The 144,179-nt window shown below is 42.6% G+C and overlaps 1 protein-coding gene and 1 non-coding gene across 2 annotated transcripts; one reads left to right on the forward strand and one right to left on the reverse strand.

Annotated features, from left to right (window-relative positions):
- Window positions 1–16,343: 16,343 nt before the first annotated feature.
- Window positions 16,344–77,452, forward strand: LOC126291510 (cytochrome P450 4V2-like). The gene is made up of 6 exons (XM_049985015.1): window positions 16,344–16,543; window positions 22,322–22,532; window positions 39,126–39,356; window positions 57,600–57,857; window positions 65,953–66,162; window positions 76,985–77,452. The coding sequence occupies exons 1-6, from the start codon at window positions 16,344–16,346 to the stop codon at window positions 77,450–77,452; spliced, it is 1,578 nt and encodes a 525-aa protein (XP_049840972.1).
- A 29,033-nt stretch (window positions 77,453–106,485) lies between these two features.
- LOC126292376 (U4 spliceosomal RNA) lies at window positions 106,486–106,626 on the reverse strand. The gene has a single exon (XR_007552113.1). It is a non-coding gene; the product is annotated as a U4 spliceosomal RNA (small nuclear RNA).
- Window positions 106,627–144,179: the final 37,553 nt, after the last annotated feature.

The raw sequence follows: 144,179 nt of genomic DNA on the forward strand, positions 1-144,179 counted from the left end.
ATATCGTCAAGTGTGAACGGCTCCGTGTTTGCCTTTCTGTGTCAACTGTTTTCTTGCCCACCGTTCTGTAACCTATGTGTAATCTTTCTGTTTTTTCTCATCTTGTATCCTCTGGCTGAAGAGCAGCATAGAACGCTGCTGACAGCCTGCCTATTGTACAGGTTTTAAAATTACAATAAAGAAAAAAAAACGCGTGACTGCCGGGCCCGCTTCAACTCCCTCAACACCGGATCCCACGCTGTACTCAGCTGCAATTCACCGTCTGCATTGAAGGTGTTGTCAGAAATTCTAATCTTTATGGCCTCGTTTATCACGCTATCCCAGAAGTCATTAGTCCGTTTAATAATAGACGTCTCATCGAATGCAGTTCGGTGTCCGTTTTCCAGATCATGTTCTGCTACAGCTGACTTTTCGGGATAGCGCAGACGGTAACACCTTCCGTGTTCTACGCGGCGCTGTTCAAAAGTGCGAACAGTCTGGCCTACATAGGACTGCCCACATCCACATGGTATCTTGTAAATTCCTGGCGTTTGAGGCCTACATCGTCTTTCACAGATTTCATTAGTTGACGGATCTTTGCCGGTGACCTGAAGATTGTGTCTATTTTATGCCTCTTCAGGAGCCGACTAATCTTCCCTGTTGTCATGCCACAACGGTAAGAATGTATCCTGCTTCACAGATCTTCTTCCTTTGAGGCTTGGATGACACTGCTTGCGAGATCTGTTTGTTGTTGTAACCGTTATCCTTAGTGTAAGTGGCTCGATTCTCTTGGCAAGTTTTCAGCGTCTGAGACGGTTTCCGCTCGATGTACTAAGGTCGTCATAACTGACTGTTTCTGTGCTGGCTGATGGAAGCTGTTGGCGTGCAGATACCGTGGGCAGTAAACCACTAACGCGGCTTGAAACCTTAGAATGTTTTATTAACGGATAGCGCCGCGAAAGCATGCATTCGTACAAATTCGCCGGGTCAAGACCGATGGAACACATCTGGACCTGTAGCGGCCGCCACCTCCTCCCGAAAAACATCGACAAGTAATTTACGGGAATTACGTGACCTGTATGTAGGCATCTAGTGCTGTATGACATCGAAAGCCTCCTAATGATTAGTCGAACCCATGCCATGCTGGTAGCCGCTGTACGGAAGCAATACGTTGTTATGTAAGTGGTCATGGTGTTCTTTTTCCTTTTTAGACTGACAGAAAGCACTTGAAAACGATGATTGGAACACTATCTCTGAAATTCTGTAGGTATCAGGGATAAAGTACACGGAAAGAAAGGTTACTTGCAACTTGTACAGAAACCAGACGCCAGGTGAAAGATGGACATGATAGGGAAGCAGTGATTGAGAAGGGAGATAGATGTAGTCGTATCCTACCCCAAAAGTTATTCAATCCCACATTAGGCTAACATTAAAGAAAGTAAAAGAAACATTTGAGGTAGGAATTAAGGTTCAGGGAGAAAAACTGAAAGCTTTGAGATTTGCCAATGACACTGTAATACTGTCAGGGACAGCAAGGGACTTGGAAGAACGATTGAACGGAAAGGACAGTGTCAAGAAAGGAGGACTTGAGATGAATATCAACAAAAGCAAAACAAGGGTAACTGAACGTAGTCGAATTATGTCAGGTGGTGTTGAGGCAAACAAGACTCTTAAAGTAGAAGATGAATTTTGCTCTTTGGGAAGCAAAATAACTGATGATGGCAGAAGTAGAGAGGATATAATATGAAGACCGGCAATGATAACGGAAGTGTTTCGGAGAAAGAGAAATTTGTTAACACCGAATATAAATTTAGGTGTTAGTAAGTCTTCTTCGAAAATACCGGGTGATCAAAAAGTAAGTATAAATTTGAAAGCTGAATAAATCACGGAATAATGTAGATAGAGAGGTACAATTTGACACACTTGCTTGGAACGACATGGGGTTTTATTAGAACCAAAAAAATACAAAAGTTCAAAAAAATGTCCGACAGATGCCGCTTCATCTGATCAGAATAGCAATAGTTAGCATAACAAAGTGAGTACCGGACGTGAGTCGTGCTTCGGTAGCTCAGTTGGTAGAGCACTTGCCCGCGAAAGGCAAAACTCCCGAGTTCGAGTCTCGGTCGGACACACAGTTTTGATCTACCAGGAAGTTTCATATCAGCGCACACTCCGCTGCAGAGTGAAAATCTCATTCTGGAAACATCCCCCAGGCTGTGGCTAAGCCATGTCTCCGCAGTATCCTTTCTTTCAGGAGTGCTAGTTCTCCAAGTTTCGCAGAAGAGCTTCTGTAAAGTTTGGAAGGTAGGAGACGGATACTGGCAGAAGTAAAGCTGTGAGTACCGGACGTGAGTCGTGCTTCGGTAGCTCAGTTGGTAGAGCACTTGCCCGCGAAAGGCAAAGGTCCCGAGTTCGAGTCTCGGTCGGGCACACAGTTTTGATCTGCCAGGAAGTTTCATATCAGCGCACACTCCGCTGCAGAGTGAAAATCTCATTCTGGAAAGATGATGTTCTTTACAGGAAATGTTCAATATGTCCACCATCATTCCTCAACAATTGCTGTAGTGGAGGAATAATGTTGTGAACAGCACTGTAAAGCATGTCCGGAGTTATGGTGAGGCATTGGCGTCGGATGTTGTCTTTCAGCATCGGTCGATCACGATACACTTGCGACTTCAGGTAACCCCAAAGCCAATAATCGCACGGACTGAGGACTGGGGACCTGGGAGGCCAAGCATGACGAAAGTGGCGGCAAGGCACACGATCATCACCAAACAACGCGCGCAAGAGATCTTTCACGCGTCTGGCAATATGGGGGTGGAGCACCATCCTGCATGAATATCGTATGTTCCGTACGTTCCAGCAGGTGTTTATCAGCCAGGCTGCGGATGATGCGATTTTGTAACATATCGGCGTACCTCTCACCCGTCACGGTAGCAGTCCAGCGCCATCTGTCGGATATTTTGTGAACTTTGTTTTTTTGGTTCTAATAAAACCCCATGTCATTCTCTATGTACATTATTCCGTGGTTTAATAAGTTTTCAAATGTATACTGAATTTTTGATCACCCGGTATTTGTATCGAGTGTAGCCATCTATATAAGTGGAGCAAGGACGATAAACAGTGTAGACAAGAAGACAACAGAAATCTGGCGCTACAGACAAATGTTGAAGTTTAGATGGGTAGATCTTGTAACTGATGAGGAGGTAATAAATAGGAGACGAGGAGAGAAATTAGTGGCACAACCTGACTAGAAGAAGGGAGAACCCAAAGGATCAAAAATTTAGTATTTGAGGGAAGTGTGTGTGCATGTGTGAATACATTAAGCAAATTTGTAAGGCTGTGCGTTGATGTAGTGACTCGGAGATGAAGAGGCCTGCACAGCACAGAGTAGCATGCTGTCCTACATGAAACCAGTTTTCGGACTGGAGACCACAACAACAGCAGAAACAGCAACAAAAACAACAACAACATCAACGTAATGTTTTCGCTCATATGGCCGAGGTATTATTGCCGGCCGCTGTGACCGAGTGGTTCTAGGCGCTTCAGTCTGGAACCGCGCGACCGCTACGGTCGCAGGTTCGAATCCTGCCTCGGGCATGGATGTGTGTGATGTCCTTAGGTTGGTTAGGTTTAAGTAGTTCTAAGTTCTAGGGGACTGATGACCTGAGATGTTAAATCCCATAGTGCTCAGAGCCATTTGAACAATTTTTGAACCGAGGTATTATAGCTCGAACGGTAGTCGGATCCCTCTGAAGCAGTGCGCAGATTGCTACCGCTCCGCCACGTAAGCTATGTAAGAGGCGTGCGGAATGTTTTCGTCTCAGAGCGCATCGGGTCGTGTGCGCCGTTGAACGGCCGCCTTATCTCGCGCTTTGTAGACGTAACACTGTTGAAGAGAACCAGGACACGTACGTCAGATTAGGTTCTTAAATAGCGACACTTGTTTGCTGAAGCAAGCGGTATGTAGGAAAATCTCCAGTTCAGTTTCTTATTCTAGAACTCGAGTAAACCTAAAATCGAAGAGATTTTTCTCGTTCACACGTTTTTGTTCTGGTCTTCAGTCCGAAGACTGGTTTGATGGAGCCTTCGAAGCTGCTCTGTTCTGTAGTCTTCATCTCCGAATAACTACCGCAGCCTACATCATTCTGAACCTGCTTACTGCATTCACTGTATTCATTCGTTTGCCACCTATACAATTGTTATACCCCCGCCCTCCCCTCCTTCCGCACTTCCCTCCACGGACAGACTGTCGATTCTTGATGATTCAGAAAATGTCCTCTCAATCGGTCGGTTCTGTTACTTAAATTGCGCCATAAACTTCAGTTTTCCTCCAATTCGCTTCCTGAAGTCCTAATTACTTATTCGATCTGTCCATCTAATCTTTAAAATTCTTCAGCACCTCATTTCAAAAGACTCTTTTCTCCTTGTTTTCTATTGCACGCATTTCAATTCGGTAAAAGGCTGCACTCCAGAAAAATACCATGTAAGAAAAATATCACCGACGTTCCACGAAGAAGTTATCCGAATGGGTCGGAAACGCCAGATGTGATAGACATGTACAGACAAGCAAATGATTATAATTTCAGAAAAATTGGGTGATTTATTAAAGAGAAGGAGCTTCGCGAATTGAGAAAGTCAGTATCACATTAATTCACCTCTGACACTTGTGAAAACAGCTATTTAGCTTGCCGCTGATTGTCATACTTTTTGGATGTTATGCCAACTGGAGCGTTCGATGGACAAAATTCCGAGCTGCTTGAAGGGCCCTGCCATTAATACCGCAAAATTTCTCAACTGGAGAGAAATCTAGTGACCTTACTGACCAAGGTCGCGTTTGGCAAGCACGAAGAAAAGCAGTAGAAACTCTCGCCGTGTGCGGACGTGCACTATCTTGCTGAAATGTAACTAAAGATAGCTTGCCATGAGTGGCAACAAAACGGGGCTTAGCATAACGTCGACATACCGCTGCGCTATAAGGATGCCGTGGACAACAGCTGAGTGGTGACAAAAAATAAAAACACCTTCAGCCATCCTTATGATTTTATTTTCTCGCTACCAGTTTCGACCCTTCATTGCGTCATCTTCAGACTGTTTTGATGCGGTACAGGTTGGTCCCCATGCATAGCCCATCAGTTGCCAGCAGTACTGGATTCGCAGATAATGTGTCAGCCCTCAACTGAGTTGACAGTTGATGGTTGGAGTGCTGGCACATTATCTGCGAATCCAGTAAATCTGGCAACTGATGAGTTATGCATGGGGATCGACCTGTACCGCATCAAAACAGCCTGAAGATGACGCAATGAAGCGTCGAAACTGGTAGCGAAAAAATAAAATAAAATCATAAGGACGGCTGTAGGTGTTTTTATTTTTTGTCACGATGGTAAACGGCCGTTGTCTCAGAGACGTCCTGGTAAAAGGATGGACATACAAAAACAACCAAAGGGGTCCTACTATGAACAAAAATGGCACCCCAGATAGTAACTGTTGGTTGTCGGGCAGTCCGGATGGTAGCAGTCAGGTTGGTAGCCCACCATTGTCCAGAAGGACTCCAGACGCGTCTTCGTTGCTTATTGGGGCTCGTCACTGAAGATAAATTCCACTCGGTGAGATTTCAGGCAGAAGAGGCGTCTGGAAATATCCTAGACAGCGGTGGGATTCCAACCTGATTGTCGCCCGCCATATGGTCTGACAGCCAGGAATGATGGTTTGGGGTTCCATTTCTTTTCATAGCAGGACCCCTTTGGTTGTCTTCCTTGGCACCCTTACAGCACAACGGTACACGGAAGATATTCTACGTCCAGTTTTGTTGCCCTTCATGACAAGCAGCTCCCAGCGTACATTTCAGCAGGATAACATTCACCCACAAACAATGAGATCTTCTGCTGCTTGTCTTCGTGTTTGTCAGACGCTGCCTCCCCAACTGAGCACGTTTGTAGCATAATGGGCAGGGCCCTCCAATCATCTCACGATTTCGACGATCTACCGCGCCAACTGGACGGATCAGGAGGACATCTATCAATCAACGCCAAGCCGTATAATTGCTTCAAAAGTGAAAGAAGTGTATCAACGCGTTGTTGACTTGCTTAATTTGTGAAGATCTTTCTCTTGAATAAATAATTCAATTTTTCTGAAACTGTAACGATTTGTTCGTCTGCAGATGTGCATCACATCTACCGGTTTCCGTCCCATTCGTTTGAGGCGCAATTTTTCTGTGTTAGTAAATTCCTCTTTGTGAGAAATGATTTTCTTGTTACAGCCAGTTTGTGTATCTTCTCAGTTATTTTTCTCCCAAAGAGCAAAACTTATGTATTAGTTGTGTTTCACTCCGTAGTCTACTCGTAATTCTCTAACCATCTCCTGATGTAATTCAACTTCATTCCATTAACTTTTATTCACTTTCTTGATATTCATCGTACATTTTCTTTTCAAAACCTATTCTTTCTCTTCAGCTACTCTTGTACATCCTTTCTCGTCTGTGTCAAAATCGTAACGTCTATGACAAACCTTAAAGTTTTTGTTTCTCCTGACAAAACTTAATTCCCTCTCAAATTTTCTCCGTGTTTTCTTTTAATGCTTACTCAACGTACAGACCCGAATAGCATCTGAGTTCCGCTATAGTTTTGTCTCCCGGACTACTATACATGTGCTTCTCTTTCTTGTCCTTCGACTTTTGTAACTACACTCTGCTTCCTATGCAGTTTGAAAATAACCTTTCGCTTCCTGTGTTTTACCTGAGATATTTCAGAATGTCAAAGTGTGAATTCTGGTCGACTTTGTCAAAAGTTTTCTGTAAATATACAAATACTACAAATGTAGATTTGCTTTTCTTTAAGATAAGTCGTAGGGAAGCTGTGATGTCACGCGGTCATACACACCTTCACCCACACAAGACGCTAAAATGAGAGCAGGAGTGCACTAACGTAATAATGTCTTAATCGTGAATTTTTTCCTGTGTCCATTCAAACAGGTTTTTAACAGAAAATTGCTGCCGAAATGTTTTTGTCGTTTACTTTAAAACAACCTTCCAGTGTACAAGGTTCATCCAATAGGCAAAATTTCAGGAGAATTATTTTAATTTTATCATGTATTTTACTTAATGAACAACTACCTCTTTATTAATTGTACTTCAAAAGGAATGCAGACAGTTGAATAGGAAAGTACCTACAGTACATACCTGATATATTTTTCTGTTTATGAAACTAAATATATGGAAGGGAAGTTCACTGATGAAGGCATAAGTGGAAGGCTGGAAGAGGTCGTATCAATACCCATAAAAAGTCTTCAGTTAACAGAATACTGCCTGCAGAATACAAGACACAATCCAACCTGAAACTTCTAAATCTATTAAATTGGAAATATTTAGCTAAAAAAATTGAAAATTGAAGGATTAATGCGTCATAGTTAACAATATGAATCTACCCAACAGGGTAGCCAAGAGTGCTAATGTGCTGCTTCCTGGACTAGGGTAGGCACGTCAGCCCCCGATCGAATCCGCCCGGCGGGTTAACGACAGGGGCTGGTGTGCCAGCCAGCCTGGATGTGGTTTTTAGGCGGTTTTCCACATCCCACTAGTTGAGTAGTGGGCTGGTCCCCACTTTCCGTCTCAGTTACATGGTTCGCAGACATATGAACACATTCGCATTATTTCATGGATTACACTAGACGCAGACAGTTGGGCTACACTATTACCGTCCCGGGAGATATGGGCTGGCGGGCATGTGGCCACACCTTAAAATTAACATGCCAAATCTGATTCACCACCGGCCGGGGTGACCGAGTGGCTTTAGGCGCTACAGTCTTGAACTGCGCGACTGCTACGGTCGCAGGTTCGAATCCTGCCTAAGGCATGGATGTATGTGATGTCCTTATGTTAGTTAGGTTTAAGTAGTTCTAAGTTCTAGGGGACAGATGACCTCAGAAGGTAAGTCCCGCAGTGCTCAGAGCCATTTGAACCATTTGAACCGATTCACCATGGCCGACCCTGCGTAACTGTGGGACAAGCGATAGATAGCTGTAGATAATTTACAATATGAATGATCCTAATAATTCATGTAGGCGATGTTGGGCACTTTATTATCTGATATAAGAACACAGCACAGTGATACACCCACAGAAACAGCGAATATTAAAGAAAAAGCTTATTTTATGAAGATAATTCACACCCAAGCCACATTAACGTGACCACCTCCTATGTTCGAAGTCAAAGTGCGATAAGCACTCACAACCTGCAGTGGGCACCACTAGCAGTGCAGGAGAATACAGTGTGTCGGGGCGGGGGGCATGGTGGGGGGATGGGGACGGGAAGAACTGTGCAGTCGTTGCTGTGATGGGGAAACGGAGCGATTTAATTGACGTCCAAAAGGGCGTGACTTTTGGATTTTGGACCAAGAGTGGGAGCGTTTTCCAAAGTTTGTAAACTGTTAGCACGCCACTGTTATTAAGGCTCACCATGCATGGCAAAATGGAGCTGTTCAATAACAGCGCCGAAGCAGCTGTGGTACACCGTAAGGCATGGATGGCAGGGTTGAAAGACGGCCACAGAGCAGTGTACGGGCGAATAGACGTGCAACTGTTGAGCAACTGATCGCCCAGATGAACCAATAGTGCCTCCTCAGCGACAGTTCAGGCGATCGTTGCCGTGTTTGGGAATGACAGCTGCATCTGTTTCATGTGCCCCCATGCTGACTGCTGTTTATTGGCGAAGGTTGGAATTAGTACTCCAGTACAGCATCTGGATGTCTAGTGGGTGACAGAAGATGGCCTTTTCAGATGAATCAAGTTCTGTGCTCCATCAGGCACATCACTATTCGCATGTATGCACCAATTGCATGAAGAATCCAAACCTAAGGAGCAAACGTTATGGTATGGAGAATGTTTTCCTCGCGTTCACAGGGTGACCTTGCCATTCTGGAAGGCACACCGGTTTAACACAGTTATGTATCTCTCTGTGAGGGTCGTATTCACCTGTGCATGTAACTAGTTATTCCCCCGCACGATGGCATCTACCAGCAGGCCAATGGAGCGTGTCACATAGCTCGCAGTGTAGACGCGTGGGTCGAAGAGCACCAAGATGAATTTACTGTACTCTCCTGGCCACCAAACTCGCTCGATTAAAACCCAGTCGAGAATCAGTGAGACCACTTCTATCTCACTGATAGTGCCACAGATCAGCAACCGTGAAACCTAGCGCAGTTGGCCAGCCGGAGTGGCCGAGCGGCTCTAGGCGCTACAGTCTGGAACAGCGCGACCGCTACAGTCGCAGGTTCCAATCCTGCCTCGGGCATGGATGTGTGTGATCTCCTTAGGTTTGTTAGGTTTAAGTAGTTCTAAGTTCTAGGGACTGATGACCCAGCAGTTAAATACCATAGTGCTCAGAGCCATTTGAACCTAGCGCAGTTGTCCATGCTACTGGAGTCAGCTTGGCTTCACATCGCTGTCGCCACCTTCCAGAACGTCATTGACTCTCTCCATTCACGTCTGTGCTACCAGATGTGGTTATTCAGGCTTTTGACAGGCGGTCACGTTAATGTGACCAGACCATGTATATAGTTCGTTTTCGAGTCCACGCCCTTTTTAGTGGTATCAGCAGAAAGAAAACTGATTCGCATTTTGGTGGTCGTCCCTCAGTCAGAACAGAGATAAGAAAAATGATATAAGTTCAGAAAACTTGCACTTTCATAACCACATCACCACTCACTGAAGAGAAGCTCTGTGGTACTAGTTGTATGTGTAGTTAAAACACAAAGCTCGAAACTGACTGCAGGAAATATAAGATGGCGATCATAGTGACTTAGCAAAGGTGTGGGCGGAATTACGCAGAAGGACGATATTCTCCTGGTGTTGTCCATACGTAAACCTGTCCTCCTGTAGTGGAACAGTATCAAAGTAGACTCACTGGTACATATTAAATCGGTACTTTAGCATTAGCTCTAGTTGCTCCACTGACTTTTGTTCATCAACATTTGATTCATAATAGAACTAGAAATAGTAGCAACATCATGAATGCTGTGTTTAATTTTGCTCAAACAATGCTCTCAAGATATACTTTTAACACAGTAACTATTCTTGTACAACCATGACCACAGTATGTAAGTTCCTTCTTATTTGAATACGAATGTTGATCGTCAGCCTATAACGTAACAGCTTAAATGCGACCAAAAAATTTATTGAATTTTTTCGATTAAACTGTGACTATAAAATTGATACATAGAAGAAGCGATGCCTTGAATGTTAAATGTATCCACGCTTTCTAACGATGTTAAATGTCTTTCACAATTTTTTAAAAGTAAATGGAGTAACAGATATTTAAGTTACAGTCAAAACCCGTTTTTAATTAGAATGCGTTCTTACTAGTTAAAACTAGTTTATACTGAGCCACTTAGTCAATACACGTTTTGCCTAGTTGAAACTAGTTTTAACTGACATTCGCTTCTGACCAGCAGTATATTCTAGTTGTAACTAAGGCTATCAGTATAAACTAGTTTCAACTAGTCAGAACACGTTCTAACTAAACTAGACAGAACTACTTGTAACTAAATTTATTGAGGAGCAAGTGTTAAAATTAAGAGCAATTATGTATTGATTGAAATAAAAAACAGCATTTTCGTATTGTGCAATGCAATATTTATTGAGAATATTGATCATACATCTAAGTCATTAATATTAACTACAGAAATACAAAAATAATCATACTCTGAAGAAACATTTTAAGGAACATTTCAAAGCCATATTAACAGTATTAGTTACGAAAGTGAAACAAAATAATCATACAGTAAAAGTATATTAATTACTCATACATTTGACAAAAGTTGCTACAGTCTTAATAAAAGAGAAACGTGCCAAAAAACTTTAACAATTAAATTTTGATTGTTTGTTATTACAAGGCAAACTGTAGTGACATTTTGAGTTACAATGGTTTCCTTTTTCCCCTACAAAAACAACTTTTTGAAATACATGCCTTCTTACACACACAGCCTTGTCCTGATCTTAAGACTGCCATCTTGGCAGCAGTTCTTAATGATACCTTTGTCTCTGGCACGTCTTCCAGCAGCAAGAATTTCTCTTTGGTCACGTCGAATTCGGATCTGGAAAAGAACTTTTAATTAGCTTGTTTGAAAGGCGATTAGGTACTTAATACATATTATAAAATATATTACCACATAAGTATTAAAACTTAAAATATTAGTTAATTACTTGAATAGTTAGCAACATTTTCAGAGCATTAAATCAATGAAGTAATGAATATGTCTGACATTTGTCCTTAATTATTGAAATCAGTTCAGAAATATATACATGCAACACAATTTGTCGAGTATCGCATATTTCGTTCCAATCTTTTGCAAGCCCAGTTCATCTTTCTGAAGAACAACTCCAACAATATTGGGGAAATCTGCTTTTGCTCTGTCAAAAACAGGAATCGGTATAATTATATTGCACTTGATTTCTACAGTGGTGTGTATTGAATCTGAAGCCATCTTCATTCTTTTGGCCTGTTTCATCAGGTTCTCATGAGCGTTTTCTCTAGCTGTTCGTATTTGAACGCGTTCTTACTATTTGAAACTAGTTGATACTGATAGCCTCAGTTACAACTAGAATTTACTGCTGGTCAAAAGCGAAAGTCAGTTAAAACTAGTTTTAACTAGGCAAAACGCGTTTTGAAGAAGTGGCTCGGTAAAAACTAATTTTAACTAGTAAGTACCCGTTCTAACTAAAAACGGGTTTTGACTAACATATATATATATAAAGGGTGGTCCATTGATAGTGACCTGGCCAAATATCAAACGAAAAAACTACAAGGAACGAAACTCGTCTAGCTTGAAGGGGGAAACCAGATGGCGCTATGGTTGGCCCGCTAGATGGCGCTGCCATAGGTCAAACGAATATCAACTGAGTTTCTTTCAAATAGGAACCCGCATTTTTTATTACATAGTCGTGTAGTACGAACTGCATGTTTGGGTGGTATGATCCCAAAAAATACATGATTACTTGTTTTGATCCACTGTGCCTTCCAAAATGACAAGATCGCTCCAGGAATTCCGCGAAAATATTCCTCAGACCACAACAATCCCTTCTCGAACCTGAACCCTTCTGACGATTGTTGCAGGGCCGTACACGCCAATGGTCATCCGGCGATGGAGCATACAGTAAAGTAAAGTGGACGTCCAGTTGCGGTATTTCTGTGCAAATCCCAGCGTTGATTAACAGCAGTCAGCATGGGTGCATGAACCAGGCATCAGATGCGGAGGTCCATACGCACCAACATTTGCTGAACGCTTGTTGAGGAGACACCGTTGGATACCTTGAAACGTCCGCTTAGAAAAATTTATGAATTACTGTGCTTAAACTGACACACAATATTTTTTTGCTTTTCAAACAGCTGAGCAAAACTGAGCGTACTCAGACATTTCTCTCTTTATTTATTCTGATCATCACTAAACTGACACGCAACATTTTTAGCGCAACGCAATCTGACTTTTAATAATCCCTACAGAAGAATGGCTTTGACTAACAATAACCTATACCTTTCATAAATCACTTACCTCACAAAAATCTTCGTTACTCGAACAACTGCAATACAGCGGGCGCCAATACTGCCAGCAAAACTAAAGATTCCACCTACTGAAGGCACTAACTACTGACAGGCATAGTTAGCAAATGAAAGATTTTGATAGAGAACAAACGATGTATTTACCTTAATAGTGTTCAAAAGTCATATATATATATATATATATATATATATATATATATATATATATATATATATATATATATATATATATATATCAGTTCATGACATCCAGTCTTACAAGTTTACTATCTCTGGTAGACACACGTCCAGCCAGTGATTTTCATACAGAGCGCTATGTGGCGTTACCAATGAAAAAACCTAAGCAGACTACTTACAACCTATTCGCCTATTCGCCTGTACACATCTCTGCAGCCACTGATCATCTATGGCGCGTGGTTAACCACTGTTGCCTCGGCACCAGTATTGGGTAGCACCATTTTACCACGCATGGTATACTTTAACCTCAGAGCCATGTGAACAGTTTACAAACTTAGCCATTTCAGAAATGTCTGCACCCTTGTCCTGAAAACCAATAGCCATGCCCATTTGGACTTCAGATAAATCGCTCCATTTCTGCATTACCACAACGACTGCATCGTTTTCCCACGTCACCCCGACTCTTTTGTATAGCGTCCACCGCCGGTGCTGCCACCTATCGTCTGCGAGTGGACACTGTACGTTGACATCGATCATAGATGGTGATCATATTGATGTGGCTTCACCGTGTATAACAGTCATTTTATTAATGCCGGTTGTAACGTCTCTTAGCAAAAGACATATTATGTAATAAAGAGGAAGCATTATGTATCATGTTTTGTTCTTGTATAGAATTATGTACTGTTTTTTTTTTTATTTAGGTAATATCTGTGTCGGCGAGTACTGAAACCGCCACAGACGATACTTATTAAATATCAAACAAAGATGAGAATATGTGACTACTATAAATAGTACAGAATGAACATTAATTTCTCTGCCGTCTTCTTGAAGTTACGTGAGTAGGAAGAGCCTGTGACGTTATATTGTACGCTTGCATAGCGCTCTTTTGTCAAGATTGTGAGAGGGACGCCATTAGACATAGCTTTGGAAAGGTGTAGAATAGCTTGATTTGTTTAAATGTTTTGAACAGAGTTACTTAGTGAAAACTTGCATTATGATTTGTAATAAGCTTGCCTGGTATTTTATCCCCCTTTAAGACATTTTCACTTATTTAAATATTATTCGTGGTGCAGAGCTGCGCTAAGAACGAACGAGCCGCTGCCGCGACGCATTCAAACTGCATTAAATGAAATCAATCATACGGCAAAGAAGCGGGCAGGTAATAGTCAACTAAAAATTATTTCTTTCAGCTTTCGGAATTGCAGAGCAGAGCAGCAGATTTTATGATGTGTTTTACAGGTTGACACGGGCTGCTGATAATATATTATTAACAGTGCAAAAAGATAAATTACCTTCATGACATAAAAGAAATCTTGCTGTGCGTAGTTCTTTTTACCTTATAGTAAAAACATCTTTCTCTATGACAATAGTCTCATGTTCTCGTGTTAGTCGTGGTACTTATTGGTGTTTTACTGTTACCAAAATCCACTGCAAAATTTTGGTGTTGGACTGTCATTGCGTACTGTAACATCAGTACTGATAACGAAGTAATTTTCACTAACCCTTTCAATAACGATAAAGTAAGGAAGATATGTTGAACTTTGTGGCGAGTTACAGTAACGAAAAAATGTTCCTTTAATAGAAAGCCAGATCCAGAATAAAAGGAACATAATATATTTTGTTTGTCAAAAATTAATGATCCAAAGAAAGTCACAGCACAGCATCACTAAAAGGTATTTCGGGGCTCTTATCGTAGCAACATATTTTACTTCATATATTAGTTGTTACGCGAGTAATAATAAAACAAAGCAAATAGTAAAGAGCCAGCGAAACGGTGTTCAGTCTACCACGAAAAAAAATTGTTTTTGCAATAGTATGATGTTTATTGCCCAAACTCAAACACAACAACTGATCCCTTCCTGTGATAGTGGGCAAACAATGTAGATGCATAATTTCTGTCTGAATTTGATCATGAACCACGTAAATTTACATTAGTCCTCCTCATACGTCCTCTCGTTCATCTAGTTCAAATATTCCACTGTTTTCCTTTACATCACATGACACATTTTCTCAGTAAAACCACTACCAATTTCACTTCGGTAATAAAACAGTTGTCTACAACAAGCCCACTGGGATGAAATAAGGTATAAAATGCAGGGAACGAGAGGTTATATACAACTTCACAGCAACCAGGCTGCAGTTACAACATTCGAATAACATGAAACGGAAGATATTTGGAAAGAGCGTGAGACAGAATTTTAGGTTGTCCCCCAAGTTATTCAATTTGTGCGCTGAGCATGCTCTAAAGGAATCCAAGGACAAATTTTGCAATGGGATTAAATGTCAGAGATTTATACATTGGCCACGACATCTTGGTAGATGATTGTTGTAGTGTCTGTGTGTTTATTGGTTGCATTTTTTCATATGACTCGTCCAGCCAATGGCAGCACGGCATCTCTTGCCACAATCGTCACAAGTGTATCTGCCTGCTGAGGCAGGAGCAGTGGTAGCATTGCAAAGATTTTTCTGCCTTAATCTGCCTAACAAGCCTTCATCATGCTTCGACATTCCAGATGATATATCATCACGCCACTCTGGTCTCATGCTAGACCGTGCCTCCAATCTGTTTGTGTCGATTCCAAAGTTCTCCATATCTCGTTTACAGCAGTTCTTGAACCTCAATACAGGACGTCCTACAGGTATTCTGGCTATAGAGATCTCTCCAAGCATCACCCCACGTGGTAATCTGTCAGGATCCATACGGTGGACGTGTCCCAGCCAGCGGAGTCGTCTCTGCTTCAAGATAGCTGAAATACTGTTGCAGTTAGTTTTAGATAGCACTGCTTCGTTGGTCACTCGGTCCTTCCACGTTACTCAGATGTCAGAGAGAAGCAGTAAAAACTCATGAGGTTTGCTAATGACGTGGTAATTGTGTTAGAGACTTCCAAAGGACTTGGAAAATCAGTTGATCAGAATTGATAGTCCTCAAAAACAGCTTATAAAATGAATATCAACTAAAGGAAAGTAGAGTAAAGGAATGTAGGCGAATCAGATCAGGTGGTGAGGTGGGGATTACATTCAGAGTCCAGGTTTAAAAGACGACTATCTGGAGCAAAATAACTAAAGATAGAAAAAATGGAGGATATAAAATGCAGACCACCAACTGGAAAAACTGTTTTCTTACAAATGAAACGATGAATATACTATTATCTAATTTAAAAATAATGTTAGGAAGTATTTTCCCAAAACTATTTAGTTTGGAGTATAGTTTATACGTAAGTGAAACATGGATTACAGATAATGCAGACAACAAGAAAACAGACGCTACTGAAAGGTGGTGAGACACCAGCAGCACTCCACAGTCTGGTTGGAGTAACGACTTAAGCCACAGCAACTTAAGAACAGGACCAGGGTTGGTAGTCAAAACATTGTGGGTAAAAGTGGAATCAACAACTCAACTCAAAACTTGATAACACACTGTTAAACAAACAAAAACGTTTCGCTGCCTGGCATTACTGGCCTGAACGATTCTGGAAGCCTTATCTTTTGTCTGCTAGGAACGTGAGGTGATTTGAGGAAAGGAGAAAACAGAGGACTCATAACAACGTCCTGCGAAGCCGTGGAGGGATCCTGCCAGCCGTCGTGTACATAAGTGGCGGTGAGCGCCAAGTGGGCAGGTGTGTATTTCTCTGTGAGGATGGCGGTGGTGTGGTGGCTGCTGCAGCTGTTGGCAGCCCTGGTGGTCGGGCTGTGGTGGGCGTGGCTGCGGCGGCCGCGCTGCGACGCGCCGGGGGATCCCCCAGTCCCTCTGTTGGGGAACCTCATGCAGCTGGGGAACCCCAGGACCAGCTTCTGCACCCTCTGTCGCATGCATGCCGTTCACGGGTCCACGTTCTGGTAAGCACATACTGTACGGGAACACAGTATTGAATCGAGAGTATTAATACTTTTACTTACGAGTAGTATCATAAGAAAAATATCACAAAAGTATTGAACAAACACTAAGGAGACCTAGAAATATCGATACTTACCTCTGAAAAAAATGTTAGAATAGATGCTCTCTATTGGCTTCACGTTTTAAACAGAATAATAGAGCATTAAATCAAGCAATTTTTGGTTTCATTTCAGGTTGCAATTCTTAAAAAACTGGAACTTGAGACATAAAATTACATAACAGATGATAAAAAAATGTGTTAATTGCTCCCTAGATTTTTAGCCTTTTTCTATGTAGTTCAAAAATAACATTTTGTCCAGTTTTTTCGCAGATAATTTGTTAAATGACTTTGAGAATGTCGTACCTACAAGTAAAATCTTGGAGGGCACTGATATCGGTGGAACTGTCATGTACTCAATTGTGGCTTATAGAACTGAGGAAAGAAAAACTTGGTGTCTTAAAAGATTAGTCTACGATGGTGACGTACTGTATACGTTGCCAAATAAAGGATCATTCCAGCTTTTTGATCAGAAACAACAGATTCAAAGTCGGCGATTGCGTGCTAACATCCTATTATTACACCAATGAGAATGCAGTAGTGACTTTCAATAAAAATATACTTGCACCATTGGCTCACCTGCAAGGAAGGCGCTGGGTCAAATGCATGAGGTCATCATGCCCCTGCCACCCCCCCCCCCCTACCAATTCCCACCTCTCCCCTAGTTTCCTCTCCCCACCTTCTCGGGAATAGACCAGTCACATGGAGCGGTTTGAACATCGGCTCTTAACATCGCTAGCGCCGAAGCATTCATGGACTCCTTAGGGAAAAACGTATCACCTGTGAGATTTCTGTCACATGAGAAAGTGTTTCTATCTCCTCAAAACACTTTTATATGTACTTAGCGTTACACTCTTTACATATTCCCCTATCTGTGGGACATATAGTCGCTAGAATGATTCTGCATTAGTCTCTGCTTTGCTTCTAAGGGTCGTCCCAGCAATGTTGTGACAAACTTCGAGGTACTGTAGAGCGTACATATTGAGTAACAAATCGAGGGTAGGAACCTGGAAATGCCATCCAACGACGCTGTGGAGCTTCAAAGTTATAGGCAGTAGCACCTGTCATTAGGACACACTTTCGGCAGCAAACATGACTGTGTACACTGACAGACCAAAAACGGAACTTCTCGCAATCTTCACGACTGACTGCCATGATCGATAGTGCTGGTTAGACGGGCCTTGTCTCCTATGAAAGTGATGCTCTATTGTCTCTATGGACCCATCTAAAATCTCGGTACACAGGAGAAAAATAAACTGCAGATGGAAATCCATGTCCAAAATCGTCATCCACCAAGGCAACAGAGCATGGCATTCATACTAGACGAGACATGTCTACACTGCACTAGCTCCATCTCCTCCACTGCCGATCGTGGCAATCAGTCACAATCACTGAATAACAAACGACATTGCAAGATTTTCCACCCACAGTCCGCCAGTGTACATAGTCACGTTTGTTGACAAAGGGGGCTGGCCGGTGTGGCAGAGCGGTTCTAGGCGCTTGAGTCTGGAACCGTACAACTGCTGCGGTCGCTGATTCGAATCCTGCCTCAGGCATGGATGTGTGTGATGTCCTTAGGTTAGTTAGGTTTAAGTAGTTGTAAGTTCTAGGGGACTGATGACCTCAGATGTTAAGCCCCATAGTGCTCAAGGCCATTTGAACCATTTTGACAAAGGGGTGTCCTAGGGGCAGGCGCCAGCGCCTATAACGTTGACACTCCACAGTGCCGTTGGATGACGTTTCTGGACACAGCTTCCCATCCTCCATTCGTTGCTCACAACACTCTATACAACCTCTCGAAGTTTGTCACAACATTTCTGGGACACCCTGTACACTTACTGCATTACGTGCCTGCAACACAACAAGGCATCATCCAGTCTCTCCATCAGGAATGGTCATACGAGGTGTGACAATAAAGTAATGAGACTGATCTTCTTTGCAAGATGTGGCAATCCTACAGGCTTGCGTAAGCACAATATCTTTGACCTTGGTCTATAAGCTGCTTCTAGTCCAAGCAGCACATCGATGCAACTGCTCAGTCGCGAATTGTACTGTAATAAGTTAACACCTGTTTGTGTCTCTCGTCACAGAAATGGAACCGCATAATATTGCGCAACAGTATGCCATTTCTTTTTGCGTTAAACTGGGTGAAAGCGCGACAACTTACGGTAAGCTTCAGAAAGCTTTTGGAGAGGAGGTTATCTCAAGAGCTCAAGTTTTTCGTTTGTATAAAATGTTAAGTGAAGGCGGAACAAATGTTGAAGGTGACGACCGCAGTGGACGACCATCAACCTCACGGACGGATGTCAACTTGGCCAGGGTGCGTGAACTCGTACGATCTGATCGAAGATTATCCGCAAAAATGATTGTAGGCAAACTGAACATCAATCGAGAAACGGTTCGTCTAATAATAACTAAAGATCTTGGTATGAGACAGATTTGTGCAAAAATAGTCCCCAAAAATCTCACACCACAACAGCGAGAAACACGGAAAAATGTGACAGCCGATCTGTTAGAGCAAATGGAAATCAATCTAGAATTCCTGAGCCGTGTTATCACTTGTGATGAAAGTTGGTGTTTTCAGTACGGTCCAGAGACAAAAGGCCAAAGTTCGCAATGGTGCTCGAAGGGATCACACGGACCAAAAAAAAGCTAGCATTCAAAGTCAAAACTGAAATGCATGCTTGTGTGCTTCTTTGATTCCTAGGGAATTGTTCATAAAGAGTGGGTGTCTTCTGCACAAACAGTTAACCAATATTACTACAAAGAAATTTTAGAAAGACTTCGTAAAAGAGTTGTTCGTGTCTGCGCCAACATTGCTGATAATTGGATTCTGCATCACGATATTGCGCCATCCCATATTGCTCTATCAGTACAGCAATTTTTAACCTCAAAACAAATTTCCGTACTACCACAGCCATCTTATTCACCAGATATCGCTCGATGCGACTTTTTTCAATCTCCAGGAGTCAAAACGGCGTTCAAGGGACACATGATGTCCAAAAAGCTGTGACGAGGCTCTTGGAGGATATTTCAGAAGATGAGTTCCAGAAATGTTACCATCAATGGCAGAAGCGCTGGAAAAAGTGTGTGCAATCAGAAGGGAACTACTTTGAAGGAGATAACACTAGACTAAAACGGTAAGGAACTTTTTTTTCACATCAGTCTCATTACTTTATTGTCGCACCTCGTATATGAGCTAGTTCTGACTCTTTGCATCAAACGTCCAAGGGTGACTGATCACGTCATGGGGAATAAATTCTGTTAGAGACAACATTTCTGAACACTTTCCAGCAACTTAAAAAAAGGTGCTTAATAATTCAGTTACTTGAGAGAAAGTGAATTTGTTAGCCAAGATCCCTAGTAAACAGCCTACATCGTCGATTACGGTTTCGGTAAGCATGGTTACCATCTTCAGATTCCGATAAAAGGTTATTACATGTCTCCCATACCAGCTGTGCAACTACTCTTCCTGAAATATTGACAGGTATGTGAGGGATAAGATGAACGATGCATCGGCAAGTCAAGGCTAAAACTGCACTACACAGTGTAATTCACCAAATGCTCGTGTGCCATATCACAGACTACTATGTATTTCATTGCAGCCAGGGCACTGCTAGACTGACAGGTGGTGCCCAATTCTGGCCAGAAGATTGACAATAATCCACAACGGGTGTCGCTAGTGTATTCATGTACTTCTTACTAAAATTATTTATGTATTTCAATTACAGCAAGTTTTCCAGTTATGTGCCGATAAAAGAGTCCATAAGCACCTTTTGTAAAATTATTGCAAAGTAGTTATTGAAACAGAAGCTAAAAATTATTTGTATTATGTTCACTTGCACAAGTGCGCCTATGTAGAAACTGCTTTACAACTCTGTCAATTTCCATAAACTGGTGCACAACAAATTTTGTAATTTACAAAAATCTGCAGACATAATTGTAAAATTACTAAAATTATAAAAATATGTGGACATAAAGTTACAGGGTGGGCTTCCACTGTGTCATTTGGATAGTGGAAAATCTTTCACAGTAGCAATTGAAAATGGCCTAAAATAAATAATTTCTACTGTCAACGACTACATGACTACGAACCACGACCATGAGTAGTTAACCATAAGATTGAGCGTCTCTAAGTGGAGAAAGATTTTTAGAAGGGAATCACAAACTTTTATTTTGCTAGGCTCAGCTTCTTTCACGTAGAGCAGATGACTGGACTGTAGGCAACAAACATAGCATATGCGTACAGCCTACCTACACCTTGGCGCCTCCCAGGGGCGTAACCAATACAAAGGTCACCTAATGCCGCTGGGAAGTGGCAGCCAAAATTTGTTTCCAGTGGGGTGTCCTATCAGTTCGAAATGTTCCATGCAAAGACTTTGAAACAGGATGATAAATCCACAACCACAGTGCCCTCTTAACCCTTTCATGGGTAAAATTATTGAGCAGTTTTTTTAATGAATGGAGAACAGATAGTAGTTAACGGATAGGTACATTAATCATACAGAATATCAAATTTGCTTCAACTGTGAAAGTGAGGTCACACAACAAGGTGGGAAGTATTCTTCCCACTGCCCTTCCTTGGAGTTAAATGACAAAAACAACTTTGTCAATATATGTCATATTTATTTGATGAATTTACTTCTCTTGTTACAATGATTGTTCACAATTACTAGCCACGAAATTTTCTGAAACATGGGTCTATGCAAACTGGTATTTGACAATATGTACAAACGCAGCGAGTGCTCTTTTCCGCAGCTTTGGTACTACAATGGCGGCACGTCCAGTAGATTTCTCCTAAAATGGGTCGATGCTCCCCTACAGCCACATGACGAAAATCTTCAGGTACTTTACCCCTTTTTTCCACAAAGACAGGTTTTTCTCCACGACTTTTTTGGGATGAGAAGCCAGCGATCAATTGCCTGGTTAGATGGATCCTGTATGTGAGCTGATCATGTTGTCCACTTTCTCTTTTACTAATTTTCCACAGGATAAAACTGTTCACGGCAGCAACGTCCACCAGGAAATAAAATATTCAGTGCCACCATTTTACAGAAAGTCTGCCAATAGTATACCTTTCTCGTAATTGATCAAACTTACCGACACCACCCATTATTTTGTTGTATTCTGCCTCAACTTCAGGACAAGAAATCTCTGTCCTAGTACCATCCTTTTTTTTCCTTTTCACTGTGGCTGTTTCTCATGGGTCACGAACTGAGGACAGGAAAGTGACTGGACGGTTATCCATCCATTTTACTGCACAAATGGCTCCTTTTGTTTCAAACTGGAATTCTCCTCGTTTCAATTTTACGTTTTCCTTCATAAATTTGGGTAAATCAAAAATATTTACCTTATACTAGACCTTTGACGAAAAAATCACAAAATATCACGGAAACAGCACAGAAAGGCTCCTCTACAGAGCAACACTCAGCTATACCATACCTCTGCGCGAAGGTACAGCAAAACCGGCGTCAACTTCCGATTGGAAGTAGTACCCTATACTGTTCACTAGGTGGTAGCACCGTACAGAGGTGGGAACTGTGAATCCCACGGGACTAGCAGCGAGTTAATTGTAGTGGGAAGCATGTTTCCCACGGCTCACGAAAGGGTTAAGGGAAGTACAGTAGACAAACTAACCGTGGGTAGCCCCCTCCAGTACTGGTGATGTGTCTCTCGTGTGCAGTATCTACGTGGGCCCAATCCTGTACGTGATCGTCGCGGAACCCCGCGATGCTGAGCTGCTGCTCGGCTCCACCAAGATAGTCGACCGTACCCGCGACTCCCCATACCTGCACAACATGGTCAGCATCTTCTTTGGCGATGGACTCTTCAGCAAGAGAGGCGACCAGTGGCGAGCTCACCGCAAGATCATTTCGCCCACATTCCACCTGCAGGTCAGCACATCTACAGTCTCTTCAAAATTACTTCAGCACTGACAATTACGAAGCAAGTAGTGGAGAAAGGCTCTAAGGAAAGAACAGTACGCATTCAGCAAATCCCTGAGGACTGGCTCAACAATCACAGCAACCATCTGGGGTTCCAAAGTTGTTAAGCCTCCCACATGCTTTGTCTTCCAGTTTCTGGCGGCTTGCTGTCATCCAGTTGGATCATTAATGTGTATCAGGGGCGTTCAGTAGATAATGCAATACATTTTTTCTGGTAGCAGGTTGGTTTTATTCAGAATTCCAATACATCATATTACACTACTGGCCAATAAAATTGCTAGACCACAAAGATGACGTGCTACAGACGCGAAATTTAACCGACAGGAAGAAGCTGCTGTGATATGCAAGTGATTAGCTTTTGAGAACATTCTACATCTACATCTACATTTATACTCCGCAAGCCACCCAACGGTGTGTGGCGGAGGGCACTTCACGTGCCACTGTCATTACCTCTCTTTCCTGTTCCAGTCTCGTATGGTTCGCGGGAAGAACGACTGTCTGAAAGCCTCCGTGCGCGCTCGAATCTCTCTAATTTTACATTCGTGTTCTCCTCGGGAGGTATAAGTAGGGGGAAGCAATATATTAGATACCTCATCCAGAAACGTACCCTCTCGAAACCTGGCGAGCAAGCTACACAGCGATGCAGAGCGCCTCTCGTGCAGAGTCTGCCACTTGAGTTTGTTAAACATCTCCGTAACGCTATCACGGTTACCAAATAACCCTGTGACGAAACGCGCCGCTCTTCTTTGGATCTTCTCTATCTCCTCCGTCAACCCGATCTGGTACGGATCCCACACTGATGAGCAATACTCAAGTATAGGTCGAACGAGTGTTTTGTAAGCCACCTCCTTTGTTGATGGACTACATTTTCTAAGGACTCTCCCAATGAATCTCAACCTGGTACCCGCCTTACCAACAATTAATTTTATATGATCATTCCACTTTAAATCGTTCCGCAAGCATACTCCCAGATATTTTACAGAAGTAACTGCTACCAGTGTTTGTTCCGCTATCATATAATCATACAATAAAGGATCCTTCTTTCTATGTATTGGCAATACATTACATTTGTCTATGTTAAGGGTCAGTTGCCACTCCCTGCACCAAGTGCCTATCCGCTGTAGATCTTCCTGCATTTCGCTACAATTTTCTAATGCTGCAACTTCTCTGTATACTACAGCATTATCCGCGAAAAGCCGCATGGAACTTCCGACACTATCTACTAGGTCATTTATATATATTGTGAAAAGCATTGGTCCCATAACACTCCCCTGTGGCATACCAGAGGTTACTTTAACGTCTGTAGACCTCTCTCCATAGATAACAACATGCTGTGTTCTGTTTGCTAAAAACTCTTGAATCCAGCCACACAGCTGGTCTGATATTCCGTAGGTTCAGGCGACAGTGCGGAACTGTATCGAATGCCTTCCGGAAGTCAAGAAAAATAGCAGCTACCTGGGAGTCTGTATCTAATATTTTCTGGGTCTCATGCACTAATAAAGCGAGTTGGGTCTCGCACGATCGCTGTTTCCGGAATACATGTTGATTCCTCCAGAGTAGATTCTGGGTTTCCAAAAACGACATGATACTCGAGCAATTCACACAAGGTTGGCGCCGGTGGCGGCACCTACAACGTGCTGACATCAGGAAAGTGTCCAACCGATTTCTCATACACAAACAGCAGTTGACCGGCGTTGCCTGTTGAAAAGTTGTTGTGATACCTCGTGTAAGGAGGAGAAATGCGTACCATCACGTTTCCGACTTTGATAAAGGTAGGATTGTTGCCTATCGCGATTGCAGTTTATCGTATCGCGACATTGCTGCTCGCGTTGGTTCAAAAATGGCTCTGAGCCCTATGGGACTCAACTGCTGTGGTCATCAGTCCCCTAGAACTTAGAACTACTTAAACCTAACTAACCTAAGGACATCACACACATCCATGCCCGAGGCAGGATTCGAACCTGCGACCGTAGCAGTCGCACGGTTCCGGACTGCGCGCCTAGAACCGCGAGACCACCGCGGCCGGCTGCTCGCGTTGGTCGAGATCCAATGACTGTTAGCAGAATATAGAATCGGTAGGTTCATGGGGGTAATACGGAACGCCGTGCTGGATCCCAACGGCCTCGTATCACTAACAGTCGAGATGACAGGCATCTTATCCGCATGACTGTAACGGGTCGTGCAGCCACGTCTCGATCCCTGAGTCAACAGATGGGAATGTTTGCAAGACAACAACCACCTGCACTAACAGTTCGACGACGTTTGCAGCAGCATGGACTATCAGCTCGGAGACCATGCCTGCGGTTACCCTTGACGCTGCATCACAGACAGGAGCTCCTGCGATGGTGTGACCAACAACGAACCTAGGTGGACGAATGACAAAACGTGATTTTATCGGATGAATCCAGGTTCTGTTTACAGCATCATGATGGTCTCATCCGTGTTTGGTGACATCGCAGTGAAGGCACATTTGAAGCGTGTATTCGTCATCGCCATACTGACGTATAACTCAGCGTGATGGCATGGGGTGCCATTGGTTACACATCTTGGTCATCTCTTTTACGAATTGACGGCCATTTGAACAGTGGACGTTACATTTTAGATGCGTTACGACCTGTGGCTCTACCATTCATGCGATCCCTGCGAAACCCTACATTTCAGCAGGATAGTGCACGACCGCATGCTGCAGGTCCTGTATGGGCCTTTCTGGATACAGAAAATGTTCGACTGCTGCCGTGGCCAGCACATTCTCCAGATCTATCACCAGTTGAAAACGTCTGGTCAATGGTGGACGAGCAACTGGTTCGTCACAATATACCATTCACTACTCTTGATGAACTGTGGTATCGTGTTGAAGCTGCATGGCAGCTGTACCTGAACCCGCCATCCAAGCTCTGTTTGACTCAATGCCCAGGCGTATCATGGCCGTTATTACGGCCAGAGGTGGTTGTTCTGGGTACTGATTTCTCAGGATCTATAAACTCAAATTGCGTGAAAATGTAATCACTTGTAAGTTCTAGTATAAAATATTTGTCGAATGAATACCCGTTTATTATCTGCATATCTTCTTGGTGTAGCGATTTTAATGGCCAGTAGTGTATTCCCCACTCTTTTGGTTCCAATATGCTCTTTTCAACATAGTCTCGGTTCAAAGCGATAGCCTTACGCCATCTTAGTGGGATGCACCGCACGCCCGAATGGTATCACTGTACTGACCGACGTCGGAACCAACATCTTGTTTCTTCACTAACCTCCCCATCACCCACGTAGTGCTTCCCGAGGCGTGCATTGGGCCGAACAGATGGGAATCGGAGGTGATTCAAACAGTAGCGTGGATGAGGAAGAATAGTCTGAAGACGTTTTGTGGACTCTTCTCAGGTGTGCAGACATGTGTGACATCTCGCGTGGTCATGGAAAAGTTCGTCTGCATTTTTGTTGTGACGAACACGCTGAAGTCATTTTTTTTTCGATCTCCTAAGGGCAGCACAAAAATTTCAGAGTTTGTAGTTGCACCATGAGGGAGGACATCAAGCACAATAACCCCTTCAGTGTCCCTGAAGACTGTGGCCATGGCTTTACCAGCTAAGAGTGCGGCTTGAGACTTTTTCTTCAGAGGAGAAGTAGTGTGACGCCACTCCACGGATTGCCGTTTTGTTTCTGGCTAGAAGTGTAATCCCATTTTTCGTCGTCTCTGACGATGCCCGACAAAAGCTGTTACCATTATCCCCCCAATGCCCAAGCAATTCCGCTCAGGTGGTCCTTCGTTTCTATTAATGGTCAGTCACTGAGGAATCCAGTGCCCACATACCTTTGAGTATCCCAACTGGTGGACGCGTGTGTCAGCATTACCGACAGAGACGTCCTGCTGAGCTGCGAGGTATTTGATTCTGATCCGCCGATCACCTCACATGAGAGTGTCCGCACGTTCGACCATTGGAGGAATCACAAATGTGTGTGGCTGGCCGGCACGCCAGAGGTCGGATAGGTTTGCGCTACCAGGCGCCTCGCCCAACGACCCACCGTGCTTTTGTTCACTGCCAGATCTCCGTAGACATTCTGCAGGCGCTCATGTCTATCTGCGACGCTGTGGTCTTCCGCCAAAAGAAACAAATGGTTCAAATGGCTCTGAGTACTACGGGACTTAACTGCTGAGGTCATCAGTCCCCTAGAACTTAGAACTACTTAAACCTAACAACCTAAGGACACCACACACCTCCATGCTCGAGGCAGGATTCGAACCTGCGACCGTAGCGGTCTCGCGGTTCCAGACTGTAGCGAATAGAACCGCTCGGTCACTCGGGCTGGCCAAAAGATACACTCTACTTGGAACGCATCTGCGTCACGGACGCCATTTTGAAGGCCACATAGAGCGCCGCCACTTATGGGAAATCCATGAAAATATAGGAGCTGATGCAGGAATACCCACTATGTCCCAAAACAAATTCCGCACTTTTTCGACTGAAATTCTCTGAGAATTGTTTCCTGAATGCCTCTCGTACGTTCTAGTTTCATTGTTTCTGTTTCATACTTTTGCAGGGTTAACATTATTCCTCTTATTGTCATTCTCTGTTGCGTGAGTGTGACCACTCTCTGTTGACCAGGGTATTATTGCACGAGGTCAACTTACAGAAATAATCTCCGAGCTACGCGCCCACACTGTCAACAACACATCTTGTTAATGCTTTCATCCAACATCTTATTGACAAGACTCCTACTGTGGCAAAATGAAAGGACATGATTACTTCGCCTTGGAAACATCGGAGTCACTGATAAATTTAAAGAGATGCAGCCTCTTTATCTCACAGTAGCATTTGCAACTAATGCCTTCAGTTATTTGCCAGATGCATTCGAGTCTCTGTCTTCGTCTATAGATTTTTAGCCTCTACTGCTCCCTCTGGTACGATGAAAGTTATTCCTTGAGGTCTTAACACATGTCCTATCATCCCGTCCTTCTCCTTATCAATGTTTTCCACATATTCCTTTCCTCTCCGATTCTGGGTAGATTCTCCTCATTCCTTGCCTTATCAGTCCACCTAATTTTCAACATTCTTCCGTGGGATCACATTTCTTCCATTCTGTTCCTGTTTTCCCACAGTCCATGTTCCATTGCCCTATAATGCTGTACTCCAAACGTACATTCTCAGATATGTCTTCCTCATATTAATGCCTGTGTTTGATACTGGCAGATTTCTCTTGGCCAGAAACAGCCTTCTTGCCAGTGGTAGTCTGCTTTTGATGTCCTCCTTGCTACATTCATCACGTATTATTTTCCTGCATAAGTGCCAGAATTTGTTAACTTCGTCTACTTCATTGTTCCCAATTCTGATGTTAAGTTCTACTTCTTGTTACCTTCATTTTTCCTCAGTTTACTCTCCGTCCTTATACTGTACTAATTAGAATGTTCATTCCATTCAGCAGATCATGTAATTCTTCTCCCCTTTCACTCAGGATTGCAGTGTCAGCAGCGAATCTTATCATTGACATCCTTTCACCTTGAATTTTAATCCCCCTCTTGAACCTTTATTTTATTTCCGTCGTTGCTTCTTCCACGTATAGACTGAACCGTAGGGATGAAAGACTTCATTCCTCTCTTACACCCTATTTAATCCGAGTACTTCTTTCTTGGTATTCCAGTCTCGTTGTTCCCTTCTCGTTCTTTTATGTTCCGTACACCAGCAGCATTTCCCTTTAGTTTACCCCTATTTTTCTCAGAATTTTGTACATCTTCAACCATTTTACTTTGTTAAACGCTTTTTCCAGGTCGAGAGATCCTAGAAGAATTGCAGATAATAAACGGCTATTCATGGGACAAATATATTATACTAGAACTGACATCTGATTACATTTTCACGCAATTTGGGTGTATAGATCCTGAGAAATTACTATCCAGAACAACCACCTCTGGCCCTAATAACGGCCTTGATACGCCTGGACACTGAGTCAAACAGAGCTTGGATGGTGTGTACAGGTACAGCTGCCCATGCAGCTTCAACACGACACCACAGTTCATCACGAGTAGCGACTGGCGTATTGTGACGACCCAGTTGCTCGGCCACCATTGACCAGACGTTTTCAGTTGGTGAGACATCTAGAGAATGTGCTGGCCACGGCAACAGTCGAACATTTTCTGTATCCAGAAAGGCCCGTATAGGGCCTGGAACATGCGATCGAGTGAAGGTGAAGGTAACACATCTGAAATGTAATGTCCACTTTTATTCAGTCTTGCTTCCATTGTCAACCGCAACGTCAGAACTGCCTTTCTGGTGCCTTTACCTTTCCTAAACCCAAACTGATCGTCATCTAACAATTTTATTTTAATTTCCACTCTTCTGTATATTATTTTTGTCAGCAGCATGCCCTGTCGACTCCTGTTTCTTCGTCCATCACGTCATCACCTATTTCCTCCCCCTCACAGGAGCCTCTTTCCACCACCCCGCTCTTTCCTCTGCATTTAACAGCGGAATCCCGTTGCACTGTTAATGTTGCTAGCCTTGCTTTTAATTTCACCGAAGGTTGTTCTGACTTTTCTGTATGCTAAGTCAGCCCTTCGACCATCATTTCTTTTTCGATTTCCTCGCACTTTTCACTTTCTGTATGTTTCGTTCCTAAGTCATTTGTATTTATGTATTCCTGAATTTCCATAAACATTTTTGTACTTCCTTCCTTTGTCGATCAACTGAAGTGGTTTTTCTGTTACCCATGGTTTCTTCGCAGTTACTTTCCTTCTGCCTAAGTTCTTTTTTTCCAAGTTCTGTGATTGCCCCTTTTAGAAAAGTTCAAAAAATGGTTCAAATGGCTCTGAGCACTATGGGACTCAACTGCTGTGGTCATTAGTCCCCTATAACTTAGAACTACTTAAACCTAACTAACCTAAGGACATCACACACATCCATGCCCGAGGCAGGATTCGAACCTGCGACCGTAGCAGTCGCACGGTTCCGGACTGCGCGCCTAGAACCGCGAGACCACCGCGGCCGGCAGAAAAGTTCATTTCTCTTCGATGAACTGCCTACTGAGCTATTCATTATCGCAGTATATTTTGCATCAGAGAACATCAGGCTTATTTCTCTATTTCCTAATACACTCCTGGAAATTGAAATAAGAACACCATGAATTCATTGTCCCAGGAAGGGGAAACTTTATTGACACATTCCTGGGGTCAGATACATCACATGATCACACTGACAGAACCACAGGCACATAGACACAGGTAACAGAGTATGCACAATGTCGGCACAAGTACAGTGTATATCCAACTTTCGCAGCAATGCAGGCTGCTATTCTCCCATGGAGTCGATCGTAGAGATGCTGGATGTAGTCCTGTGGAACGGCTTGCCATGCCATTTCCACCTGGCGCCTCAGTTGGACCAGCGTTCGTGCTGGACGTGCAGACCGCGTGAGACGACGCTTCATCCAGTTCCAAACATTCTCAATGGGGAACAGATCCGGAGATCTAGCTGGCCGGGGTAGTTGACTTACACCTTCTAGAGCACGTTGGGTGGCACGGGATACATGCGGACGTGCAATGTTCTGTTGCAACAGCAAGTTCCCTTGCCGGTCTAGGAATGGTAGAACGATGGGTTCGATGACGGTTTGGATGTACCGTGCACTATTCAGTGTCCCCTCGACGATCACCAGAGGTGTACGGCCAGTGTAGGAGATCGCTCCCCACACCATGATGCCGGGTGTGGCCCTGTGTGCCTCGGTCGTATGCAGTCCTGATTGTGGCGCTCACCTGCACGGCGCCAAACACGCATACGACCATCATTGGCACCAAGGCAGAAGCGACTCTCATCGCTGAAGACGACACGTCTCCATTCGTCCCTCCATTCACGTCTGTCGCGACACCACTGGAGGCGGGCTGCACGATGTTGGGGCGTGAGCGGAAGACGGCCTAACGGTGTGCGGGACCGTAGCCCAGCTTCATGGAGACGGTTGCGAATGGTCCTCGCCGATACCCCAGGAGCAACAGTGTCCCTAATTTGCTGGGAAGTGGCGGTGCGGTCCCCTACTGCACTGCGTAGGATCCTACGGTCTTGGCGTGCATCCGTGCGTCGCTGCGGTCCGGTCCCAGGTCGGCCTCCCGCATGCCCACTATACGCCCTCGCTCAAAGTCCGTCAACTGCACATACGGTTCAGGTCCACGCTGTCGCGGCATGCTACCAGTGTTAAAGACTGCGATGGAGCTCCGTATGCCACGGCCAACTGGCTGACACTGACGGCAGCGGTGAACAAATGCCGCGCAGCTAGCGCCATTCGACGGCCAACACCGCGATTCCTGGTGTGTCCGCGGTGCCGTGTGTGTAATCATTGCTTGTATAGCCCTCTCGCAGTCTCCGGAGCAAGTATGGTGGGTCTGACACAGCGGTGTCAATGTGTTCTTTTTTCCATTTCCAGGAGTGTATTTCCGTGTCCTACTTCTTCGCGCATTGACTGTTGCTGACTATTCTCTTAAACTTCAGCCTCCTCTTCGTTGTTCTAGTGGTCTACAGTTCGAATACTGGTTTCATGTTCCTCTCCATGCTACTCTACCCTGTGTGAGCCTCTTTATCTCCAAATAACCACTGCTAGTTACATCCTTCTGAATCTGCTTGCTGTATTCATCTTTTGGTCTCCCTCTACGATTTTTACCCTCCACATTTCCCTCCAATACTAGACTGATGATCCCTTGATGCCTCAGAACGTGTCCTACCAACCGATCCCTTCTTCCAGTGAGCCTGTGCTCTAAATTTCTCCCCCCCCCCCCCAAATCCTGTTCACTACTTCCTCGATATTTACCTGATCTACCAGTCTAATCTTCAACATGCCTCTGTAGCACCGCCTTTTAAGCTTCTAGTCTGTTCCTGTCTAAACTGTCTATCGTCCACGTATCACTTTTGTACATGGCTACAGTCCATGCAAATACTTTGAGAGGACACTCCTTGACACCTAAATTTACACACATCAAAAAATTGTTGAATCCCGGTTCCCAGAACTCCACAAGATAAGCGTTTACTGTGGATATTGTATCAAAGGCACAGTCCGTTTCACTGTTCAGAGATGTCACTAAATCCGCCGAAAGATGTAAACAACCATGCATGAGCAGCGCCTGATAGACGGAGGGGGCCTGACAGCCGATAGGTTCCACTCATTCTACCAGGAAGGAGGTACACGGTTCGTGCTGTCTGTAGTTCAACCATACCTAGACGCAACATACCGCGGTTCGATCTGGTCGCATTGTTACTTCGTGCCAGGAAGGGCTCTCAACAAGGGAAGTGTCCAGGCTTCTCGGAGAGAACCACCGCGATGTTGTTCAGACATGTTCAGACAGGGAAACAAGAACTGTCGATGATATGCCTCGCTCAGATCGCCCAAGGGCTACTACTGCAGTAGATGAACGCTTCCTACGGATTATCGCTCGGAGGGACCCTGACAGAAACGGCACCATGTTGATTTCGTGCAGCCACAGGACGTCATGTTACGACTCATACTGTGCTCAATAGGCTGCATGATGCGCAACTTCATCCCGACGTCCATGGCGAGGTCCATCTTTGCAGCCACGACATCCATGCAGTGCGGTACAGATGGGCCCAACAACTAGCCGAATGGACCGCTCAGGATTGGCATCACGTTCTCTTCACCGATGAGTGTCACATATGCCTCCAACCACACAATCGTCAGAAACGTGTTTGGAGGTAACCTGGTCAGGCCTTAGACACACTGTAAAGCGAGTGCAGCAAGGTGGAGGTCCCCTGATGTCTTGGGGTGGCATTACGTGGGGCCGCTTGTGGTCTTGGAAGGCGCCGTAACGGCTGTACGATACGCAAACGATAGTGCAACCATATCGACAGCATATTGGCGAGGCATTCGTCTTCATGGACGACAATTCGCCCCGCCCCATGTGCACATCTTGTGAATGCCTTCTTTCAGGATAACGACATCGCTCGACTAGAGTCGCCAGCATGTTCTCGAGACATGAACCCTATCTAACATCCCTGGGATAGACTGAAAAGGGCTGTTTATGGACGACGTGACCCACCACCCACGTCGAATCGCCGTTGAGATATGGGACAATCTGGATCAACAGTGCCTTGATGAACTTTTGGATAGCGTGCCGTGACGAATACCGGCATGCATCAATGCAAGAGGACTTGCTACTGGGTATCAGAGGTACCAGTGTGTACAGCAATCTGGACCACCACTTCTGAAGGTCTTGCCGTGCGGTGGTTCAACATGGAATGTGTGGTTTTCATGAGTAATGAAAAAGGCGGAAATGAAGTTTATGTTGATCTCTATTCCAATTTTCTGTACAGCTTCCGGAACTCTCGGAACCGAGGTCATGCAGAACTTTTTTTTGATGTGTGTATATTCGATGTCAACAATTGTCTGTTCTTCAGAAACGCTTTTCTTGCCATTGCCAGTCTACACTTTATATCCTCTCTACTTCGGCCACCATCAGTTATTTTGATGCCCACATACCAAAACTGTTCTACAATTTTAAGTGTTTCATTTCCTAATCTAATGCCCTCAGCAGCACCTGATTTGATTCGACTACATTCCATTAACCCAGTTTTGCTTTTGTAATGTTCAGCTTATATACCCCTTTCAAGATACTTTCCATTCCGTTCAACTGCTCTTCCAAGCCTACTCTTCATCATTACTAAATTGGGATCTAAGTCTATATCTGCTCCTGGGTACGCGTTGCAATCATATATCTGATTTCGGAGTCTCTGCCTGACCATGATGCAATCTAACTGAGTCTTCCCGTGTCTCCCGGGCTTTTCCAAGTATACCTACTCCTCCTGCCGTTCTTGAACTACTAGTTGAAATTTATTGCAGTACTCGAGAAGTCTTTCTCCTCTCCAATAGTCTCCCGTAACCGCTTATCCTAACACCTTGTACAATCGCATTCCAGTCCTAAATGACTATTAAGTTTTGATCTCCCTGTACCTACTGAAACACCCGTTCGGTATCCTCACATACTTTCTCTTGTGGTTGCGAAGTTGGGATATAGACCTCAACTACTGTTGTGGGTGTTGGTTTGCTGCCGATTTTGCTTAAAGGGATGCCTGTAAGATAGATGTGAGTGAACACCACACGTAATTTTAATTATTGTACAACTGATATCTTTTGCCCAATGAGAAGTTACTTCATATTATTACCACATAATATACAGGGTCGTCCACTGATCGTGACCGGGCCACATATCTCACGAAATAAGCATCAAACGAAAAAACTACAAAGAATGAAACTCGACTAGCTTGAAGGGGGAAACCAGATGGCGCTATGGTTGGCCCGCTAGATGGCACTCAATAGGTCAAACGGATATCAACTGCGTTTTTTTGAATTGGAACACCCATTTTTATTACATATTCGTGTAGTACGTAAAGAAGTATGAATGTTTTAGTTGGACAACTTTTTTAGCTTTGTGATAGATGGCGTTGTAATAGTCACAAACATATGGTTAACAATTTTAGACGAACAGTTGGTAACAGATAGGTTTTTACATTAAAATACAGAACGTAGGTACGTTTGAACATTTTATTTCGGTTGTTTCAATGTGATACATCTACCTTTGTGAACTTATCATTTCTGAGAACGCATGGTGTTACAGCGTGATTACCTGTAAATACCACATTAATGCAATAAATGCTCAAAAAGATGTCCGTTAACTTCAATGCATTTGGCAATACGTGTAACGACATTCCTCTGAACAGCGAGTAGTTCGCCTTCCGTAACGTTCGCACATGCACTGTCAATGCGCTGACGCGTGTTGTTAGGTGTTGTCGGTTCATCACGATAGCAAATATCCTTCAACTTTCCCTACAGCAAGAAATCCAGGGACGTCAGATCCGGTGAACTTGCGGGCCAATCCACCTGTCGTGAAATATGCTATTCAATACTGGTTCAACCGCACGCGAGCTATGTGCCGGACATCCATCATGTTGGAAGTACATCGCCATTCTGTCATGCAGTGAAACATCTTGTAGTAACATCGGTAGAACATTACGTAGGATATCAGCATACATCGCACCATTTAGATTGCCATCAATAAAATGGGGGCCAATTATCCTTCCTCCCATAATGCCGCACCATACATTAACCCACCAAAGTCGCTGATGTTCCAGTTGTCGCAGCCATCGTGGATTTCCCGTTGCCCAATAGTGCATATTATGCCCATTTACGATACCGCTGTTGGGGAATAACACTTCGTCGCTAAATAGAACGCTTGCAAAAAATCTGTCATCTTCCCGTAATTTCTCTTGTGTCCAGTGGCAGAACTGTACACGACGTTCAAAGTCGTCGCCATACAATCCCTGGTGCATTGAAATTGGTACGGGTGCAATCGATGTGTGGATTAGCGCGACAGCAGCTAAAACACCTATTTGGGCATTATCACTTGTTGTAGGTCGTGGTTGAGGTTTGACATGTGGCTGAACACTTTCTGTTTCTTTAAATAACGTAACTATCCGGCGAACGGTCCGGACACTTGGATGATATCGTCCAGGATACCGAGCAGCATACATAGCACGCGCCCGTTGGGTATTTTGATCACAATAGCCATACATCAACACGATATCGACCTTTCCGCAATTGGTAAACGGTTCATTTTAACACGGGTAATGTATCACGAAGCAAATACCGTCCGCACTGGCGGAATGTTACGTGATACCACGTTTGTGACTATTACAGCGCCATCTATCACAAAGCGAAAAAAGTGGTCCAACTAAAACATTCATTTTCCTTTACGTACTACACGAATGTGTAATAAAAAATGGGGGTTCCTATTTAAAAAAACGCAGTTGATATCAGTTTGACCTATGGCAGCGCCATCTAGCGGGTCAACCATAGCGCCATCTGTGGTGTCACCGCCACACACCACACTTTCTAGGTGATAGCCTTTAAATCGGCCGCGGTCCGATAGTATACGTCGGACCCGCATGTCGCCTCTATCAGTGATTGCAGACCGAGCGCCGCCACACAGCAGGTCTAGTCTCGAGAGACTCACTATCACTCGCCCCAGTTGTACAGCCGACTTTGCTAGCGATGGTTCACTGTTTACAGACGCTCTCATTTGACTAGACGGCAGTTTAGTATAGCCTTTAGCTACGTCATTCGCTACGACCTAGCAAGGCGCCATATTCAGTTACTATATGTCTTCTGAACATATACGATTGTGAATCATGTACCGTCAAGAGCGACGTTCCTCATTAATGGAGTAAAGTTAAGTATCAAACTAATTATTTCCGATTTATGAACTCTCATTCCGTGTCATGATCCAGACCTGGCGTCAGTACAGTTCTTCTTGTATGAATATCAAGAGCTCAGATGGAAATCCAGTTCTAAGCAAAGAAGGGAAAGCAGAAAGGTGGAAGGAGTATATGGAGGGTCTAGACAAGGGCGATGTACTTGAGGACAATGTTATGGAAATGGAAGAGGATGCAGATGAATATGAAATGGAAGATATGATACTGCATGAAGAGTTTCACAGAGTACTGAAAGCCCTGAGTCGAAACAAGGCCCCGAGGGTAGACAACATCCCATTAGAACTACTGATGGCCTTGGGAGAGCCAGTCCTGACAAAACTCTACCATCTGGTATGCAAAATGTATGAGACAGGCGAAATACCCTTAGACTTCAAGAAGAATATAATAATTCCAAACAAAAAGAAAGCAGGTGTTGACAGATGTGAAAATTACCGAACAATCAGTTTAATAAGTCACAGCTGCAAAATACTAACGCGAATTCTTTACAGACGAATGGAAAAACTAGTAGAAGCCGACTTCAGGGAAGATCAGTTTGGATTCCGTAGAAATATTGGAACACGTGAGGCAATACTGACCTTACGACTTATCTTAGAAGAAAGATTAAGGAAAGGCAAAGCTACGTTTCTAGCATTTATAGACTTAGAGAAAGCTTTTGACAATGTTGACTGGAATGCTCTCTTTCAAATTCTAAAGATGGCAGGGGTAAAATACAAGGAGCGAAAGACTATTTACAATTTGTACAGAAACCCGATGGCAGTTGTAAGAGACGAGGGACATGAAAGGGAAGCAGTGATTGGGAAGGGAGTGAGACAGGATTGTAGGCTATCCCCGATGATATTCAATCTGTATATTGAGCGAGCAGTAAAGGAAACAAAAGAAAAATTCGGAGTAGGTATTAAAATCCATGGAGAAGAAATAAAAACTCTGAGGTTCGCCGATGACATTGTAATTCTATCAGAGACAGCAAAGGACTTGGAAGAGCAGTTGAACGGAATGGACAGTGTCTTGAAAGGAGGATATAAGATGAACGTCAACAAAAGGAAAACGAGGATAATGGAATGTAGTCGAATTAAGTCGGGTGATGCTGAGAAAATTAGGTTAGGAAATGAGACACTTAAAGTAGTAAAGGAGTTTTGCTATTTGGGGAGCAAAATAACTGATGGTGGTCGAAGTAGAGAGGATATAAAATGTAGACTGGCAATGGGAAGGAAAGCGTTTCTGAAGAAGAGAAATTTGTTAACATCAAGTATTGATTTTAAGTGTCAGGAAGTCTTTTCTGAAAGTATTTGTATGGAGCGTAGCCATATATGGAAGTGAAACACGGACGATAAATACACTCCTGGAAATGGAAAAAAGAACACATTGACACCGGTGTGTCAGACCCACCATACTTGCTCCGGACACTGCGAGAGGGCTGTACAAGCAATGATCACACGCACGGCACAGCGGACACACCAGGAACCGCGGTGTTGGCCGTCGAATGGCGCTAGTTGCGCAGCATTTGTGCACCGCCGCCGTCAGTGTCAGCCAGTTTGCCGTGGCATACGGAACTCCATCGCACTCTTTAACACTGGTAGCATGCCGCGACAGAGTGGACGTGATCCGTATGTGCAGTTGACGGACTTTGAGCGAGGGCGTATAGTGGGCATGCGGGAGGCCGGGTGGACGTACCGCCGAATTGCTCAACACGTGGGGCGTGAGGTCTCCACAGTACATCGATGTTGTCGCCAGTGGTCGGCGGAAGGTGCACGTGCCCGTCGACCTGGGACCGGACCGCAGCGACGCACGGATGCACGCCAAGACCGTAGGATCCTACGCAGTGCCGTAGGGGATCGCACCGCCACTTCCCAGAAAATTAGGGACACTGTTGCTCCTGGGGTATCGGCGAGGACCATTCGCAACCGTCTCCATGAAGCTGGGCTACGGTCCCGCACACCGTTAAGCCGTCTTCCGCTCAAGCCCCAACATCGTGCAGCCCGCCTCCAGTGGTGTCGCGACCGGCGTGAATGGAGGGACGAATGGAGACGTGTCGTCTTCAGTGATGAGAGTCGCTTCTGCATTGGTGCCTATGATGGTAGTATGCGTGTTTGGCGCCGTGCAGGTGAGCGCCACAATCAGGACTGCATACGACCGAGGCACACAAGGAAACAGCCGGCATCATGGTGTGGTGAGCGATCTCCTACACTGGCCGTACACCTCTGGTGATCGTCGAGGGGACACTGAATAGTGCACGGTACATCCAAACCGTCATCGAACCCATCGTTCTACCATTCCTAGACCTTCAAGGGAACTTGCTGTTCCAATAGGACAATGCACGTTCGGATGTATCCCGTGCCACCCAACGTGTTCTAAAAGGTGTAAGTAAACTACCCTGGCCAGCAAGATCTCCGGATCTGTCCCCCATTGAGCATGTTTGGGACTGGATGAAGCGTCGTCTCACGCGGTCTGGACGTCTAGCACGAACGCTGGTCCAACTGAGGCGCCAGGTGGAAATGGCATGGCACGCCGTTCCACAGGACTACATCCAGCATCTCTCCGATCGTCTCCATGGGAGAATAGCAGCCTGCATTGCTGCGAAAGGTGGATATACACTGTACTAGTGCCGACATTGTGCATGCTCTGTTGCCTGTGTCTATGTGCCTGTGGTTCTGTCAGTGTGATCATGTGATGTATCTGACCCCAGGAATGTGTCAATAAAGTTTCCCCTTCCTGGGACAATGAATTCACGGTGTTCTTATTTCAATTTCCAGGAGTGTAGTTTGGACAAGAAGAGAATAGAAGCTTTCAAAATGTGGTGCTACAGAAGAATGCTGAAGATTAGATGGGTAGATCACATAACAGATGAGGAGGTATTGAATAGAATTGGGGAGAAGAGGAGTATGTGGCACAACTTGACCAGAAGAAGGGACCGGTTAGTAGGACATGTTCTGAGGCATCAAGGGATCACAAATTTAGCATTGGAGAGCAGCGTGGAGGGTAAAAATCGTAGAGGGAGACCAAGAGATGAATACGCTAAGCAGATTAAGAAGGATGTGGGTTGCAGTAAGTACTGGGAGATGAAGAAGCTTGTACAGGACAGGGTTGCATGGAGAGCTGCATCAAACTAGTCTCAGGACTGAAGGCCATAACAACAACAACATTATCAATGGACCACCCTGTATAAGTGAATAAAAAAATATGAAACCGCTGTCTTCTGTACCCCCGATGATGACAATGCTTATGGCAAGAGTAGCAAAAGCAAAACGATTTAACCTGTTATAGGGTTTAAAGTTTTATCAATATGCACCTGCTGCAGATTCTGGAGCAGTTCTTGGAGGTTTTTAACGCCGGCGCTGAGGTTCTGACGAAACGCCTGGCCGCGACGTGTGGCCAGGAGGTGGACCTGTTCCCCGTGGTGTCCCTGACCACGCTGGAGATGATCGTGGAGACCGCCATGGGCAGCACGAGTGCGGACGAAGGGGCAGTCGGGGGCCCGACCAACCGGGACTTCGTGGCGGCGTTGTCTGAAGCCATCCGCCTTATGCAGGTACGCTCATTTGTCTAGTCGCTAGCTTTACAGTGTGATCCCTCACCCTGGTAACTATAGTGCGTCGTTAGCTGGTGAAAACTAGTGACAACCCGCAGAAACAGAGTTTACATCTACTTCTACATTTATGCAGGGTGTTACAAAAAGGCACTGCCAAACTTTCAGGAAACATTCCTCACACACAAATAAAGAAATGATGTTATGTGGACATGTGTCCGGAAACACTTAATTTCCATGTTAGAGCTCGTTTTAGTTTCGTCAGTATGTACTGTACTTCCTCGATTTGCCGCCAGTTGGCCCAATTGAAGGAAGGTAATGTTGACTTCGGTGCTTGTGTTCACATGCGACTCATTGCTCTACAGGTCTAGCATCAAGCACATCAGTACATAGCATCAACAGATTGGTATTCATCACGAACGTGGTTTTGCAGTCAGTGCAAAGTTTACAAATGCGGAGTTGGCAGAGGCCCGTTTGACGTTTGGATTAGCGCGGGGTAATAGCCGTGGCGCGGTACGTTTGTATCGAGACAGATTTCCAGAACGAAGGTGTCCCGACGAGGAAGATGTTCGAAGCTGTTGATCGGCGTCTTAGGGAGCACGGAATATTCCAGCCTATGACTCGCGACTGGGGAAGACCTAGAACGACGAGGACACCTGCAGTGCACGAGGCAATTCTTCGTACAGTTGACGATAACCCTAATGTCAGCGTCAGAGAAGTTGCTGCTGTACAAGGTAACATTGACCACTTCATTTTATCGAGAGTGCTACGGGAGAAGCAGTTCTTTCCGTACCATGTACAGCGTGTGCAGGCACCATCAGCAGCTGATTGGCCTCCACGGGTACACTTCTGCGAATGATTCATCCGACAATGTGTGAATCCTCATTTCAGTGCAAATGTTCCCTTTACGGATGAGGCTTCATTCCAACGTGATCAAATTGTAAATTTTCACAATCAACATGTGTGGGCTGACGAGAATCCGCACGCAACTGTGCAATCACGTCATCAACACAGATTTTCTGTAAACTTTTGGACAGGCATTCTTGGTGATGTCTTGATTGGGCCCCACGTTCTTCCACCTACGCTCAATGGAGCACGTTATCATGATTTCATACGGGATACTCTACCTTGCCTTGCCTTTACAAGTACGTCACAACATGTGGTTCATGCACGATGGAGCTCCTGCACATTTCAGTCGAAGTGTTCGTACGCTAATCAACAACAGATTCGGTGACCGATGGACTGGTAGAGGCGGACCAATTCCATGGCCTCCACGCTCTCCTGACCTCAACCCTCTTGACTTTCATTTATGGGGGCATTTGAAAGCTCTTGTCTACGCAACCCCGGTACCAAATGTAGAGACTCTTCGTGCTCGTATTGTGGACGGCTGTGATACAATACGCCATTCTCCAGGGCTGCAACAGCGCATCAGGGATTCCATGCGACGGAGGGTGGATGCATGTATCCTCGCTAACGGAGGACATTTTGAACATTTCCTGTGTTTGAAGTCACGCTGGTACGTTTTGTTGCAGTGTGTTTCCGTTCCATGATTAATGTGATTTGAAGAGAAGTAAGAAAATGAGCTCTAACATGGAAAGTAAGCTTTTCCGGACACATGTCCACATAACACATTTTCTTTCTTTGTGTGTGATGAATGTTTCCTGAAAGTTTGGCCGTACCTTTTTGTAACACTGTGTATACAGATAGAAAGATAGATATTCAGCGATCACAGGCCCTGCAGACCACGCGCTGCTTCCACAAACTGCCTCCATCCCTCCCTGTCTTGTGCCCCATTCCTCCAGGTGTCTTCACTTCCCATGGCTGCTAGGTCCTTCGCCAGGTCGTCCATCCAGCACTGCCTTGATCGTCCAATGGGGCGTTTGGTGTTTGGTTTCCCCTCCAGTGCCATCTTCGCCTGTCTTCCATCTAGCATACGTGCTACATGGCCCACCCATTGCATTCCTTTGCTCTTTATCCTCTGTAAGATAGTTGGTTGTCGCATCAGAAGGTAGATTTCCTCGTTTATCCTCCTCCTCCATTCTACGTTAACTATACCTGGTCCCCATATTTTTCTCATTACTCTTGTTTCAAGTATTAATAATTTTTCCTTTTCTCGCTTAGTCATGCTTCATGTATTACTGCTGGGAATATCACTGTGTTGTACATTTTCATCTTAGTGTTCACTGAGATAGATTTAGAGCCGAACGTCTCTCTGAGGGAATCCATGCATTTCATTCCCACTGATATTCTTTCCTTGATGTCCATTTTTATGTTGTTGTCCGATGTAAACCAAGATCCCAAGTATTTGAACTGGTGTACTCTCTTGAACCTCTTGCCACCTATCTCAAGAAATTTTCCTCCTCTTGTCTTCTTCCTAACTGCATTAACTCTGTTTTGTCTTGATTCACTTTGAGCCATACCTTCTGTGCATAACTGTCGATTTTCTGGTACATTCCTTTCAACTCATGATTTGATTCATTTAGTAGTACTATGCCATCTGCATATGCAAGACAAGTAAGTTACCGTTCATCTCTACTCCGCCTGCGGTCAGTTGCCTTGCAACAGCCACTGTCGATTCCACGCCCAGATAAAGGAGGAGGGTTGGGCATTGGCCTAAGAACCCAATCCTGTAAAAGATTCTTTGTTATGAAACACAAACTTGCGTCGGATGTGGATTGATACATCTAGATACAGTAAATTAGTTACAAACTACAGCGTGTACACACTTTATTCAACATGTAAACCTCACTACAGATCCAGAATGAGATTTTCACTCTGCAGCGGAGTGTGCGCTGATATGAAACTTCCTCCTTTCTTTCAGGAGTGCTAGTTCTGCAAGGTTCGCAAGAGAGCTTCTGTAAAGTTTGGAAGGTAGGAGACGGATACTGGCAGAAGTAAAGCTGTGAGTACCGGGCGTGAGTCGTGCTTCGGTAGCTCAGATGGTAGAGCACTTGCCCGCGAAAGGCAAAGGTCCCGAGTTCGAGTCTCGGTCGGGCACACAGTTTTGATCTGCCAGGAAGTTTCATCACTACAGATATTCGAATTTAGGCTATGGCATGCTAGATATGCTTGCCATCATTGGCGATGATGTGGTGCAGACGAATATGCGAAGTTCTGCATGACCCACTGGAGTGTCGGAACATCGATTCTGTCCATGAACTCCTCAATGGTTGTTTTCAGATTAGTAGTGGCTTTGGGTTATTGCTTACACTTTGTCTTTAATATAGCCCCACAAAGAGGACTCGCATGTGTTCAGTTCCGGAGAATATGGTGGCCAATCGAGGTCCATGTCTGTGGCCTCTGTCTACCCCAGAGCCAGAAAGCGGTCCCCAAAATGCTCCTGCAGGACATCAAACACTCTCCTGCTTCGACGGGGTGGACCTCCGTCTTGCATGAACAACATCAGGGTCACGCTGGGTAATGGGCACGAGAGCACCTTCCAAAAGCTTGACGTAGTCACCGCGCCATCAAGGAATATCGCGCCAGTTATTCCGTGACTGGACACTGCGCACCATACAGTCACCTGTTGAGGGTGAAGAGGCTTCTCGATAGCGAAATGCGGATTCACAGACCCCCAAATGCGCCAATTTTGCTTATCGACGAACACATCCAAATGAATGTGAGCTTCGTCGCTTAATGAAACTATCATGCCCCGCGGCCAACCCCGCAGTCCTAACGCAAACCATTCACAAGTTACGACGATTTTATTTCATATAGTTCAACAATTATCCCCTCGTCGCGGAGGGTACCTGTACCACTAGTAGTTGTATTGTTTCCTGTTCCACCGACAAATCGAGCGAGGGAAAAACAGCTGTCTATTTGCCCCCACATGAGCCTGTATATCAGGCTGTTCCAGCTCGCCGGCTCCGTTTTGAGCCGCGGAGCGCTCCCTGCTCCAGGGAGCCGTTTCGCTCGTTGTGACCGTCCAAGTGAGCCGGCAAGCGGCACGGCTGGCTGAGGCAGGCGGCAAGGCAAGCGTTTTGACGTTCCAGCTGCGTCTTATAAGATCGACAACCTCATACTTTTAGCTGCTAAGACGTGGTGACATGCTGCACCAGGAGATACGATGTTCAGGAAGTAAATAAGAAACAACTGTTTTACAAGAAATTGCATACTAAATGTATTGGGCCTCTGAAGCTTGTCATTTTCTTTTCATTATAAGATCGGGAATATTAGGCGTCAAAGTGTTCACAGCGTTAATGCAGAGGGTGGCCTTCATTGTTGCATCCTGAAGAAATGATCGTTCCTTACATTTTACTCCTTTCATTGCTGAGAAAAGCCGCTCGCAACAATACGTAGATCCAAACATGCACATGATCTGAGCGGCATTGTTGTGAAGCTTGGGATATGTTTATTGCTCTAATGAACAATACCATCGTGACAAATCCAACGTGTCGTAGAACCTCTCTTTCTACAAAGCTGAATTTTGCAAATCAATAATCTCCAATTGAAGTGACAATGACAAGTCTTCGGGGGAAACTGAAAACGGAGTGCTGAACACCTTAAGTTCCATTTCCAAACTAGTGAGGTCTTGGAAACGTGTTCCAAACGACGTGATGAGCTGCTTTAACTTTGCTTGGTTATCGCCGAAAGTAGTACCTTCAGCTAGTTTTAAAGAAGCAAGACGATTGAAGAACGTTAAATGTCCATTACTCATCTGCCTCTCAGATAAACGTAACTTTTCCATGAACGCTTTGATCTGGTCGTGCATGTCAACGATTAACTGCCCTTCGCCCTGCAATGACAGATTCAAATTATTCAGATGCATAGTTATGTCAGCTGGGAACGCCAGGTCTGATATCCATTTTATATCTTCCAGACAACGCATTTCTTCACCTTTCATTTCGAGAAAAAGGGATATTTCCTCACGAATGGCAAAGAAATCATCAAGAAATTTACCACTACTGAGTCAACGAACTGTACTGTGGCAAGGTATATATCCCCATACTCCGTTTCCATATTTTTCAGGAATCCTTTGAATTGGCGATGATTCATACCGTGACGCCGCACAAAATTCACACACTTCACGACATCTTTCATTACGCCACCTAGCTCTACTGTTTCAACACACAGTGCCTCTTGGTGAATAAAACAATGAAGAGTCAAAATGTCTTTCCCGAATTCGTCCCTGAGTTTATTTTTCAAACGAGGAGGAAAACGTTGGTGACGCCTGATGATTTGTGTTGCACCGTCTGTCGCTACAGAACGGAGCTTATTCCACGGCAAAATCATATAGTCCACTGATTCACAAACAGCTTCAAAAATGTCACGTCCTGTTGCGATGTAAACGAGTGGTACCACATCCAGGAGTTCTTCAGTCACTTGCAGCTCCATGTCGACACCATGCTCAGAGACTGTATGCTGAGCACACTCCGATATGTCGGTTCTTTCGTCAAGCGCTAGCGAAAATGCAACAAAGCTCTCCGCCTTTTTCCTGAGCTGTGTCTCTAAATCCGCTGCCATGTCCAGGATTCGACGAGACATTGTTTGCTTCGACAGGCAAACCTCTTCAATTGCCTGCACCTCCCTCGGAAACAAACATTCTGCAACTGCTACCATGCATGATTTTACGAGTGGTCCCACCGAAAACGGCTTGCCACTCGTCGGAATGATGTGAGCGACCCTGTAGCTTGCTCGAATTTGCATATTCAGTAGTGTTTTCTCCGCTCTCATTCACCCGAAAATTATAAACGCATTACAGAACACGAACTATGTTGTATGTTTTGATACCCTCCGTATTACGAAACCGTTTTTAAACTTACGTCTCCTGGTACGTCGTTCTTAAACCTGGCTACCAGTTCTCTGCGTGCAACGCCTTCTACCTGATCGTAGTGCTCTGCGTGAAGACGTGTATAATGTCGTTGTATCTTGTACCTCTTCGCAGAATTAGATACTTTACGACATACAAGACACTGTGGACGACCATCCCTCTCAATGAATAGAAAGAGATCCTCCAATAGAGGTACAGGGCTCCCGCGGCCAGTCATAGCTGTCATTGAACACGGATTATTGCGTCAGTTGCGGCTGCATTCGGCCAGGGGGCAGTGAGTTCGCTTTCCCCCTCCACGCGGGCTCGGAGCTGCCGCAGTGAGCGCTCCGGAGCGCTCCGGAGCGCTCCGGCTCCTTGGAGCTCAGTTGGAACAGCCTGCTGTGCATTACCTTCGCGGTCCTTACCCGCAATCTATGTTGGCGGCAGTAGAATTGTTTGGAAGACAGCTTCAAACGCCGGTTCTCTAAATTTTCTCAGTAGCGTTTCTTGAAAATAGCGTTTCCTGCCTTCCATGGATTCCCGTTTGAGTTTACAGAGCATCTCTGTAACACTTATATGTTGTCCAAATCTACAGGTAACAAATCTGGCAGCCCACCTCTGAATTGCTTGGATGTTTTCCTTCAGTCCGACCTTGTACGGATCCCAAACACTCGAGCAGTACTCAAGAATAGGTGGCCCCAGAGTCCTATGTGCGGTCTCCTTCACAGGTGAACCACTCTTTCCCAGAAAGCTCCCAATAAACCCAAGTCGACCATTCATCTTCCCTACTACAGTTCTCACATGCTTGTTCCATTTCATTCGCTCTGCAACGTTACGCCCAGATACTTAAACGACTTGATTGTGTCATATAGGACAGTAACAATAGTGTCAGAACATAACAGGCTTGATCTTCCTACCCACGAGCGTTAACTTACATTATTCCACATTCAGAGCTAGCTGCCGTTCATCACACTAGAAATTTTGTCTAACAAGGGGCCCCCGATACTTCAAATCACGCATTTTGATGCGCTTCAAATACGTTGTAGAGGCACTTAACCTTGAGTTCATGGCCATCCGGTGTTTTTGAGAAAATCGATTTTGATGTTCAGTACATGCTTTGAATATTCATTACATAACAAATATTTTGAGCAAGTCAGCGTAGCGCAGCGGTAAAAGTTCAGGCCTATTCCGCTGGAGGTATTGTGTTCAAACCCTGCTCGTGTACTTTTTTTTTCAAAATCGACCGAATTTTTCAATTTCATTTCAAAGAGTATCAACAGACAGTGTAAGATGTGCGAAATTATAGAGATGTATTGAGTTATTAATTTTTTCAAATATTCGTTCCGTTTGTGGTTCGCAGTTGGAGTTCCAAATTTTCGTACACGGTGGCTTCTTGTATTACCTGAAATCGATCTCCGCCCATTATCGGCCCCTCTCCCGTGAATACCGTTAGCCGTAACTCAAACCTCAGCTCCTAGGCCAATGAAGATGCGAGTTCTGTTCCTTTACGTTCGCATCTAATTACAGCGCCACTTGCTCGCAAAGCGTCTCTAGTTCCGTGTGTTAGAAAAATTCTTTGGAATGGAAGAACCAAGTGTAGTGCAGCCAGAAGAAGATCCACAAGTAGAGGAGTTGAACGAAGGATCAAAAGGCGAAATCACAAATGCCATTAAATATGCCGAAAATATAATCCGCGATTTGAATCTCGTAAAGAATACACCGCCTACGATCTCTGCCAATCCCGTTGTAATTGGCGATGAGATATGTACCGCAATCTCTTAGTCGAAAGACATATCATTATTGATGATGAATTGATAGAGTTCAACGAAGAAGATGAATTGAGAGAATATGATGTGAACTATAATGGAATAAATATTTGAAAGAAAATAATAACTGAATACATCTTTATAGCTTCACACACCTTACACTGTTTGTTCATATTTTTTGAAATAAAAGTGAAAAATTCGGTCGATTTTGAAAAATGAAAAGTACACGAGTAGGATTCGAACACAGTACCTCTAGCGCAGTAGTCCTGAACCTTTACCGCTGCGCTACGCGGACTTGCTCGAAAGATATGTAATGTTACGAATATAGAAAGCACGTAATGAACTTCAAAATCGATTTTCTCAAAAACCAAGGCCCGTCGCTAAAAAAAAACCGGATAGCCAGGAACTCAAGGTAAGTGCCTCTACAACGTATTTGAAGCGCATCAAAATCCGTGATTTACAGTTTGGAGGGTCCCCCTTATAAGTAAAGTGGAGATTTGTGGTAAGTTCTATGGTGTATGTGTGTGTTGGCGCTTACGGGAGCTAAACGTTGATGTCAAATGGTTCAAATGGCTCTGAGCGCTATGGGACTTAACATCTTAGGTCATCAGTCCCCTAGAACTTAGAACTGCTTAAACCTACCTAACCTAAGGACATCACACACATTTATGCCCGAGGCAGGATACGAACCTGCGACCGTAGCAGTCCCGCGGTTCTGGACTGCAGCGCCTAGAACTGCACGGCCACCGCGGCCGGCACGTTGATGTCATCAGCGCCCTGACACACATTAAAAGAAACGAATGTTAACAAATTTACTAATATGGAAGCATACACGCGAAGCGTGGGAAGATGAGAAATGTTGCATAAGAAAATGAAACGTAAGGAAAACGAGAAAGCAGCGTCATGGATGTCACAGGAAATTGTCACTGGCTGGCCAGTTACGTAAAATATGGGGGAGCAAGTCGCCGAGTGAACAAATTAAGACCCTCTCCCTAAAATCTTGGTACAAACATTGGACAAGTCACAGAATTTTAAAACTCTGAGGTGGAAGCTTAGAGATGGCAGCCCCATCACCCTTACACCGCACAGCTGTCATAAGGCGGACATGAGGCACCTTTAAATACTTGCAAATCACTAAAAGAAAAACCCCCGCCTTCTGCCGCGCCTTCTCCGCTGTGTCCACCCTACCCTCCATCTCTACACCCATCATCTCCTTTCCCAAGGTGGCTTCCGTCAACTGCCCCTCCCGGATGATGCCCTCTCTCCCTCCATTTATCCCTACTATCAACTCTGATCCTCACCTCCTCCTCCCTTCCTCTGTCCTTTTCCTGGGCTCCCTCCCCTCCCTTCCATCCTGTTGTTTTCCCACCTACCCTCTCTCTGTCTCCCTTCTCTCCCGGAGTCCTTTTGCATTTCCCTCCCCTGCCTTTCTCCATTTCCTCTCGCACCTGCCCTGCCCCCCTTTATGAATCCTCTCCCTCCATTAGTTCCCCCCTTCCTCTCCTCCCCCTCTCTTTCCCCTCATCTGTCCAGCCCCCCCCCCCCCCACATCTGCCCTTGGCTGTGGTGTGTCATCTTCATGCCGACTTTTTAGTGCAGTGTTTCCAGTGAGTGTTAAGTGTTTTACTTCGCTGGATGTGATTTTTATATCTCTTGCAAACAGAAACCAGACTGTCGCCATGTTTTTTAATTATCTGTCTACTATTTTCCCTGTATTTCTTGTGTATTTTATTAGCATTGCCTACTCCTTTGTTTTATGTTTTAACTTTCCTCAATTTTCCGGCGTTTTACAATTTAAGTCACCATTTTATCGTCTGTTTTTATTGTTTCTTATCTTCTTATGTTTTAAAAATTTTGTAGGCTGAAGAGCAGCGTACTAAGCTGCTGCCAGCTCGTCCCCTTGGGGAGGGAATCAAAGTTCAATAAAGGAAAAAAAAAGAAAGAAAAAGCGGATGGGTCAAAACGTCGACGAACAGGCAATGGAGAAGTGCGTCGAGATGAAATAAGGGACACCCTTGAGTTAATACCATGGAACATAAAAGGTGAACTGGCTTTTAGGGTGACAAAAGTCATCCAAACTCTGTCAAATGAACAGGTCAACATCAGTCTCATAACGGAAACAAAAACGCAATTGAGAGCTAACATTCACGATTTTTATAATAAAATAGACTATTCCTCAGATATTATTGAGAGTAACGATAGCTCGTTTCAAGACTGATGGCGGGCATCTGTGTGTGGTAGGCATTTACACTCGAGAACAGGCTTGAGATGAAGAAACGGATATCTTCTATGAATAATTACAAGAACTCGTCCAGCACAATGGAAGAGACCATCTTTTAATTCTCGTAGACGTCGACGTTGAATCTGGTGAAACACCAATCCGACGGCTAGTGGGAATATATGGAAAAACACACATCAACAAAAACGGCCAAAAGCTTATACACTTTTCCGCTTTTAACTCCTTGACGATAACCAACACGTTCTTTCGAAAGACAGGAACCGATAAATATTCAGGGAGGACAAGAGGAATTGGATCCCTTACTGATTATCAAATTGTTAACACCACAACAGATTGACACACATGTGTCGGTGCATATAGTGTTCCCTCATATAACTTTATGGTATGCTATAAGTTTCAATCTTGGCCAGATGTGGAAAAACTGAGACAGGAAAATAGTCCTAGACATGAGACACACCTCTGGCAAAGGGGGAGTATTACATATCTCTATCCGACGAAACTTGCTGATAAACTAACTTCTGTAAATGCAACGGATACGACTGAAGAAGAACAGCATACCATTAAAAGTGCGTCATTGAAAACAATGACGAGGTTATTGGCTAAAAACCTAAATAAATACGTAAAAAATGCACAGAAGAAAGAGACACTTAAAACTTTAGGACGCAGGGATAGACCAAGCAGAGAAAGAAAAACAACAAGCATATAATATTTACCTGCGATCGCATGCTCAAGAACATCTTACATATCGCAGGAAAAGAAAGAAAAGCAGCAGAAATCGTGGGAGTTATTCAGTAACGAAAATGAAAATGACGTCAATGGTCGATAGTCAATAGCGTACATTTTAATGAGACACGTGAACTAAAGAGAGAAAGATACAACCAATACAAATGTAAAACCTTCATAACGCCAAAGAAACGACCAAAAGTCTATTGAGGAGTTAGCCTCAACGCAGGGTATAAAACCTATAACATTGTCTCAAATCATAGATTACGCCCTATATCTGAGACAGTTTTATTAGAATAACAAATAGGTTTTAGAAAAAGAAGATCCTGCAGTGATGGTACTTTTAGTACAAAGGATCTGGTAGAGAAAAGAAAAAAATTAACTAAGAAGCGCAAACAGCATTTTTAGATTAAGGTTATGGTTCTCGAGTGAAGTTTCGATAGTGAAACAGCTAACAGGATCGTAAAATTTAATGTGGTCTATGGAACAATTAGAAATACGCAAAAATGTCTTATAAATTCATGGAAGTGCAGACTGTGCTCTGTGGATCTGAAACCTGGGTCAACACTCAAAAACTACAAGATGCCAGTGCACTTGGTAATGAGGGAGTTACCTGAGACTATTTTCTAGGTCAACGGGGAGTGTCTTATAGATTTTGATGAGAATATGTGACATAAAGAGCAGTATCTTTTGATTGTCTTGACTTAGAAGCTTGAATTTTTTTACACCGCCATGGGACCATAGACCTTAATATGTGACAAATTTGAACTTGATACGCTAAGCTGTTCCAGAGGAAAAGGATGTTAGCAGTCAGAGAGAGACAGATGAATAAAAAAATAAACAAAAAACTATTCTTTCTAGTTATATAATTACAAATGAACAATTGTTCTTTAGTTGTGCCGTGAACCCTTGCTTCCTGCACAGATTTCGTAATTTTACGTCAACAGGAAGCACTCAGAGGTTTCGATGAGGGAGTTTTCGACCATCAAAACATGTTACGTAAATGGCCGTATCTTTTGACTGCATTTACTTAGAAGCTTAAAATTCTTGAATCACCAAGGAACCATGAACCTTAGTATGTTACATAAATTTGAATTTGAAGCACCAAAATAATGCACAGGGAAAGGGCTTAACAGAAGGGCAGGCAAACAGACAGACGGATAAAATGGCAAAAAAATATTTTCATGTTATATAGTTACAAATTAACAATTACCGTATCCTACTTCTTGCCAAATTTCTGGATTCTACGTCAACGAGAAGCATCCCATAGGTTTTGATGAGAGTTATTGAGTATCAAAATATGTGGCATAAATGGCCATATCTTTCCACTGCATTGACTTACAAACTTATTATTTATGTACTGACAAGGGACCTAGATCTTAATAAGTGACAAAAACTGGAACTTGATACGTTACAGAGATGAAGGGTTCTTAACAGTCGGACAGACAGTCAGACAGACTGATAGTAAGACAGGTAATCAGACAGTCACGTGAACAACAAAGCGATTCTATAATCTTTTTTTCACACACTGAGGCACGGTATCGCAAAAATATCTGAACATAAACAGACGGTGGGTACACGTAGATGGAATGCGTTAAGATAGACTTTCGAAATAAACTATTGACTAGAAACCGAGAGGTGCAAGACAAAGGGGAAGACCGTGGAAGAGGTGGCTGAATGTTGTTGACTGGAAGAGGTGAAGGGAGAAGAATTCGAATAAAAAGTATATGAATTATGGAAGGAAGAATACATAATTAATGTGTAGGTGATTTGGGTACATAGGAATGTGAAATTCTTTACGCAAACCTATTGCGTCTGGCAACAAAAATAACTGTAAGCTGGTTGGATAATGAGTGAAACTGGCCTTTGATCACAAGATACGGATACATGATTCGATTCGATACTGCCCCAACTCTGTGCAGTGCATGGTGTGTGTTGGTGTGCCAGTCTGTCGCAGTACGAAACTGGATGTTTTCAACGGGTGAGAGATCTAGAGAAATGGCCACACCCTATGTAACTGGGTGAATCAGGACAGCAAGAGCTACATGTGGTCTGGTATTACACTGTTGGAAAATAAGATCACAGAGATATATATGGCTACTTTTCAAACTGGTGGCTATGCTAACTGTGGTGGTCCTGTTGTATGCCCAGTGGTACACCACATCGTCTCAAGTGCTGGGCCCGTACAATATTGACAAATGCTATGTGGAAACGTTTGCCCTCATCAAAGTCTCCACACACACAGATGAGAAAGATATTTCCCTCGTGATGCTTTATGCGGGAACAAGACTCGTCCTAAATGATGACACTGTGCCACTCCTGTATCCAGTAGTGTTGAAGGGTGCACTGGTGGATGTATGACCCTCTCCACTGTCACGTCTAAGGAAGCAGTAACTATACTGGCTGTCCTGACAGTATATGAGGCCCCAGAGAAGACAGATTTTTGTCTTGCTGTTAACAAACTCATTTCCTAACTCAAGATAGAAGGTGTGGCAGAAGGATGCAGGACATACAAGCGAGCAACATGTCTGTGCTCTTGGTCTCTATTCACGTGGATACGTTGACATCCTGCATGCTGTTGAGTGTGGCTCTCCTGAATCCATCTATTCTCCATTGTCCAGTCACGTCAAATGGACTACTGGTTATGTTTCATGTCGATGTACAATAACCTCTCACAGACAGCTGGTGACAGCGCTAGTCATGGAGGGTATACAAAGGGTGTTGGGTGACATGTAAAACAGTGCAGTCGTTGCAGAAAAGGAGTGCATCGTCTGACATCCAAAGGGCATGATCATTGACTTTTGGACCAAGGATGGAGCATTTTCGAAACAGCTAAGTGTGTGAACTGTTCACCTGCCACTGTGGTTAAAGTATGCTGTCCGTGGCAAAACGGCGCTATCCAAAACTGGCACTGAGGCAATTGCGGTGCACCACAGGCCACAGATGACAGTGGTGAATGGCGGCTTCAGAGATGTATACAGGTAAAAAAAACGTGCAACAGTTGAGTGACTGACAGTCCAGATGAACCAAAGGATTATCAACTGTGTCTCCTCAATGACAGCTGGCGAACATTGTTGCATGTGGGGCTCCTCAGCAGTCACCTGGTTCATGCACTCATGCTGAATACTGTTTATTCGCGATGAAGGTTGGAATTAGAGTGACACTACCACAAACGTACATTCCGTTTGTGGAGACAGGTAGCCTTTCCTTATGAATCACATTGTATACGCCATGTGACAGATTGCCGTCAGTGTACACAGAGTGAAATGTCTCAAAGCAAACATCCTGCAACAATCATCATAGCATTGTAGTCTGAGGACTGTTTTCATGGCATTCCCAAGTGATCTCGTCAATCAGGAAAACACAGCAGATTAATAAAAGTGTGCACCTGTCCTTGGGGACCATGTACACCCTCACATACAGTTTCTCTTTCCTCTGCACGACGGCATCTGCTAGCAGGATAAGGCAACATACCACACGGCTTGAAGTGTATGTACGTGGTTCGTAAAGTGCAAGGATAAGTTTACTGTACTCCCCAGGCCATCATACCCCCTGGACGTAAACCCAATCAAGACTCTGTGAAAGCACCTCTATCCATGTGTTCATGCGGTGGATCCTCAACTGGGAGACCTAGCACAGCTGGCCAAGCCACTGCAGTCAGCATGGCTCCACTCACTGTCAGTACTGCAATAGTATCGAAGGAAATTGACGGAGATCAGAATTGTGAAATGATTTGGGTGAAGGTCACGGTTAAAGCAGGCTCAGACATGGTAATTGGATGTCTCTATAGGCCCCCGGGCTCAGCAGCTGTTGTGGCTCAGCACCTGAAGAATAATTTGGAAAATATTTTGAGTAGATTTCCCCACCATGTTATAGTTCTGGGTGGAGATTTTAATTTGCCGGATATAGACTGGGAGACTCAAACGTTCATAACGGGCGGGGACAAAGGGACAAAGAATCCAGTGCTTTATCTGAAAACTACCTTGAGCAGTTAAACAGAGAACCGACTCGTGGCGATAACATATTAGACCTTCTGGTGACAAACAGACCCGAACTATTTGAATCAGTTAATGCAGAACAGGGAATCAGCGATCATAAAGCGGTTACTGCATCGATGATTTCAGTCGTAAATAGAAATATTAAAAAAGGTAGGAAGATTTTTCTGTTTAGCAAAAGTGACAAAAAGCAGATTATAGAGTACCTGACGGCTCAACACAAAAGTTTTGTCTCAAGTACAGATAGTGTTGAGGATCAGTGGACAAAGTTCAAAACCATCGTACAATATGCGTTAGATGAGTATGTGCCAAGCAAGATCGTAAGAGATGGGAAAGACCACCGTGGTACAACAACCGAGTTAGAAAACTGCTGCGGAAGCAAAGGGAACTTCACAGCAAACATAAAAATAGCCAAAGCCTTGCAGACAGACAAAAATTACGTGAAGCGAAATGTAGTGTAAGGAGGGCTATGCGAGAGGCTTTCAATGAATTCGAAAGTAAAGTTCTATGTACTGACTTGGCAGAAAATCCTAAGAAATTATGGTCCTATGTCAAAGCAGTAGGTGGATCAAAACAAAATGTCCAGACACTCAGTGACCAAAATGGTACTGAAACAGAGGATGACAGACTAAAGGCCGAAATACTAAATGTCTTCTTCCAAAGCTGTTTCACAGAGGAAGACTGCACTGTGCTTCCTTCTCTAGATTGTAGATATCGAAATAGACGACAGAGGGATAGAGAAACAATTAAAATCGCTCAAAAGAGGAAAGGCCGCTGGTCCTGATGGGATACCAGTTCGATTTTACACAGAGTACGCGAAGGAACTTGCCCCCCTTCTTGCAGCGGTGTACCGTAGGTCTCTAGAAGAGCGAAGCGTTCCAAAGGATTGGAAAAGGGCACAGGTCATCCCCGTTTTCAAGAAGGGGCGTCGAACAGATGTGCAGAACTATAGACCTATATCTCTAACGTCGATCAGTTGTAGAATTTTGGAACACGTATCATGTTCGAGTATAATGTCTTTTCTGGAGACTAGAAATCTACTCTGTAGGAATCAGCATGGGTTTCGAAAAAGACGGTCGTGTGAAACCCAGCTCGCGCTAGTCGTCCACGAGGCTCAGAGGGCCTTAGACACGGGTTCACAGGTAGATGCCGTGTTTCTTGACTTCCGCGAGGCGTTTGACACAGTTCCCCACAGTCGTTTAATGAACAAAGTAAAAGCATACGGACTATCAGATCAATTGTGTGATTGTATTAAGGAGTTCCTAGATGACAGAACGCAGCATGTCATTCTCAATGGAGAGAAGTCTTCCGAAGTAAGAGTGATTTCAGGTGTGCCGCAGGGGAGTGTCATAGGACCGTCGCTATTCACAATATACATAAATGACCTGGTGGATGACATCGGAAGTTCACTGAGAATTTTTGCAGATGATGCTGTGATGTATCGAGAGGTTGCAACAATGGAAAATTGTACTGAAATGCAGGAGGATCTGCAGCGAATTGACGCATGGTGCAGGGAATGGCTATTGAATCTCAATGTAGACAAGTGTAATGTGATGCGAATACATAGAAAGATAGGTCCCTTATCATTTAGCTACAAAACAGCAGGTCAGCAACTGGAAGCAGTTAATTCCATAAATTATCTGGGAGTACGCATTAGGAGTGATTTAAAATGGAATGTTCATATAATGTTGATCGTCGGTAAAGCAGATGCCAGACTGAGATTCATTGGAAGAATCCTAAGGAAATGCAATCCGACAACAAAGGAAGTAGGTTACAGTACGCTTGTTCGCCCAATGCTTGAATACTGCTCAGCAGTGTGGGATCCGCACCAGGTAGGGTTGATAGAAGAGATAGAGAAGATCCAACGGAGAGCAGCGCGCTTCGTTGCAGGATCATTCAGTAATTGCGAAAGCGTTACGGAGATGATAGATAAACTCCAGTGGAAGACTCTGCAGGAGAGACGCTCAGTAGCTCGGTACGGGCTTTTGTTGAAGTTTCGAGAACATACCTTCACCGAAGAGTCAAGCAGTATATTGCTCCCTCCTACGTATAGCTCGCGAAGAAACCATGAGGATAAAATCAGAGAGGTTAGAGCCCACACAGAAGCATACCGACAATCCTTCTTTCCACGTACAATACGAGACTGGAATAGAAGGGAGAACCGATAGAGGTGCTCAGGCTACCCTCCGCCACACACCGTCGGGTGGCTTGCGGAGTATGGATGTAGATGTAGATGTAGATGTACCTTCTGCAATCTCAGTGGCCCACTATGCAAAAAGTCGTTACACATGTGTTTAACTGGTGGTCTGCTGAAGGCCAAAGTTAGAGGCAGGCAGGTATATGTGCAGTGTTTCTCAATTTCCAAAAAGCACTTGACTCAGTGCTAGGAAGTATGCACCAAGTTGACTCGAATGTAGAGTCATCGACAGACGTAGAAGAAAATGCAGGTGTGTTCCATAGAAGTGCGTTGCGGCCCTTGCTATTCATGTTGCACTTTAATTAGCAAGTAAATAAAATTAATATTAGCTCCAAACTTTTCAAAGATGATGCAGTTGTCGACAATGAAGTACAGTCTGGAAGAAGTTGCGCAAATAATCAATGAGATCTTGAAAAGATATGAAAGTCGCGCAAAGACTGGTAACCATAGATAGCCAGAAACTTAAAATTGTGCACTTCACAAAAATAAGTTTCTCATGAGTAGACTGTCATTGTATCACAGCTGGAAACGATCAACTTAAGAACATATCTGGGTGTAACACTTTGTAAGTATATGAAATGGAAGAATCACACAGAGTCATTTGTAGATAAAGCAGGTGTCAGAAATCACTTTGTTAGTAGAATACTAGGGAAACTGCAAACAGTGTGCAAAGGAGATACGTGATACCTGTTCTCTTGGACAAGTCCATTAGAGCAAACACCACATATCAATGCGTATATGAGCGAGGATGACTCTCAATACTTTCAGTGCAGATGCACCATATCTTATGAACCCCTGCAGCACTTATGGATGCTACGATCAGTGGGGCTGATGGATGGGGAGCTACTTGTGCATGACAGGTTAAGGATATGGGATGCACAGTAAGTGTCTTTGAACGCTGAAGGGGTTATGGCAACCATTCTAGAGAAATGTAGCATCCAGTTTTGAGTACAAATTCAAACTTGTACCACTGATTTATTGCAATGCATGTATGTGGTTGTCGTCCTGTTTCCTGTAATATTGTATTCTGAGAACGTCTTTTAACAAAGTTTTAAAAGCAGGCTTTGAATGATGACTCTAGGAAGATACCACAACCCCCTACGTAGCGCTCCTGTATAGATCGTAAGGAGAAGATTAGATCAGTTACAGCATAACCAGTGGCATTTCAACAAGAGACATTCTTTCCCACTCTCCATAGGTGAAAGGAATGGAAAAAAGCATTAATGGCAGAGACAATTACATTTTCTTTCTATCATGCACTTCACAGTCATTCGCAGAGAGCAGATATAGATGCAAATGTAGAGACATTGAAATGAAATTTTTGAATGAGGTATCCCCTGTGTTATCTTTCCTTGTGTACAGAATGAAGAAGCATTACTACTATCTACTTTCTGCTCTTGCACTGAAATGCTAAATATTTGCATATTCAAGTGTGTAGTACACTTCATGCCAGTTTTGATCTTGGTTGCCATTTTAATTGCTAGTATTGCATAATGTAGTGGAGTCTAAGTACATGAGTGAGTGAATGAGTGAGGAAGTTGGAGCAGCAATGATGACATTATGATGGAATTTGTCAGGAACTGTCAGTGCGGCCCTGGTTGCGGGTGAAATGGCTGACACGACTAACGCGCACAGGCAGGGAGACACGGCGTGTGGTGGCAACACTGCGGCAGTATGGCGACCGCCTGGTGGCTCTCAAGACGCGCCAACTGCACAGTGGCGTGGCAGCCGACCAGAGCCAGCCGACTCCTGACAAGAAGCGCCGGCTAGCTTTCCTCGACACGGTCCTCTCCTCATGTGGCGGACTTCTTACCAGCGAGGAGGTCTGCGATGAGGTGAGCTGTCTTGCAACAAGTCGTTCTCAGCCTCACTGGGCCTGTGTTCTGTGGAGCCTTTATCTGATCCCTATTATTATTGGGTAGTAATTATCAGTACTATTAGAAGTAAACTAAGAGGCTAAAAACCAGGAAAGGTTTAAGTCAGGGTTTCTCATCCTCACCACTGATGTTTCAATTTCTATATGAGGTTTCAACAAACAAGGACGAAGATATCCATTAAACGTAGTTTTTTACAATCAACATAATACTTATTTCATGTATACCTAAGAATAAAAATAATATATTTCAATTCAAACACCTACTTTTCCACCAAAGGACAGTTCATATATGTAAATCAAATCTACAATGAAAGTATTCATTTAGAAAGTATTGGCTGATCAAAAAGTCAGTATAAATTCGAAATCTGAATAAATCGCAGAATAATGTAGATAGAGAGGTACAAATTGACACACATGCTTGGAATGACATGGGGTTTTATTAGAACCAAAAAAATACATAACCTCAAAAAATGTCTGACAGATGGCGCTTCATCTGATCGGAATAGCAATAATTAGCATAACAAAGTAAGACAAATCAAAGATGATGTTTTTTACAGAAAACGCTCAATATGTCCACCATCATGCCTCAACAATAGCTGTAGCCGAGGAACATTGTTGTGAACAGCACTGTAAAGCATGTCCAGAGTTGCGGTGAGGCATTGGCGTAGGATGTTGTCTTTCAACATCCCTAGAGATGTTGGTCGATCACAATACACTTGCGACTTCAGAGAACCCCAAAGCCAATAATCGCACAGACTGAGGTCTGGGGACCTGGGAGGCCAAGCATGACGAAAGTGGCGGCTAAGTACACGATCATCACCAAACGACGCGCGCAAGAGATCTTTCACGCATCTAGCAATATGGGGTGGTTCTAATAAAACCCCATGTCATTCCAAGCACATGTGTCAATTTTTACCTCTCTATCTGCATTATTCCGTGATTTATTCAGTTTTCAAATTCATACTGACTTTTTTATCACCCGGGACATGTAAATATGGACATTTTCTCATGTGGACAAACCATTTGGACATCTTCAGCTTTGAATGATTAACTTACATCTTATTGTATAATGCTTGTCAAATTACAGCATATTACATATTTGTTACAATTTAGTATGTAATACCATCGAAAAACTAGGAACTGTAACATTGATATTCAGTGTCTTACAAAATTTTGATTTCACTGTTGCTCTGCATTTGTTTAAAATATGTCATATCACCACAACAGAATACAGCAGTGTAATGATGACATTACCTATTATTAGAATAATTCTTTGAGGTAACTATTCCGTTTAAAAATATAAACCAGAAGCATCTGCTAAAAAATCACAAGCAGTTTCTTCTGTCTTTGTGTGAACAACATGCATATATCGTTAATAATGTATCCATATCAACTTAGTCCTCTCCCGATTTTACCAGTAATCTCCGAAAATAGTTTATAATAAAGTATCGACACCTTTCTTCTTGTCATCTGAGACTGGGTGGCTGAGCAGTACTTTAGATTGTGTTTAGAAAAGAGTTTCGTAATAGTCGATCCAGAATGCAGTTGCCTCCATCTCAGCACGAATGTATCTCTTAGCTTCGTTCTTGTATATAAAACTTGACTTCATTTCACTGACATGACTGGTTGACATCATTATATTCGTCTTTTGTTACAACTGTTGGCCTTTCTCGTAGAATATTATTGTTGTTTCGGAACATAAAGTCAATGAATGGCTAAAAAGCTGAACATATCCATTGGTTCAGTTGGATCAGGGGACCCAGTCGATCCCAGGTAAAGACAGCCCACATCCTTACGCAGCCACTACCAGCTTGCACAGTGCCTTGTTGACAAATTGGGTCCATGGCTTCATGGGGTCTGCGCCACACTCGAACCCAGCCATCATCTCTTACTAACGAAAATCGGGACTCATCCGACCAGCCCACATTTTCCCAGTTGTCTAGGTTGCAACCGATACGTCACAAGCCCAGGAAGGACGGTATATGTGATGTCGTGGTCATAGCAATAGCACTCGCGTTGGTCGTTTGGTGCCATATCCCATTAACGCCAAATTCCATGGCATTGTCCTAACTGATACGTTCGCCATAAGTCCCACACTGCTTTACATGTTTATTTCAAGCAGCATTGCTTGTCTCTACACAAACACTGCTGCTCTCGGTCGGTAAGTGAAAGCCATCAGCCACTGTGCTCTCCATGGTGGGAGGTAATAAATGAAATCTGGTGTTCTCTGGTGAATTCCCTAACGTTTTCCGAAATGAAGTGTCCCTTGCCTCTATCTCCAACTACCATGTTGCATTCAAAGTCTGTAAATTCCTACAGAGCAGCCATAATCAGGTCGGAAACCTTTTCACAAGAATCGACCAAATCAAATAACATTTCCGCCGATGCATTGTCCTTTTAACTTTGTGTACTTGTACATATCGTTTGTCACCTCACTGCATGTGCAGTTAAGCCATATTTCGTCAATCGCACAGCTTGGAGCTAAGAGCCCGTGATTCTTGCAAACACATTGAGTTTCTCTAATGACTTAACAATTTTATCTATTTAGAAAACGGAAATTTGTCTTATTTGCCAATAGTTTCTATTTTAAAATGTATTTAATTCGTAATTGGTTGTTGATTATTGTTCTGCTTAATTTGACTTCACTTACTGATTGTTGGTGTGTAACAAAGTAATAATGTGACAGATAGCCTATTAAATACAGTACTGACAAGATTTTTCCCATTGCAATGCTTTTAAACCTCAGTCGAATATTTGTTCCTAGGTACATGACCATGTTATGTTAAATGTAAATGTCGTGTGACTAGGGCCTCCCGTCGGGTAGACCGTTCGCTGGGTGCAAGTCTTTCGATTTGACGCCACTTCGGCGACTTGCGCGTCGATGGGGATGAAATGATGATTAGGATAACACAACGCCCCGTCCCTGAGAGGAGAAATACTCCGACCCAGCCGGAAATCGAACCCAGGCCATTAGGATTGACATTCTGTCACGCTGACCACTCAGCTACCAGGGCAGACATTTTATACCTTGAAACACGTTCTCACATTTGGGAAAACCTTCATTTTTAGGAGTAATTTTTGTGATTTTAGAAAAAGGCGGGAGCACATAAAAAGTGAATGCCGTCTTTTCGAAACGGAATAAGAAAATGTATTAAATGTCTATACAGGACTGGCTAGAGGCGAAAGTCTGAAAAGTGTACTCTCCCCTTCATGACGAAGAAAAAGCTGAAGCATTAAATTTGGCCAGACAAACAATAATTTTTCTGAAAGAAAATTATCTGTAAGAAGTAAACAACATGACACTATCATAGATAGAAAATCAATTGAGGGATGCCAAAATTATAAATATCTTTGAGTCATAATCTAGGCTTCTAGTAAACAAGAAATAAGGCAGAGGACAACTCATGCCAAACCAGCCTTGGTCGGATCAAATTAAGAAAAATGCATAAAAAGGCTTTATGAATCAGTAACACAAAGCATTCGTCTGCGGAAGCGAAATCCTGGGAAACAACAAAAAGAGACTGAAGAAGACCTGTCGCCATGCAAATGGATTTTTCGAGAAGTTGTAGTCTCAAAGCGACAGAAGGTCCCAAATGAAGGAGTCTGGAAGCAGTGCAAACTTCTATATATATTATGGAAGAAGAGGAAAAACAGCTTTTGAAATGGTATGGACATATGACGAAATAAGGGGTGAATGGTAGCTATGGCAAGGTCTATGTCAGCAACTTCCATGCAAGAAAGGAAGAGTAATAAGATGTTCAGAATGGAAAAATCAAGTGGAGGATGGTATGCAACGAAGAAATTTGGAAGATGATTTATACCAGGACCAAGAGGATTGGATACGAGGTTGCGGTGAATGGCATAAACAGCTGTAAACAACCTAGGTAAAAAAAATCAGCGTTATATGGTTTGCAGGTGACGAACCTATATTCAATGCAAATGAATGGGAATAGAGTGCTTAAAGAACCCGAGCCTGTCTCTGTAGCTCAGTAGTCAATATGTGTGAGTACGGCCGGCCACAGTGGTCGAGGGGTTCTAGGCGCTTCAGTCCGTAACCGCGTGACTGCTATGGTCGCAGGTTCGATTCCTGCCTCGGGCATGGATGTGTGTGATGTCCTTAGCTTAGTAAGGTTTAAGTAGTTCTAGGTTCTAGGGGAATCATGACCTCAGATGTTAAGTCCCATAGTGCTCAGACCCATTTAAACCATGTGTGAGTGCAATGTAGGGAATCCCAGTTCGATTCGCTATACTGAAAAGGATTTTTCCTTTACGGGTAGGCTGAAATGGGACGATGCACTCATCCTTGTGACACCAACTGAGGAGCGACTTGAATGGTAAATAGTGGCTCCAAGGTCTAAAAAGCAGACAGCAGACGGAACAACAGTGTGCTGAACCTACACCCCTCCATACTGCAGCCAGTGACACCATAGGCATAGGATGACATGACAGTCTATCGGTTCCGATTAGCCCATCTGGATCAGAATCCAGAGCATTGCTTTGCTTGCTTTAAAGGACTGAATTGTCTTCTAGCTAACGGTTATTATGAGAGCATCAGTACAGAACGACAAAGAACGACATACCACAAAGGAATTATCCAAATAGGATGGAAAGTGGTAGACATAATATACATGTAAAGGCAATAAAAAGATTGGGAAAGCTGCATTATTTATTCAAGAGAATGGGCTGCACAAGTTCAGCATGTCAGTAAATCGTTGGTCCACTTCTGGTTCTCATGCAAGCTGTTATTCAGTTTGCCATTAATTAATAGCGTTGTCTGATGTCATCCTGAGGAATATCATGTCAGATTCAGTCCAACTGGGAAGTTGGACTGAAAAATCCGGAGGCAGTTGGAGGGCCATACGCATAATAATATACATGTTCTCAGTTTGGGTGAGATCTGGCAACCTTGCTGGCCAAGGTATGATTTGTATAGCATAAGACAAGCAGAAGAAACTCTCGCTGTATGTGGGCTGGCATGATCTTGCTTTGATGTACGTCCAGGATGGTATACCATGAAGGGCAAGAAAAGGGCGCCTATAATATCGCCGCTGTACCTCTGTGCTGTAAGGGTACCACTGATGACAACCAAAGAGGCCCTGCAAGGAAATGAAACGGCACACAAGATGGTCGCTCCTGGTTGTTGGACCGTGTGGCAGATGACAGTTATGCTGGTATCCCATATCTGTCTAAGACGTTTCCAGAGGTCTTTGCTGGTCATCGAGGCTCAGTTTGAAGCGCGAATCATCACTGAAGACAATTCTACTCTGTCCAATGAGATTCCAGGCCGAATGTGCCCAATGCCACTGTAAATGGGCTTGTTGGTGTTGTGGTCAATGGTAGTAGGCACAAGGGAACCTGTGAGCTAAGCCCCCTTTCTGCGAGCCTCCTGTTAATGCCCCTTGTGGTCAATGAAGCATCAGTTGCATGTCGGATCGATGATAATGATGAATCTGGGGCTCTGAATGCCTCTCTGGCCATTGCTCAATTTTCACATTGAATCGTCTCTCTAGGTCGACTACTTCCTTTTTGATGCGGTGTTCAGCCATGGGTCACACATTACGGCGAACATCATTGAACAGTGACATCTCTGTCATTCTAATACTGAGCAATTTTCTAAATACTCCAAATGGCTTCTTCAATTCCCAACTATTCGTCCTCTCTCATATGCTGACATTTGTGTAGGTTTCCCATGTACCTGTCTGTGAGACATAGTTACTGTCCAGCTCAGTGCATGGACTGAAATTCACAAACAATTTATGCCCTGATATTGACTTGTCCACTGTTTACTACCCTTGCCAGCTGTGTGGTGCTATTACGCTGCAGAATCATAAACTCATCCATTGGCCATTTTGCATTTTCTGATGAAACCTGAATGAATAAAAGTTTGCCACCAATTTGCATACCTACTTCATGGAGAATTTTTTTCTGTCTTAGAATGTATTTTTCCCAGTTTATATCACAGCTGCATTAAAAAAAATAATTTAATTGTAGTAATTAGTTTTGGACGACATTGTACATTCTCAAACCATAGCCTTCATTGTAGATGTTAACATACATTTCCTCCAGTGCACTTATATGCATTAGCCCTAACAGGTATTCTTATACACGATGGTCAGAAATAATCTGAAATGCTTTTAAGGATGTTGCAGTAGAGGTTGTGTTGAGAAATAATTGTTAAGAAAAAAGTTTGATAAGTTGATCTGTTTCTGAGTTATTTGGCAATGAAGTTAGCCAGTCACTCATCACACATGCAAATTCAAGCAGTCTGCCAGAGGCAGTCCCGCCAAACATATTCATCCTTTGGTTTCCTCAAACCAAAGAAATGGAGCTTTTGCTCACCAGTCTTAAATTTATCACTTCCAGAAAAGGAATATTTTAACTGGTAATAAGCATTTCATCAAGTGTTAACTGATGGACCCACAGATGTCTGTCCATTACCACATTTTAGCATGTTTAAGTCCTTGAATTTGCATGTGTGTCGACCTGATTGACTAACTTATGCTAAATAACTCGAATACAGCGCAATGTGTTGATCTTTCTCGTTAATAGTTACTGCTCAGCACAGCGTTCCCTCTGATGCATGTAAAAACTTTTCAGATTGCTTCTGACCACCCTGTATATGTATAAAATAGTAATGCTTGTGCAGGATCTAAAAACTTCACGAAGATCAGAAAAGAAAGCTCCCTCCAACTGTCTGTAGTAGGAGTGAGCTGTCTCTTTGGTCTTTCTGAAGTTTTTGAATCTTGTACAAGTATTACTATTTTATACATATATAACGGTGATTGCAATGGCTATTGCGTATGTGTGCATTGGTGGGAACATATGTTGACATCCACATTCAAGGCTATAGTCTGAGAATGGACAATGTAATCTGGAAATAGTCACCAGAAATAAAAAAAAATTCTGAATGTAACTGTGACAGAAATTGAGAAAAAATAAAATTTAGTAATAATAGTTGCTGGTATTACTTCCTACATTAAGCTGGAATTTCATAATCAAGCACTTGATTACACTTACACTGTTCTGCTGAATCATCAGCCATCTGACTGGTTCAATGTGGCCTAAGCCGAGTTCCTCTCATGTTCCAGGCTCTTCACCTCACATCAGCATTTTCACCCAATATCCTTAATTATTTCTTGTACATACTCCAATCTCCGGGTTCCCCTATGCGTTTTACCCTCTACAGCTCCCTCCAGTACCATGTATTTTATTCCCTATTGTCTTTAAAATTGTTGTATCATCCTGTTCCCCTAGTCAATGTTATCCATGTATTTCTATCCTCACCAACTCTGCACAAAAGCGTCTCCTTTCTTATTTTATCTGCAATCTAATTTTCAATACACTTCTACAGGATCTCAAGCACTTCATTTTCTTTCTGTGTTTCCTCCACAGTCCCTGACTTACTTCCTTGCAATACTTTGCTTTAGACATACATGTTTAGAAATTTCTTTGTCACATTAAGATAAATTTTTGGCACTAGAAAATCTTAGTTTGGCCTGGAATGCCCTCTTTCCTATGCTACTAGTGGTCCAGTTCTCTTTGCTTTGCTCATTGTACACTCTAAGAAATAAAAAAATAAAAAATATTCGCTAGGAAGGAATTATCTGAATGGGACAAAATCGATAGATGTGATGTACATGTAGAGAAAATCAAATCATTAAAATCTCAGAAAAATTGGATGATTTATTCAAGAGTTTCACAAAGTGAGCAAGTCGATAAAATGTTGGTTCATGTCCGGCCTTTATGCAAGCAGTTATTCGACTTGGAATTGATTCATGGAGTTGTTTGATGTTTGGTAACTTCAACAATTGTAGCAAAAGCGAGAATACTGACCAATGTAAGCCAACTGTCATAAAACAAACTATCATAGAACCACAAGTCGTCAAATAAATAATAACTTCAGAAGACGTTGTTTTCATGTGTATCAACCCGCCATATGCTACTGCCGACGTCCCTTATCCTGCCAGGAGAAATGTAAATAATAAAATAAAATTTTTGTGATTTTTCCTTGATGTTTGGAAAGCAGTATGTTTAATGGTGGTCGCCTTGCACAGGTGTACACACTAATCTCAGCTGGCAACGAGACGACAGCAAATACCATCAGCTTCACCCTGGCGCTTCTGGCTCTGCACCCCGGGTGGCAGCAGGCGGTGCACGCCGAACTCGACGCCGTGTTCGGCGAGGGGTGCGAGGGCGAGAACTGCCACAGGCCAGCTACTCCAGAGGACCTTGCGAAGCTCCAGGTGCTCGACCGGGTCATCAAGGTGAGGAAGCACCACTGCTGGCGTGTCAGAACTATTTCACACTTGCCCTCTACACAGTGTGGCCCCCGTGGAAAATCGCCACGGCAATTTCACATGTTGAGATCGATTCACATTGGATACCGCAGGAATATCACAAAACAACAACATACAATGGTCCTGTGTTCACACCAGATCAGTGAGCTCAGTAATGAACTGGGGACAGCAGGTGCTTGTCTAGATTTCTTTTTTTATGGTGGGGCTGGAACATAATTTGATACAGGCTCTTCCCCATCCACCCCCAACCACAAACAAATATAAATTATTGTAACCGCCACTTTTAACATGCCATGGGCGCCTAGGGTTTTATAAATAATAACTTTATTTTATAAATAATGACTCTGATACCAATGAAGTGTAACACCATGAAACAGCAACGCCGTATGTATCAAACTCTGCAGAGACTTTCATCACATAATAGGCAAATTTTCACCAGCGGAAAAATTCTCTTATTGGAGCACAAAAAATGCGAATATGTTCCCATTAGATTCTGACTCAAAAGTAGGGTACCAGATGCCTTATTCGCCTTCCTCAGCACCTTAAAAATTTTCCAAAAATGTTGTCATGTTAATATATTCGTACTGTTTTGAACTGCAGCTCCCCTCAGACTCCCACGCGCTCTCCTAACTGTAACTCACACACACACTAGTCCATCGCTGTAAGTCGCTCATACCCATCCTCTTCCACTTATCTCTTCTCCTTAACTCATTCAGCTCAACTTATTATCTCTTTGTATCTCTTTGTCATTGTTTCCCCTTCTCATAGTCACTGTCCTGTTCATTTTGTGCTAGTACAACAGTCTCTTCTCACTTTTGCTATCTCCTTCTTGCTCTCTCTCCTAACTATCCTCTCTTCCTCGTTGCCATTGTGCCATTGTCACATACTCTGTTTCTCATCATCACTGGCTCTCACCTGCTTTCACTCTGTCTTTCTCTTTATCCCCCCCCCCCTTCCTTCTGCCCCTCTGGAATTCACTCTTTTCCTAGCACTGTTTTGTCCCTGTCAACCACATTCCACTGCCACTTTGCCCCTCTCTTTCCCTCGCAGTGCCTTTGTCTCCTTCACTCTTTCTGCATCACAATTGCTGTCTACCATCATCAAGTATTTATAACTTTTTCGTCTCTTTCCCACTGCCACTGTCATCTACTCTCTCAGCAGAAAAAAGTCCAAATATGTTCGCATGCCAAAGTTTTGTAAAAATTTGTAAGGATAATGGGGAAGTCCGAATGAGACAGCCGGTACCCCCGGTTTTCAGTCAGTCTTTTAAATAAACAGGATCATATTCACATTATTTGTGCTCCAGAAGGATCATTTTTCTGGTGGTTACCTGAAAAGAAATGTATTGGTCAGTAAAATTTAGATAGTTTACTTATGCGAAATTGAAATAACGCAAAACTAATTTTACACCTCAGACCGGAATTTATGTGCAAAAATTTCTTGATATGTTTCAGTACTACAACGTGGTGTTCTCAGATGATAATGAACACACTTTACAGCATATATCTCTGTGCTACGTTACTTTATAAGCTACGTTTCGCCTCACACCGTTTTTTACGCACCTAAAACTTTGTATCTCTTTATATCAGAAACGGAGAAAAATACGAAGAAAATTTTCAAGTTTGTTGGAGATCAGTGTCTTTGGAACACATCGTAAAAATTACAGGCATTTTATGTTAATAGCCGTTGTGGAATCTGCCGCTGGGTTTTGGTAATCCAAAAAACAAGTTTTTGGAGTGTTTCTCAATAATGGATAGAGTTTTGAAGAGCGGGTTATGGCGTTCCTAGATAAATGTCTAGAAATTTGAGAAATTTGCTGTGGTTATTTATCTATATTTCGCCACTTACTGGATGTTACGCGTGGAAGTAGGGTAACTTTGAACATCACTGTCTTGAAAATGGGTAAAGATATCAAGAAAATTTTCTTGGAATGTGTCGTAAATTTTTCCGTCCTTTGCTGTGAATAGTCGTCTTGGAATTATTGTATGGGTTTTGGTCCGATAGTAACGGCGTCAATTTAGTAAAGGAAAAAAATTTCTGTTGGGTTTCCGAGGACCCAGTAATGAACTAATGATGCCTCCATAAGTCCCATCAAACCGATCGTAGACCACATCAAATGTTAACAGAAACAAATGACTTGTTCCATTTACCTAAGCAGGAGGAAATGTGTAATATTCATACCCTTCTGTTGCGTACAAAAATGATCCCTGTCCCTTGGATTACCCAAAACAGCTGCTCCTACTTTTTAACACCAATAGAAGCCGAGGTACGAGCACCGAAAAATCCCGTTTTTATGCGCGGTGTTTTGAAACATAGTTACACATGTTGTCGCATGCTTAACGATTCTATTCCGAACTGATGTCCATTATCAACAACAGTCTGAAGTTTTACCTCCAGGAGCGGAGACACTCTTCCATTCATTGTGATACAGGAGAAAACAGCCCCGAAATGCATCTTGAGAACTGTCTTACACTGCATAAAACAAATTCTGTTATCAGTACGTGAAGATTGCTGGTGAAGACTTGTATCCATGCGAACGTACGCCCAGAGCATTCCAGACATGATCTATGGGTCTCAAATCGAGGGATCAGTCAGGCGAATCAAGAATCTGTATATTCCTCAAACCTTTTGTGATGTGTGAGGTCTTGCATTATCTTGTTGGAATATGCCATTATGTATCTGGGCCATGAAGCAAATGACAATTGGGTTTACCATTCTTACGACACGGTGGCGAGCATTTGGCATATTTTCAACAATTACCAAATGCGTCCTTTGTCATAACCAATAGCCACACACATCATGGTGTGTCTCGAGAACTGCTGCATCCTGTTACCTACCACTAGGCCATCAATAGACATATTGGCAGCTATCCGACCGCTACAAACTGAAGCAAAACGGATCACTGAACATCCCAAAATGCCATTAAGGCTCCCAGTTGACTTTGCCCCTGCACCATCCAAGACTGTTGCTTGTCATGTACTGACATCATAGCGCCTCGAGATTTGAACACAGCTTCCAATTATATGTACCCGACACTTCGTGCTGACACTCTTGCCTATAACCTCACCCCGAATTTCAATTGTTGCCATTCATCTATCCGTCAAAAGCAGTGGAACAAACCTACGATATTCTTCCAAGGTATCCTTTCAGGTGGCGCCCGTGGCTACTCTTGTTGCCACAGTGTTGTCCTGGCTGCATCCCATGATCACTCTATCTGTGTTAGTTGCACCACAGACAAGTGTTCGTGTGCTTTGTCGGTATGATGCTCCCATGTCCCTCATGTCAATGACTCGATCGTTTGTTTTCAATGTCCGAAAGGTGCACTGCACCGTTCCTTGCCTTAAGGCAAATCAAGTCAATGGCTCTCGACAACTTTTAATATCAACTCTGCCAACACCGTTAACTTTTAATTATTTTGGGTCGCCAGCGTTACTATCAAGGGTTCAGCCAGTGGGAGAAGGGGAATTACTCTCAGCAGAAAGCAGTGATCCATCTGACAGCCAAAAGACCCAGCGTTCGTTCATAAGGATCGTCGAACTGTAGGGAAACCAATGCAGAAATACAGACACTACGCAGTAGCCTTTTCTATCGTCACACAAAGTTTACGGAACATTGGACATTTAATAATTACAGGTGGAGAGAATAGCTTTTAAAAGTGTGAAAAGGATAAGGCAATATAAAATAAAAATGAGAAGGGTTTCTATTCACATCTTTTAATATCTGTTTCCATCCTTTTACACTTTGACAAGTAAGGTCTCCGCTAGTCCCTGTATCTATATGGTCTAATAAACGCTTCTTCTTTACGCTACGGCAAATGTGATTTAAGCTATCCTCTTTTACACCCTTAGACAATTCCATTCCTTCCTGAGAGTTCGTAAATCCCACAAAATACCAGTCCTCCAGTCTTCGACCGATCAGAAATACCTGTTCCCAACTATAAGCGAAACTACAGAAAGTTTACTGCGGCGCTTTACCTTTGACAGTGATCACTGCACCCCACCGTTCTCCGCCGGTCCTTGCTGAACCGCCATCCCCCTCCTCCAGGCTTTTTCCAACTGCTGACGCCGTTATCACTTACCAGTTCCACTACTGATCCCAATTCCGGACCAACACTTACAGCCTTCGCTACCCTTTTAATTCTTGTACTCTGGTACATCATTCTTAGTCTCTGCCCTCTTATGATTACCTGTCTCATAAACAACATCATACTGTTCCCTACTACCCCACAGCCTTATTTGCTCCTACCAGACGAATTTCTCGGTATAACGGCTGCCCGAGAACCACAGCTGAAACTGTGAATGGAAGGCAATACTTGGCAGCCACAGACTCACCTCCATGCCGGGTTTGAAAAACTGCCTCGGGGTTTACAGAGCCGCCATGGTTCCACAGCGACTCGAAGGGTCGCAAGGAGTCTTGAAAGCATTTCCGAGAACGGGTTGATTACTCTGTTTTCAGCGTTCCCAGGGGGTTCAAGCGAGTGGCCATTGCCGGAAACCGCATTACAGCCAGCCTCTCTCCTCGCAACCGATGCAGCAAGCATCCTGCTTACTCGCCTTCATCAAAGATTGACCAGTGTCCAGCTTAACCTTACTGCCAGATTCTAAAACTGTTAAATCAGCCGTCGCAGCACGTTCTCTGGGTATTTTGTGTTGTGACCTCTACCTGTACAATTTCATTAATTATACACATTCAATAACTACATATATATGAAGATAGTAACTGTTTTCGGAAGAACAGATACCATTGATGACCGTGCAGCTTCTCTAGAATGAATGATATTTAATTGAAATCCTCAGCTGACGACAGGTGTTGTTGATATACCTCGGTGGGGAGGTGAGGACAGCTGAAAATGTGTGCCCCGACTGGGACTCGAACCCGGGATCTCCTGCTTACATGACAGACGCTCTATCCATCTGGGCCACGGAGGACACAGATGAATAGCGCGACTGCACGGACTTATCCGTTGCACGCTTCCCGTGAGACCCACATTCAGTGGATGGGCAAATATCTATTAGGTACATTACGTATGTAGATTGTGGATAGTTGGGAATGTGGGTCTCAAGGGAAGCGTGCAAGGGATAAGCCCCTGCAGTCGCGCTATTCATCTATGTCCTCGGGGCTCAGATGGATAGAGAGTCTACCTTGTAAGCAGGAGATCCCGGGTTCGAGTCCCAGTCGGGGCACATATTTTCAGCTGTACCCATCGAGGTGTATCAGCAACACCTATCGGCAGCTGAGGGTTTCAATTAAATATCATTGCCATTCAATAAACATTACGGATTAATCTCGAACATCACCACCATCTTCTGATTAACATATAGCACAGGCGCGCAATTACTGCAGCATCAGTTTCGCAGCGTCTGTTGAAGCAACACTGTTGGGGCAACACCTTTCAATTTCGTCAGGGCAGGACAGTATTTGCCGTAAGGGGAATTGTAGAACCTACGCGGTCAATGTCAAATGAACCAAGTTTGTGTACCTTTACCTCTGAAAATTTAAAATTTTCACAGCTAACTTATTCATGTTATTTGCGTCTACTGAAACTGAATTAAGAGATTAGATACAAAAGAAACACAGACATATTTTTTTTTAATTGTGCCATTTTTACATTCGATAGGGTTCGTGTCTGGAAAGCGTGTTGGCAGAAATGGTCGAGCGCTGTCGATACCCCGAAGGAAGTCATTCACAAGATGTGCACGATGGGGGCGTGAATTGTCGTCCATGAAGACGAATACCTCGCCAATATGCTGCCGATATGTTTGCACTATCGGTCAGAGGGTGGCATTCACGTACTGTACAGCCATTACGGCGCCTTCCATGACCACCAGCGGCGTACGTCGGCCCCACATAATGCCACCCCAAAACAACAGGGAACCTCCACCTTGCTGCACTCGCTAGACAGTGTGTCTAAGGCGTTCAGCCTGACGGGACTGCCTCCAAACACGTATCTGACGATTGTCTGGGTGGAGGCATATGCGACACTCATCAGTGAAGAGAACGTGATGCCAATCCTGAGCAGTCCATTCGGCATGTTGTTGGGCCCATTTGTACCGCGCTGCATGCATGGTGTAATGGTTGTAAAGGTGGACCTCGCCATGGACGTCGGGAGTGCAGTTGCGCATCATGAAGCCTATTGCACACAGTTTGAGTCGTAACACGACGTCATGTGGCTGCACGAATAGCATTATTCAACATGGTGGCGTTGCTGTCAGAGTTCCTCCGAGTCATAATCCGTAGGTGGTAGCCCTTGGACGGCCTGAGTGAGGTATGTCATCGACAGTTCCTGTCTCTCTGTATCTTCTCCATGTCCAAACTGTTGTGGCTGGCAGGAGAGCCAACACCGTGTTACTAGAGGAGACCGAAAGACACGCGTTTTAGCTCACGCAGGCTGGTGTGAGGTCTGGAACAGGACAAGGAAATTAGACTTTAGAAACAACGGACGTAGCTGGTGGAATACTTAACTTTAATCCATTAATGACGCTCGTGACAGTACATGATTAACAATATCAATGGTAACTGAATATGGCGCATTGCTAGGTCGCAGCAAATAACGTAGCTGAAGGCTATGCTAACTATCGTCTCGGCAAATGAGAGCGTATTTTGTCAGTGAACCATCGCTAGAAAAGTCGGCTGTACAAATGGGCAAGTGCTAGGAAGTCTCTCTAGACCTGCCGTGTGGCGGCGCTCGGTCTGCAATCACTGATAGTGGCGACACGCGGGTCCGATGTATACTACCGGACCGTGGCCGATTTAAAGGCTACCACCTAGCAAGTGTGGTGTCTGGCGGTGACACCACACAAACAACATCGCTTTATTCACTCCGAGACATCTGGACACTTCTCTTGTTGAGAGCCCTTCCTGGCACAAAGTAACTACACTGCAGGCCATTGAAACTGCTACAAAACGAAGATGACGTGCTACAGACGCGAAATTTAACCGACATGAAGAATATGCTGTGATATGCAAATGATTAGCTTTTCAGAGCATTCACACAAGGTTGGCGCCGGTGGGGACACCTACCACGTGCTGACAAACAGCAGTTGACCGGCGTTGCCTGGTGAAACATTGTCGTGAAGCCTCGTGTAAGGAGGAGAAATGTGTACCATCACGTTTCCGACTTTAATAAAGGTCGGATTGCAGCCTGTCGCGATTGCGGTTTATCGTATCGCGACATTGATGCTTGCGTTGATCGAGATCCAATGACTGTTAGCAGAATATGGAATCGGTGGGTTCAGGAGGGTAATACGGAACGCCGTGCTGGATCCCAACGGCCTCGTATCACTAGCAGTCGAGATGACAGGCATCTTATCAGCATGGCTGTAACGGATCGTGCAGCCACGTCTCGATCCCGGAGTCAACAGATGGGGACGTTTGCAAAACAACAACCATCTGCACGAACAATTCGACGACGTTTGCAGCAGCATGGGCTATCGCTCGGCTACCATGGCTGCGGTTACCCTCGACGCTGCATCACAGACAGGAGCGCCTGCGACGGTGTACTCAACGACGAACCTGGGGGCACGAATGGCAAAACGTCATTTTTCGGATGAATCCAGGTTCTGTTTACAGCATCGTGATGGTCTCATCCGTGATTGGCGACATCGCGGTGAACGCACATCAGAAGCGTGTATTCGTCATCGCCATACTAGCGTATCACCCTGCGTGATGATATGGGTTGCCATTGGTTACACGCGTCGGTCACCTCTTGTTTGCATTGACGACACTTTGAACCGTGGACGTTACATTTCAGATGTGTCCGTGGCTCTATCCTTCATTCGATCCCTGCGAAACCCTACATTTCAGCAGGATAATGCACGATCGCATGTTGCAGGTCCTGTACGGGCCTTTCTGGATACAGGAAATGTTCGACTGCTGCCCTGACCAGCACACTCTCCAGATCTCTCACCCATTGAAAACGTCTGGTCAATGGTGGCCGAGCAACCGGCTCGTCACAATACGCCAGTCACTACTCTTGATGAACTGTAGTATCGTGTTGAAGCTGCCTGGGCAGCTGTACGTGTACACACCATCCAAGCTCTGATTGACTCAATGCCCAGGCGTATCAAGGCCATTATTACAGTCAGAGGTGGTTGTTCTGGGTACTGAATTCTCAGGATCTATGCACCCAAATTGCGTGAAAATGTAATCACATGTCAGTTCTAGTATAATATATTTCTCCAATGAATACCCGTTTATCATCTGCATTTCTTCTTGGTGTAGCAATTTCAATGGGCAGTAGTGTATGAGGACGCAATCGAACCGCGGGAGTGCACTTGTAGGCATGGTTCATGCATGGATGTTTACATCTTTGGGTGGGTTTAGAGATATCTCTGAACAGTCAAGGTCTGTCATACAATATCCACAGTCAATGTCTGTCTTCAGGAGTTCCCGGAACTGGGTCTACGTAAACGTTTTTTTGATGAGTGTACATGCAAACTTAAAAATTGTGGTACTGCTGATATTTGGCTCTGATGAGTAATGAGTTGGAGAGCACTGTATAGTCTGATAATTAAGTGGATCTGTCCAATGACCCTTTTAGGAAAAGGGAACTCTCTTCTTTACAGTGACAAGGTACCCTTCGTTTCTATAGCAACCTATGATAAACTGTTTCTAGAAGGGAAGCAGTTTCTTCCATACAATATGTGTAGAATCTTACAGATATTTCATCTGCTCCACATGCCATGCTTTACTATTATGTTGTTATTGTGGTGGTCTTCAGTCCTGAGACTGGTTTGATGCAGCTCTCCATGCTACTCTATCCTGTGCAAACTTCTTCATCTCCCAGTACCTACTGCAACCTACATCCTTCTGAATCTGCTTAGTGTATTCATCTTTTGGTCTCCCTCTACGATTTTTACCCTCCACGCTGCCCTCCAATACTAAATTGGTGATTCCTTGATGCCTCAGAACGTGCTCTACCAACCGATCCCTTCTTCTAGTCAAGTTGTGCCACAAACTCTACTTCTCCCCAATTCTATTCAATACCTCCTCATTAGTTAGGTGATCTACCCATCTAATCTTCAGCAATCTTCTGTAGCACCACATTTCGAAAGCTTCCATTCTCTTCTTGTATAAGCTATTTATCGTCCATGTTTCACTTCCATACATGGTTACACTCCATATAAATACTTTCAGAAACGACTTCCTGACACTTAAATCAATTCTTGATGTTTATAAATTTCTCTTCTTCAGAAACGCTTTCCTTGGCAATGCCAGTCTACATTTTACATCCTCTCTACTTCCATCATCATCAGTTATTTTCTCCCCAAATAGCAAAACTCCTTTACTACTTTAAGTGTCTCATTTCCCAATCTAATTCCCTCACCATCACCCGACTTAATTCGACTACATTCCATTATCCTCGTTTTTCTTTCTTGGTGTTCATCTTATACCCTCCTTTCAAGACACTGTCCGTCCCGTTCAACTGCTCTTCCAAGTCCTTTGCTGTCTCTGACAGAATTACAATGTCAGCGGCGAACCTCAAAGTTTTTATTTCTTCGGCATGGATTTTAATACCTACTCCGAATTTTTCTTTTGTTTCCTTTACTGCTTGCTCAATATACAATTTGAATAGCATCGGGGAGAGGCTACAAGCCTGTCTCAATCCCTTGCCAACCACTGCCTCCCTTTCTTGTCCCTCGACTCTTATAACTGCCTCCTGGTACCTGTACAAATTGAAAATAGCCTTTCGCTCCCTGTGTTTTACCCCTGCCACCTTCAGAATTTGAAAGAGAGTATTCCAGTCAACATTGTTAAAAGCTTTCTCTAATTCTACAAATGCTAGACACGTATGTTTGCCTTTCCTTAATAAGATAAGTCGTAAGGTCAGTATTGCCTCACGTGTTCCAACATTTCTACGGAATCCAAACTAATCTTCCCCGAGGTCGGCTTCTACCAGTTTTTCCATTCGTCTGTAAAGAATTGGCGTTAGTATTTTGCAGCTGTGACTTATTAAACTGATTGTTCGGTAATTTTCACATCTGTCAACACCTGCTTTCTTAGGGATTGGAATTATTATATTCTTCTTGAAATCTGAGGGTATTTCTTTCTGTCTCATACATCTTGCTCATCAGATGGTAGAGTTCTGCCATGACTGGCTCTTCCAAAGCCGTCAGTAATTCTAATGGAATGTTGTCTACTCCCGGGGCCTTGTTTCGACTCAGGTCTTTCAGTGCTCTGTCGAACACTTCACGCAGTATCGTATCTCCCATATCATCTTCATCTACCTCCTCTTCCATTTCCATAATATTGTCCTCAAGTACATCGCCCTTGTCTAGACCCTCTATATACTCCTTCCACCTTTCTGCTCTCCCTTCTTTGCTTAGAACTGGATTTCCATCAAAGCTCTTGATATTCATACAGGTGGTTCTCTTTTCTCCAAAGGTCTCTTTAATTTTCCTGTAGGCAGTGTCTAACTTACCCCTAGTGAGATAAGCCTCTACATCCTTACATTTGTCCTCTAGCCATCCCTGCTTAGCCACTTTGCACTTCCTGTCGATATCATTTTTCAGACGTTTATGCTTTACTATTATACCATCACCTATAGCTGTATCTGCCATTAGACAGAACAACGTTCATTTCGACAGGAGAGCCTCGCGGGATTAGCCGGGCGGTCTCAGGCGCTACAGTCATGGACTGTACAGCTGGTCCTGGCGGAGGTTCGAGTCCTCCCTCGGGCATGGGTGTGTGTGTTTTCCTTAGGATAATTTAGGTTAAGTTGTGTGTAAGCTTAGGGACTGATGACCTTATCAGTTAAGTCCCATCAGATTTGACACACATTTTTCGACAGGAGACACTGCGGATGTTCCCGGTGGCTCCACTGCTCCCACGTCATGTGCCACATGACCTGGTGCTGCCGTCCAGTGGGTACAGGCTCTCCAGGGACAGCATGGCCGTCGTGTTCAGCTACTTCATGCACAGGAACGCCACCTACTTCCCGGAGCCGGACAGGTTCGATCCAGACCGCTTCCTGCCAGAGAACTGTGTGGGTCGCCATCCCTACTGTTACGTGCCATTTGGTGCTGGGCTGCGCAATTGTGTGGGCAAGCGTTATGCGGTGATGCAGGTGAAGACCTTGCTGGCAGCTGTGCTGAGGAAGTTCTTTGTGTTGCCGGTGTCCACGATGGAGGATCTTCACGACCTTGCCCTCTCTATCGTCATCCACCCTATCAGTGGCATGCGAGTTGTCTTACAGGGAAGGCATCACCACGATCACAACCCATCACCACCGTCTGAGAGAGCTACTGGGATCATCTGATGGTCACGCTCTCAGTATCTCACAAGTTGTGGTGTGAATCGTGTGGTTAACCTATACCATCTTCCTAATACACATTCAGCACTGTGCTCTGATCAAAATTGCTTTAGGGTTAACTGCACGTAAGTGGTGGAGTGAGGCTCATAGGAAGGCACAACATGCATTCAGAAGAAGCTAGTTTTACATCGAAAGGACATCTTCTTGTCCAGCACACCTTGTAACATTATGTGATTGCCTTATCATTTTAAATCATTCACTAATCGAACAGTCGCTCGGCAACAGCTACAGTTAGCAAATAATGTGAGAATGTAAAAGGTGAACGACCTGTGACGTAATGTGTTTATTGTCGCAGCGCCGTCAGAGATGCACTGAGTTACTGACTTTGAAAACCGCGGCGCGAAAAATGGACAGAAAGAGAACGCTTTTACGCATTCTTTTGATGTACGAGATATTCTGGATGAACTTATTTTCCCTTGTCTTTTGTAACTTGTGGGTGAACTTATTTTCTCTTGTCTCTTGTAACTTGTGTCAGACGCGCATCTCTTGCCGCCGTATTATTATTGTTAGAAATAATATTATTTCAGTGTGAAGTAAAAGTGCAATATTAAAAGTGCAATACTGCATAGAAGTAGATTTATTGTGCGACGTGTCTGTGTAAACGTCAAAGGAATTATTTTCATTACGAGAAGAGAAGTGCCAGACAAAACGGCATCCATGTTAAATGTCCATTGCAGTGTAAGTTCGTCTATTAATTGCCATAAATTCTGAGTTAAATGGAACTGGTGTATGGACTATTTATTTATTATAGAATCTATGTCCCACTCTTTCATGAATTTATTTAATTTTCTTTATGTTTATGCCAAATAGAGAGTTCACAGCCAAGAATTCTTTCGTCGAAATCGGACGGAAGTTGCATGTGGCGAAATATTTTCTCCGCGCCATATTCTACTGGAAAAATCCATGATAAACTACGGTCCCTTTGGAAATTCATGTTGAGCTATCCAAAAATAATTATATTTTGATTAGGCATTTACTCTCCTCTGCAATGCAACTTCCGACTGATCAGACGATCCAACAAGAAACAGCCGCACACGGTCGGCGTTCGCATATATATTTCCACCTTTGATTATAGCTACACTCCTGGAAATTGAAATAAGAACACCGTGAATTCATCGTCCCAGGAAGGGGAAACTTTATTGAGACATTCCTGGGGTCAGATACATCACATGATCACACTGACAGAACCACAGGCACATAGACACAGGCAACAGAGCATGCACAATGTCGGCACTAGTACAGTGTGTATCCACCTTTCGCAGCAATGCAGGCTGCTATTCTCCCATGGAGACGATCGTAGAGATGCTGGATGTAGTCCTGTGGAACGGCTTGCCATGCCATTTCCATCTGGCGCCTCAGTTGGACCAGCGTTCGTGCTGGACGTACAGACCGCGTGAGATGACGCTTCATCCAGTCCCAAACATGCTCAATGGGGGACAGATCCGGAGATCTTGCTGGCCAGGGTAGTTGACTTACACCTTCTACAGCACGTTGGGTGGCACGGGGTACATGCGGATGTGCATTGTCCTGTTGGAACAGCAAGTTCCCTTGCCGGTCTAGGAATGGTAGAACGATGGGTTCGATGACGGTTTGGATGTACCGTGCACTATTCAGTGTCCCCTCGACGATCACCAGAGGTGTACGGCCAGTGTAGGAGATCGCTCCCCACACCATGATGCCGGGTGTTGGCCCTGTGTGCCTCGGTCGTATGCAGTCCTGATTGTGGCGCTCACCTGCACGGCGCCAAACACGCATACGACCATCATTGGCACCAAGGCAGAATCGACTCTCATCGCTGAAGACGACACGTCTCCATTCGTCCCTCCATTCACGCCTGTCGCGACACCACTGGAGTCGGGCTGCACGATGTTGGGGCGTGAGCGGAAGACGGCCTAACGGTGTGCGGGACCGTAGCCCAGCTTCATGGAGACGATTGCGAATGGTCCTCGCCGATACCCCAGGAGCAACAGTGTCCCTAATTTGCTGGGAAGTGACGGTGCGGTCCCCTACGGCACTGCGTAGGATCCTACGGTCTTGGCGTGCATCCGTGCGCCGCTGCGGTCCGGTCCCAGGTCGACGGGCACGTGCACCTTACGCCGACCACTGGCGACAACATCGATGTACTGTGGAGACCTCACGCCCCACGTGTTGAGCAATTCGGCGGTACGTCCACCCGGCCTCCCGCATGCCCACTATACGCCCTCGCTCAAAGTCCGTCAACTGCACATATGGTTCACGTCCACGCTGTCACGGCATGCTACCAGTGTTAAAGACTGCGATGGAGCTCCGTATGCCACGGCAAACTGGCTGACACTGACGGCGGCGGTGCACAAATGCTGCGCAGCTAGCGCCATTCGACGGCCAACACCGCGGTTCCTGGTGTGTCCGCTGTGCCGTGCGTGTGATCATTGCTTGTACAGCCCTCTCACAGTGTCCGGAGCAAGTATGGTGGGTCTGACACACCGGTGTCAATGTGTTCTTTTTTCCATTTCCAGGAGTGTAAATGCGTGATGTAATGACTGGCAGTTATCTCTCAATATTAGTAGGTGTAACCTACTGCGTGTAACAAGGCGAAAATCCCCATTAATGTACGAGTACAAAATAAATGCTCAGTCTTTGGAAGCGGTAACATTCGTCAAGTATCTGGGTGTGACTGTTCGAAATGATTTCAAATGGAATGATCAGAATACACAAGTAACGGGCAAGGCGAACTCTAGAGTGCAGTTTATTGGTAGAATCCTGAAGCGATGCAGTCCTACAACAAAGGAAATTGTTTACAATAGTTTAGTTCGTCCAGTCTTAGGGTATTGTTCATCTGTTTGGGACCCTTACCAGTTGGGTCTGATTCAAGACATTGAGAAAGTCCAAAGAAGAGCGGCAAGATTCGTGACAGGTACATTTAGCCATCGCGAGAGCGTTACAAATCTCATAGGAAGTTTGAGATAGATATTCGACACGCTAAACGGAAGGGGCTGCTCGCTAAATTCCGAAATCCGATCTTCGCCGAGGATGTAGAGCATACACACCAACTTTCAAATCGCGCAATGACCACCATTCAAAGATAAGGGAAATTAGAACTCGTACTGAGGCGTTCAGACATTCGTTTTTCCCTCGCGCGATCCGCGAGTGAACAAAGGGATGGGGTGGGGTTGGTGGGGGGGGGGGGGGGATGTGACTGGCGCGAATTGTGCCCTCTGCCACAAACCGCTTGGTGGCTAGCTGCGTATATATGTAGATGTAGATGTTGTTGTTGTAGTAGTTGTTGTGGTCTTCAGTCCTGAGACTGGTTTGATGCATCCCTCCATGATACTCTATCCTGTGCAAGCTTCTTCATCTCCCAGTACCTACTGCAACCTACATCCTTCTGAATCTGCTTAGTGTATTCATCTCTTGGTCTCCCTCTACGATTTTTACCATCCACGTTGCACTCCAATGCTAAATTTGTGATCCCTTGATGCCTCAGAACATGTCCTACCAACCGGTCCCTTCTTCTTGTCAAGTTGTGCCACAAACTCCTCTTCTCCTCAATTCTATTCAATACCTCCTCATTAGTTACGTGATACACCCATCTAATCTTCAGCATTCTTCTGTAGCACCACATTTCGAAAGCTTCTATTCTCTTCCTGTCCAAACTATTTATGGTCCATGTTTCGCTTCCATACATGGCTACACTCCATACAAATACTTTCAGAAACGACTTCCTGACACTTAACTCTATATTCGCTGTTAACAAATTTCTCTTCTTCAGAAACGCTTTCCTTGCCATTGCCAGTCTACATTTTAATTCTTCTCTACTTATACCATCATCATTTATTTTCCTCCTCAAATAGCAAAACTCATTTACTACTTTAAGTGTCTCATTTCCTAATCTAATTCCCTCAGCATCACCCAATTTAATTCGACTACATTCAATTATCCTCGTTTTGCTTTTGTTGATATTCATGTTATTTCCTTCTTTCAAGACACTGTTCATTCCGTTCAACTGCTCTTCCAAGTCCTTTGCTGTCTGTGACAGAATTACAATGTCATCGGCGAACCTCAGAGTTTTTATTTCTTCTGCATGGATTTTAATACCTACTCCGAATTTTTCTTTTGTTTCCTTTACTGCTTGCTCACTATACAGATTGAATCACATTGGGGAGAGGCTACAACCCTGTCTCACTCCCATCCCAACCACTGATTCCCTTTCATGCCTCTCGACTCTTATAACTGCCATCTGGTTTCTGACAAACTGTAAATAGCCTTCCGCTCCCTGTATTTTACCCCTGGCACCTTTAGAATTTGAAATAGAGTATTCCAGTCAGATGTCTACTCTAAATACTTCGCTACGCGCAGTTTAATATGTCCTTCCTTGGCAGATAGGCATAACTCATAACAATGAGAACTTTAAACTTGTCCACACTCTGAACATAACGCACCAACAGTAAGGTCCGTAACAGATTCCAGTATTGTCCGCTGCCATTTTTCACGCCCCTTTTTTTCATCGGAGTACTACACAGAATCGTAGCAAGTGTATTTTTAAAAATTGCCTGCGTTACTACTCTCCTACAGTTTCACAGGATGTTGTGTTTCCGACGAAATCACTCTCGTCTCCACCCTGATTGCCTGATTACCCCTTCAATGTGCTCATTCATATTTTTCACCGGAACCCTTTTATCACATCGGTGAGACACTGCATTTAAGCACTCGTCATATTCCTCACCAAAACAAGCATTAATTTCTTCTGGTCCCTGCATTGTAATAACTGCATACAAAGTACTTTTAAGTTATACCTACTTTTCTTTTACGCAGTATAATCTTAGGGTTAGCTTAAGTTCTTAAGTATGGATACTGTTACTTATTGTTAGTTTTTCCAACTGGGGAATACACCGGTGAGAAACTTACATCTTCGCCCAGTACTCGAAACAACAGAAATAGTTACACGGAAAGGGTGTAGGACACCAGGTCTTCTAGACTAGCACATGATGTGGTTTAAGGTTTGTAACCTTTCGGAATGAGATGCAAAATAGAAAATCATAAAGAACGCGAGTGACACAAACGGTCAAGGTCTAAAAGAAATTCCCTAATTACTTCGCATGCTCTGACTTTTGCAAAAACAATCCTTGGTTCAGTTGGCCTTTTGATACCATGTCAACTCCAAGAAGATGATAAGTCGTTACTTAAATCTAAAGTGGATTAGTAAAAATATAATATAATCATCTAAAATCTAATTAATCATTTCCTGTGGTTTGCTATTTAAATTAAACAGTTTACGTAATTTTTCAGAGGTCATTTCAGCGTATAAACAATACTCTGATATTGGCAGAAGATTTTCAATTCCAGGTAATGCTTAGTACTATATATTTGTATAATCAATAGATTGTGATACATGACATTATAATGGTTTTAAATTTTCCTCCTATGTTCAGGCTTTTGATGATCAAATATTTTCACTGTTAGGTAAAAAAATAAACCTAAATTGTAAACTGCTATTTATAACATAGAGAAATTTACAAAAAGATCATTAGATGGCCTGCTAACTATGATTGTTTCCCATTATGCAACTAAATTACGTCATGACTTGGACTCTACTATAGTAGTTATGATCACTCAGTCTTATAGAGTAGCCCGTAAATCTTCATATTAACATATATTATTTTTAAAACGTGTGTTTAAATCATGGTTTCATCTTAAGAGTTGATCCGCGTGACACATTAGTCTGCATATTAGAGTTTCATGGAGTTCATGGACCTTCACATCGGGAAGTATCCCTTCATGTATCATTAAAAAATAATAACACATCATGTCATAAGACAATCTACACATATATACAGTCGTACAGTAAAACCTTCAAAATGTCATCTCATACTTCACGCTTCCTTTTTTTGTGTTTCAGTGCTTCTCTTTACGCCCATGGAATGAAATGGGTTTGGTGTGAAAAGGTAGGCTATCATGAGGAACGACATTCATGTGATGTTTGCTGGAGAAAACATTAACAAGTGACAGTAATAACTCCGCCAGCTCAGCCTTTAGATGTTCGGTAAGGCACCCACATTCTTGTGCCTTGGTTTAGATCGTATTGGTATCAGGCAAATAGATTTCTAAATTCATTGACACAGACTCGGCACTTGCGTAGTCAATAAGGTCACCTTACTGACTACTGTTTTTAACTTAACGTTCTGACAGAAACTGCCTCGAAGTGCCCGTGTACGAATTAAATTTAGTACTATTTCAGCATGGAAGTGTACAATACAGACTAACATGTCACGTGAATGAACTATTAGCAGAAACAGGAGTCAATTTTGAAGAGATACGGGGTCCAGTATTAGAATCAGAAGACAGCTTTATAGGACTTAAGATCAAATAAGGTCGCAGGTTCGAATCATGCCTCGGGCATGAATGTGTGTGATGTCCTTAGGTTAGTTAGGTTTAAGTAGTTCTAAGTTCTAGGGGACTAATGACCACAGAAGTTGAGTCCCATAGTGCTCAGAGCCATTTGAACCATTTGAAAGATCAAATAAGGCAGAAGGGATGCATAACATTCCATCAGAATTTCTCACATGATTGGGAATCATCAGTATCAAACATAGGCATTAATTTGTGGGAGAAATTTCTGCGAAGGCACCATCGGAGCACAGCACTGTACGGTAGTGAAACATGAAGTGTGCGAAAACTGGAACAGAAGAGAATCTAAGCATTTGAGATGTGGTGTTACAGAAGAACATTGAAAATTAGGTGGACTGATAAGGTAAGGAATGAGGGGGTTCTGCGCAGAATCGGAGAGGAAAGGAGTATATGGACACTGACGAGAAGAAGGTATGATAGGACATGAGTTAAGATGTCAAGGAATGACTTCCATGGCACTAGAGGGAGCTGTAGATGGCAAAAACGGTAGAGGAAGACAGAGATTGGAATACATACAGCAAATAGTTGAGGACGTAGTTTGCAAGTGCTACTCTGAGATGATGAGGTTGGCACAGCACAGGAATTCGAGGCGGGTCGCATCAAACCCGTGATTTCCTGCCAGAAAGGTCACAGTTCGTAGTAACAGACGGAAAGTCATCGAGTAAAACAAAAGTAATATCCGGCTTTACCCAATGAAGTGTTATCGGCACTCTATTGTTCCTGACCTATATTAACGACATATGAGACAGTATGAGTAGACGTCTTAGATTGCTTTGCAGATGATGCTGTCATTTACCGTCTTGCAAAGTCATCAGATGATCAAATCGACTTGCAAAATGATTTAGATACGATATCTGAATGCTGCGAAATGTGGCAATTGACCCTGAATAAAGAGAAGTGTGAAGATATTCACATGAGCACTAAAAGAAATCAGCTAAATTTCGATTACGCGATAAGTCACACAAATCTGAAGGCTGTAGGTTCAGCTAAATACTTAGGGATTACAATTACAAATAACCTAAACTGGAACGATCACGTAGATAATATTGTGGGCAGAGCAAACCAAAGACTGCGTTTCATTGGCAGAACACTTAGAAGGTGCAGCAGGTCTACTAAAGAGACTGCTTACACCACGCTTGTCCGCCCTATTCTGGAGTATTCCTGTGCGGTGTGGGATCCGCATCAGGTGGGACTGACGGTTGACATCGAGAAAGTACAAAGAAGGGCAGCTCGTTTTGTATTATCGCGAAATAGACATGATACGTGAATTGGAGTGGCAATCATTAAAACAAAGGCGTTTTTGGTTACGACGGGATCTTCTCACGAAATTTTCTCCTCCGATTGCGGAAAAATTCTGTTGGCAGCTACCTACATAGCGAGAAATGATCATCACGATAAAATAAGAGAAATCAGGGTTGGCACAGAAAAATTTAAGCGCTCCTTTTTCCCGCGTGCCGTTTGAGAGTGGAACGGTAGAGAGACAGCTTGAAGGTGGTTCATTGAACACTCTGCCAGCCACTTTATTGCTAATAGCAGAGTAATCACGTAGATGTAGATGTAGAAACCAGTCAGAAGACTGGTGAAAAAAAAGAACTATTTCTATCCTCTCAATATTCAATAGACAGTTTCTACTGCGGAGGGTTGACTTTTGCACCGATCCCCGTAGTAATTCCATGTCCAGAAAGCAAGGCGCATACCCATTCAAAATGAAAAATGTGCACTCAACAGTTCACTTCTCAAATTTTAACTGCACCTATCCCTGCTTTTCTATTCTCTCCGTATGGGCGCCAATAGCTCCCGACGTCACGTAATACAGTTTTGCACGACAGTGTGGAATCTTGCAGTCCCAGAGATCTTCTTGGAGAAAAGAAAAGAGACTCGCCAAGGCATTAATTTTTGCTCCTGTTTCTAAAACTACCACGGTTGGTATTCCACCAGCAGTAGCAAATGGTTCAAATGGCTCTGAGCACTATAGCACTTAACATTTGAGGTCATCTGTACCCTAGAACTCAAAACTACTTAAACCTAACTAACCAAAGGACATCACACACATCCATGCTCGAGGCAGGATTCGAACCTGCTACCGTAGCGGTCGCGCGGTTCCAGACTGAAGCGCCTAGAACCTCTCGGCCACACTGGCCGCCCCAACAATAGCATGAAGTGCGTGCTGAACCTGGTCTTCAAACTGTTCTGTACAGGACAAGAGATCATCACATAACCTATTGCGTAATTCTTTCCGTTACTACAACGAAACACAAGTCTTTCTGCGTTATAACGTGTGCGTGTCCCCGTGTAATATTTCTGGCTTATTCAGCCATCATATTAGGCTCCAGGAAGCTATTCCCAGGCCAATGGAGATGCAAGAAGCATAGAGATGACGCAATGTGGGATGAGGTACCGGTGACAGATGTTAGATGCGCTACCATTCCCGTGAGAAAGACCGCCTGCATTATGCTGCTGCTCTGTGATTTGCTTCTGTGTTCGGCGGTAGGACGCCAAAACGTTAAACTTTAGTTGTTATTATTAATTAAACGTGTCATACAAGCTACTTCATTTTTGTAAATAAGCATGTCTCAACAGCTAGCTATCAAACAGTCAGTTCAAAATTATTGAAATCAAAATATTACTAAAACAAAAGACTGACGATATCATTGCCGATGCACTTGGCTTGGCGCGCGAAGTGTCTCGGGCAGTCCGGCTCTCCAGTTCTGACCGTTCCAGTAGACAGACATGTCGTCTGTTATAGCAGTATTTGTTTCGTGCAATTTTATTTACTACAGTTCCGACCGTCGCTAGGTACAGATACGTTGTCTGTAACAGTAGTATTTGATTCGTGTAATTTTATTCTCCAGTTCTGACGGTTCCAGTAGACAGACATGTTGTCTGTGGCAGGATGTATTTCATGTTATGTTAGCCAGATATAATGACTGTTCAATACGTTGTGATCGAGAATAGTTTCTCGTGTCTATATCAATAAAAACGCGAGTGGCATCCCAAGTGAGTTACAGTTTATTCGTAGCAGCATTTCCTTGCGAAGTTAATTTTAGCCTCAAGGAAAAGAATCCACGACCTGCGTGCTGTTTTCTGCGCTGGGGACATCATCATCATGAAGACAGCAGGTTAGTGAAGTGTACAAGAACTTACGTATCCCACACAGGGCACTGGAAACAACTAGGCACCTCACGTCTACTGCATGCACAGTACAAATGTGCTCAGTGACACGTCATCTGCAGCAATGCAGAGGAGGTAAAGAAGGGTGAAAGTATTAACACTATCCCACTTTTATTCCTTTTTCTTGCCGTCCCCGTACCATTCTACGCAGTCGATACCAGGGAACAGGATAAGACACTTCTGGTTTACTCACTGATTAGAGGTGGGAGGCCGTTTGTCAGGTACCTCAACCCCTCTTGTAGGTTCAGAATATTGCTACAGCCAACCAAAAGGTGGTTAACAATAATTAACTGGCCTATTATCGTTGCCATTTGCACCCTGTACGGGTGACGGTCCGCGAAAATTCGGTTACCAGTGGTTTACGATGTTTGAAGAACCGCAGTTCCCCTGATTTGGTATATTCCTAACGGTCTGGTATCCAGGATGGTACCGATGCTGATAATTTTCATTTTTCCTCGAGAGCCCTGAGCCGTTTTGCATCGGATCGTGTGAGTTTTCATTTCTAGGGCCAGGTGGAGACGAGTCGCCGTTGCTGCGACCGACGGATTCCATCCATTGTTAACTGTTGTTATTGTTGTTGCTGTTGTGGTCTTCAATCCTGAGACTGGTTTGATGCAGCTCTCCGTGCTACTCTATCTTGTGCAAGCTTCTTCATCTCCCAGTACCTGCTGCAACCTACATCCTTCTGAATCTGCTAAGTGTATTCATCTCTTGGTCTCCCTATACGATTTGTACCCTCCACGCTGCCCTCCAATACTAATTTGGTGACACTTGATGCTTCAGAATATGTCCTACCAAGCGATCCCTTCTTCTAGTCAAGTTGTGTGAGATAAGCCTCTACATCCTTACATTTGTCCTCTAGCCATCCCTGCTTAGCCATTTTGCACTTCCTCTCCATATTATTATTTAGACGTTTGTATTCCTTTTTGCCTGCTTCATTTACTGCATTTTTATATTTTCTCCTTTCATCAATTAAATTCAATATTTCTTCTATTACCCAAGGGTTTCTACCAGCCCTCCTCTTTTTACCTATTTGATCCTCTGCTGCCTTCACTATTTCATCCCTCAAAACTACCCATTCTTCTTCTACTGTATTTCTTTCCCCCATTCCTATGAATTGTTCCCTTTATACTCTCCCTGAAACTTTCTACAACTTCTGGTTCTTTCGGTTTATCCAGGTAACTGTAGTTCTCGGAATTCTACAGTATGTCGCTGCGCCTGCGTTGCGTTAATGCTTGGTGTCCTGCTGAATCAGATCGAGAGAATCTGCTACAGACCACAGTTTTCCACGGTGTCTTCCGGTGCATGAGTCAATTTTTTAGGAATGCTGATCGGCAGTTTGCACTTCAGTATTCCTATGATGTCTTTGATCCTTTATAAATGGTTTTGAAAGCCAGCGACTATGGAAAGAATAGGTTTGTTTATAAATAAATCTTCTGATATAAGTCACGATTTTCTTTATTTGCTTCTTACACAACGCGTTTCGGGAAAATGATTCCCATTTTCAACTGCGTTTTCTGTGTGGTGTTGTCGATGTGTGAGAGACTGCATCATTTCTTTGACTTTACTGCAGTATCTTCTTCTTCTTCTTCTTCTTCTTCTTCTTCTTCTTCTTGCGTTACGGCCTCTGTAGGACCACGGGTGGCCCCTTCGTGGACTGCATTTTCCTTTTCTTCTCCCAGAACCTATTCATTCTTTCTCTTCTCCTCTCCCGCTCTTCTTCCGAGATCTCCAGTTTCCGTTTCTCCTGGCGGCTCCACTGGTGACACTCTAATCTTTCCCTGTATTCTTCTCTGTCATTGATCTCCGGCATATTTGTCGGTGTATATTTGTTCCTCCAATTTTCCCTTCCTTCGACCTTGATCCCCAATTCCAACCAGTCCTTCCGAAGTTCAACAGCCCATTTAGTTCCTGTCTTTCCCTTGTCCTTCCTGTTGTTTCCCACACTCTCTTCGTCATTCTGTCCATACTCATCCTAACTACATGTCCAGCATACCTTGCCCTTTTGAATCTGATTTCCCCGGATATTGTTCTCATGTCCCGGTACAACTCTTCCGTAGGTCTTTGTATCCACCTCTCTCCACCTCTTTTGGGACCTAGTACTTTTCTGTATTTTCCTCTCTTCTTTATCTAGTTGTTCCGCCCCATTTATTCCTAGTGTCATCGTCTCAGCAGCATATAATATTGCTTTCCTCGCTGTTGCCTTGTAGTGGCTTATCTTTGCCTCTGTGGATATATTCTTTTTACTGTATATCTCTCTCCTCACGCAGAAGGCTGACCTCATCTTCTTTATCCTCTCTGTTTACCCTCCTTGCTCTTGTTATAAATTCTCCCAGGTATTTAAATTTGTCCACCATTTGCACAGTGCCTTCTGGTGTTTCCCAGTCTGCAGTGGTGTTTAATGTCTTTGTCTTGTTATAGGCGATCCTCAGTCCCTCCTTTCTGGCTACCTTACTTAAGTTGTCGAGTTGTGTCTTTGCGTCTTTTTCCGTCTCAGTTACTATTGCTATGTCGTCTGCAAAGGCTAGGCAGTCCACTTGAGCCCTGTTGTCCTTTTTGTCCCCCACATGGGTCTTTGGTATTCCCATTTCCTCGTTTATTGCTCTCCACTGCCTGATCACTTCTTCCAGTGCTATATTGAACAACAATGGTGACAATCCATCTACCTGTTTAACACCAGTCTTGATCTAAAATTCTTCTGACAGTACTGCTCTGAATCTCACCCTTGCCTTTGTGTCTGTCAGAATTTCTTTTATGAGTTCTTGTGTAGTTCCATCACGTCCTCTGTTCTTCAGGATCCTAACAAGAGTCTGTCTGTTTATGGAGTCATATGCCTTTGTGAAGTCCACGAAGGTTATTACTGTCTTTTTGTTTTTTAAGGTCCTATGTTCTATCATTTTCTTCAGGATAAATATCTGTTCTACACAACCTCTTCCCTTCCTGAACCCGCTTGGTAGTCGCCAACTGTACTTTCTACCTGTTCTTCTACTCTCTTGAGCAATAGTTTTGACAGCAACTTGTATCCGACCTCTAGTAGCGATATTCCTCTGTAGTTGTTTGCATCTCCCTTGTCCCCCTTCTTGTGTATTGGTACTACAATTGCATTCTTCCATCCTTCTGGCAACTTCTTTGTTCTCCAGATCTGGTGAATTATGTTGGTAATATTGTCTATTGCTTTGTTGCCTCCCCACTTTATCATCTCGGCTGCTACACCATCTTCTCCAGTTGCCTCATTATTCTTCAGATCGATTATGGCATGTGCGACTTCATCCCTGGTTGGAGGGCGTGGCTCTCTCTCTTCTGTGCCAGTCCCCAGTTCCAGCTCTTCTTCAGGTGGTTCATAGATCAGCAGGTCGTGAAAGTGCTCTGCAAAAATCCGACAGTTCTACATCGCACTGACAGCCAGCTCTCCTTTCTTATCTCTTATAAACAGGTCTCTATTCTTGTATCCAATCAGACTCTTTCTGAATTTCCCGAAAAAGTGTCTGCTGTTTTTCCTGAACCTAATCTCAATCTCGTCCAGTTCCTGCTTCATCCTCTGCAGTATATAAGAAACACACGATTTTTTAGTTGGTTGTCGATCTCTTTGCGAAGTAAAAATTGCAAATGACCGTTTGGCGTCATTGGCCGGGAGGCTCCTTATGGGGCAGGTCCGGGCGCGCTGCTGCAGGTCTTAATACATTCGACACCACAATGAGCGACCTGCGCGCCGAATGGGGATGAATACAACACAACACTCAGTCCCTGGGCGGAGGAAATCCCCGACCGAAGTGGGAATCGAACCCGGGCCTCTTAGGACGCCAGTCCGCCACGCTGGCCATTTTTTTTTTACCAAGACTCGAACTCGGGACCTTTGCCTTTGTTTTTTTTTAGATCTTTGCTCTGTTTTGCCCTGACCACTTTTTTTTAACCGCTTGGCCACTTTTTTCTCTCTCTTATTTTAAATCCCCTTAGGAAAATGCAACTAAAAAAAAAAGAAACTAAGTGCCACCGCCACTTTTCATTCTGTAACAAAAAAATCTGGTCCACTTCAGGCGTTGGCTCCTGACTGAACCTACCCCAGAGAGCTGCCTATAGACCAGGAGAAATATGGAAATTCAAGGTTAGGGCTATCCTTACAAACAAAACAAAATCTTCCTTTTCCTGAATTTTACTTTTATTTGCATATTTTTTTGTTCATTTTTGTTGTGTAATTGATCACAGGCCTTCTGCGCCCCACTGGTAATATCTTGAGTATCGTGTTCTCGAAACTGATGTGTTCCGTTCAATTGTTCAGAAATGTTCATTGGTTCAAACAGGTAACCTTCTTCTCTCTTGGCTTAACACATTCCAGCTGCAAGGCGGGTCGTGGAAAGCACTCCGAAGGAAGTTAGAGAAAAATTGTCTGTGTTTTGGGTGACGGACAACGACATAATGACAGTCATTGAGGTATGTCCAAAAATCGAGTACAGAGTCTACAGTTTGTCCAAATAGGTAGTGAATGGCATGTCCGCGAATCCAATTCACAGCATTGCTCTTTGTCCGAGGAAAATAGTCACGTTTCGGAAGTAATAATGAAATCCGGAATGTCCCGAGTTAGAAAAGCCACAATACGACGAATCAAGTGCCAAACCTCCGCCGCCGGTCCGCAAACAAAGCGATGTTCGTCATTGTCTGGCACTCCACACGTGGAACATAGAGGTGACTGGGTGAGTTGGATACGATGAAGGTGAGTTGGTTGATTTGCTTACCATTGACAGTTAGGTACCAGACAGGTTGCACATTCGTGTCAATGTAACAGGCGAACACCGCGCGCCATACATGACGCCAGTCAACCTGGGGGAACTTGTGTTCAATCGGGTTAGGTGGACGACCTAATTGGAGGACATTTTATACTGCCTTTGTCTGGAGTAAAAGCTGTCTTGGCAAGGTGAGGCGTAGATAACTGAGTTCAAGAAAGAAGTACCGTATATAATGGAACTGGGCCGGAACATCCGAGATCATCACTGGGGCTGACAGTGAGACCGGCGTATATGCCGACAGGAGGAGACCAGTGAGGCTCGTCTGGCATCGTGTCCATACCGTCATCTGGGAGCTGACAAATAGGGCGCGAGCTCTATCCGGCTCGTGAAACAGACCTATCCCACCTCGTTCACGGGGAAGAGTAAGGGTTGCATAGTTAACTTTGAACAACAGCCCAGAGCTGACGAAAGATGCCATCGCTGCCAACATGCGACGTGCCACAGTAAGCGGGATGCAATGTAAATATTGACGTATCGAGCTCGTTGGAGAATATCTAGGGATCGAAGGCGATGGTCCATAAGACCTGCTCTGATCATTAAAAGGAGGCGTCGGCAGTTGATGGTGGCTGAACGCCGGAGATCAGATGAAAAATCTATTCCCAAACAGCGAATGGTATCAACGGTGGTGAGAGGTGTAACGCATTCCACGGGAAGTCCCCTGCCAATGAACATAACTTGTGACTTAGCTACGTTTAAAGAGCTGCCTGATGCCTCCCCATAAGTCGCTACCCACGTCAAAACAGCTCGAACATCGTTGGCATTAGGTAAACAGATGACTACATCGTCAGCATAGGCCGTGCAACAGAATCGGTAGCGATCTATGGACAACCCTACCAAACTTCAGCTAGGGGGTGGACTGTAGTGGCGAAAACTGTAAGTACAAATTATTCTAAATTTCGCCACTAACTTCACAAAGAGGTCAATAACCAATTGATAAATCGCGTGTTTCTTATATACTGCAGTAAAGTAAACGAAATTAAGCTGACTCTCACATATCGACAACACCACACGAAAATGGCATGATACACACACAAAACGCACATGTAAAGGGAAATCATTTCCCGAAACGCGTCGTGTGAAAAGTAAATAAAGAGAATTGTGGCTGATAGCAGAAGATTTATTTATGTTGTTGCCCTCAGTCCTGAGACTGGTTTGATGCAGCTTTCCATGCTACTCTATTCTGTGCAAGCTTCTTCGTCTCCCAGTACTTACTGCAACCTACATCCTTCTGAATCTGCTTAGTGTATTCATCTCTTGGTCTCCCTCTACGATTTTTACCCTCTACGCTGCCCGCCAATACCAAATTTGTGATCTCTTGATGCCTCAGAACATGTCCTACCAACCTATCCCTTCTTCTTGTCAAGTTGTGCCATAAACCCCTCTTCTCTCCAATTCTATTCAATACCTCCTCATTAGTTATGTGATCTACCCATGTAATCTTCAGCACTCTTCTGTAGAACCACATTTCGAAAGCTTCTATTCTCTTCTTGTCTAAACTATTTATCGTCCATGTTTCACTTCCATACATGGCTACACTTCATACAAATACTTTCAGAAACAACTTTCTGACACTTAAATCTGTACTCGATGTTAACAAATTTTTGTTTTTCAGAAACGCTTTCCTTGCCATTGCCAGTCTACATTTTATATCCTCTCTACTTCGACCATCATCAGTTATTTTTCTCTCCAAAAAGAGCAAAACTCCTTTACTACTTTAAGTGTCTCATTTCCTAATCTAATTCCCTCAGCGTCGCCCGACTTAATTCGACTACATTCCATTATCCTTGTTTTATTTTGTTGATGTTCATCTTATATCCTCCTTTCAAGACACTGCCCATTCTGTTCAACTGCTTTTCCAAGTCCTATGCTGTCTCTGTCAGAATTACAATGTCATCGACGAAACCTCAACGTTTTTATTTCTTCTCCATGGATTTTAATACCTACTCAGAATTTTTCTTTTGTTTCCTTTACTGCTTGCTCAATATACAGATTGAATAACATCGGGGACAGGCTACAACCCTGTCTCACTCCTTTCCCAACCGCTGCTTCCCTTCCATGCCCCTCGACTCTTATAACTGCCATCTGGTTTCTGTACAAATTGTAAATAGCCTTTCGCTCCCTGTATTTTACCCCTGCCACCTTTACAATTTGAGAGAGAGTATTCCAGTCAACATTGTCAACAGTTTTCTCTAAGTCCACAGATGCTAGAAATGTAGGTTTGCCTTTCCTTAATCTATTTTCTAAGATAAGTCGTAGAGTCAGTATTGCCTTGTCGGCTTCTACCAGTTCTTCCATTCGTCTGTAAAGAATTCGCGTTAGTATTTTGCAGCTGTGACTTATTAAACTGATAGTTCGGTAATTTTCACATCTGTCAACACCTGCTTTCTTTGGGATTGGAATTATTATATTCTTCTTGAAGTCTGAGGGAATTTCGCCTGTCTCATACATCTTGCTCACCAGATGGTAGAGTTTTGTCATGACTGGCTCTCCCAAGGATATCAGTAGTTGTAATGGAATGTTGTCTACTTCTGGGGCCTTGTTTCGACTTAGGTCTTTCAGTGCTCTGTTGAACTCTTCACGCAGTATCGTATCTCCCATTTCATCTTCATCTACATCCTCTTCCATTTCCGTAATATTGTCCTCAAGTACATCGCCCTTGCATAGACCCTCTATATACTCCTTCCACCTTTCCGCTTTCCTTTATTTATTTATAAACAACTCTATTATGAAATCTTTGTGTGCTGTTGAGTTGTCTCAGTTGCGTGTTTTTCCTTAATACTTCTGAAAATATTTTCTGAGACTGCGCTGTTTTGGGTTGAAACTCTCTGGATTGTACACTTCTCGCTGCAAGCAGTCTTGGATGTGCTCTGACCGACACTTCGCAAGAAAAGCCTGTTCAAATTGCCCACAACATGGGTTTCCCGTGCGTATATGATACAGCAAACTGTATTTTTTACCTCTCTTTCCACGTATTAGGTACTCTATTGTACGTTAACCGGGTACCTAAACACGACGGAGAGGCTCCGTCCCCGCCGCAGCCGCAGTGGTCCACAACCCCACGACGACTACCGCAGTCCACTTCACCCCTCCACCCGCCCCACACCGAACCCAGGGTGCGGTTCGGCCCCCCGGTAGACCCCCCGCCCCCCTCCAGGGAACGTCTCACACCAGATGAGTGTAACCCTTATGTCGGCGTGGTAGAGTAATGGTGGTGTACGCGTACGTGGAGAACTTGTTTGACGTATTAGGTAAGGTCCCCTTAAACTACGAATGGAAATGTGACGATGAGGATACTTTTTCTAATGCGTATAAAGCAGGAATTGTCGGTGCTTGAACGAACTTTCCTGTAAAAGCACGGCGATTAACGTTGTGCTGGGGCCATAGAATCACACGAACATTCACGTAACGTCAGCGACAGCCCCGGACGGTGCACAAGTCCCGCCCAATCATCCCCCTCCACGCCAATCCATAACCTAAGCTCCGCCCATGGCCTGCCGCATGTTCCAACATCAAAGTTGTTCGTATCACAGATATGCCAGTCATAACAAGGGAGAAAATCAGTAGTTAGTACGAAATACAGTTTTTCCGGTACCATTGTGAAAAGAATTAGAAATATGTTCATTAATATGCGAGTTGAAAAATCATCAGCAAGAAAGAAAAATAATAATGGTATTCACACTCTCTTTTTTATTTCATGAGCTTTCATCTGCACTATATAAAAAAATCTGATTTTTGTTAACTGCAGTGAGCGCAAATTTCCGTCACGTCGCGTAGTGTAAGAAATTCTGTTAGGAAATATTAATTGGTAGTATCGCCAAGGATGCTGTCCATTATGTCTATTGTCTGAAGTCAGTGTTGTGCATAAACAAGGCAAAGTCGATGTCTTGGTTTGTTTCTCATTACCTCATTAAGACTAAAGAATATAAGAGTGGGATAATGTAGAAATGCGTAATGCAAGCAGTCAGATATTTATACAGTGACATTCTTCCTTAAGATTTGCCTGTGTAATGGGTGAATTTTTACTTGTGAACTCTTATGACTGCTTGCTTATAGCAGACACGAGATTACTTTGAGTTCTTCTTCAGTGGTTGAGAGCTTTAGAGCTGCCTATTGTTAAACATATGTACATAATTTGGTCAGTGTCATTCCAACAACTCTTATCGTACTTTAATGTCTGTTAGATATCAGTTTTGACAGCAGTTGGCCACAACAGTCAAGATTAGGTACCTTGTGTATGATAACTTTATTGAGAGTGCATATGTATGTTTCATTTTGACAGCGGTAAAAAAAAAAAAGAACCGACGAACAAAAACACGACAGAGACGGGGAATACCAAAGATCATATTGAAGCGCACTCGAACATTCCGGACACGGCCCACTAGGCCCTTGACGATGTGGAATAGATACACTATACTGATTTGTGTTACCATACATTTCATTCATACGTGCCGGTATCGGCAACAGGAATTCCTGTTTCAGGTCAGAGACGAGCATATTAACAGTGTCGCTCCAGTCAGGTAAATCAGCCGGCCGGAGAGACCGAGCGGTTCTAGGCGCTACAGTATGGAAACGCGCGACCGCTACTGTCGCAGGTTCGAATCCTGGCTCGGGCATGGATGTGATGTCCTTAGGTTAGTTAGGTTCAAGTAGTTCTAAGTTCTAGGGGACTGATAACCTCAGCAGTTAAGTCCCATAGTGCTCAGAGCCATTTTTGATCAGGTAAATCATGGATCAATATCTGTCTTATCTAACCGAGCTCCTATCGTATCGTTTCACCAGAGGTCCCTCGTTCATATACACTGAAGCACCAAAGAAACTAGTATAGACATGCGTATTCAAATGCAGAGATATGTAAACACGCAGCATGCGGTGCTGCGATCGGCAACGCCTATGTAACACAAGTGCCTGGCGCAATTGTTACATTGGTTGCTGCTGCTATAATGGCAGGTGAAAGTGAGTTTGAACACGGTGTTATTGTCAGCGATGAAGTGAGGATTTTCCCGTACGATCATTTCACGAGTGTACCGTGTGTTTGCGCGCGCATTGTTAATATGAGGTGCAGAAATTGTGGAGACAATGGATCGTGAACTTCAAAGGGACTGCTGTCGCAGCGCGAAATGACAGTTGAAGTGCGCTGTGGACAACTTTGCAGACTAACCAAGAAGAGACTTTACCAGCATACTTCGCCGCGAAAAAAGGACAAATCGAGTTGCTGTAGGAACTTCATTGCAACATCACAAGCAACTGCTGTCTGTCATCTCAACGTGCCATCTCGCCTCCAACAACGAACATGTAAGCTGCATTGCTGTGCGATCTTTACCATTTCATATTGCTAATAATTTGTTTCATTATAAAACTATTTTCTTCCTTTCTCCTTTCTTGACTGCAGCTGCTTGGATAAAATTGGTTGAAGTGAACTGTTAAGACTTTGCATTTAGCTTTGTTGACCCACCATTAGCTTTAAGTATTTTCCGTTTGCTTAAAATACCTCTTTCTTTTAAATTAGTGCTGCTGCAGTTGCGTGTTTTTGTGTGGCGTTTGAGGGGATGTATTGCAAACGTGAATGCAGTGTTATTTTTAAAGTGAGTTTGCATACCTCAATGTTAACACGGTCGCGCGCGCAAATGGCGACGTCCGCCATTAATGTATGGGCACCAACCAATACATTTAAAGCTGATTGTTCGCTATTGGTCTAAGCTTCGGGGTGAGGGCAAATTGAATGTGACAGCTGTCAAATCATTCAGGTTATGTTTATATCTTACTTACAGTCATGTTACCATACTTTAACGAAAAAACAATTTGGTTATCGATGATTAAAGGGGTAAGTGAACGGATGTATAGTTAAATCCTACGGTGTTTACGGTATTAGTATCAGAATTGTGTGCGATATACATTTATAGTGCCTAGGTGGAATCACACTCTCCACGTCCACACAGTTCATTAGTAAAACTTGTTCGCCGGCCGCGGTGGCCGTGCGGTTCTAGGCACTTCAGTCCGGAACCGCGTGACTGCTACGGTCGCAGGTTCGAATTCTGCCTCGGGCATGGATGTGTGTGATGTCCTTAGGTTAGTTAGGTTTAAGTTGTGCTAAGTCTAGGGGACTGATGACCTCAGCTGTTGAGTCCCATAGTGCTCAGAGCCATTTGAACCATTTTAAAACGTGTTCTGAATCGAAATAGTCAGACATGAACTCAGTTAGGCTGTTTCTAACAAAACTTCGTATAAATACAGGATCTGTGATCTCGCGAAGTGTACCCCTGGGAACCCTTTCCTCCAGTAATTGGATCGCGATCACGCACTCTGCCCTCCGAAGTAGACCGCTAAGGCTCAATGCTATTCAGGTCTGATTACTGTGGTGGTCATGGAAGATGCGAAAATTCATTCTCGTTCTCACAAAATCAGTTCTGGACTGTGCGAGCTTTGTGAACTGTTTCATCTTTCAACACAGCATTGGGGAGCAAATATACCTGATCAGCCAGCACGGTCACATAATCATTCTACATCTACATTTATACTCCGCAAGCCACCCAACAGTGTGTGGCGGAGGGCACTTCACGTGCCACTGTCATTACCTCCCTCTCCTGTTTCAGGCGCGTATGGTTCGCGAGAAGAACGACTGCCGGAAAGCCTCCGTGCGCGCTCGAATCTCTCTAATTTTACACTCGTGAACTCCTCGGGAGGTATAAGTAGGGGGAAGCAATATATTCGATACCTCATCCAGAAACGCACTCACTCGAAACCTGGACAGCAAGCTACACCGCGATGCAGAGCGCCTCTCTTGCAGAGTCTGCCACTTGAGTTTGCTAAACATCTCCGTAACGCTATCATGCTTACCAAATAACCCTGTGACGAAACGCGCCGCTCTTCTTTGGATATTCTCTATCTCCTCTGTTAACCCGACCCGGTATGGATCCCACACTGATGAGCAATACTCAAATATAGGTCGAACGAGTGTTTTGTAAGCCACCTTCTTTGTTGATGGACTACATTTTTTAAAGACTCTCCCAATGAATCTGAACCTGGCACCCATCTTACCAACAATTAATTTTATATGATCATTCCACTTCAAATCGTTCCATGCATACTCCCAGATATTTTGCAGAAGTAACTGCTACCAGTGTTTGTTCCCCCATCATATAATCATACAATAAAGGTTCCTTATTTCTACGTATTCGCAATGCATTACATTTGTCTATGTTAAGTGTCAGTTGCCACTACCTGCACCAAGTTCCTATCCGCTGCAGATCTTCCTGCATTTCCTAAAATCAATCATTGGCGGTAATGCGATTTCGCAGAGTAATCTTGAGGTCCTTGGAATACCACCGATATGACTCTCCTAGTCATTACCGAAACCCCACCATGTTTCACTCTTGGTAACAAGCAGTCTGCATCACAGGCCAGGGAAAGTGTGAACTCGGCCATAAGTTGGAAACAGTGAGAAACAAGACTCATCCGACGAAATGACTTCATTCCGTCACGTGTTCCTGTTTTGCATTACTGAGGTGTTGTTTTGGAATTCCAACACGTCCTGCAGTGTGGAGCTTCTTTCGTGTTGTTTTGGTGCGGATGGGTTCGCGAGTGCGAACATTCAGGCCCAGATATAGGGTGGTGAGGGCAGACCGGGGTATCTTCCCCACCAAATTAAAATTCTTGTTCCACAAAGCGCCTTAGCAACCATCGCACGTTGGTCTATTAATTATTCATATGATTCTGACACGCGTCCCAGATGGTTTTTGAACATTTTTCGACACATTCTAAGTCGATTTGTGAACGGATCGGATCGTAAGTTGATTTTTAAATGTGTGCATAGTCTTTACCAGGGCAGTACCCATTGCGTGTAGAAATCAAAAACTTTCCCACAGACAAAACGTGGCTGGACTATACGAGCTGAACTGAATAAACCCGAACTGGTGCGATGCCAAGCACTGTTTCTTCACGTGGTTGATTAGGTGTGCGAATGATCAGTGTTGTTTTATTAACGAAATCCATAGATTCAGACTGCCAGAGTGGAAGTTACCGACTACCAGGAATAAGAGGTAAGATACATGTTACCTTATCGGTGTATACAAGGGAATGAAATTTTGGCCGAAAATAATTTTTACCAGATCGCTAAACTGCCAGTAATACAGTCCCTGATTAGAAGACACTGTGAGTTCTATTCTCAGAGTAGCGCTGCAAACGCGTTTACGAACACGGCCATCTAACCGGAGAATAAACGCGGGATAGCTGAGCCTGTAACTCTAGCAGGGTCAGTGAAGTCAACCGGAGAATAAGTTTTCCCAATGGCAGGAATAGTTACAGAATCAGAGGTGGCAATATTGCTTGTTAGAACGAGGAAGGAGAAGAAATGGGGACATCGCACAAATTATGTGGAAGAATATGACGATTCCAAATTTATATAAAAGTTTCGTACTACTGCTTTTCGATCTCGTGCTTGAACGACATGTGAAACTATTTCCTGACATAAAACTTTTTGTAAATAAGTTATACACAACTGCAACCAGTCTCTTTTTTTGAATAATAATGCCTTATTACATGAACCGGTTTTCGAACCTTTTCAGGTTCATGTTCAGATGGTTTCGGGAGGATCCGGGAAGTTACATCAGTACTGGTAGTAGCATAATGCTAGGTGCTGGTTCTATGGCAGAAAGATGGTTATACTTTAATGTATCTCCATGACTATCTGTCGATATGAATGTAAATTTAGTTTTTTACTTACTGCGACAGTATAGGTGGCTTTTTTCGGATCTGTCTGCCTCCATTTTGATGTCCAGAACACTTTCACACATACTGTCGCAGTAAGTAAAAACTAAATTTACATCCATATCGACAGATAAGCTATAGTCATGGCGATACAGTAAAGTGTGACCCATCTTTGTGCCATAGAACCAGCATCCAGCATTATGCTACTACCAGTAATGATGTAACTTCCCGGATCCTCCCGAAACCATTTGAAGATGAACCTGAAAAGGTTCGAAAACCGGTTCATGTAATAAAGCATTATTATTCAAAAAAAAGTGACTGGTTGCAGTTGTGTATAACTTATTTACACTCAATATACAGTCACGGTTCTAAAATATCCGTAATGGATAAGCATAACAAAACTTTTTGCTAGTAATTTGCCTAATACGCATTTGATGTTGGTGCTTCATGAATTATGTTCTGTCGTGATTTTTATGTAAATGAAATACATAAAAATGACCATTTGTGCTACAACAGTCTCGCTTATTTGGCCTGTGTTGCAACTAATGAGCCGGCCGCGGTGGTCTCGCGGTTCTAGGCGCACAGTCCGGAACCGTGCGACTGCTACGGTCGCAGGTTCGAATCCTGTCTCGGGCATGGATGTGTGTGATGTCCTTAGGTTAGTTAGGTTTAAGTAGTTCTAAGTTCTAGAGGACTAATGATCACAGCAGTTGAGTCCCATAGTGCTCAGAGCCACTTGAACCTTTTTTTTTTTTTTGCAACTAATGAAATATTAAAATGACAGTGACAAAATAGAAGTAATCAAATCGAAAAACGACACCAGTCTTCGGTACTATTCGCAATCACAGCTTTTGCAGTATTAGACAAAGACATTTTGATTTTTTATGTAGCAAAACGTTTGACGAACTTTAATGAGGTAATAGATTCTTCCGCAGAAAGGAAACCACGCCGTGTAAAGTTGTAGCGGTATTAGAAAGAGAAAATTGGTATGACTTAGAGATTGAAGAAATGTGTACTGTCTTGCTTGTCTTTTGTCGTTACTGGTTTTATGTTTCCTATATTTAATTTTATGTCACACAAAAGAGGAAGTTATCAGCTAATAGGTAATAAAGCATACAAATTTTCTGGCGTGTTCTTAGTCTACCGGTTACAAATAATCCCACCCAGTATTAATTGGGATCCTTTTTATGGCGGGGGGGGGGGGGGGGGGGGTTGGATGTCAAACCTGCCGACTTGGAACAGAAGAGGCACCACTGGATATTCCCGATGTCCTGAATATAGATTTGACTGCTTCCATTACAAAATATACACGAGTGAATTCCACAGAGCGAAATACAGTGACGTGCGATGGAAGAAAACGGTGTGAAGGGGCATGGCTCTGCTCTTGGGTACACTCAAGACCGAATAACATGTCTTACATTTCCTCGAACATATATGTTTCGTATATAAAACTTTCCAGAAAGATGTGCTGTAGAAAATGAACATGTTGTTGAAAAAGTGATTTTCTTAAAATTTTGGACGTGCTACTCAAACGCTCGGGGGAACGGGGGGAGGGGGGGACGCCACTATCAATTATTTTTTTGCTCGTATTCGGAAATAACGTGGAGCTGCATTCACTTCTGCAGTGGCTCTTGCGTCCTGTTTTTCCATCAGTCCTCTTCAGCGACCGTCTGTCACGGTTCGAATTCATTCAGCTCCGACGTAATGTACTTAACAACTACACAGAACTCTATTCCTACCACGACTGACACGTATTGAGGGCATTGCACAGGTGCTGTACGTGGTCAAATAAAACACCATCTGCGGACTTGATTAGCATCTATATACACTACTGGCCATTAAAATTGCAACACCACGTAGATGACGTGCTACAGACGCGAAATTTAACCGACGGGAAGAAGATGCTGTGATATGCAAATGATTAGCTTTTCAGAGCATTCACACAAGGTTGGCGCCGGAGGCGACACCTACAACGTGCTGACATGCGGAACATTTCCAACCGATTTCTCATACATAAACAGCAGTTGACCGGCGTTGCTTGGTGAAACGTTCTTATGATGCCTCGTGTAAGGAGAAGAAATACGTACCATCATGTTTCCGACATTGATAAAGGTCGGATTGTAGCCTGTCGCGATTGCGGCTCATCGTATCGCGACATTGCTGCTCGCGTTGGTCGAGATCCCCTGACTGTTAGCAGAATATGGAATCGGTAGGTTCAGAAAGGTAATACGGAACGCCATGCTGGATCCCAACGGACTCGTATCACAGCAGTCGAGATGACAGCCATCTTATCCGCATGGCTGTAACGGATCGTGCAGCCACGTCTCGTCCCTGAATCAACAGATCGGGCCGTTTGCAAGACAGCATCCATCTGCACGAACAGTTCGACGACGTTTGCAGCAGCATGGACTATCAGCTCGGAGGCCACGGCAGCGGTTAACCTTGATCTGCATCACAGACAGGAGCGCCTGCGATGGTGTACTCAACGACGAACCTTGGTGCACGAATGGCAAAATGTCATTTTTTCTGATGAATCGAGGTTCTGTTTACAGCATCATGACGGTCGCATCCGTGTTTGGCGACATCCGCGGTGAACGCACATTGGAAGCGTGTATTCGTCATGGCCATACTAGCGTATCACCCGGCGTGATGGTATGGGGTTCAATTGGTTACACGTCTCGGTCACCTCTTGTTCGCATTGACGGCACTTTAAACAGTGGACGTTACATTTCAGATGTGTTACGACCCGTGGCCCTATCCTTCATTCGATCTCTGCAAAACCCTACATTTCAGCAGGATACTGCACGACCGCATGTTGCAGGTCTTGTACGGGCCTTTCTGGATACAGAAAATGTTCGACTGATGCTCTGGCCAGCACATTCTCCAGATCTCTCACCAATTGAAAACGTCTGGTCAATGGTGGCCGAGCAACTGGCTCGTCACAATACGCCAGTCACTACTCTTGATGAACTGTGATATCGTGTTGAAGCTGCATGGGCAGCTGTACGTGTACACACCTTCCAAGCTCTGTTTGACTCAATGCCCATGCTTATCAAGGCCGTTATTACGGCCAGAGGTGGTTGTTCTGGGTACTGATTTCTCAGGATCTATGCGCCCTAATGGCGTGAAAATGTATTCACATGTCAGTTCTAGTATAACATATCTGTCCAATGAATACCCGTTTAGGACTCGAACCTCCGGCGGGAGGGGTTGCACAATCCGTGACATGGCGCCTTAAACCATGCGGCCACTAAGAACGCCACTGTTTTTCCATGGCTTTGTCCAACCCTTGTACGTAAATAACGATACATCTGCTGCAAACAGAGAAATCGGAGTGAGTGGCAAGAACTATACATTCTTCATAGTTGGCTAATTTGTAATCTTCTATTCCCACTCTCTCTTTTGGTGGCAAAGGCTCTGGTAGGTAATTAATGTCTAATGACAAAACATCCACTAATTCTTTGTTGAGGAACGAAAATATGCCTTAACTCATTCGGAAGCTTTCTATTCATTCCATGTCTCCACAAAGTTGGAGTAGAATAATCTTGCACTTCGCACTTTTTTTTCACAACACGCGAAATTTAAGTAGGTTAGTAAAACAGTTCAGAGCGCGTCAATTGGCGTGGATAAGATTGTGGGAAAACCGGAAAAATGAGGCTTGAACTTTTGAGGGGTTATGCTGTATAAGGCTGTCGAAAATTTAATGGACTGATGAAATAAGAAATGAATGGGGGTCTTTCCAGAAACAACAAGGGGAGGGGAGGGACATGTGGAAAACATTGACAAGAAAAATCGACAGAATGACAGGATGTTTGTTAAGACATTATGGAATGACTTCAGCAGTAGAGGGTAAAAACTGTGTCTGGAATACAGTGTCTGGAATATATCCAACAAATAATTGCGTATGCAGGACCCAAGTGTTATTCTGAGGTGGAAGAGGTTGACAGAGGGGAGGAATTTTAGTGGCGGACCACATCAAAGCAATCAAGAGATTGATTCATAATTTTACTGTTCATTGAAGGATAATCAGTGACGGATTAGCCACGTAGTAAGAGTAAGCAGTGCTACGAACGGACCTCGCGCATTAGGAGGCCTGGCTGTAAAAGAAAAAAAAGTGTCAAAATTAGATATTAATTGTATTCTATGTACCTTATAATGGAAAGACGGTGGTGTCCAAATCCACAACGAGCAGTAGCATGTTTACCCCATGTGAGCGCCCGCCAGACCACACATTATGTGTCGTAAGTTGACAACACCGCATGGCTTACAGGGATATTCCCTATGTCTGCATGGATATCTTATTTATTTTTGTAATTCTAGTATTAGAATCATTCATACCTCCTACAGTGTATTTACTTTTCTTACAGTGCTTTTGATACGAACCGGCTAGAAGGAATGTTGCTTTCTCGTTGGTAGACTTGCTGTATTACGTATAGTTTCACGGTTCGTGTGTGTCATCTGCGTCGTTTAACGATCGCTTTGGAATAATAGGACACGACATTATTATTTACCAACAGCAATTTACCAACGGCAATGTAAATAACGTATTAAGAGGAAGAGGAGTGTTGTGTTTAATGTCTCGTCGACAACGAGGTCATTAGAGACGAAGCACACGCTCAGATTAGGGAAGGATGGGAAAGGAAATCGGCCGTGCCCTTTCAAAGGAACCATCCCGGAATTTGCCTGAAACGATTTAGGGAAATCACGAAAAACCTAAATCAGGATGTCCGGAGACGAGTTTGAACCGTCGTCCTCCCGAATGCGAGTCCAGGGTGCTAACCACTGCGCCACCTCCCTCGGTGAGAAGGTATTAAGAGAGTGAAATATAATTTTATCTAGTGACTCCGAAATTTGCCGACAGGAAAATGAGAAGCAGTGAAGAATAAGGGAAGAGTGTTTTGTTTTGTTTATAGGCTATACTAACAAGTAAGTTAAAACCAAGTAGGTGTCATGCGTAACCCCCACAAGGATTTAAGAATCGGTTTTCGGTGTTCAATCGGATAATAAAATGTTATCGTTGTAATTTAATTAGGAATTTGTCGCTGAAACACCAGGTCTGAGACTGACTTTCAGAAGCCACTCATACAGTGGTGTAGGATTGGATGCCACGTTTCACTTTGTGGTCATCCACCATTGCGGAGCCTTGTTTGTGAAAAAGTGAGAGAAATAGTTTGTTTCTCTTGAGACACTAAATCATAAAAAAATACTATTAATATAAGTTTACCCAGTAGCTTCGTATCATAAGGCTCTAAGCTCACAAGTTAAAGATCGCGTGTTCATCACTCACAGAACAGTATTATTTTAAAAATCCTTATCAGAATGTTTGTGGGTTTCATTTTTATTCGATTTTAAATATAATTCTTTGTTTAATATTAATTTCTGATCTTGGAGTCCTTCACTCAGGCACTGTTTAACTTAATTATTTTGCACATATTTAATGAGGTGAACATATACATTGATTTCTGAACCTTGAATGCGTGATTTCAATCACTGTATTTTCATTACTTCACATATTTAATGAACTGAATATGTATAAAATGTGATAGCAGTAAGGTAGCATATTTTCTCATGGTGTGAAAAGAATCTACGTTTTAAATGTGTACGTGTAAATAGCCATCCAAGAAAGTCTACGTGACGTATTGGGTCCAAGATGGTACGAATGGCCTCTTCTTGGCTACGAATCTTATTGCTCTTAATATGCCTATGAAATGCGGTAGGTGATACCTTATAATAGAAATTTGAAAATAATGTTGAGCTAACATTCAAATGCAACACCCACATCCATTAAATGCGATAAACCATGTAAATATCGAATACGAAAAGTTAGAAAATGATGTGGAACTAAGATTCAATCGCAACCCCCAGATTCTTTACTCAAGATAAACCATGAAAGTATAATATACTAAAAGCTGATTTTCCATGTTTGAATTCAATTAATGACTCCCGGAGGAGTTTGCAAAAATTGCCGTAGCGGACGGTATTTCACGTCCACTAGGCGGGGTATTGGTAAAAGTTTTCAACTAGCAATAATCGCACCTCGGATAAACCTCATTGGTTACGATATTGCCACTGCGCAAAGGTGATGTGAAAGTGGAGAGGGATATATTTATAAGTAAGTTGAAATCCAACTGCTTATGAGTACCTTCATAATTTTGCAATGAATGGAAACTGAAACACTGCCTGTAATCGGAATATGATCAAAGATATTTCTTCCGTGCAGCGATTTTACAGTTGATGACGCATAAGTAAATAACGTATTTTGCAAACAACAATATATTGTTCATTGTAGTCAGAAATCAGAGCTTCTAAACGTAGTTTTATAGCCTAGCAACAGAGGGCAGTAGTGTGCATAGTATCCAGAAGGTCGGTCAAGATCAGTGTCTACACGAAGTTTCTTTGCGTCGCGACAGAGGGCAGCAGCAGCAGTTAAACAGTAGCAGAAATGCGTTGCTCAGTTTAGACTGTAGTCCCTACCACTACCTGCTCCATAAGTCTATAAGCTAAATGAGATCACGACGCATGCTGAATTTAAGTTAACTATTGTGTCTTACAGAGTTAGTGAATTTTCCATAAGATGAGTGTACACGTCTTTTGTGTAACCCACGCACATTTGAAAGCATTGCCCCCCCTCAATCTATGTGTATCATGAGCGGATACAGAATTATTTTGTCCTAATTTAATTATGTAGCTTTTAGATTTAATGATGTGCTTTACTCCCCTTAATAAGCCTTGTGCGATACATGCACTTCATATGAGTCTACGAGACGAAGGAAAAGGGAGCACGTGTGATGTGCTGTTCACTTTTACTCTTGGATGCTGAAAATATATTGCGAACTAATTACATTTATCGACGTATTGGCTCTGTGGATCTAGTATTGTACAGTGTGCGAAATATATTGACCTATGCTTAACCCTAGATTAGTAAATCTTCGTAAAATGTAGGATTGCAGTGGTTCAGAGACAGAGTCTACACATTTTCTTACAACAGAGTCTTATATGTTATCTTATCCTGACGAGTAATTTTGATTTTAGAAAATTGGTTTCTTGCTGTACTTCTTAGATATTAGCTGGAATGAGAAATATTTGTGCTATCTGCCTTTTCAGTTTTGGATTTCATTTGTGTGTGCGGTGTTAATGAGTAGCATTTTATTCCAAATTTTTCCTGTTACGTTTATAAAATAACTTTTTAACACATTGACCACAGCCTTCCGTTTACTGACAGTTCGCATAAATTCAGTCATTCATTCATTTTAGTTTTGTTAACTTCATGTTTCTGTCTTTGCAATATTTCAATCAACTTACATTTTACTGCTTGTCTTTCTTATGTATCTGTCATTTTCAGCATTTCGGCATTTTTTTTAAATTTTTTTTTTTGTTTCCTTCCTGTGGGGTGTTTGAGTTTTTAAAATACCATCCAAAGTCAGGTGCTGTGTCACATATTTAGTAACTCTGTACTGGAATTGTTCATTTACACATGATTTTCTAATGCCTTATGCTAGTTTTTTTTCTGTGTTAGTGATTTTTGACCTAGTTTTACATGAAAATGGTACATCAAAATAGTATTTAATTGCACCAACAAAGATAGTAATTTTGTCAGGCGTATTACCAGTACCAATCTGCTCCCACGATTCTATTTTAAATTATTTCAGTTTTTTTCTGATCATTGTAAGTTATGCCCTAAAGTGTGATTGTGAGTTTCTAAGCGTTAACTCTTTCAAAAGGGAAATTTATAGTTTCTTCATTGTGGTCTCCAAGCCCAATCTTTATTATTTTTGTCTGTAATATTGTTGCTTAGAGTTAATTATTATTTGAATTATGTGGTTTTTGCTTGGCAACATTGTTGTGATTTTAAAGTTGAGAGAGAGACTATGAAATTAAATAGTTCTTTCCTTACTGTATGGAGTTTGCTCAAGCCTGTGTTCTGAAATAACCACAGATGAGAATGGTTTTCTTATTTCTAAGATATTTAATGTGTTCTCCATGTTGAAGAAAGTTTGTCTCCGTCAGGTTATCTGTAGAGCCTCCTACAATTGTTTTGATTGATGGTAATTAGTACTGGTAATTCTATATCCGATATTTCAGAATCCTTTTGACTATTTACTGTCTTTAGTTATCCTGTGTGTTTGTAAGCTATTCCATTTCTGATGAAATTACAGTTTCCACCACACTAGAGTTGCTTTCTACAAGTGTAGGCTGCCAATTTGTTTAAAGTCCACTTATAATGTCGGTGGCTTTTCTGCTGCGTGCTGCTGTTGGCAATATGTTTCCCTTGGTCATAGCCACTCAGCTGATAGAATAGGGCACTTAGCCAATGAGAATCACCGAATTTGATGACTTTAGTTAGTAAAAAAAAAATATGACTTCTGTCATCATTGACGTGTATAGCGTGAGTTGCTGATTATTGATGTGGCTAATAAGAATTATAAAGTTGCTTATTGTTTCCATTATATAGTGTGGGGTTAAAATATCGTAGAGGAAGACCAAGAGCTGAATACAATAAGCAGAACCAGAAAGATGTAGCTTGCAGTAGTTATTCGGAGATGAAGAGGAGATGAGAAGGCTAGGGATTGAGTAGCATGGAGTGCTACATCAAAACATTATTTCTTATATCATATGTTTCTAGGAATGTGACAGGATTTTTTGGGATGTTGTTTCACATTCCAATGTTACAGTCTGGTTGTGAGTTGTCAAAGCCAATAAATCTAACTGGAGGAAAACTGGCTTTGGTGATGAACTGAACTGTAGCACAGCCCTGTGGTTGTTTCAAAAACTATGTGAAGTATTTATGAAATGTTCCAATTTCATTTTATGGAAGCTTGTGTTTTATGACATTCTGCACAAATGTATTCCACTATCCTGCCATGTAATTTCGTACACCTAGTGTCAGGACGATATTTATCGAATGCTATTTTGTCACTGGTTTTGACATCTTGTCTACTTCGCCATGTTACAGAACAATGTTGCCCATATCCCATCTTTCACCATGCAGACAGTTGCTGACTACTGTACACATCACAATAGCCATCAGCATTGTTAGTGCAGTTTTACTGCCAATTCGTAGTTTGTTATTTTTACTGTTTTTAATACATCCTGAAGATGGGCTAAAACTTACAGACGCGCGAAATTTGGCACGTACTTCGATGCGAGATGCCTTTAATAGGTTCCACAACGAAACATTGTCTCGAAATTTGGTAGAAAATCCGAAGAAATTCTGGTCGTATGTAAAGTACACAAGCGGCAAGACGCAGTCAATACCTTCGCTGCGCAGTGCCAATGGTACTGTTATCGATGACTGTGCCATTAAAGCGGAGTTATTGAATGCAGTTTTCCGAAATTCCTTCACCAGGGAAGACGAATGGAATATTCCAGAATTTGAAACATGAACATCTGCTAGCATGAGTTTCTTAGAAGTAGATACCTTAGGGGTTGCAAAGCAACTTAAATCGCTTGATACGGGCAATTCTTCAGGTCCAGATTGTATACCGATTAGGTTCCTTTCAGATTACGCTGATACTATAGCTCCCTACTTAGCACTCATATACAACCGCTCGCTCACCGATAGATCTGTACCTACAGATTGGAAAATTGCGCAGGTCGCACCAGTGTTCAAGAAGGGTAGTAGGAGTAATCCATTTAACTACAGACCTATATCATTGACGTCGGTCTGCAGTAGGGCTTTGGAGCATATACTGTATTCAAACATTATGAATCACCTCGAAGGGAACGATCTATTGACACGTAATCAGCATGGCTTCAGAAAACATCGCTCTTGTGCAACGCAGCTAGCTCTTTATTTGCACGAAGTAATGGCCACTATCGACAGGGGATCTCAAGTTGATTCCGTATTTCTAGATTTCCGGAAAGCTTTTGACACCGTTCCTCACAAGCGACTTCTAATCAAGCTGCTTAGCTATGGGGTATCGTCTCAGTTGTGCGACTGGATTCGTGATTTCCTGTCAGGAAGGTCGCAGTTCGTAGTAATAGACGGCAAATCATCGAGTAAAACTGAAGTGATATCAAGTGTTCCCCAGGGAAGCGTCCTGGGACCTCTACTGTTCCTGATCTATATAAATGACCTGGATGACAATCTGAGCGGTTCTCTTAGATTGTTCGCAGATGATGCTGTAATTTACCGTCTAGTAAGGTCATCCGAAGACCAGTATCAGTTGCAAAGCGATTTACAAAAGATTGCTGTATGGTGTGTCAGGTGGCAGTTGACGCTAAATAACGAAAAGTGTGAGATGATCCACATGAGTTCCAAAAGAAATCCGTTGGAATTCGATTACTCGATAAATAGTACAACTGTCAAGGCTGTCAATTCAACTAAGTACCTGGGTATTAAAATTACGAACAACTTCAGTTGGAAGGACCACATAGATAATATTGTCGGGAAGGCGAGCCAAAGGTTGCGTTTCATTGGCAGGACACTTAGAAGATGCAACAAGTCCACGAAAGAGACTGCTTACACTACACTCGTTCGTCCTCTGTTAGAATATTGCTGCGCGGTGTGGGATCCTTACCAGGTGGGATTGACGGAGGACATCGAAAGGGTGCAAAAAAGGGCAGCTCGTTTTGTATCATCTCGTTATAGGGGAGAGAGTGTGGCAGATATGATACACGAGTTGGGATGGAAGTCATTACAGCATAGACGTTTTTCGTCGCGGCGAGACCTTTTTACGAAATTTCAGTCACCAACTTTCTCTTCCGAATGCGAAAATATTTTGTTGAGCCCAGCCTACATAGGTAGGAATGATCATCAAAATAAAATAAGAGAAATCAGAGCTCGAACAGAAAGGTTTAGGTGTTCGTTTTTCCCGCTCGCTGTTCGGGAGTGGAATAGTAGAGAGATAGTATGATTGTGGTTCGATGAACCCTCTGCCAAGCACTTAAATATGAATTGCAGAGTAGTCATGTAGATGTAACCAGTGCTCATTCAGACAGTATAGAAGCACCAGTCAACTAATCCGAAAGCATTATTTTCCATTCTGTTAATGTATTGCCTAATCAGTTTACCTTGTTTTTTATAGATGCTTACACATCTGCCAGTACTTTACTGCAAGTTTTAGAGCCTAACCTATTAAGGTGCAGTCCGTCCTGTGCTAGGCATTTACTGGTAAAGAATTTTATACAGGGTGTTACAAAAAGGTATGGCCAAACTTTCGGGAAACATTCCTCACACACAAAGAAAGAAAATGTTATGTGGACATGTGTCTGGAAATGCTTACTTTCCATGTTAGAGCTCATTTTAGTTTCTTCCACCTACGCTCAATGGAGCACGTTATAATGATTTCATATGGGATACTCTACCTGTGCTGCTAGAACATGTGCCTTTACAAGTACAACACAACATTTGGTTCATGCACGATGGAGCTCCTGCACTTTTCAGTCAAAGTGTTCGTATGCTTATCAACAACAGATTCGGTGACCGACAGATTGGTAGAGGCAGACCAATTCCGTGGCCTCCATGCTCTCCTGACCTCAACGCTCTTGACTTTCATTTATGGGGGCCTTTGAAAGCTCTTGTCTACGCAACCCCGGTACCAAATGTAGAGACTCTTCATGCTCGTATTGTGGACGGCTGTGATACAATAAGCCATTCTCCAGGGCTGCGTCAGTGCATCTGGGATTCCGTGCGACGGAGGGTGGACGCATGTATCCTCGCTAACGGAGGACATTTTGAACATTTCCTGTAACAAAGTGTTTGAAGTCACGCTGGTTCGTTCTGTTGCTGTGTGTTTCCATTCCATGATTAACGTGATCTGAAGAGAAGTAATAAAATGAGCTCTAACATGGAAAGTAAGTGTTTCGGTACACATGTCCACATAACAATTTTCTTTGTGTGTGAGGAATGTTTCCTGAAAGTTTGGCTGTTCCTTTTTGTAACACCCTGTGTTCTTGATAATAGCACTTTTCACTATCCTGGGTGTGGGATAGCCATTTTTGCCTGTTATGATAATGTTTCTTGTTTTGTTTACAAGCTAACTTTCATTGCAGCTGTGGAGAGAATAGATCCACATGCACACCTGTATTTTACTGCAGGCTGTAGGCCTAACATTCTTCACACTTTGTTTGGCCCTCCAAATGTTTTTTCGATCTTTATTCATTTGACATATCATAACCACAAATCAAACATTGATTTTTACAGAAAGTTCCTGGCGGATTAAAACTGTGTGCTGGACCGAGACTCGAACTCCCGCCGGAGTCCCCCTCAGAGACTCGTACTCAGGACCTTTGCCTTTCTTGGACAAGTATCTCTATCTCCTTCCTTCCACTTGACTGCGAATGACGAGGGTCCCCAGTTTGAGTCTCGATCAGGCACACAGTTTTAATCTGCTACGAAGTTTCATATTTGCACATGCTCCACTACAGAGTGAAAATTTGTTTATTGATTTTACAGTTAGGGACATCAATGTTATTTGTAAGTCTGTAGATTTCATTACAAAGTATAAGTCCCATACATGTGGAACAAATCGAGGCAGTTAGTTTATATTCATGATAAACTTTATGACATGTTAACATGTCAAATGAACAAAAATAGAATGTGTAGCCTAAAAAATTGTATTAAGGCCACATACTGGCCATTTACAGGTATTTTTCTGTATAAATCACTAATTACTTCTACTAAAGAATTACTCTATGGTGTAGGAGGAGTTGTACAGGAGAAATAAATTAAATCTACATTTGATAACACTTCCAGTATCTGTCACTTGCTTGTTGTATACATGAACAGAAGACAAGCACATCATAGAAACTTAATCACTATGATGAATTACCTATAAACTTTAACTGTTTTGCTCAGTATTACTCATGATTACAGCACCTAAATTTAATCATGTAAATTAAAAGAAGGCTGCAAATTTGAATAAATGGCTTTCTTCTTGGTTACACTAAATTCATGCTGTTTACTTCCTATTGGTATGTTGATGTTTATTTGATTATAGTGATATTTTTGAAAGACAATTAAGTGTGGCACATAGTGTCATGGGATCGTTTAACTGATGCGAGGGAATTACTGAGATGCTCAGCAAACTCCATTGGCAAATTTTATGAGAGGCTTTGCGCATCATTGAGAGGTTTACTATTCAAATTTTAAGTGAGCACTTTCCGGGAAGATTTGTACTACATATTGCTGCCTCCCACATACATCTTGCGTAATGACCATGACGAGAAAATTTGAGAAATTGGAGCCAATACTGAGGCTTACCAGCAGTCACTCCTCCCAAGTTCCATTAGCTAGCGCAGCATGGTAGGGGAGGTCAGTGATGGTACCAGAAGTACCCTCTGCCACATACCATTAGGTGGTTAGTGGAGTATGATGTAGATGTAGACAAGAAACTGAAGAAGATAATTCTGTAATATAGCAAGGAGTGTAACTATGTAAGATAAGCTGACACTCTTGTCTTTGTCAACACAATGATCTGCACTTCTAAGGGCAAAACTTATTCAACTTGGCTTCTTTATTAGTTTTAAGTTTATTTGTTGAGGGATCATTTTACAGTGATACACAATATACCAGTTAAATACATGAAAAAACATATTTGTAGGTGCAAGAATGTACACACATATGCTTAATGAGGAGAGGACAGATGGCTAGCCATGACTTTTTTGGTGCAATTGTCTCTCCATTTGACTGAAGTGATTCAATAAAACTGAAAAACATAAATTAGGATAACTGAACAGAGCACAAATTTCTGTCCTCTCGAATCTGAGGCCAGTGTCTTAAAAAATGCACTACCTCTGTCTTAAAAAATGCACTACCTCATTCCAATGTACTTAATGTAAGAAGATTGTAACATTAATAATGGCCACCATTTATTTCCAACTTGTACAAAGGAGATACATGTTTCGAAATTTTACTGCCCTTCATAGTAGTAACCAGAACTGTGTATAACCCACTGCCAGTGATGCAGAAGTTGTGCAATGTCATTAGCATTAACAATTGTATTGATAGTTTGAATGGAGTGGTCTGTTGTCTGATGAATCTCTGTAACAGTTCTAAAGCAAATGCCATGAAGTGCTTCTTTCAGTTTAAGAATCAAGTTGAAGTTGGCTTAAGTCCGAAGAGTGTGAAGCATGGTACAACACTTCCAAGCCCCATCTACAAATCAGGTCACCATGGGTGCCTGAGCATTGTCCTGCAGAAAGTGTCGCTACTTCATTGTTTAAGCTGTTCGTTTTTAGAGCACAGTCTGATACCTGCTTAGAGAAAGAAGCAGAACAATGCTTGGGCACATGTGGCACAAGTTGTGATTGATTTGCTCAATCAGTGTGGTTGGGAAGTGCTGTACCTTCCATCACTTAAGTCCTTGTGACTTCAACTTGATTCATAAATTGAAGGAAGCACTTTATGATATTCTCTTTAGAACTAATTACACAGACTTGTTGGGCAATTGATCACTCCATCTGAACTATCAACAGAACCGGCACTAGTAATGATATCCTACAACTTCCACATTGCTGGCAATGGATTATACACAAAGCTCCAACCTATGTACAATTGTCTTACATTTTTATGTACTAGGATGGTTTGAAAAGTTCTTGGAATGGAATAGAAAAAAAGTACTGAAACTGTTTTATTTTTCAATGTAGTCTCCTTGTAGATCAATGCACTTGTTCCAGCAATGCCTCGACCTCGTCTCAGAAATGAGTTTTCTCCTGGCCTACAAAATACACTATGTGATCAAAAGTATCCAGACACCTGGCTGACAATGACTTAAAAGCTCGTTAGGCCCTCCGTCACTATTTCTGGAATCCAATATGGCGTTGGCCCACCCTTAGCCTTGATGCCCACTTCCACCCTCGCAGGCATACATTCATTCAGGTGCTGAAAAGTTTCTTGGGGAATGCTGCTTCATGGTGTGCTGCACCGAGGAGAGATATCAATGTTGGTCGGCGAGGCCGGGCATGAAGTCGGCGTTCCAAAACATACCAAAGGTGTTCTATAGGATTCAGGTCAGGAATTGCTCTTAAACAGTGGGAAGCAAGAAGGTGCTTAAAACATCAATGTAGGCCTGTGCTGTGATAGTGCCACACAAAACAAGGGCTGCAAGCCCCCTCCATGGAAAACGCGACCACACCCTAACACGACTGCCTCCGAATCTTACTGTTGGAGCTAAACACGGTGGCAGATGATGCCCAGCAAGCATTCACCATACCCACACCTGTAATTAGATCACTACCTTGTGTACTGTGATTCGTCACTCCACACAACATTTTTCCACTGTTCAGTCGCACAATATTTATGCTCCTTAGACCAAGCGAGGCATCGTTTAGCATTTACCGGTGTGATGTGTGGCTTATGAGCAGCCACTTGTTTATGAAATCCCAGTTTTCTCACCTTCCGCCTAACTGTCATAGTACTGGCAGTGGATTCTGATGCAGTATGGATTTCCTGTGTGATGGTCTGGAGAGATGTCTGCTTATTACACATTATGACCCTCATGAGTGTCAGTATATGTCAGTCAACTGACGAGGTTGGCCTGTACGCTTTTGTGCTGTGTGTCCATTCACGTTTCCAGTTCAATATCACATTGGAAACAGTGTACCTAGGGATGTTTCGGAGTGTGGAAATCTCGCTTACAGATTATACCACATGTGACACCCAATCACCTGACCAAGTTTGAAGTCGAGCACCTCCTTCCGCTCTCTCATGATGTCTAATGACTACTGAGGTCGTTGATATGGAGTACCTGGCAGTAGGTGGCTGAACAATGCACCTAATATGAAAAACGTATGTTTTTGGGGGTGTCGGGATACTTTTGATCACATAGTGTAGTTGTCAACTCAGGCTATCAATTCTTTGTTTGAAGTGAATCTTTGTCCACCAAGAAAAATTTTCAGTTTTGGGAAGGTATGGAGCCATATCAGGTGACTAAAGCAGGTGTGAAAACAATTCATACCTTATTTCGTGTAATTTTGGCATGGCGATGGCACATGTGTGGGTGTGCATTGATTTGATGGAAGATGACTTTCTTCCTTACTAAACTTCACCTTTTTTTGCATATTGTTTGTTGTGATTTGTCCGGGAGGTTAGCATAGTATTCTCCAGTAGTAGTTTGCCCAGTGGAGAGATAATCTACAAACATAATCCCCTTCGCATCCTGGAACACTGATGCCGTGACCTTTCCTGCCGAAGGAATTGTCTTTGCTTTCTTTGGTGGTGGAGGGTCAGCATGTTTCCACTGCTTTGACTCTTGTTTTGTCTCCAGAATATAGTAGTGCACTCAAGTTTCGTCTGTGATGACAAACCGGCACAAAAAAATCTTGTTTGTTCTCCTAAAGCGGGCCAAACATTATTCAGATATGTCCATTCTCATGTGTTTTTGATCCAGCATCAAGAGTCACAGCACCCATCATGCAGATAATTTTTTTAATTCTAATGCTGCAGTTAAAATGTGATATACCATTTCAGATGACATCTGGCAAGTGTGAGCAGTTTCATGCACTTTCAATTGGCGATCTTCCATGACCATTTTGTGCACTTTTGCAATGATTTCTGGAGTAATGACACATCTTGGCTGATTACTGTGCAGATCATCATCTAAGCTCTTCCGATCAAATTTAAATTCCTTTGTCCACTTGGAAACAGTTGAATATGAAGGAGCAGAGTCCCCCAGGGTACTCTGGAAATTGGCATGAATGGCCTTTGCTTTCATACCTTTATTTATGAAGTACTTAATCACTACTCAAATCTCGGGTTCCCCCCAATCTTCACAAGTCACTTCGCAGGAACAACAGCTCTCTTCCAAGAGCACTGACGTGGCACGTGTTTACAGGCAACAGTCCAATGGATATCACTTGAAGAACTTGTTGTGCTAGTGTTGACCTCTTGTGGTGATTCCAGAACTTTTCAAGCCAACCTGATACATCAGTCAAGCTAGTTTAATAATGCGAGAAATAATTATGCTCTGTTCATTTAATCTCTCAACAACAAGAACAGTTCAGTTGAACATACCTCAACCATATACTGACTTTGAACCATGATGTGACACTGTGCCATGTTGTTACTAGTGCACAAACAGAAGGACAACAGAGCCTGATAGTTTATTAGTTTCACAGTGGATGACAAAGTAGTTTTCATCTTTCATAACAAATGTTTCATGTTACAGTTATTACTGTAAGTATCCAAATTAAATGTTAGGCCTTTCTTCAAACTGATACTGACCTGATACATCAGTCTGTTTGGTGGGACTGGATTTGACTTTGCTTTTTGAAGATAATTTTTTTCAAGTAAAAGGTGTGGTGTGAGGGGGGGGGGGGGGGGTGGAGGAGGAGGGAATTCATTTAACCAACAAATGTGTGCTCCCATGGTCAGTGTCATTGCTGCAGTAGTAATCCGTCTTCACATAAACATTATCTTCATTTAAATATGGAGTAATTGATACTTATTTACAATGAACATTACTAACTTTTTTGGAATTAACAGGAATTTTCAGTCCTCGAATCTTGGTATTCACATGATTGATAGGCAATGTGACTAGCAAGAAAGATTTTTTTTTTAAGTTTCTTTTGAATTACTGGGGACTCCTATTTCCTTTCTTACTGTTGGGTGGCTAGTATTTTAGTAACCAGGGCCGTAAAGTCAATACTGCAAAATAACAGTTATTGCAGTTCAAGCAGGCAACTCCTGCCATAGACGTGTAGGAAATGAGAAGTTTGGTGCACAGCCATTTAAGACTATAAACTGGATGGTCTCCACTGATATGGAAATCTTACACTGGAAAATCATGTCATCTTCATGTCTAGGGAAATAACCTTGCATTATACTTGCTTAGCCAGCTGTTGAAAATAGTACGTAATGTTGTAAATAAATAAATTTATCAAATCCTTTAGCATTTATATATATTAACCATGTACATAGCATGACATTTGCAAAAATTGTCATTTGGTGGTTGTATGCAAAAATGATGTGAATAAAGAAATAAATAAACATTTGGACATGAAAGCAGAACTCTTTGAACCCTAGAAAATCAGGACATTGAAAAATTAAGGAGAAAAAAACCTATTTGGAGTTATGCTTGTCCTGTATTATAGCTATGAATATTGCATTTTCACTGAAGATTTTTGTTGGCAACAACAAATGGCAAAAACTAATAAATGTGCAGGAAAGATTAGTGGAAGAATTCTTAACTTATCCGCAGAGGCATCTGTAAGATATGTGGCTGTATGCTTTACATAACATTGTAACTGATAATTTTTGCAGAAAGAATAGTTCATTTATTTCTGCTTTACTGCCCCAGAAGATAGTTCTGTTTGATAACCTTGTAACATTATGGAGATGATATTGGTAGATTCAGTAAAATTTTCTAATTCATCTTTACAGTCTGTTCAAACTGTCCACCCCATATTTTGACAGGTAACATGTAGACATCCTATAAGTTCTATAGACAAGAAATATAGGAGGGATTTTACAGCTTATCGAAAAATATCTTCAGTGTAGGCTTACAACCAAATTTACAACCAAGAAAACGTACGTTTGTGCAACAGCAAATTACATGCAAACAAACCTCAGAGCACTGACATAATAGAAATTGCCATGTTAATTTCAATAATGAACCAAGAGACAAAAATTAAAAACTGTGCAATATTATTAAATTATTAATTAAATCATCTTTTGGAACTTTGTCTCATCTGAAAACCTTAGAGACACTGAAATGCTTCTCGAGGTTTGTAAGTACTATCCCAAATAAAAAAAATAGCCAATTTCAAATACGAAAATTGTGTCGTAATTTTGAATTAAAAAACCTAGTTGATTCTCAAAAGTATTCATGCCAAAATTACTTTTATTATTTGTGAATCCTGCTAAACATAAAACAAATGTAATCTGTTCATAGAAAACACAAAACTGCAAAACACCTGTTTGACAATCAGAGTGGAAAACATGCCAAAGTCAAATTAAGTGTACCATTGTAAACACAATACAAACATCATATTCCCATAAATACACTCCTGGAAATTGAAATAAGAACACCGTGAATTCCTTGTCCCAGGAAGGGGAAACTTTATTGACACATTCCTGGGGTCAGATACATCACATGATCACACTGACAGAACCACAGGCACATAGACACAGGCAACAGAGCATGCACAATGTCGGCACTAGTACAGTGTATATCCACCTTTCGCAGCAATGCAGGCTGCTACTCTCCCATGGAGACGATCGTAGAGATGCTGGATGTAGTCCCGTGGAACGGCTTGCCATGCCATTCCCACCTGGTGCCTCAGTTGGACCAGCGTTCGTGCTGGACGTGCAGACCGCGTGAGACGACGCTTCATCCAGTCCCAAACATGCTCAATGGGGGACAGATCCGGAGATCTTGCTGGCCAGGGTAGTTGACTTCTAGAGCACGTTGGGTGGCACGGGATACATGCGGACGTGCATTGTCCTGTTGGAACAGCAAGTTCCCTTGCCGGTCTAGGAATGGTAGAACGATGGGTTCGATGCCGGTTTGGATGTACCGTGCACTATTCAGTGTCCCCTCGACGATCACCAGAGGTGTATGGCCAGTGTAGGAGATCGCTCCCCACACCATGATGCCGGGTGTTGGCCCTGTGTGCCTCGGTCGTATGCAGTCCTGATTGTGGCGCTCACCTGCACGGCGCCAAACACGCATATGACCATCATTGGCACCAAGGCAGAAGCGACTCTCATCGCTGAAGACGACACATCTCCATTCGTCCCTCCATTCACGCCTGTCGCAACACCACTGGAGGCGGGCTGCACGATGTTGGGGCGTGAGCGGAAGACGGCCTAACGGTGTGTGGGACCATAGCCCAGCTTCATGGAGACGGTTGCGAATGGTCCTTGCCGATACCCCAGGAGCAACAGTGTCCCTAATTTGCTGGGAAGTGCCGATGCGGTCCCCTACGGCACTGCGTAGGATCCTACGGTCTTGGCGTGCATCCGTGCGTCGCTGCGGTCCGGTCCCAGGTCGACGGGCACGTTCACCTTCCGCCGACCACTGGCGATAACATCGATGTACTGTGGAGACTTCACGCCCCATGTGTTGAGCAATTCGGCCTCCCGCATGCCCACTATACGCCCTCGCTCAAAGTCCGTCAACTGCACATATGGTTCACGTCCACGCTGTCGCGGCATGCTACCAGTGTTAAAGACTGCGATGGAGCTCCGTATGCCACGGCAAGCTGCCTGACACTGACGGCGGCGTTGCACAAATGCTGCGCAGCTAGCGCCATTCGACGGCCAACACCACGGTTCCTGGTGTGTCCGCTGTGCCGTGCGTGTGATCATTGCTTGTACAGCCCTCTCGCAGTGTCCGGAGCAAGTATGGTGGGTCTGTCACACCGGTGTCAATGTGTTCTTTTTTCCATTTCCAGGAGTGTAGTTACCAATAGTTACAGTAAGCATTATTATCAACCTGTAAGTTTCACATTTTTCTAATCTTTATAAGGATGTTAACCTGTCTCAAAAGCTTGTAAACAGTAATCAGAATAAGAGCCCCAGTCAGAACCTGGAGTTTTACAAAGTCCTTGATGTCTATGTGCTGACTTAGTTGTCAGGGATGGTAGGAAGTGGATTTGTTTTGAGGGTCAATCTAAAAACTGTTGCCGTCACTAATACATGTAAATATTGGAACCAGTAGTGAAAGTATGATTAGAGTTTGGAAATAAACCATCTGGTATGAAATGACATCATGGCAAATACTTATTATTAAAAATGGTCAAATCTCTTACCAGAACGTATTTTTATAAACTTGGACAAGAAGCAGCAGCAGCCGCCTGGGAGACATCGCCCAGAACTTCAACAACACCAAAAAGCTAAGTGCAAGTTAATTCAGCTACACACTATTCACTTTGTCAGAGTTTAGGGAAGAAGACAAGTTTTGGAATCAGGTCATACCCAAAACGTATTAGGATAGGTGAATGATGTAACGTTACAACCTGCGGTACATCTACATCTAGATCCATACTTCGCAAGCCACCTGACGGTGTGTGGCGAAGTGAGTAAAAGCATTCAGAAAAAGCTGACACTTTTTTCTTTAAACCAACACAATGAGGGATACTTCAGAGTATGTAACATGCTGAACTTGTGACATTCGCCTTCTTTATTTCTTTGTTGATGGTCCTCGGTGTCGACGTACTGGCTGAAAAAATACGGGGTGGAAATGCAGTACTTACTACTATAAATGGTGTAGCCGACAGGTGCACAGTTGTGTTTCATAGTTCTTTACTTTCACTGCTCATAACCTCCCAATGCACTATTGTTTAACTTTCGATAAGCCTCATTAACAGGTTGCGAGCAAACTGTTGAATGTCTGTGAGCAGTAAAACCCTAACCACACAGTTCACAGCCTTTCAAATAAATTGAACAGACACTGTCATTTTTTTTAACACACTGCCTATTTATGTTGCACTTATTTCATTGATAAATTAATGCATTGTTGTTGTTCTGACCAATACACGTTTCTCGTCTGAAAATCGGCCATGGACTGACTTCCTCAGGACCAAAAATCGAGCCCTTATATATCATCACAATAATAGGCACTGAAACAAAACATTGTTCGAGGTAACGTTAGAAATTACAATTCAAGAATCAAGAATTTTATTCAGTGTAGATCATTTTACAATGATATTGGCTTCGTCACACAAGATGTACTAGTACATACAGAATAATAAAATAAACTTCTGTCAATAAATTATAGAATACATTTGAAGCATGGCAGTGTACCAAATTACAAAGGATAGCTTTTGAAAGTTAATGCAACAAGCCATCTTATAATCTAATATAATATGGTATTTTATTGTTTATAGTATAAACTTTGTAATTACTCACGATTAACCACAGCACAAAATAATATGTTTAACTACAAACAACATTTAAGTGCTTATATTCTCCTCAGACATCGCAAAGAATTCTTTAATGTCATAGAATGGATGATCTGACAGCCAGCTGTACCACTTAATTTTAAAAGAATTTGTATCCGTAAACTGAACATGAACTGGCAGTTTATTGAACATTTTGAATGGGTTAACTTTGTGTGAATTTCCTGTTCTCGCTAATCTGTGGCGCAGTGTGTCTAAATTACCGTTAGCCCTGGTGTTGTGTTCATGTATTTCCCTTCTGGCAATAAATTCTGAAATATTATTTTTAATATAGAGTAGAGACACATAGATGTATAAATTTATAATTGTAAGTATTCTGAGTCTGGAAAAAAGAGGACAACAGTGCTCCTTATGACCTCTTTTACATATTATACATGACTTTTTTTTGTAATTTCAATACTTTTTGATGTGAGGGGAGTGCCCCCATATAATCAGACCATATGAAATATGTGACTGGAATAGCCCAAAGTATGTCACCCTGAGGTACTCCAAGCTCACTATCTCCTGTAGTTTCAAGAGAAGGTATGTCACCCGAGATATTTTTTCACATACATGATTGACATGTTCCTCCCAATATAGTTTTGAGTCAATGTGAATACCTAAGAGTTTTACCGACTTATTGCCTACTTCATTTGATGTTCCCATTAAAAGTTGCATAGGAGCTTATTGGTTGCAAACCAGTCCAGGGACTTACCTAGTGTTTCTTTTGTTAGGTTATTCAGATCTGAAATGTAACTCGTTAAATTAATGAAATACATCAAATATTCTGCTACACTTAGGCCAAATTATTTGTTTAAATGATAATATAACAGATATAGTTATGCAAACAATACTTTTGACAAAACTGTTCATTACTTTGGAATTAATTAAGGGCTGTCTTTGCTAACATGTTTCGAATAGAGCCAAATAAATCATTTAAGAATAATATTAGTTCCCCCTCCAAATGTTTATATTTAGTATAGAATTTATATTTTTTTATAAGTCAAGAATAGAATTTGATAACAAAGGATATTAACAGTAATATACAAAATAAATTAGAAAATCAATTAAATACATAAAACTAACTTCAAAATTAAATCTGGTGTTATATTCTTTAAAACTGAGGGCCAACCTTTCTCTTTTATGAAAACGCAAATTATACTCATGTATGTTAATTGTAATTAGTCAGACAGGAAAAAATGAATTTTAAGGAGGCAGATGGCAAAACAAGATGGGAAGTAAAAATATACCTGCTTGCTTCATCACAAACTGAAGTTCTTGACTAATTAATCAACATATAGTCCTTCATTACTTAATGGTGGCATTGTATGTAAACTACATGAAATGTGGAATCATCATGTATAATGAATTCTGCATTAGTTTTGCAGTTATCTGCTGTCATTCCATTCTTAAGTGAAGCTAAGATAAATAAGATTCTGAGATAGTCAATAGGTGTCACGTAATGTTGCACTAACTTGATCACAGTGTAGGCATGGCGTCTTCGGGAAGCTTATAACATTTTGATTACATTGCCATCAACAATATGATATTTTATCTGTAAAGTTATGTATGGGAGGAAAACTAGGAAAATATAGTGAATACAATTATTATTAACAAAAATTATAGTCTCATCATGTGTAACATGACTGTTATTTTTTGTTTAAGGTGTTTTATTACTGTTATTAGCTTATTTGTATGGCATAAGATTTCATTTTATTGCTTTGCAATCAACTCTGGATGTTCCTAATTTTCTTATTTCATTGCCTTCTGTAATCTGGGACACACATATTGCAATCTTGCATCCATGGCCTCCATCATGATAGGGGTATCCATATCTTCAGTTTTCATAAGACTCGTATGTAAGAAAAAAATTGCTACTTTGAAAAGGCTCCTCCTCCGCCTATACTACTCATGTGCTGTTATCTAATACTCCAAACAAAGCAGTTTGACTTAACGAACACCAATATCAGCTTGCTGTATACTCACAAAATCAGGATCTGTCTCATTCAAATATTAAAAATTATGAAAAAGGACAGATTGCTACCTACTGTAAAGATGATACTTTGAGTTGCAGACAGGCACAACGAAGATGCTGTTACACACTAAGCTTTTGGCTAAAGCCTTCTTCAGAAAAGAAAGGAAAATTTATAATCTACATTCATACTCTGCAAGCCACCTGATGGTATGTGGCGGAGGGTACCTCTATCGGTTCTCCCTTCTATTCGGGTCTCGTCTTGTTCATGGAAAGAAAGATTGTCAGTATGCCTCTGTGTGGGCTCTAATCTCTCTGATTTTATCCTCTTGGTCTCTTCCCGAGATACACGTGAGAGAAAGCAATATACTGCTTGACTCCTCAGTGAAGGTATGTTCTCAAAACTTCAACAAAAGACCATACTGAGCGCCTCTCTTGCAGATTATTACACTGGAGCTTATCTGTCATCTCCATAACGCTTTTGCAATTACTAAATGATCCTGTAATGAAGCAAGCTGCTCTCCTTTGGATCTTTTCTATCTCTTCTATCAACCCTATCTGGTATGGATCCCACACCGGTAAACAGTATTCCAGCAGTGGGGGAACAAGTGTACTGTAACCTACTTCCTTTTTCTTCAGAATGCATTTCTTTAGGATTCTTCCAATGAATCTCAGTGTGGCATCTACTTTACCGATGATTAATTTTATATGGCCATTCCATTTTAAATCACTCCTAATGCCTACTCTCAGATAATGTATGGAGTTAATTGCTTCCAGTTGCTGACCTGGTATATTGTAGCTAAATGATAAAGGATCTTTCTTTCTACATATTCGCACCACATTACACTTGCCTACATTGAGAATCAATTGCCATTCCCTGCATCATGCGTCAATTCAGATCCTCTTGCTGTACAATTTTCCATTGTTACAACCTCTCAATATACTACAGCATCATCCGCAAAAAGCCTCAGTAAACTTCTGATATTATCCACAAGGTCATTTATATACACTCCTGGAAATGGAAAAAAGAACACATTGACACCGGTGTGTCAGACCCACCATACTTGCTCCGGACACTGCGAGAGGGCTGTACAAGCAATGATCACACGCACGGCACAGCGGACACACCAGGAACCGTGGTGTTGGCCGTCGAATGGCACTAGCTGCGCAGCATTTGTGCACCGCCGCCGTCAGTGTCAGGCAGTTTGCCGTGGCATACAGAGCTCCATCGCAGTCTTTAACACTGGTAGCATGCCGCGACAGCATGGACGTGAACCGTATGTGCAGTTGACGGACTTTGAGATAGGGCGTATAGTGGGCATGCGGGAGGCCGGGTGGACGTACCGCCGAATTGCTCAACACGTGGGGTGTGAGGTCTCCACAGTACATCGATGTTGTCGCCAGTGGTCGGCGGAAGGTGCACGTGCCCGTCGACCTGGGACCGGACCGCAGCGATGCACGGATGCACGCCAAGACCGTAGGATACTACGCAGTGCCGTAGGGGACCGCACCGCCACTTCCCAGCAAATTAGGGACGCTGTTGCTCCTGGGGTATCGGCGAGGACCATTCGCAACCGTCTCCATGAAGCTGGGCTACGGTCCTGCACACCGTTAGGCCGTCTTCCGCTCACGCCCCAACATCGTGCTGCCCGCCTCCAGTGGTGTCGCGACAGGCGTGAATAGAGGGACGAATGTAGACGTGTCATCTTCAGCGATGAGAGTCGCTTCTGCCTTGGTGCCAATGATGGTCATATGCGTGTTTGGCGCCGTGCAGGTGAGCGCCACAATCAGGACTGCATACGACCGAGGCACACAGGGCCAACACCCGGCATTATGGTGTGGGGAGCGATCTCCTACACTGGCCGTACACCTCTGGTGATCGTCGAGGGGACACTGAATAGTGCACGGTACATCCAAAGCGGCATCGAACCCAGCGTTCTACCATTCCTAGACCGGCAAGGGAACTTGCTGTTCCAACAGGACAATGCACGTCCGCATGTATCCCATGCGACCCAACGTGCTCTAGAAGGTGTAAGTCATCTACCCTGGCCAGCAAGATCTCCGGATCTGTCCCCCATTGAGCATGTTTGGGACTGGATGAAGCGTCGTCTCACGCGGTCTGCACGTCCAGCACGAACGCTGGTCCAACTGAGGCGCCAGGTGGAAATGGCATGGCAAGTCGTTCCACAGGACTGCATCCAGCATCTCTACGATCGTCTCCATGGGAGAATAGCAGCCTTCATTGCTGCGAAAGGTGGATATACACTGTACTAGTGTCGACATTGTGCATGCTCTGTTGCCTGTGTCTATGTGCCTGTGGTTCTGTCAGTGTGATCATGTGATGTATCTGAACCCAGGAATGTGTCAATAAAGTTTGCCCTGCCTGGGACAATGAATTTACAGTGTTCTTATTTCAATTTCCAGGAGTGTATATTGTGAATAGCAACGGTCCTACAACACTCCCCTGCAGCACACATGAAATCACTCTTACTTCGGAAGACTTCTCTCCATTGAGAATGACATACTGCATTCTGTTATCTTGGAACTCTTCAATCCAATCACACAATTGGTCTGACAGTCCACATGCTGTTACTTTGTTCATTAATCGACTGTAAAGAACTGCATCAAACGCCTCTTGGAAATCAAGAAACATGGCATCTCCCAGGGAACATGTGTCGATGGCCCTCTGAGTCTCGTGGACGAATAGCGTGAGCTGGGTTTCACATAAACGTAGTTTTTGAAGCCCATGCTGATTCTTACAGAGTAGCTTTCTAGCTTCCAGAAAAGTCACTACACTCGAACGTAATACATGTTCCAAAATTATACAACTGATCGATGTTAGAGATATAGGTATATTCCCACAAGTATGTGCACTGTATGTACACTTGACTGCTACCTCCTGTCACTTTATGTATCTGGAGGTACTGGTCATGTGCGCATGAAGTGTACCCGCCTTTTTTTTTCTTTGTGTGTGTGTGTGTTTTGTGTGTGTGTGTGTGTGTGTGTGTGTGTGTGTGTGTGTGTGTGTGTGCTGCAACTCATCCTCATAATGAGTAGCAATCTATCCTTGGTGAGTGACAGCTAGCTCTAAATTTAGAAAAATGTAAGTTAATGCACCTGAGTAGTAAAAACAAATCTATACTGTTCAGATACAACATTATTAGTATTCTGCACACAATCACGTCATGTAAATATCTAGGCATAACATTGCAAACTAATATGAAATGGGATGAGCATGAGTACTGATAGTGTGCACGATCTGTACTAGGTCGGGTTAAAGGAAGACATCAAAGCATTTCAGATGTTGGCTGCTGGATTTGTTAGTTGGAGGATTGAACAACACGTAAGTGTCACGGAGATGCTGTGGAAACTGAAATGGGAATCCCTGGAGGGACAGTGGTGTTCTTTTGGAGGAACACTACTGAGAGAATTTATAGAACAGGCATTTGAAGCTGACTGCCGAACAATCCTACTGCTGCCAGCATACTTTGTGCGTAAGGACCACGAAGATAAGATACTAGAAATTAGGACTCATAGGGAGAGATACATTTAGTCGTCATTACCTCACTCTGTTTGTGAGTGGAACGGGGAAGGAAGTGACTTGTAGTGAAAAAGGATACCCTCCACCATGTGTCATACAATGCCTTGTGGAGGATGTAGATGTTGCTCATAATTGTTGATATTCTACTCTGAACTTTCCATTACTTGACACAAATGTTAAACTTTTTTAGAATTTACATTGTGCAGGTAACTATCCTGACAAATAGTAGAATGAATGGCTAATGAGGTATTCTTTTTACTTTTTTATGAGGAGGGGATTTTCAGTTTACTGGCTTATTTCCACAGACAACCTATTGTACTGAACCCTTTTACAAATACATTGTCTATATGGAAATTATTTCTTCTTCGTTTAGTATTGTGGCTTTGAATTGCTGAGTTCATTCTAAATTCACTCTTTCTCTTAACCAAAAATACCATTAGGGAGTATTTTTACTGGCATATAAATGTAATAATCTGTTTGATCCTCAAGATGCTTCTGCAAGATGTTCAGTTAACAATTGCACGCAATATTCATATTCGACACTTCTGCAGAATAAACACTTTTCGTAGATGCAGTGCCCCAGAAGAGTATGCCAGAGAACAGAAGTGAGTGAGTGAGAGAGAGAGGTAGGTCTGAGTGCAAAACAGGCAGAACTGAGCTTTTTGACTGTTATCCTCCTGAATGCCCAGGAACTTAAATCCCAGACCATCATCTACTGTACTCCCATTGATATGTTTCTGGTGCCTGTAGGTCAGTTTTGGTTATTATAAACGGTGTAATATGAGTAGCTGTTGGCTGTGAGAAAGTTGTAAGGCTGTTCCATTACCCTGCTGGAAGTCTGATATGGATGCATTTGGACCCTTTATCCAATTTGTCATCAGCAAACAGGGGACCTTTTAAAAATTATCTGAAATATGACCAGTGGGTGAAAAGGTTTCACTACTGACATAATTAACTACAGGCCAGTTTTATTGGCTTCAAGGCTTGGCATATCTGAAAGAGCAATTCTAGACCAAATAGAATCTCTTCTATAAATATAACTTGCTAAACATCTTCCAGCTCACGTTTCTGGAAAGGCCTATCCTCAATAACAGCAGTAGCAACATTTTTTTCCATGAACTGCCAAACAGGCCGGATAAAGGAAAAAAAAAAACTTTCCTGGGTTTGTCTAAGACCTTTGATTCTGTGAGTTATACAGTTCTTTTATCAAAATTAGAAACTTACAGTACAGGGGGGTTGCACAAAATTTCTTAAGTTCTTATCTCTGAGATAGAAGATGATGTGTTAAAATATGTTATAAAAATGAAGGGGTCAATCTATATGAAGTGGTCCAGTGATGTTTGCTTGACCATTTTTAAATATTTTAATTTTTTTAAATGTGATTGCCCTATTTTGAGAAGTTCAAAACAGTTTTTTAAAATAATTTATATTCCATCTTTACTGGATGGCAGCCATTTTTATTTGTAGGCACTTGACAATTTTTCAGTCTGGAGACATTAGCGAAAGTTTGAATATATCTGCACTGGGTTAAGTTACAACATTGCAGTTGACATGATTGTTTTTAGAAAAGTGTCCTCTACAACATTGTCAATTGCAAAAAATACCCTAAATTCAAAAATAACCTGTCAAAATGACCTCAAAAGTTTGGTATCCAAATTTTCAAAAATCCTCTTTTTAGGCCCAAAAATAACAAACAAGGAGTGATTTATGAGAGTCTGTTTTTTTGCTATAGTTAGATATCATACACTACTAGCCTCATATAGAGCAAAAACCGTTAAAATATTTCCTTAATTTTTATGAATTTTTGAAATTTGAAAATTTTAGTTTTTTGTTAAGTTTGGGGTTAGTTATATCAGGTGGGGCTGAATATTAAAATATTGTAGTCAATCTGTTCTGAAACCTCTGTTACAGTAGATGTACATTCTTCATCAAAAGTGTAGAATGTGTTACGTGCTTTGTTCTGTGTGTAATTTGTAATTAATTTTGAGAGATTAACTGGATTGCAATAACATGGATGAACAGTGCTCTGTTGGACATATAGCAAGTGAAGTGTCACAAAACAGTTTATGGTTCAGTTTCAAAAACTTGAAAAATATCAATGACTTTGATGAAGTTAGACAGACATTGTTTAAATTTCGATTAAGTTCTTCTATAACATAATTGTGTGAGTATCATGTGAATAAATATATTGTGAAGTACAACCACATTTTTGAAAGAAAGTGCTGTGATCCACTCAAAGTTCATAAAAAGCCTATTACTAAAGGTTCGAGGGAAATAAAACTTGAACATTTGTCCTTGTTATGTGAGAGTGAAACAGCTTCCCAAGTGAAACTTGATGTGATATTTGGAAATTCCCTGTGCCCAAATAGTTACTCAAAAAATATTTGTTGTGAATCCAGAACCTGAATCATGTAACCTTGTTAATGACATTTATATTCTTAATGAGGAAGCTGTTAGCATATTGGATTTTGCTTGTTCTAAGTTAGATGTATTTCCTGCTTGAAAAATAATAAAACTAAGTAGCAGAACAAGAAAAACAACTATTGAAAATAAGGTACAGCGGATTTCAGACATAATTAGAAAAAATTAAATCTGTCTTTAATGTTGAATGACATAGTGACATGTGTTTATGATGGGCAGTGGTAGCTTTCAGAGGTTGAAAGAATAAGTTTGGAAAACAATTATGTTTTTGTGCATTTTTACCACCCTGCTGGCCCAAGAACATCATTCAAGAAATCTACTAGTGACACAGTTTGGATACCAATGAAAAATGTTTTAAGGAAACTTTCAGTGCTTGAACTTACCACAGTAACTGGGAGGTCTTATTGTATATCACAGAAGCTGTCTGAAGAAATAAGTGTTCTTAACATTCACCACCAGGTTCAGGAACAGTTGCATCTCGAAGGATGTTAATTGACAATCTTTATTTTATGTCAGAATAATATAAATGTTAATTTTAGTGATGTTTCCTCTTTTTGTGTATAATTCAGTACCTTACTTCAATGGTAATTGATTAAATCCCACCAATATCACATATGAACAGGCAACAGCCATTCATATCTTTTTTTCAGTCAGATATCAATGTTAAAATTGTTACAGTATGTTGCTATCATATAGGTGTACAAACTGTGCAAAAATCAAACTTCTATATTCAGTCCCACCTGAGATAACTTTACAAAAAATGAAAATTTTTCAAATTTCAAAAATTCATAAAAAATTAAGGAAACATTTGTAAGTGTTCTTGCTCTATATGAGGCTAGTAATGTATGATAGCTAACTATAAGAAAAAAATATTCTCTTAAATCACTTCTTGTTTGTTATTTTTGGGCCAAAAAAGCAAATTTTTGAAAATTTGGATACCAACCTTTGGAGGTCATTTTGACTGGTTATTTTTGAATTTATGTGTCTGTGTAATAGACAGTGTTTTAGAGGACACTTTTGTCAAAACAGTCATGTCAATTGCAATGTTGTAACTTAACCCAGTGCAGAGATATTCATATTTTTGCTCACATGTCTAAACTGAAAGATCGTCGTGTGCTTTCAAACAAAAATGGCTGCCATTCAGTAAAGGTGAAAGATAAAATTTTTTTAAAAACTATTTTGAACTCCTCAATCATAGAGTAATCACATATAAAAAATTGAAATATTTAAAAATGTTCTAGAAGCCAACCTAATTTTTATTGGACCACTTCAATTGAATTGATCCAAAGGTAACATAACAGAAGAATCAGCATACGAGACACCCATTTGTTGAGTCCCTCAGGAAAGTATTATTAGCCCATTTTTCTTCCGTGTGTATATTAAAAACATAACACAACGAGAAAATTCAAAGCATAGTGAACTATGCTGATACATCAATTATTAGCTGGGCCATACTAAATAACTAACGTTCCAAAACAACAAAGAGAACTGTGAGCTGCTCACAGAATATCTAATCATGAAAAAACTTACACTTAATAAGAAAGATTGTTGTGATGAAGCCCATGTTAAATTATATGCAATCTCAAGTACACATAAATACTGAACCACTGTCCACAGCTGATTTTTAGGCATTGTGATTGATGAACATCTTACATGGGAAGTGTGTATCAGTTACACCTATAAAAAGCTTAGCTGCAGTATTTGTTCACTTAAATGTTAAGCTCTAGGAAAGATAAGAGGATGCAAAGAGCCAACCTCAATGGGCTGTAATGAGATGAAAGTAAGGAGAAGTAACAGAAAAGAGAATAGTGAGAAGCTTAACATTAAAATTGATGATCGTGAACTTAAGGAATTCTGCTACCTTGGAAGCAAAATAATCAGTGATGGATAAAGCAAGGTGGATGTAAAAACCAGGCTAGCACATACAAAGTAGACATTCCTGGCCAAGTGAAGTCTACCAGTGTCAAAAACAGGCCTTGAAAATTAGGTTGGCTGATAAAGTGAGGAATGTGGTGTTTTTCTGCAGAATCAATGAAGAAGGAACACACTGAAAACACTGACAAGAATTAGGCACAGAATGATAGGACATGCGTTACGACATTCTGGGAATATCAGTTATCTAAGATAAAATTATTTTATTGGTTAACACATTTAAATTAATGCAAAGTAAATATTAAGTTGTCCTCCGTGGTACTAGAGGGAGCTGTAGAAGTAAAAAAATTAGGGGAAGATAGAGTGTGGAATACATCCAACAAATAATTGAGGATGCAGTTTGGTATTCTTGAGATGAAGAGGTAGGAATAGGAGAGGGATTTATGGTGGGCCACATCAAACCGGTCACAAGACTGATGACTCAAAAAAGTCTCGCAAATATAACAACTCCTCCTGTCCCTAAGCAATTCTAGTATGGTTTAAACAATGGAAAATCCAAGCTGAAATGATGACAATATTAAGTAAAGGATAGATTGCTACTCACCACATAGAAGAGATATTGAGACACAGATGGGCACAACAAAAAGACTGCTAAATATGATTGGCCAAAAGTCCTTAAGGGAAAAAACGAGACTGTGAGTGCATTGGTGGAATAGGACGCTGTGCAACCCTGGATTAGGAGCACTGAATGGGATAGGTGAATGAAGGACAGGGACTAACAAATGTTGAGGCCAGGGGGATTATGGGAACATGGAATATATTGCAGTGAGAGTTACCACCTGTTCAGTTCAGAAATCTGCTGTTACTTGGAAGGATCCAGATGGTGCAGGCTGTATAGCTGTCACTTAGGTGAAGAGTGTTGTGTTGGGTGGCATGCTCAGCAAAGTGGTGGTCCACCTGTTTCTTGGCAACAGTTTGTTGGTGACCATTTATGCGGACAGACAACTTGTTTCCAGAATGAGATTTTCACTCTGCAGAGGAGTGTATGCTGGAATGAAACTTCCTGGCAGATTAAAATTGTGTGCCGGACCGAGATTCGAACTCAGGACCTTTGCCTTTTGCAGGCAAGTGCTCTACCATCTGAGCTACCCAAGCACGACTCACGCCCCATCCTCAGAGCTTTACTTCTGCCAGTACCTCGCCTCCTACCTTCCAAACTTTACAGAAGCTCTCCTGCGTAGTGCACTTGCCTGCAAAAGGCAAAGGTCCCGAGTTCGAGTCTCGGTCCGGCACACAGTTTTAGTCTGCCAGGAAGTTTCAGACAGCTTGTTGGTTGTCATGCTCATGTAGACTGTAGCACAGAGATTGCAGCTTAGTTTGTAGATCACATAACTGGTTTCACAGGTAGCCCTGCCTTTGGTGGGATAGATGAAGCTTGTGACTGGACTGGAGTAGGTGGTGGTGGAAGGATGTATGGGACAAGTCTTGCATCTAGATCTTTTACAGGGAAATGACCCATGAGGCAAGGGAGTGGTGTAGGGGTGGAGTAGGGATGGACGAGGATATTGCGTAGATTTGGTGAGTGGTGGAATACCACTGTGGGGAGGGTGAGATGGATAGTAGACATGATATTCCTCAGTTTAGGGCATGATGAGAGGTAGCCAAAACCCTGACAAAGAATGCAGTTCAGTTACTCCAGTCCTGGGGGTACTGAGTCACGAGGGTAATACTCCTTCGTGGCCAGACAGAGGGACTGTGGAAGGTGGTGGGTGACTGGAGGGATAAGGCACAGGAGACCTGCTTCTGTACAAGGTTGGGAAGATAATTTCGGTCTGTGAAGGCCTCCGTGAGGTTCTTGGTATATTTGGATAGGGACTGCTCATCACTACGGATGGGATGGCTATGAGCGGCCAGGTGATATGCAGAGGGTGACAGCTGTCAAATTGGAGGTGTTGCTCATGGTTTTGCAGGTTTGATATGAATGGAGGTGCTGATGTAGCCATTTTTGACGTGGATGTCAAAATTGAGGAAGGTGACTTGTTGGGTTGAGGAGGACCTTCTTCCCAGTTCAGCTGGTCCTCCTTAACCCAAAGCCACGTTTCTTGAAGGTGACCTCCATCTCAAAGATGACTACATCAGTACCTTCATTCACATCAAACCTAACTAGGTCCAGCAATATCCCACTTTTGCCAGATGCCACACATTCCATACCATGAAGTACCATCCGTACTGCCTAGCCACCCGGGGCTGTTGCATCTATGGTGATGAGCACTCCTCCTTCCTTCAAATATACCAATTGGTCATACTGGAGCAACAACTGAATCACATTCTCTGCCAAGGTTTCAGCTACCTCTTGTCATGCCCTGAAATGAGGAATGTCCTGTCCTTCCCACCCATACCACAGTGGTATTCCACTGCCCATCAAACCTATGCAGTATCTGTGCCCACCCCTACTCCATCCCTGCTCCCAACCCCTTGCCTCATGGCTGATATACCTGTAATAGACCTGGATGCAAGATCTGTCCCATACATCCTGCTGCCACCACCACTACTACCATCACCATGACTTCCACCTCCTGCCCCAATCTGCTCATAAGCATCGCCTATCCTATCAAAAGCAGGGCTACCTGTGAAACCAGCCATGTGATACACAAGCCAAACTGCAATCACTGTGCTGCATTTTATGTGGACATGACAACCAATAAACTGTGTCCAGAAAGAGATTTTCACTATGCAACAGTGTGTGCACTAATATGAAACCTGGCAGATAAAAACTGTGTACCGGACTGAGACTCGAACTCGGGACCTTCGCCTTTCGAGGGCAGGTGCTCTACCGTCTGAGCTACCCAAGCACAACTCTTAATCCATCCTCACAGCTTTACTTCTGCCAGTACCTCGTCTCCTACCTTCCACACTTCACAGAGGCTCTCCTGCGAATCTTGCAAAACTAGCACTCCTCGAATGGAGGATATGTGCTCTTTTAACATTTTTGAAGACAGTAGGCCTGTCCTCCTTCAAAACAATCTTTCTCTGATTTGATAAACCGTGTGTCTATATGAATGCCCACTGCCAAACTGGCGCCAACAGATAGCTGGACGAACCAGTTGCTATCCACACTGCTCAACACAACATTCTCCACTTGAGTGGTTGCTTCACAGCATACACCATCTGGATCCTTGGCATCAGCACCAGTTTTTCTGAACTGCACAGGTGGGAACTCTCTCTGCAGTATATCCTACATTCCCCTGGCCTCAACATTTGTTAGTCCCTATCCTTCACTCACCTATCCCCTTCCCTGCTCCCTCTCTGGTATTACACAATCTCCTTCCTTTTTCCTTTGTGTGTGTGTGTGTGTGTGTGTGTGTGTGTGTGTGACGTGTGTGTGACTGGTTTTATGCAGCTCTCCATGCTACTCTATCCTGTGCAAGCCTCTTCATCTCCCACTACCTACTGCAACCTACATCCTTCTGAATCTGCTTAGTGTAGTCATCTCTTCGTCTCCCTCTTCGATTTTTCCCCTCCTCGCTGCCCTCCAATGCTAAATTGGTGATCCCTTGATGCCCCAGAACATGTCCTACCAACCAATCTCTTCTTCTTGTTCAGTTGTGCCACAAACTTCTCTTCTCCCCAATTCTATTCAATACTTCCTCATTAGTTACGTGATCTATCCACCTTATCTTCACCATTCTTCTGTAGCACCTCATTTCGAAAGCTTCTATTCTCTTCTTGTCCAAACTAGTTATCGTCCATGTTTCACTTCCATACATGGCTACACTCCATACAAATACTTTCAGAAACGACTTCCTGACAGTTAAATCTGTACTTGATGTTAACAAATTTCTCTTCTTCAGAAACACTTTCCTTGCCATTGCCAGTCTACATTTTATATCCTCTCTACTTCGACCATCATCAGTTATTTTCCTCCCCAAATAGCAAAACTCCTTTACTACTTTAAGTATCTCATTTCCTAATCTAATTCCCTCAGCGTCACCTGACTTAATTCGAATACATTCCATTATCCTCGTTTTGCTTTTGTTGATCTTCATGTTATATCCTCCTTTCAAGACACTGTCCATTCCATTCAACTGCTCTTCCAAATTCTTTGCTGTCTCTGACAGAATTACAATGTCATCGGCAAACCTCAAAGTTTTTATTTCTTCTCTATGGATTTTAATACCTACTCCGAATTTTTCTTTTGTTTCCTTTACTGCTTGCTCAATATACAGATTGAATAACATTGGGGAGAGGCTACAACCCTGTCTCACTCCCTTCCCAACCACTGCTTCCCTTTCATGTCCCTTGACTCTTATAACTGCCATCTGGTTTCTGTACAAATTGTAAATAGCCTTTCACTCCCTGTATTTTACCCCTGGCACCTTCAGAATTTGAAAGAGAGTATTCCAGTCAACATTGTCACAAGCTTTCTCTATGTTCACAAATGCTAGAAACGTAGGTTTGCCTTTCCTTAATCTAGCTTCTAAGATAAGTTGTAAGGTCAGTATTGCCTCGCGTGTTCTAATATTTTTACGGAATCCAAACTGATCTTCTCTGAGGTCAGCTTCTACCAGTTTTTCCATTTGTCTGTAGAGAATACGCATTGGTATTTTGCATCCACGGCTTATTAAACTGATTGTTTGGTAATTTTCACATCTGTCAGCACCTGCTTCCTTTGGGAGTCTGTTGTACATTTTTAATCTTGACTTCAGCTACTGTGTAGCTATCTTCAGTGCAGTTACATCCAGGTCATGAGGAGCCATCCCAAATAAAATTGTACATGATGCCACTTTGGTATTATAGATAATGAACAGTTAAACTGCTTGCATAACTCTTGTTGGTAAATCACTGATGTCACAATGACGATGTGTTAGGTGATCTGCATCATTGAAAGTGGGTGTGTGGATTCAGTGCCTGATGCTGGACAAGATGAGCCAGCAACAGAACAGAAGTGACATCTGTGTACAATAAAGTCCTCTCTTCCTGACTGGCTGACAGACACATCATAGTCATTGTGTTTTTCAGCCAATCAGCAAACAAGGACTTCATTGTTCCACATAGGAAACCAAGAAGAATTCTTAGAATATAATTTGTTTTTGTGCACCCCATGTGTGGGAATCATGAAATTGTCTTTGTGCCTTGTACTGTGTGACTGAAATTATTCTCTCTAAGTTATTTATCTCCAAAGATTATTATTAAGTTTGTGCATATGTATAGTGATTGAACAGATAAGACTTTTCTTCTCTAATTATTGGTAATTTTGTACTACACAGTATCCATTCCATTCTAAAGCTTCAGTATCTGAAATACTCTTTGAATTTGCCCATGTCGATTTGTTGTAAAGAACAATAAAATGTGTGTGTCATTTTATAATCAGTGTACTCTTCAGTGTTAGTCAAGACTGAAACAAACTTAGTAACTTTCTGTAGGGGGAGAAATAGTGCCTCTTCTGTAAAATGGATAGACTAGCACAGATAGCCTACTTCCAATACCTTTTTTTCTTGATGTGAGAATATATCTGAAAGATAACACAGATAGAGTGAAACACTTATAATTTTTGTTTTACCTTTTAAAGTTACAGTATTGTGACACTCTGATCTGTACAATAACAACCAACCAACCAATCCCATCCAAATAAGCCATGAAGGTCCAACGGTACTGACCAGCCACCATGTCATCCTCAGCCTACAGATGTTATGGGATGCAGATATGGAGAGGCATGTGGTTAGCACACCACTGTCAATAGCCTGATGTAATAAATGCATTAATCTACAGTTCAGTATCATTACTTTCTGTTGAAATTGCCCCTGGGCTTCTACATAGGTTTTACCAATGTTTCTACTCAAGAATGTTTACACACATCAAGTAAATATGTTGGTTCATGCTAATTCTTAGTCCTTACAATATTTGCTGAGTATATCCAGGTAGCAAGCCTCCTGTCTATACACAGCAGTATTTTTGCTATTTTTTGTTTTAATTGTTTCAGATGTATTTCATATACATTTCCGTCCTGAGGTGAGACTGAAAATGATGTTCTGTTGATGATGTTGAGTGCAAATTGTGTGCGTGGCTGCTGAGTGTTTCAGTGTAGTTGTGAATGTAATTTATTGTAGTTGGGAATTTAATTCATTCTGCGTGTGATATTATGCATGTCATACATGTTCTGGGCTTTGGACTTAAATTTAGGAGGATTTCAAGTCGAACTTAGATTTTTCTAAATTACTTGAGATGAATGCTGGGATGATAGAATTGGAACCTTAGCCAGTTTGTCCAGTATGAAAGGTTGTAATTCTCTAACTAAATTTTTATACAGATTTTTCTATACCATTTTGACATAAACATACTATTGTGCCAAGTCAAAAGACAATAAAGGAAAGTTAATTCCATTTTTCTCTGGTCTCAATTATTTACTGTATACAGGTGATTAAAATGACTTCTTTCATTAAAAGGAGGAGTTCAAAATGCTGTTAATACACTCCTGGAAATGGAAAAAAGAACACATTGACACCGGTGTGTCAGACCCACCATACTTGCTCCGGACACTGCGAGAGGGCTGTACAAGCAATGATCACACGCACGGCACAGCGGACACACCAGGAACCGCGGTGATGGCCGTCAAATGGCGCTAGCTGCGCAGCATTTGTGCACCGCCGCCGTCAGTGTCAGCCAGTTTGCCGTGGCATACGGAGCTCCATCGCAGTCTTTAACACTGGTAGCATGCCGCGACAGCGTGGACGTGAACCGTATGTGCAGTTGACGGACTTTGAGCGAGGGCGTATAGTGGGATGCGGGAGGCCGGGTGGACGTACCGCCGAATTGCTCAACACGTGGGGTGTGAGGTCTGCACAGTACATCGATGTTGTCCCCAGTGGTCGGCGGAAGGTGCACATGCCCGTCGACCTGAGACCGGACCGCAGCGACGCACGGATGCACGCCAAGACCGTAGGATCCTACGCAGTGCCGTAGGGGACCGCACCGCCACTTCCCAGCAAATTAGGGACACTGTTGCTCCTGGGGTATCGGTGAGGACCATTCGCAACCGTCTCCATGAAGCTGGGCTACGGTCCCACGCACCGTTAGGCCGTCTTCCTCTCACGCCCCAACATCGTGCAGCCCGCCTCCAGTGGTGTCGTGACAGGCGTGAATGGAGGGACGAATGGAGATGTGTCGTCTTCAGCAATGAGAGTCGCTTCTGCCTTGGTGCCAATGATGGTCGTATGCGTGTTTGGCGCCATGCAGGTGAGCGCCACAATCAGGGCTGCATACGACCCAGGCACACAAGGCCAACAACCGGCATCATGGTGTGGGGAGCGATCTCCTACACTGGCCGTACACCTCTGGTGATCGTCGAGGGGACACTGAATAATGCACGGTACATCCAAATCGTCATCGAACCCATCGTTCTACCATTCCTAGACCGGCAAGGGAACTTGCTGTTCCAACAGGACAATGCACGTCCGCATGTATCCCGTGCCACCCAACGTGCTCTAGAAGGTGTAAGTCAACTACCCTGGCCAGCAAGATCTTCGGATCTGTCCCCTATTGAGCATGTTTGGGATTGGATGAAGCGTCGTCTCACGTGGTCTGCACGTCCAGCACGAACGCTGGTCCAACTGAGGCGCCAGGTGGAAATGGCATGGCAAGCCGTTCCACAGGACTACATCCAGCATCTCTACGATCGTCTCCATGGGAGAATAGCAGCCTGCATTGCTGCGAAAGGTGGATATACACTGTACTAGTGCCGACATTGTGCATGCTCTGTTGCCTGTGTTTATGTGCCTGTGGTTCTGTCAGTGTGATCTTGTGATGTATCTGACCCCAGGAATGTGTCAATAAAGTTTCCCCTTCCTGGGACAATGAATTCGCGGTGTTCTTATTTCAATTTCCAGGAGTGTATTTTCTATCCATTTATATACTGCAAGGGATATTTTTGAACCTTAAAGACTTAAGTTTTGTTAATTTTTTTGTAGAAGTTAAACTGGACAACTTACTTGCTTGTCAAATCAGTTACAGGAAAAGTTCTTAATTCTTATGTAACTTTGAAGTACATCCCATACAAAGAACACTAATTGCTTTGTGAAAGGTATTTTGTAGTGTAAAAACAGCTCATTAGTTCTCAAGCAAGCCTTTTCTTAATTAGGTTATTATGACATTATGCCAATACTCTTGAGGATTATATGAAAGTATTCAACTGCTTGCTTATAAATTTCAAAAGTTTTCAGTGTTTGTTGGGCACTACTTTGATGCTCTTACACTCATAAAAGCACACACTCTAAGACAGAATACTATCTTACTATATCTTCAATCATTTCAATGAAATGAGTATGTAGCAGTTTAAATTTGGTAGTTCTTTGAACCTCTACAGCTGCAACTAAGCCTGCTCCCTTTTTTTTTTGTCCAGGCTTGGTGAACTTGTACCTTGAAGTACCATATAATACATCAGTTCTAAACCAACACAATAATTAACAGTAAGTTTTTTTCCCTTAAAATACAAAATTTTCACTGGTATAATATTCAGTTCAACACTTACCTTTCCAGAAGTTTTTTGCAACTGATGACATAAGCAAAATTTTCATTGATCAGCATTGTCTTAAGTCAGTATGATAGTTGCACAATTGTCCATGGAAATTATAGATGACACAATCTGAATCCTGTACATCCAACGCATAATTTTTGTTTGTTAAATGTACTGCATGCATCACATTTGTTCAGAATTGTGTCAACTGAACATACAAACGTGTCCTGCACTTCACACATATTTTGGTGCACAAACTCAGTGAAGTGTGCATGTTCTCAATTAAAATTGCGATTTATGTGCTATAGTTTGATGATTCTTGTACACTATAATCATATAGTTCATACAAAAATTTTAGAATTACGAGTGACGTGTTTAGCTTTCACAGCACAGTGCTTGGTGCATTCATACAATGTGTATCCTCATATCCAGTTCACAGTAATGACAAATCCAAATTAATGAAAGTAGAAATGCAAACTGTGTTGTATCCCTTTTTAGGTATTGAAACTCAACCTTTGCTTATTTCCTCACTTTACAGATGTTCAGTCATAATCTGAGAAAGAACCAGTAATTGTTGTCATCTTTGCAGAAAACTTTCAAAGGAGAATTTGCAATCACTATTACATGTAAGATTTTATTTAATTTTGGTTCACTGCAGGACATTTTTATTTTACAAAATATAAAGTGCTGAGAAATACGAGCTTCCCTAACACCAGCTAATAATACAATATTTACCTAGAACAGCAGCCATCGGCCTTCTTTTGCCTGAAGACATACAGTTGCAATACATTCAATTATTTTACATATTTATTCATCAGCCAATGATATGTACATGTTAAAACCTGTAAAAACTTCACTTATGAATGATTACAATAGTATGTTTTTATGTTAAAAATTACACACTGTAATTAGATTTCGCATTAAAGTTACTATTATGTTTAGGACACTACACTAATACAGAAGTTGAATAGCACATAAACACAATTGTTGATTGATAAGTTCCGTCGGAGGAAGGCAATGCAAACCACCTCCACAAGGACCTTGCCTAGTACAGCAGTGTGGGTCTCCCGCATCATCCCCGATGCTCCTCGGACCTCATCATCATCAAGCTCAGTAGATGACTCTCAAAGAAATTGTATGGTATGTGTCTTTATATCAGATCATCTTTGGAGCATGAATGTCTGACAGAGGTGGTAACGCATGGCAATCCTCATGTTTGTGGCATACACCACCAGCCACAAACTCCTCTTGATTGCCATGCGCCACCACTTCTGGCAGACATTCATGGTCTGAAGATGATCTGATATAAAGATTGAAACTGGTCACCCATTAAAAAAGTTAACCAATCAAGACTGCTTCTTGTTTATTTATAAACAAATAGATATAATTACAACAGTTTGCCGTGCTCATGGTGTAGGTTTGGCAGATGATACATACATGTTAGGTTCAATGAATAGGCCTCCTTCATTGACTATAACGAAAAATGTAAGTCTTACTGGTTATGCAAACACAAGAAGAAAGTGGAAAAATTAAAACCAGTATCTAATAATATAACATTTGCGTATGATCAGTGTATTGAAAAAGGGCAGGAAGCAGATAAATTGAATGAAATACACCAAGCACCTCAAATACCTATTTTTAGTTTAGGCATTAATCCTGTGCCAGATAATATTACAGCGGTAACTTCATTTGTGAATGCTAAAATGGTAATGCAGATGACAACTAGAATTAATATAGGCACTAATTATGAAACATATAATTCTCAAGCACATACATTAAGTCATGCTGATGAAATGTGGATGATGTCTTCTGCTAAATCGTTTGTAGATGATTTTAGAGGTGTTTGTTTTGACTCTAATGCAATGTATAGCACTGATATATTGCCTGGATTCTCTGCACGTATTGCTAGTAATTTAAATGTATGTAATCCAAAAATAAATAAAAGAAAGGTAGGTACTGTGATTGTAGAAGATCACCTATTTCATGTGAAAAGGATGTTGAGGAATTAAGATAAAACAACATGTATTATTTTTGTAAAGGTTTATATTCAATAAATAAATTGTACAAAGAAAATGGATTTAATTGTGTTTCTAATTTTATATCCTGTGTAGCCCAATAGTATTTATAGATCCTTTGTTGCCATACATCTCCTTAGAAATATTCAATATTAGAACATACAAATACAGGAGTTTTATCAAGGGTAAAATCTCCTCCAAACTTTATTTGAATACTGTGTTAGTCGGATCACCACTAAAAATACATTTTAATTGTTCAAATGATCCTGGTTCAAAATTAGGATCCCCTATATATATTAAACATCCATTAGCACATTCCATTAATCCAAATGTAAAATGTTTGTTATTTTTATTACACCATCCAGTATTAATCATAGCACTAGCTATTAAATAAGCAAACACAGATTTGAAACTGTTAGGTGGACCTATTAACTGAATGCAATCTTGTTTTCCATTTGTTTTGTTTAATACATTATACAATATACATATAAAATCATAAATAATATCACAGTCACCTCCAAATTAATATTATAAGAAATGTTTAATTAAATCTAAAGATTCTTTTTCATTGAAATAATATGAATCAAATTGTTGCTATTATGCTTGAAAATACACTTCCTTTGCATTCAAAAGATATAATTTCTATAGAGAAAAATCACTTAGCATAATTTGAATATGTTTTATAGCATTTGAAAAAATCTTATCATTTAAAGTACATAAAGAAATATTATTCCTCCACAATAATGTATTTTGTTAACTGGAACAGTAGCATAGTTTTCCACAATATTATCTAATTCTGAAAATGTGTACTTTTTTTGTAATTTGATCTGGACTTAAATTGTTTGGACAAATTTGTGTTCTGGTTATCAAATCCCAGACTGCTTGAGGCACTTTTGAATTGGGATTCTCCAAACTCACATACATTTGAATTGCCCTTAATTTCGCTTTGTACCAAACATTGTACAGTAATGTTCTGATTTTCTGTCCATTGTAAAACTGACAAATCATAAATACATTTTCTGGTTTGTCCAACCATGATGAAGAAACATAACCATGTTGGTTTCGCAATGAAATACTTAAGGAGATTGGTTTTTCCATTTGTGTCATAAGGTCCGGTGACCCTAGAAAATTTGGCCTGCCCAAAGATAGAAGTGATGCTGTTGTGGAAAATAAATCTCCATGATTGTTATGTTGTTTGCAGTTATGAGTGAAGTGGATGTGTTATCTATTACTTCCTCCTTTTTGAGGAAGAGGAAGATGAATTTTCCATGTTTTGTGCAAATTTTCTATAAAAAATTGTTATGATTTTATGTTGGCTTTTATATTGATTTTGCATGTAGATGTTATGTGTCCAATTGCTTTGGAATCTGAATATATTTCAGAAATTAACGAAATATTCTGGTCTTTTGAACGGTTCCATTTGTCCTGTATACAATTCACTATTTTCAATAGTGATGCTTATATATTTTTTGATAAATTGGT

This window comes from Schistocerca gregaria, chromosome 9 (genome assembly GCF_023897955.1).
Source record: "Schistocerca gregaria isolate iqSchGreg1 chromosome 9, iqSchGreg1.2, whole genome shotgun sequence".
Lineage (NCBI taxonomy): Eukaryota > Metazoa > Arthropoda > Insecta > Orthoptera > Acrididae > Schistocerca > Schistocerca gregaria.

What these genes read in the sequence shown, in the direction of transcription:
- LOC126291510 (XM_049985015.1), top strand. Translation starts at nt 16,344, where the DNA reads ATGGCGGTGGTGTGGTGGCTGCTGCAGCTGTTGGCAGCCCTGGTGGTC. An exon ending in GCGAGGAGGTCTGCGATGAG is followed by an intron (nt 57,858 to 65,952) that starts GTGAGCTGTCTT and finishes CGCCTTGCACAG; the next exon opens with GTGTACACACTAATCTCAGC. An exon ending in TGCTCGACCGGGTCATCAAG is followed by an intron (nt 66,163 to 76,984) that starts GTGAGGAAGCAC and finishes ATTTTTCGACAG; the next exon opens with GAGACACTGCGGATGTTCCC.